This window comes from Phyllobates terribilis, unplaced genomic scaffold, assembly GCF_046119375.1.
Source record: "Phyllobates terribilis strain yellow unplaced genomic scaffold, ASM4611937v1 Scaffold_2__4_contigs__length_985480577, whole genome shotgun sequence".
NCBI classification, from domain to species: domain Eukaryota; kingdom Metazoa; phylum Chordata; class Amphibia; order Anura; family Dendrobatidae; genus Phyllobates; species Phyllobates terribilis.
Window position 1 is genome coordinate 838,160,107 of NW_027362762.1, and position 144,179 is coordinate 838,304,285.

Here is a 144,179-nt window from a genome sequence, read left to right on the forward strand (position 1 = left end):
GTTCCAAAGCATTTTTAAACTTCAGTGGAAATCTGTGAACAATGGAAGAATTCCAAAGCATTGTTAACCATCAGCAGAATTCCGAGAACAATGGAAGAGTTTCAAAGCGTTTTTAAACTTCAGCAGATTTCCGAGAACAATGGAAGAGTTCCAAAGCATTTTTAAACTTCAGTGGAATTCTGAGAACCATGGAAGAGTTCCAAAGCATTTTTAAACTTCAGCGGAATCCCGAGAACAATGGAAGAGTTCCAAAGCATTTTTAAACTTCAACATAATTCCCAGAACAATGGAAGAGTTCCAAAGCATTGTTAAACATCAGCGGAATTCCGAGAACAATGGAAGAGTTCCAAAGCATTTTTAAACTTCAGCAGAATTCCGTGAACAACGGAAGAGATCCAAAGCTTTATTAAACTTCAGCAGAATTCAGAAAACAATGGAAGAGTTCCAAAGCATTGTTAAACTTCAGCGGAATTCCGAGAACAATGGAAGAGTTCCAAAGCACTGTTAAACTTCAGCGGAATTCCGAGAACAATGGAAGAGTTCCAAAGCATTGTTAAACTTCAGCTGAATTCCGTGAATAATAGAAGAGTTCCAAAGCATTGATAAAAATCAGCAGAATTCCGAGAACAATGGAAGAGTTCTAAAGCACTGTTAAACATCAGCGGAATTCCGAGATCAATGGAAGAGTTCCAAAGCATTGTTAAACATCATCAGAATTCCGAGAACAATGGAAGAGTTCCAAAGCATTTTTAAACTTCAGCGGAATTCCGTGAACAATGTAAGAGTTCCAAAGCATTTTTAAACTTCAGTGGAATTCTGGGAACAATGGAAGAATTCCAAAGCATTGTTAAACATCAGCAGAATTCCGAGAACAATGGAAGAGTTCCAAAGCACTGTTAAACTTCAGCGGAATTCCGAGAACAATGGAAGAGTTTCAAAGCATTTTTAAACTTCAGCATAATTCCCAGAACAATGGAAGAGTTCCAAAGCATTGTTATACATCAGCGGAATTCTGAGAACAATGGAAGAGTTCCAAAGCATTTTTAAACTTCAGCATAATTCCCAGAACAATGGAAGAGTTCCAAAGCATTGTTAAACATCAGCGGAATTCCGAGAACAATTGAAGAGTTCCAAAGCATTTTTAAACTTCAGTAGAATTCCGTGAACAACGGAAGAGATCCAAAGCATTATTAAACTTCAGCAGAATTCCGAAAACAATGGAAGAGTTCCAAAGCATTGTTAAACTTTAGCGGAATTCCGAGAACAATGGAAGAGTTCCAAAGCAATGTTAAAATTCAGCGGAATTCTGAGAATAATGGAAGAGTTCCAAAGCATTTTTAAACGTCAGCGGAATTCCGTGAATAATAGAAGAGTTCCAAAGCATTGATAAAAATCAGCAGAATTCCGAGAACAATGGAAGAGTTCTAAAGCATTGTTAAACATCAGCGGAATTCCGAGATCAATGGAAGAGTTCCAAAGCATTGTTAAACATCATCAGAATTCCGAGAACAATGGAAGAGTTCCAAAGCATTTTTAAACTTCAGCATAATTCCCAAAACAATGGAAGAGTTCCAAAGCATTGTTAAACATCAGCGGAAATCCGAGAACAATGGAAGAGTTCCAAAGCATTGTTAAACATCAGCGTAATTCTGAGAACAATGGAAGAGTTCCAAAGCTTTTCTAAAATGTAGCAGAATTCCGAGAACAATAGAAGAGTTCCAAACCACTGTTATACTTCTGCGGAATTCCGAGAACAATGGAAGAGCTCCAAAGCACTTTTAAGCTTCAGCAGAATTCTGAGAATAATGGAAGAGTTCCAAAGCATTTTTAAACTTTAGCAGATTTTCGAGAACAATGGAAGAGTTCCAAAGCAATTTTAAACATCAGCGGAATTCTGAGAACAATGGTAGAGTTCCAAAGCATTTTTAAACTTCAGCAGAATTCCGAGAACAATGGAATAGTTCCAAAGCATTTTTAAACTTCATCAGAATTCCCAGAACAATGGAAGTGTTCCAAAGCATTGTTAAACATAAGCAGAATTCCGAGAACAATGGAAGAGTTCCAAAGCATTTTTAAACTTCAGAAGAATTCTGAGAAAAATGTAAGAGTTCAAAAGCATTTTTAAACTTCAGCAGAATTCCGTGAACAATGGAAGAGATCCAAAGCATTGTTAAACATCAGCGAAATTCCGAGAACAATAGAAGAGTTCCAAAGCATTTTTAAACTTCAGCAGATTTCCGAGAACAATGGAAGAGTTCCAAAGCATTTTTAAACTTCAGCAGAATTCCGAAAACAATGGAAGAGTTCCAAAGCAATGTTAAAATTCAGCGGAATTCTGAGAATAATGGAAGAGTTCCAAAGCATTTTTAAACTTCAGCGGAATTCCTGAATATTAGAAGAGTTCCAAAGCATTGATAAAAATCAGCAGAATTCCGAGAACAATGGAAGAGTTCCAAAGCATTTTTAAACTTCATCTTAATTCTGAGAACAATGGAAGAGTTCCAAAGCATTGTTAAACATCAGCGGAAGTCCGAGAACAGTGGAAGTGTTCCAAAACATTGTTTAACATCAGCGGAATTTCGAGAACAATGGAAGAGTTCCAAAGCATTTTTAAACTGCAGCGGAATTACGAGAACAATATAAGAGTTCCAAAGCTTTGTTAAACATCAGCAGAATTCCGAGAACAATGGAAGAGTTCCAAAGCATTGTTAAACATAAGCGGAATTCTGAGAACAATGGAAGAGTTCCAAAGCATTTTTAAACTTCAGTGGAATTCTGTGAACAATGGAAGAGTTTCAAAGCATTTTTAAACTTCAACAGATTTCCGAGAACAATGGAAGAGTTCCAAAGCATTTTTAAACTTCAGTGGAATTCTGAGAACCATGGAAGAGTTCCAAAGCATTTTTAAACTTCTGCGGAATCCCAAGAACAATGGAAGAGTTCCAAAGCATTTTTAAACTTCTGCGGAATCCCGAGAACAATGGAAGAGTTCCAAAGCATTTTTAAACTTCAGCATAATTCCCAGAACAATGGAAGAGTTCCAAAGCATTGTTAAAGATCAGCGGAATTCCGAGAACAATGGAAGAGTTCCAAAGCATTGTTAAACTTCATCAGAATTCCCAGAACAATGGAAGTGTTCCAAAGCATTGTTAAACATAAGCGGAATTCCGAGAACAATGAAAGAGTTCCAAAGCATTTTTAAAATACAGAAGAATTCTGAGAACAATGTAAGAGTTCAAAATCATTTTTAAATTTAAGCAGAATTCCGAGATCAGTGGAAGAGTTCCAAAGCATTGTTAAATATCAGAGGAATTCCGAGAACAATGGAAGAGTTCCAAAGCACTGTTAAACTTCAGCGGAATTCCGAGAACAATGGAAGATTTTCAAAGCGTTTTTAAACTTCAGCAGATTTCCGAGAACAATGGAAGAGTTCCAAAGCATTGTTAAACTTCAGCTGAATTCCGTGAATAATAGAAGAGTTCCAAAGCATTGATAAAAATCAGCAGAATTCCGAGAACAATGGAAGAGTTCTAAAGCACTGTTAAACATCAGCGGAATTCCGAGATCAATGGAAGAGTTCCAAAGCATTGTTAAACATCATCAGAATTCCGAGAACAATGGAAGAGTTCCAAAGCATTTTTAAACTTCAGCGGAATTCCGTGAACAATGTAAGAGTTCCAAAGCATTTTTAAACTTCAGTGGAATTCTGGGAACAATGGAAGAATTCCAAAGCATTGTTAAACATCAGCAGAATTCCGAGAACAATGGAAGAGTTCCAAAGCACTGTTAAACTTCAGCGGAATTCCGAGAACAATGGAAGAGTTTCAAAGCATTTTTAAACTTCAGCATAATTCCCAGAACAATGGAAGAGTTCCAAAGCATTGTTATACATCAGCGGAATTGTGAGAACAATGGAAGAGTTCCAAAGCATTTTTAAACTTCAGCATAATTCCCAGAACAATGGAAGAGTTCCAAAGCATTGTTAAACATCAGCGGAATTCCGAGAACAATTGAAGAGTTCCAAAGCATTTTTAAACTTCAGTAGAATTCCGTGAACAACGGAAGAGATCCAAAGCATTATTAAACTTCAGCAGAATTCCGAAAACAATGGAAGAGTTCCAAAGCATTGTTAAACTTTAGCGGAATTCCGAGAACAATGGAAGAGTTCCAAAGCAATGTTAAAATTCAGCGGAATTCTGAGAATAATGGAAGAGTTCCAAAGCATTTTTAAACGTCAGCGGAATTCCGTGAATAATAGAAGAGTTCCAAAGCATTGATAAAAATCAGCAGAATTCCGAGAACAATGGAAGAGTTCTAAAGCATTGTTAAACATCAGCGGAATTCCGAGATCAATGGAAGAGTTCCAAAGCATTGTTAAACATCATCAGAATTCCGAGAACAATGGAAGAGTTCCAAAGCATTTTTAAACTTCAGCATAATTCCCAAAACAATGGAAGAGTTCCAAAGCATTGTTAAACATCAGCGGAATTCCGAGAATAATGGAAGAGCTCCAAAGCGTTTTTAAGCTTCAGCATAATTCCGAGAATAATGGAAGTGTTCCAAAGCATTTTTAAAAATCAGCGGAATTCCGAGAACAATGGAAGAGTTCCAAAGCATTTTTCAACTTCAGCAGAATTCTGAGAACAATGGAAGAGTTCCAAAACATTTTCAAACTTCAGCAGAATTCCCAGAACAATGGAAGTGATCCAAAGCATTGTTAAACATCAGCGGAATTCCGAGAACAATGGAAGAGTTCCAAAGCATTGTTAAACATCAGCGTAATTCTGAGAACAATGGAAGAGTTCCAAAGCTTTTCTAAAATGTAGCAGAATTCCGAGAACAATAGAAGAGTTCCAAACCACTGTTATACTTCTGCGGAATTCCGAGAACAATGGAAGAGCTCCAAAGCACTTTTAAGCTTCAGCAGAATTCTGAGAATAATCGAAGAGTTCCAAAGCATTTTTAAACTTTAGCAGATTTTCGAGAACAATGGAAGAGTTCCAAAGCATTTTTAAACATCAGCGGAATTCTGAGAACAATGGTAGAGTTCCAAAGCATTTTTAAACTTCAGCAGAATTCCGAGAACAATGGAATAGTTCCAAAGCATTTTTAAACTTCATCAGAATTCCCAGAACAATGGAAGTGTTCCAAAGCATTGTTAAACATAAGCAGAATTCCGAGAACAATGGAAGAGTTCCAAAGCATTTTTAAACTTCAGAAGAATTCTGAGAACAATGTAAGAGTTCAAAAGCATTTTTAAACTTCAGCAGAATTCCGAGATCAATGGAAGAGCTCCAAAGCATCTTTAAACTTCAGCGGAATTCCGTGAACAATGGAAGAGATCCAAAGCATTGTTAAACATCAGCGAAATTCCGAGAACAATAGAAGAGTTCCAAAGCATTTTTAAACTTCAGCAGATTTCCGAGAACAATGGAAGAGTTCCAAAGCATTTTTAAACTTCAGCAGAATTCCGAAAACAATGGAAGAGTTCCAATGCATTGTTATACTTCAGCGGAATTCCGAGAACAATGGAAGAGTTCCAAAGCAATGTTAAAATTCAGCGGAATTCTGAGAATAATGGAAGAGTTCCAAAGCATTTTTAAACTTCAGCGGAATTCCTGAATATTAGAAGAGTTCCAAAGCATTGATAAAAATCAGCAGAATTCCGAGAACAATGGAAGAGTTCCAAAGCATTTTTAAACTTCATCTTAATTCTGAGAACAATGGAAGAGTTCCAAAGCATTGTTAAACATCAGCGGAAGTCCGAGAACAGTGGAAGTGTTCCAAAACATTGTTTAACATCAGCGGAATTTCGAGAACAATGGAAGAGTTCCAAAGCATTTTTAAACTGCAGCGGAATTACGAGAACAATATAAGAGTTCCAAAGCTTTGTTAAACATCAGCGGAATTCCGAGAACAATGGAAGAGTTCCAAAGCATTGTTAAACATAAGCGGAATTCTGAGAACAATGGAAGAGTTCCAAAGCATTTTTAAACTTCAGTGGAATTCTGTGAACAATGGAAGAGTTTCAAAGCATTTTTAAACTTCAACAGATTTCCGAGAACAATGGAAGAGTTCCAAAGCATTTTTAAACTTCAGTGGAATTCTGAGAACCATGGAAGAGTTCCAAAGCATTTTTAAACTTCTGCGGAATCCCAAGAACAATGGAAGAGTTCCAAAGCATTTTTAAACTTCTGCGGAATCCCAAGAACAATGGAAGAGTTCCAAAGCATTTTTAAAATTCAGCATAATTCCCAGAACAATGGAAGAGTTCCAAAGCATTGTTAAAGATCAGCGGAATTCCGAGAACAATGGAAGAGTTCCAAAGCATTGTTAAACTTCATCAGAATTCCCAGAACAATGGAAGTGTTCCAAAGCATTGTTAAACATAAGCGGAATTCCGAGAACAATGAAAGAGTTCCAAAGAATTTTTAAAATACAGAAGAATTCTGAGAACAATGTAAGAGTTCAAAATCATTTTTAAATTTAAGCAGAATTCCGAGATTAGTGGAAGAGTTCCAAAGCATTGTTAAATATCAGAGGAATTCCGAGAACAATGGAAGAGTTCCAAAGCACTGTTAAACTTCAGCGGAATTCCGAGAACAATGGAAGAGTTTCAAAGCGTTTTTAAACTTCAGCAGATTTCCGAGAACAATGGAAGAGTTCCAAAGCATTGTTAAACTTCAGCTGAATTCCGTGAATAATAGAAGAGTTCCAAAGCATTGATAAAAATCAGCAGAATTCCGAGAACAATGGAAGAGTTCTAAAGCACTGTTAAACATCAGCGGAATTCCGAGATCAATGGAAGAGTTCCAAAGCATTGTTAAACATCATCAGAATTCCGAGAACAATGGAAGAGTTCCAAAGCATTTTTAAACTTCAGCGGAATTCCGTGAACAATGTAAGAGTTCCAAAGCATTTTTAAACTTCAGTGGAATTCTGGGAACAATGGAAGAATTCCAAAGCATTGTTAAACATCAGCAGAATTCCGAGAACAATGGAAGAGTTCCAAAGCACTGTTAAACTTCAGCGGAATTCCGAGAACAATGGAAGAGTTTCAAAGCATTTTTAAACTTCAGCATAATTCCCAGAACAATGGAAGAGTTCCAAAGCATTGTTATACATCAGCGGAATTGTGAGAACAATGGAAGAGTTCCAAAGCATTTTTAAACTTCAGCATAATTCCCAGAACAATGGAAGAGTTCCAAAGCATTGTTAAACATCAGCGGAATTCCGAGAACAATTGAAGAGTTCCAAAGCATTTTTAAACTTCAGTAGAATTCCGTGAACAACGGAAGAGATCCAAAGCATTATTAAACTTCAGCAGAATTCCGAAAACAATGGAAGAGTTCCAAAGCATTGTTAAACTTTAGCGGAATTCCGAGAACAATGGAAGAGTTCCAAAGCAATGTTAAAATTCAGCGGAATTCTGAGAATAATGGAAGAGTTCCAAAGCATTTTTAAACGTCAGCGGAATTCCGTGAATAATAGAAGAGTTCCAAAGCATTGATAAAAATCAGCAGAATTCCGAGAACAATGGAAGAGTTCTAAAGCATTGTTAAACATCAGCGGAATTCCGAGATCAATGGAAGAGTTCCAAAGCATTGTTAAACATCATCAGAATTCCGAGAACAATGGAAGAGTTCCAAAGCATTTTTAAACTTCAGCATAATTCCCAAAACAATGGAAGAGTTCCAAAGCATTGTTAAACATCAGCGGAATTCCGAGAATAATGGAAGAGCTCCAAAGCGTTTTTAAGCTTCAGCATAATTCCGAGAATAATGGAAGTGTTCCAAAGCATTTTTAAAAATCAGCGGAATTCCGAGAACAATGGAAGAGTTCCAAAGCATTTTTCAACTTCAGCAGAATTCTGAGAACAATGGAAGAGTTCCAAAACATTTTCAAACTTCAGCAGAATTCCCAGAACAATGGAAGTGATCCAAAGCATTGTTAAACATCAGCGGAATTCCGAGAACAATGGAAGAGTTCCAAAGCATTGTTAAACATCAGCGTAATTCTGAGAACAATGGAAGAGTTCCAAAGCTTTTCTAAAATGTAGCAGAATTCCGAGAACAATAGAAGAGTTCCAAACCACTGTTATACTTCTGCGGAATTCCGAGAACAATGGAAGAGCTCCAAAGCACTTTTAAGCTTCAGCAGAATTCTGAGAATAATGGAAGAGTTCCAAAGCATTTTTAAACTTTAGCAGATTTTCGAGAACAATGGAAGAGTTCCAAAGCATTTTTAAACATCAGCGGAATTCTGAGAACAATGGTAGAGTTCCAAAGCATTTTTAAACTTCAGCAGAATTCCGAGAACAATGGAATAGTTCCAAAGCATTTTTAAACTTCATCAGAATTCCCAGAACAATGGAAGTGTTCCAAAGCATTGTTAAACATAAGCAGAATTCCGAGAACAATGGAAGAGTTCCAAAGCATTTTTAAACTTCAGAAGAATTCTGAGAACAATGCAAGAGTTCAAAAGCATTTTTAAACTTCAGCAGAATTCCGAGATCAATGGAAGAGCTCCAAAGCATTTTTAAACTTCAGCGGAATTCCGTGAACAATGGAAGAGATCCAAAGCATTGTTAAACATCAGCGAAATTCCGAGAACAATAGAAGAGTTCCAAAGCATTTTTAAACTTCAGCAGATTTCCGAGAACAATGGAAGAGTTCCAAAGCATTTTTAAACTTCAGCAGAATTCCGAAAACAATGGAAGAGTTCCAATGCATTGTTATACTTCAGCGGAATTCCGAGAACAATGGAAGAGTTCCAAAGCAATGTTAAAATTCAGCGGAATTCTGAGAATAATGGAAGAGTTCCAAAGCATTTTTAAACTTCAGCAGAATTCCTGAATATTAGAACAGTTCCAAAGCATTGATAAAAATCAGCAGAATTCCGAGAACAATGGAAGAGTTCCAAAGCATTTTTAAACTTCATCTTAATTCTGAGAACAATGGAAGAGTTCCAAAGCATTGTTAAACATCAGCGGAAGTCCGAGAACAGTGGAAGTGTTCCAAAACATTGTTTAACATCAGCGGAATTTCGAGAACAATGGAAGAGTTCCAAAGCATTTTTAAACTGCAGCGGAATTACGAGAACAATATAAGAGTTCCAAAGCTTTGTTAAACATCAGCGGAATTCCGAGAACAATGGAAGAGTTCCAAAGCATTGTTAAACATAAGCGGAATTCTGAGAACAATGGAAGAGTTCCAAAGCATTTTTAAACTTCAGTGGAATTCTGTGAACAATGGAAGAGTTTCAAAGCATTTTTAAACTTCAACAGATTTCCGAGAACAATGGAAGAGTTCCAAAGCATTTTTAAACTTCAGTGGAATTCTGAGAACCATGGAAGAGTTCCAAAGCATTTTTAAACTTCTGCGGAATCCCAAGAACAATGGAAGAGTTCCAAAGCATTTTTAAACTTCTGCGGAATCCCGAGAACAATGGAAGAGTTCCAAAGCATTTTTAAACTTCAGCATAATTCCCAGAACAATGGAAGAGTTCCAAAGCATTGTTAAACATCAGCGGAATTCCGAGAACAATGGAAGAGTTCCAAAGCATTGTTAAACTTCATCAGAATTCCCAGAACAATGGAAGTGTTCCAAAGCATTGTTAAACATAAGCGGAATTCCGAGAACAATGAAAGAGTTCCAAAGCATTTTTAAAATACAGAAGAATTCTGAGAACAATGTAAGAGTTCAAAATCATTTTTAAATTTAAGCAGAATTCCGAGATCAGTGGAAGAGTTCCAAAGCATTGTTAAATATCAGAGGAATTCTGAGAACAATGGAAGAGTTCCAAAGCATTTTTAAACTTCAGCGGAATTCCGTGAACAACGGAAGAGATCCAAAGCATTGTTAAACATCATCGAAATTCCGAGAACAATAGAAGAGTTCCAAAGCATTTTTAAACTTCAGCAGAATTCCGAGAACAATGGAAGAGTTCCAAAGCATTATTAAACTTCAGCAGAATAGCAAAAACAATGGAAGAGTTCCAAAGCATTGTTAAACTTCAGCTGAATTCCGAGAACAATGGAAGAGTTCCAAAGCAATGTTAAAATTCAGCGGAATTCTGAGAATAATGGAAGAGTTCCAAAGCATTTTTAAACTTCAGCGGAATTCCGTGAATAATAGAAGAGTTCCAAAGCATTGATAAAAATCAGCAGAACTCCGAGAACAATGTAAGAGTTCCTAAGCATTGTTAAACATCAGCGGAATTCCGAGATCAATGGAAGAGTTCCAAAGCATTGTTAAACATCAGCAGAATTCCGAGAACAATGGAAGAGTTCCAAAGCATTTTTAAACTTCAGCGGAATTCCGTGAACAATGTAAGAGTTCCAAAGCATTTTTAAACTTCAGTGGAATTCTGTGAACAATGGAAGAATTCCAAAGCATTGTTAAACATCAGCAGAATTTCGAGAACAATGGAAGAGTTCCAAAGCACTGTTAAACTTCAGCGGAATTCCGAGAACAATGGAAGAGTTTCAAAGCGTTTTTAAACTTCAGCAGAATTCCGAGAACAATGGAAGAGTTCCAAAGCACTGTTAAACTTCAGCAGAATTCCGAGAACAATGGAAGAGTTTCAAAGCATTTTTAAACTTCAGCAGATTTCCGAGAACAATGGAAGAGTTCTAAAGCATTTTTAAACTTCAATGGAATTCTGAGAACCATGGAAGAGTTCCAAAGCATTTTTAAACTTCTGCGGAATCCCGAGAACAATGGAAGAGTTCCAAAGCATTTTTAAACTTCAGCATAATTCCCAGAACAATGGAAGAGTTCCAAAGCATTGATAAACATCAGCGGAATTCCGAGAACATTGGAAGAGCTCCAAAGCATTTTTAAGCTTCACCAGAGTTCCAAGAAAAATGGAAGAGTTCCAAAGCATTTTTAAACATCAGCGGAATTCCGATAACAATGGAAGAGTTTCAAAGCATTTTTCAACTTCAGCAGAATTCTGAGAATAATGGAAGAGTTCCAAAGCATTTTCAAACTTCAGCAGAATTCCCAGAACAATGGAAGTGTTTCAAAGCATTGTTAAACAGCGGAATTCCGAGAACAATGGAACAGTTCCAAAGCATTTTTAAACTTCAGCGGAATTCCGAGAACAATGGAAGACTTCTAAACCATTGTTAAACATCAGCGGAATTCTGAGAACAATGGAAGAGTTCCAAAGCATTGTTAAACATCAGCGGAATTCCGAGAACAATGGAAGAGTTCCAAAGCATTTTTAAACTTTAACAGAATTCCGAGAACAATGAAAGAGTTCCAAAGCATTATAAAACTTCAGCAGAATTCCGAAAACAATGGAAGAGTTCCAAAGCATTGTTAAACCTCAGCGAAATTCCGAGAACAATGGAAGAGTTCCAAAGCAATGTTAAAATTCAGCGGAATTCTGAGAATAATGGAAGAGTTCCAAAGCATTTTTAAACTTCAGCGGAATTCCGTGAATAATTGAAGAGTTCCAAAGCATTGATAAAAATCAGGAGAATTCCGAGAACAATGGAAGAGTTTTAAAGCATTGTTAAACATCAGCGGAATTCCGAGATCAATGGAAGAGTTCCAAAGCATTGTTAAACATCATCAGAATTCCGAGAACAATGGAAGAGTTCCAAAGCATTTTTAAACTTCAGCGGAATTCCATGAACAATGGAAGAGTTCCAAAGCATTTTTAAACTTCAGTGGAATTCTGTGAACAATGGAAGAATTCCAAAGCATTGTTATACATCAGCAGAATTCCGAGAACAATGGAAGAGTTCCAAAGCACTGTTAAACTTCAGCGGAATTCCGAGAACAATGGAAGAGTTTCAAAGCGTTTTTAAACTTCAGCAGATTTCCGAGAACAATGAAAGAGTTCCAAAGCATTTTTAAACTTTAGTGGAATTCTGAGAACCATGGAAGAGTTCCAAAGCATTTTTAAACTTCAGCGGAATCCCGAGAAAAATGGAAGAGTTCCAAAGCATTTTTAAACATCAGCGGAATTCTGAGAATAATGGAAGAGCTCCAAAGCGTTTTTAAGCTTCAGCAGAATTCCGAGAATAATGGAAGTGTTCCAAAGCATTTTTAAAAATCAGCGGAATTCCGAGAACAATGGAAGAGTTCCAAAGCATTTTTCAACTTTAGCAGAATTCTGAGAACAATGGAAGAGTTCCAAAACATTTTCAAACTTCAGCAGAATTCCCAGAACAATGGAAGTGTTCCAAAGCATTTTTAAAAATCAGCGGAATTCCGAGAACAATTGAAGAGCTCCAAAGCATTTTTAAACTTCAGCGGAATTCTGAGAACAATGGAAGACTTCCAAACAATTGTTAAACATCAGCGGAATTCTGAGAACAATGGAAGAGTTCCAAAGCATTGTTAAACATCAGCGGAATTCCGAGAACAATGGAAGAGTTCCAAAGCATTGTTAAACATCAGCGTAATTCTGAGAACAATGGAAGAGTTCCAAAGCTTTTCTAAAATGTAGCAGAATTCCGAGAACAATAGAAGAGTTCCAAAGCACTGTTATACTTCAGCGGAATTCCGAGAACAATGGAAGAGCTCCAAAGCACTTTTAAGCTTCAGCAGAATTCTGAGAACAATGGAAGAGTTCCAAAGCATTTTTAAACTTCCACGAAATTCTGAGAACAATGGAAGAGTTCCAAAGCATTTTTAAAGTTTAGCAGATTTTCGAGAACAATGGAAGAGTTCCAAAGCATTTTTAAACATCAGCGGAATTCTGAGAACAATGGTAGAGTTCCAAAGCATTTTTAGACTTCAGCAGAATTCCGAGAACAATGGAATAGTTCCAAAGCATTTTTAAACTTCATCAGAATTCCCAGAACAATGGAAGTGTTCCAAAGCATTGTTAAACATAAGCAGAATTCCGAGAACAATGGAAGAGTTCCAAAGCATTTTTAAACTTCAGAAGAATTCTGAGAACAATGTAAGAGTTCAAAAGCATTTTTAAACTTCAGCAGAATTCCGAGATCAATGGAAGAGTTCCAAAGAATTTTTAAACTTCAGCGGAATTCCGTGAACAATGGAAGAGATCCAAAGCATTGTTAAACATCAGCGAAATTCCGAGAACAATGGAAGAGTTCCAAAGCAATGTTAAAATTCAGCGGAATTCTGAGAATAGTGGAAGAGTTCCAAAGCATTTTTAAACTTCAGCGGAATTCCTGAATATTACAAGAGTTCCAAAGCATTGATAAAAATCAGCAGAATTCCGAGAACAATGGAAGAGTTCCAAAGCATTTTTAAACTTCATCTTAATTCTGAGAACAATGGAAGAGTTCCAAAGCATTGTTAAACATCAGCGGCAGTCCGAGAACAGTGGAAGTGTTCCAAAACATTGTTTAACATCAGCGGAATTTCGAGAACAATGGAAGAGTTCCAAAGCATTTTTAAACTGCAGCGGAATTACGAGAACAATGGAAGAGTTCCAAAGCATTGTTAAACATAAGCGGAATTCCGAGAACAATGAAAGAGTTCCAAAGCATTGTTAAACTTCACCAGAATTCCCAGAACAATGGAAGTGTTCCAAAGCATTGTTAAACATAAGCGGAATTCCGAGAACAATGAAAGAGTTCCAAAGCATTTTTAAAATACAGAAGAATTCTGAGAACAATGTAAGAGTACAAAAGCATTTTTAAATTTCAGCAAAATTCCGAGATCAGTGGAAGAGTTCCAAAGCATTGTTAAATATCAGAGGAATTCCGAGAACAATGGAAGAGTTCTAAAGCATTTTTAAACTTCAATGGAATTCTGAGAACCATGGAAGAGTTCCAAAGCATTTTTAAACTTCTGCGGAATCCCGAGAACAATGGAAGAGTTCCAAAGCATTTTTAAATTTCAGCATAATTCCCAGAACAATGGAAGAGTTCCAAAGCATTGTAAAACATCAGCGGAATTCCGAGAACATTGGAAGAGCTCCAAAGCATTTTTAAGCTTCAGCAGAATTCCAAGAAAAATGGAAGAGTTCCAAAGCATTTTTAAACATCAGCGGAATTCCGAGAACAATGGAAGAGTTTCAAAGCATTTTTCAACTTCAGCAGAATTCTGAGAATAATGGAAGAGTTCCAAAGCATTTTCAAACTTCAGCAGAATTCCCAGAACAATGGAAGTGTTTCAAATCATTGTTAAACAGCGGAATTACGAGAACAATGGAAGAGTTCCAAAGCATTTTTAAACTTCAGCGGAATTCCGAGAACAATGGAAGACTTCTAAACCATTGTTAAACATGAGCGGAATTCTGAGAACAATGGAAGAGTTCCAAACCATTGTTAAACATCAGCGGAATTCCGAGAACAATGGAAGAGTTCCAAAGCATTATTAAACTTCAGCAGAATTCCGAATACAATGGAAGAGTTCCAAAGCATTGTTAAACTTCAGCGGAATTCCGAGAACAATGGAAGAGTTCCAAAGCAATGTTAAAATTCAGCGGAATTCTGAGAATAATGGAAGAGTTCCAAAGCATTTTTAAACTTCAGCGGAATTCCGTGAATAATTGAAGAGTTCCAAAGCCTTGATAAAAATCAGCAGAATTCCGAAAACAATGGAAGAGTTCTAAAGCATTGTTAAACATCAGCGGAATTCCGAGATCAATGGAAGAGTTCCAAAGCATTGTTAAACATCAGCAGAATTCCGAGAACAATGGAAGAGTTCCAAAGCATTTTTAAACTTCAGCGGAATTCCGTGAACAATGTAAGAGTTCCAAAGCATTTTTAAACTTCAGTAGAATTCTGTGAACAATGGAAGAATTTCAAAGCATTGTTAAACATCAGCAGAATTCCGAGAACAATGGAAGAGTTCCAAAGCACTGTTAAACTTCAGCGGAATTCCGAGAACAATGGAATAGTTTCAAAGCGTTTTTAAACTTCAGCAGATTTCCGAGAACAATGGAAGAGTTCCAAAGCATTTTTAAACTTCAGTGGAATTCTGAGAACCATTGAAGAGTTCCAAAGCATTTTTAAACTTCAGCGGAATCCCGAGAACAATGGAAGAGTTCCAAAGCATTTTTAAACTTCAGCATAATTCCCAGAACAATGGAAGAGTTCCAAAGCATTGTTAAAAATCAGCGGAATTCCAAGAACAATAGAAGAGTTCCAAAGCATTTTTAAACTTCAGCAGAATTCCGTGAACAACGGAAGAGATCCAAAGCTTTATTAAACTTCAGCAGAATTCCGAAAACAATGGTAGAGTTCCAAAGCATTGTTAAACTTCAGCGGAATTCCGAGAACAATGGAAGAGTTACAAAGCAATGTTTAAATTCAGCGGAATTCTGAAAATAATGGAAGAGTTCCAAAGCATTTTTAAACTTCAGCGGAATTCCGTGAATAATAGAAGAGTTCCAAAGCATTGATAAAAATCAGCAGAATTCCGAGAACAATGGAAGAGTTCTAAAGCATTGTTAAACATCAGCAGAATTCCGAGATCAATGGAAGAATTCCAAAGCATTGTTAAACATCATCAGAATTCCGAGAACAATGGAAGAGTTCCAAAGCATTTTTAAACTTCAGCGGAATTCCGTGAACAATGTAAGAGTTCCAAAACATTTTTAAACTTCAGTGGAATTCTGTGAACAATGGAAGAATTCCAAAGCATTGTTAAACATCAGCAGAATTCCGAGAAAAATGGAAGAGTTCCAAAGCACTGTTAAACTTCAGCGGAATTCCGAGAACAATGGAAGAGTTTCAAAGCATTTTTAAACTTCAGCATAATTCCCAGAACAATGGAAGAGTTCCAAAGCATTGTTAAACATCAGTGGAATTCCGAGAACAATGGAAGATTTCCAAAGCATTTTTAAACTTCAGCAGAATTCCGTGAACAACGGAAGAGATCCAAATCATTATTAAACATCAGCAGAATTCCGAAAACAATGGAAGAGTACCAAAGCATTGTTAAACTTCAGCGGAATTCCGAGAACAATGGAAGAGTACCAAAGCAATGTTAAAATTCAGCGGAATTCTGAGAATAATGGAAGAGTTCCAAAGCATTTTTAAACTTCAGTGGAATTCCGTGAATAATAGAAGAGTTCCAAAGCATTGATAAAAATCAGCAGAATTCCGAGAACAATGGAAGAGTTCTAAAGCATTGTTAAACATCAGCGGAATTCCCAGATCAATGGAAGAGTTCCAAAGCATTGTTAAACATCATCAGAATTCCGAGAACAATGGAAGAGTTCCAAAGCATTTTTAAACTTCAGCGGAATTCCATGAACAATGTAAGAGTTCCAAAGCATTTTTAAACATCAGCAGAATTCCGAGAACAATGGAAGAGTTCCAAAGCACTGTTAAACGTCAGCGGAATTCCGAGAACAATGGAAGAGTTTCAAAGCGTTTTTAAACTTCAGCAGATTTCCGAGAACAATGAAAGAGTTCCAAATCATTTTTAAACTTCAGTGGAATTCTGAGAACCATGGAAGAGTTCCAAAGCATTTTTAAACTTCAGCGGAATCCCGAGAACAATGGAAGAGTTCCAAAGCATTTTTAAACTTCAGCATAATTCCCAGAACAATGGAAGAGTTCCAAAGCATTGTTAAACATCAGCGGAATTCCGAGAATAATCGAAGAGCTCCAAAGCATTTTTAAGCTTCAGCAGAATTCCGAGAATAATGGAAGAGTTCCAAAGCATTTTTAAACATCAGCGGAATTCCGAGAACAATGGAAGAGTTCCAAAGCATTTTCAAACTTGAGCAGAATTCCCAGAACAATGGAAGTGTTCCAAAGCATTGTTAGACATCAGCGGAATTCCGAGAACAATGGAAGAGCTCCAAAGCATTTTTAAACTTCAGCGGAATTCTGAGAACAATGGAAGACTTCCAAACAATTGTTAAACATCAGCGGAATTCTGAGAACAATGGAAGAGTTCCAAAGCATTGTTAAACATCAACGGAATTCCGAGAACAATGGAAGAGTTCCAAAGCATTGTTAAACATCAGCGTAATTCTGAGAACAATGGAAGAGTTCCAAAGCTTTTCCAAAATGCAGCAGAATTCCGAGAACAATAGAAGAGTTCCAAAGCACTGTTATACTTCAGCGGAATTCCGAGAACAATGGAAGAGCTCCAAAGCACTTTTAAGCTTCAGCAGAATTCTGAGAACAATGGAAGAGTTCCAAAGCATTTTTAAACTTCCACGAAATTCTGAGAACAATGGAAGAGTTCCAAAGCATTTTTAAACTTTAGCAGATTTTCGAGAACAATGGAAGAGTTCCAAAGCATTTTTAAACATCAGCGGAATACTGAGAACAATGGTAGAGTTCCAAAGCATTTTTAAACTTCAACATAATTCCCAGAACAATGGAAGAGTTCCAAAGCATTGTTAAACATCAGCGGAATTCCGAGAACAATGGAAGAGTTCCAAAGCATTTTTAAACTTCAGCAGAATTCCGTGAACAACGGAAGAGATCCAAAGCTTTATTAAACTTCAGCAGAATTCAGAAAACAATGGAAGAGTTCCAAAGCATTGTTAAACTTCAGCGGAATTCCGAGAACAATGGAAGAGTTCCAAAGCACTGTTAAACTTCAGCGGAATTCCGAGAACAATGGAAGAGTTCCAAAGCATTGTTAAACTTCAGCTGAATTCCGTGAATAATAGAAGAGTTCCAAAGCATTGATAAAAATCAGCAGAATTCCGAGAACAATGGAAGAGTTCTAAAGCACTGTTAAACATCAGCGGAATTCCGAGATCAATGGAAGAGTTCCAAAGCATTGTTAAACATCATCAGAATTCCGAGAACAATGGAAGAGTTCCAAAGCATTTTTAAACTTCAGCGGAATTCCGTGAACAATGTAAGAGTTCCAAAGCATTTTTAAACTTCAGTGGAATTCTGGGAACAATGGAAGAATTCCAAAGCATTGTTAAACATCAGCAGAATTCCGAGAACAATGGAAGAGTTCCAAAGCACTGTTAAACTTCAGCGGAATTCCGAGAACAATGGAAGAGTTTCAAAGCATTTTTAAACTTCAGCATAATTCCCAGAACAATGGAAGAGTTCCAAAGCATTGTTATACATCAGCGGAATTCTGAGAACAATGGAAGAGTTCCAAAGCATTTTTAAACTTCAGCATAATTCCCAGAACAATGGAAGAGTTCCAAAGCATTGTTAAACATCAGCGGAATTCCGAGAACAATTGAAGAGTTCCAAAGCATTTTTAAACTTCAGTAGAATTCCGTGAACAACGGAAGAGATCCAAAGCATTATTAAACTTCAGCAGAATTCCGAAAACAATGGAAGAGTTCCAAAGCATTGTTAAACTTTAGCGGAATTCCGAGAACAATGGAAGAGTTCCAAAGCAATGTTAAAATTCAGCGGAATTCTGAGAATAATGGAAGAGTTCCAAAGCATTTTTAAACGTCAGCGGAATTCCGTGAATAATAGAAGAGTTCCAAAGCATTGATAAAAATCAGCAGAATTCCGAGAACAATGGAAGAGTTCTAAAGCATTGTTAAACATCAGCGGAATTCCGAGATCAATGGAAGAGTTCCAAAGCATTGTTAAACATCATCAGAATTCCGAGAACAATGGAAGAGTTCCAAAGCATTTTTAAACTTCAGCATAATTCCCAAAACAATGGAAGAGTTCCAAAGCATTGTTAAACATCAGCGGAAATCCGAGAACAATGGAAGAGTTCCAAAGCATTGTTAAACATCAGCGTAATTCTGAGAACAATGGAAGAGTTCCAAAGCTTTTCTAAAATGTAGCAGAATTCCGAGAACAATAGAAGAGTTCCAAACCACTGTTATACTTCTGCGGAATTCCGAGAACAATGGAAGAGCTCCAAAGCACTTTTAAGCTTCAGCAGAATTCTGAGAATAATGGAAGAGTTCCAAAGCATTTTTAAACTTTAGCAGATTTTCGAGAACAATGGAAGAGTTCCAAAGCAATTTTAAACATCAGCGGAATTCTGAGAACAATGGTAGAGTTCCAAAGCATTTTTAAACTTCAGCAGAATTCCGAGAACAATGGAATAGTTCCAAAGCATTTTTAAACTTCATCAGAATTCCCAGAACAATGGAAGTGTTCCAAAGCATTGTTAAACATAAGCAGAATTCCGAGAACAATGGAAGAGTTCCAAAGCATTTTTAAACTTCAGAAGAATTCTGAGAAAAATGTAAGAGTTCAAAAGCATTTTTAAACTTCAGCAGAATTCCGTGAACAATGGAAGAGATCCAAAGCATTGTTAAACATCAGCGAAATTCCGAGAACAATAGAAGAGTTCCAAAGCATTTTTAAACTTCAGCAGATTTCCGAGAACAATGGAAGAGTTCCAAAGCATTTTTAAACTTCAGCAGAATTCCGAAAACAATGGAAGAGTTCCAAAGCAATGTTAAAATTCAGCGGAATTCTGAGAATAATGGAAGAGTTCCAAAGCATTTTTAAACTTCAGCGGAATTCCTGAATATTAGAAGAGTTCCAAAGCATTGATAAAAATCAGCAGAATTCCGAGAACAATGGAAGAGTTCCAAAGCATTTTTAAACTTCATCTTAATTCTGAGAACAATGGAAGAGTTCCAAAGCATTGTTAAACATCAGCGGAAGTCCGAGAACAGTGGAAGTGTTCCAAAACATTGTTTAACATCAGCGGAATTTCGAGAACAATGGAAGAGTTCCAAAGCATTTTTAAACTGCAGCGGAATTACGAGAACAATATAAGAGTTCCAAAGCTTTGTTAAACATCAGCAGAATTCCGAGAACAATGGAAGAGTTCCAAAGCATTGTTAAACATAAGCGGAATTCTGAGAACAATGGAAGAGTTCCAAAGCATTTTTAAACTTCAGTGGAATTCTGTGAACAATGGAAGAGTTTCAAAGCATTTTTAAACTTCAACAGATTTCCGAGAACAATGGAAGAGTTCCAAAGCATTTTTAAACTTCAGTGGAATTCTGAGAACCATGGAAGAGTTCCAAAGCATTTTTAAACTTCTGCGGAATCCCAAGAACAATGGAAGAGTTCCAAAGCATTTTTAAACTTCTGCGGAATCCCGAGAACAATGGAAGAGTTCCAAAGCATTTTTAAACTTCAGCATAATTCCCAGAACAATGGAAGAGTTCCAAAGCATTGTTAAAGATCAGCGGAATTCCGAGAACAATGGAAGAGTTCCAAAGCATTGTTAAACTTCATCAGAATTCCCAGAACAATGGAAGTGTTCCAAAGCATTGTTAAACATAAGCGGAATTCCGAGAACAATGAAAGAGTTCCAAAGCATTTTTAAAATACAGAAGAATTCTGAGAACAATGTAAGAGTTCAAAATCATTTTTAAATTTAAGCAGAATTCCGAGATCAGTGGAAGAGTTCCAAAGCATTGTTAAATATCAGAGGAATTCCGAGAACAATGGAAGAGTTCCAAAGCACTGTTAAACTTCAGCGGAATTCCGAGAACAATGGAAGATTTTCAAAGCGTTTTTAAACTTCAGCAGATTTCCGAGAACAATGGAAGAGTTCCAAAGCATTGTTAAACTTCAGCTGAATTCCGTGAATAATAGAAGAGTTCCAAAGCATTGATAAAAATCAGCAGAATTCCGAGAACAATGGAAGAGTTCTAAAGCACTGTTAAACATCAGCGGAATTCCGAGATCAATGGAAGAGTTCCAAAGCATTGTTAAACATCATCAGAATTCCGAGAACAATGGAAGAGTTCCAAAGCATTTTTAAACTTCAGCGGAATTCCGTGAACAATGTAAGAGTTCCAAAGCATTTTTAAACTTCAGTGGAATTCTGGGAACAATGGAAGAATTCCAAAGCATTGTTAAACATCAGCAGAATTCCGAGAACAATGGAAGAGTTCCAAAGCACTGTTAAACTTCAGCGGAATTCCGAGAACAATGGAAGAGTTTCAAAGCATTTTTAAACTTCAGCATAATTCCCAGAACAATGGAAGAGTTCCAAAGCATTGTTATACATCAGCGGAATTGTGAGAACAATGGAAGAGTTCCAAAGCATTTTTAAACTTCAGCATAATTCCCAGAACAATGGAAGAGTTCCAAAGCATTGTTAAACATCAGCGGAATTCCGAGAACAATTGAAGAGTTCCAAAGCATTTTTAAACTTCAGTAGAATTCCGTGAACAACGGAAGAGATCCAAAGCATTATTAAACTTCAGCAGAATTCCGAAAACAATGGAAGAGTTCCAAAGCATTGTTAAACTTTAGCGGAATTCCGAGAACAATGGAAGAGTTCCAAAGCAATGTTAAAATTCAGCGGAATTCTGAGAATAATGGAAGAGTTCCAAAGCATTTTTAAACGTCAGCGGAATTCCGTGAATAATAGAAGAGTTCCAAAGCATTGATAAAAATCAGCAGAATTCCGAGAACAATGGAAGAGTTCTAAAGCATTGTTAAACATCAGCGGAATTCCGAGATCAATGGAAGAGTTCCAAAGCATTGTTAAACATCATCAGAATTCCGAGAACAATGGAAGAGTTCCAAAGCATTTTTAAACTTCAGCATAATTCCCAAAACAATGGAAGAGTTCCAAAGCATTGTTAAACATCAGCGGAATTCCGAGAATAATGGAAGAGCTCCAAAGCGTTTTTAAGCTTCAGCATAATTCCGAGAATAATGGAAGTGTTCCAAAGCATTTTTAAAAATCAGCGGAATTCCGAGAACAATGGAAGAGTTCCAAAGCATTTTTCAACTTCAGCAGAATTCTGAGAACAATGGAAGAGTTCCAAAACATTTTCAAACTTCAGCAGAATTCCCAGAACAATGGAAGTGATCCAAAGCATTGTTAAACATCAGCGGAATTCCGAGAACAATGGAAGAGTTCCAAAGCATTGTTAAACATCAGCGTAATTCTGAGAACAATGGAAGAGTTCCAAAGCTTTTCTAAAATGTAGCAGAATTCCGAGAACAATAGAAGAGTTCCAAACCACTGTTATACTTCTGCGGAATTCCGAGAACAATGGAAGAGCTCCAAAGCACTTTTAAGCTTCAGCAGAATTCTGAGAATAATGGAAGAGTTCCAAAGCATTTTTAAACTTTAGCAGATTTTCGAGAACAATGGAAGAGTTCCAAAGCATTTTTAAACATCAGCGGAATTCTGAGAACAATGGTAGAGTTCCAAAGCATTTTTAAACTTCAGCAGAATTCCGAGAACAATGGAATAGTTCCAAAGCATTTTTAAACTTCATCAGAATTCCCAGAACAATGGAAGTGTTCCAAAGCATTGTTAAACATAAGCAGAATTCCGAGAACAATGGAAGAGTTCCAAAGCATTTTTAAACTTCAGAAGAATTCTGAGAACAATGCAAGAGTTCAAAAGCATTTTTAAACTTCAGCAGAATTCCGAGATCAATGGAAGAGCTCCAAAGCATTTTTAAACTTCAGCGGAATTCCGTGAACAATGGAAGAGATCCAAAGCATTGTTAAACATCAGCGAAATTCCGAGAACAATAGAAGAGTTCCAAAGCATTTTTAAACTTCAGCAGATTTCCGAGAACAATGGAAGAGTTCCAAAGCATTTTTAAACTTCAGCAGAATTCCGAAAACAATGGAAGAGTTCCAATGCATTGTTATACTTCAGCGGAATTCCGAGAACAATGGAAGAGTTCCAAAGCAATGTTAAAATTCAGCGGAATTCTGAGAATAATGGAAGAGTTCCAAAGCATTTTTAAACTTCAGCAGAATTCCTGAATATTAGAACAGTTCCAAAGCATTGATAAAAATCAGCAGAATTCCGAGAACAATGGAAGAGTTCCAAAGCATTTTTAAACTTCATCTTAATTCTGAGAACAATGGAAGAGTTCCAAAGCATTGTTAAACATCAGCGGAAGTCCGAGAACAGTGGAAGTGTTCCAAAACATTGTTTAACATCAGCGGAATTTCGAGAACAATGGAAGAGTTCCAAAGCATTTTTAAACTGCAGCGGAATTACGAGAACAATATAAGAGTTCCAAAGCTTTGTTAAACATCAGCGGAATTCCGAGAACAATGGAAGAGTTCCAAAGCATTGTTAAACATAAGCGGAATTCTGAGAACAATGGAAGAGTTCCAAAGCATTTTTAAACTTCAGTGGAATTCTGTGAACAATGGAAGAGTTTCAAAGCATTTTTAAACTTCAACAGATTTCCGAGAACAATGGAAGAGTTCCAAAGCATTTTTAAACTTCAGTGGAATTCTGAGAACCATGGAAGAGTTCCAAAGCATTTTTAAACTTCTGCGGAATCCCAAGAACAATGGAAGAGTTCCAAAGCATTTTTAAACTTCTGCGGAATCCCGAGAACAATGGAAGAGTTCCAAAGCATTTTTAAACTTCAGCATAATTCCCAGAACAATGGAAGAGTTCCAAAGCATTGTTAAACATCAGCGGAATTCCGAGAACAATGGAAGAGTTCCAAAGCATTGTTAAACTTCATCAGAATTCCCAGAACAATGGAAGTGTTCCAAAGCATTGTTAAACATAAGCGGAATTCCGAGAACAATGAAAGAGTTCCAAAGCATTTTTAAAATACAGAAGAATTCTGAGAACAATGTAAGAGTTCAAAATCATTTTTAAATTTAAGCAGAATTCCGAGATCAGTGGAAGAGTTCCAAAGCATTGTTAAATATCAGAGGAATTCTGAGAACAATGGAAGAGTTCCAAAGCATTTTTAAACTTCAGCGGAATTCCGTGAACAACGGAAGAGATCCAAAGCATTGTTAAACATCATCGAAATTCCGAGAACAATAGAAGAGTTCCAAAGCATTTTTAAACTTCAGCAGAATTCCGAGAACAATGGAAGAGTTCCAAAGCATTATTAAACTTCAGCAGAATAGCAAAAACAATGGAAGAGTTCCAAAGCATTGTTAAACTTCAGCTGAATTCCGAGAACAATGGAAGAGTTCCAAAGCAATGTTAAAATTCAGCGGAATTCTGAGAATAATGGAAGAGTTCCAAAGCATTTTTAAACTTCAGCGGAATTCCGTGAATAATAGAAGAGTTCCAAAGCATTGATAAAAATCAGCAGAACTCCGAGAACAATGTAAGAGTTCCTAAGCATTGTTAAACATCAGCGGAATTCCGAGATCAATGGAAGAGTTCCAAAGCATTGTTAAACATCAGCAGAATTCCGAGAACAATGGAAGAGTTCCAAAGCATTTTTAAACTTCAGCGGAATTCCGTGAACAATGTAAGAGTTCCAAAGCATTTTTAAACTTCAGTGGAATTCTGTGAACAATGGAAGAATTCCAAAGCATTGTTAAACATCAGCAGAATTTCGAGAACAATGGAAGAGTTCCAAAGCACTGTTAAACTTCAGCGGAATTCCGAGAACAATGGAAGAGTTTCAAAGCGTTTTTAAACTTCAGCAGAATTCCGAGAACAATGGAAGAGTTCCAAAGCACTGTTAAACTTCAGCAGAATTCCGAGAACAATGGAAGAGTTTCAAAGCATTTTTAAACTTCAGCAGATTTCCGAGAACAATGGAAGAGTTCTAAAGCATTTTTAAACTTCAATGGAATTCTGAGAACCATGGAAGAGTTCCAAAGCATTTTTAAACTTCTGCGGAATCCCGAGAACAATGGAAGAGTTCCAAAGCATTTTTAAACTTCAGCATAATTCCCAGAACAATGGAAGAGTTCCAAAGCATTGATAAACATCAGCGGAATTCCGAGAACATTGGAAGAGCTCCAAAGCATTTTTAAGCTTCACCAGAGTTCCAAGAAAAATGGAAGAGTTCCAAAGCATTTTTAAACATCAGCGGAATTCCGATAACAATGGAAGAGTTTCAAAGCATTTTTCAACTTCAGCAGAATTCTGAGAATAATGGAAGAGTTCCAAAGCATTTTCAAACTTCAGCAGAATTCCCAGAACAATGGAAGTGTTTCAAAGCATTGTTAAACAGCGGAATTCCGAGAACAATGGAACAGTTCCAAAGCATTTTTAAACTTCAGCGGAATTCCGAGAACAATGGAAGACTTCTAAACCATTGTTAAACATCAGCGGAATTCTGAGAACAATGGAAGAGTTCCAAAGCATTGTTAAACATCAGCGGAATTCCGAGAACAATGGAAGAGTTCCAAAGCATTTTTAAACTTTAACAGAATTCCGAGAACAATGAAAGAGTTCCAAAGCATTATAAAACTTCAGCAGAATTCCGAAAACAATGGAAGAGTTCCAAAGCATTGTTAAACCTCAGCGAAATTCCGAGAACAAAGGAAGAGTTCCAAAGCAATGTTAAAATTCAGCGGAATTCTGAGAATAATGGAAGAGTTCCAAAGCATTTTTAAACTTCAGCGGAATTCCGTGAATAATTGAAGAGTTCCAAAGCATTGATAAAAATCAGGAGAATTCCGAGAACAATGGAAGAGTTTTAAAGCATTGTTAAACATCAGCGGAATTCCGAGATCAATGGAAGAGTTCCAAAGCATTGTTAAACATCATCAGAATTCCGAGAACAATGGAAGAGTTCCAAAGCATTTTTAAACTTCAGCGGAATTCCATGAACAATGTAAGAGTTCCAAAGCATTTTTAAACTTCAGTGGAATTCTGTGAACAATGGAAGAATTCCAAAGCATTGTTATACATCAGCAGAATTCCGAGAACAATGGAAGAGTTCCAAAGCACTGTTAAACTTCAGCGGAATTCCGAGAACAATGGAAGAGTTTCAAAGCGTTTTTAAACTTCAGCAGATTTCCGAGAACAATGAAAGAGTTCCAAAGCATTTTTAAACTTTAGTGGAATTCTGAGAACCATGGAAGAGTTCCAAAGCATTTTTAAACTTCAGCGGAATCCCGAGAAAAATGGAAGAGTTCCAAAGCATTTTTAAACATCAGCGGAATTCTGAGAATAATGGAAGAGCTCCAAAGCGTTTTTAAGCTTCAGCAGAATTCCGAGAATAATGGAAGTGTTCCAAAGCATTTTTAAAAATCAGCGGAATTCCGAGAACAATGGAAGAGTTCCAAAGCATTTTTCAACTTTAGCAGAATTCTGAGAACAATGGAAGAGTTCCAAAACATTTTCAAACTTCAGCAGAATTCCCAGAACAATGGAAGTGTTCCAAAGCATTTTTAAAAATCAGCGGAATTCCGAGAACAATTGAAGAGCTCCAAAGCATTTTTAAACTTCAGCGGAATTCTGAGAACAATGGAAGACTTCCAAACAATTGTTAAACATCAGCGGAATTCTGAGAACAATGGAAGAGTTCCAAAGCATTGTTAAACATCAGCGGAATTCCGAGAACAATGGAAGAGTTCCAAAGCATTGTTAAACATCAGCGTAATTCTGAGAACAATGGAAGAGTTCCAAAGCTTTTCTAAAATGTAGCAGAATTCCGAGAACAATAGAAGAGTTCCAAAGCACTGTTATACTTCAGCGGAATTCCGAGAACAATGGAAGAGCTCCAAAGCACTTTTAAGCTTCAGCAGAATTCTGAGAACAATGGAAGAGTTCCAAAGCATTTTTAAACTTCCACGAAATTCTGAGAACAATGGAAGAGTTCCAAAGCATTTTTAAAGTTTAGCAGATTTTCGAGAACAATGGAAGAGTTCCAAAGCATTTTTAAACATCAGCGGAATTCTGAGAACAATGGTAGAGTTCCAAAGCATTTTTAGACTTCAGCAGAATTCCGAGAACAATGGAATAGTTCCAAAGCATTTTTAAACTTCATCAGAATTCCCAGAACAATGGAAGTGTTCCAAAGCATTGTTAAACATAAGCAGAATTCCGAGAACAATGGAAGAGTTCCAAAGCATTTTTAAACTTCAGAAGAATTCTGAGAACAATGTAAGAGTTCAAAAGCATTTTTAAACTTCAGCAGAATTCCGAGATCAATGGAAGAGTTCCAAAGAATTTTTAAACTTCAGCGGAATTCCGTGAACAATGGAAGAGATCCAAAGCATTGTTAAACATCAGCGAAATTCCGAGAACAATAGAAGAGTTCCAAAGCATTTTTAAACTTCAGCAGATTTCCGAGAACAATGGAAGAGTTCCAAAGCATTTTTAAACTTCAGCAGAATTCCGAAAACAATGGAAGAGTTCCAATGCATTGTTATACTTCAGCGGAATTCCGAGAACAATGGAAGAGTTCCAAAGCAATGTTAAAATTCAGCGGAATTCTGAGAATAGTGGAAGAGTTCCAAAGCATTTTTAAACTTCAGCGGAATTCCTGAATATTAGAAGAGTTCCAAAGCATTGATAAAAATCAGCAGAATTCCGAGAACAATGGAAGAGTTCCAAAGCATTTTTAAACTTCATCTTAATTCTGAGAACAATGGAAGAGTTCCAAAGCATTGTTAAACATCAGCGGCAGTCCGAGAACAGTGGAAGTGTTCCAAAACATTGTTTAACATCAGCGGAATTTCGAGAACAATGGAAGAGTTCCAAAGCATTTTTAAACTGCAGCGGAATTACGAGAACAATGGAAGAGTTCCAAAGCATTGTTAAACATAAGCGGAATTCCGAGAACAATGAAAGAGTTCCAAAGCATTGTTAAACTTCACCAGAATTCCCAGAACAATGGAAGTGTTCCAAAGCATTGTTAAACATAAGCGGAATTCCGAGAACAATGAAAGAGTTCCAAAGCATTTTTAAAATACAGAAGAATTCTGAGAACAATGTAAGAGTACAAAAGCATTTTTAAATTTCAGCAAAATTCCGAGATCAGTGGAAGAGTTCCAAAGCATTGTTAAATATCAGAGGAATTCCGAGAACAATGGAAGAGTTCTAAAGCATTTTTAAACTTCAATGGAATTCTGAGAACCATGGAAGAGTTCCAAAGCATTTTTAAACTTCTGCGGAATCCCGAGAACAATGGAAGAGTTCCAAAGCATTTTTAAATTTCAGCATAATTCCCAGAACAATGGAAGAGTTCCAAAGCATTGTAAAACATCAGCGGAATTCCGAGAACATTGGAAGAGCTCCAAAGCATTTTTAAGCTTCAGCAGAATTCCAAGAAAAATGGAAGAGTTCCAAAGCATTTTTAAACATCAGCGGAATTCCGAGAACAATGGAAGAGTTTCAAAGCATTTTTCAACTTCAGCAGAATTCTGAGAATAATGGAAGAGTTCCAAAGCATTTTCAAACTTCAGCAGAATTCCCAGAACAATGGAAGTGTTTCAAATCATTGTTAAACAGCGGAATTACGAGAACAATGGAAGAGTTCCAAAGCATTTTTAAACTTCAGCGGAATTCCGAGAACAATGGAAGACTTCTAAACCATTGTTAAACATCAGCGGAATTCTGAGAACAATGGAAGAGTTCCAAACCATTGTTAAACATCAGCGGAATTCCGAGAACAATGGAAGAGTTCCAAAGCATTATTAAACTTCAGCAGAATTCCGAATACAATGGAAGAGTTCCAAAGCATTGTTAAACTTCAGCGGAATTCCGAGAACAATGGAAGAGTTCCAAAGCAATGTTAAAATTCAGCGGAATTCTGAGAATAATGGAAGAGTTCCAAAGCATTTTTAAACTTCAGCGGAATTCCGTGAATAATTGAAGAGTTCCAAAGCCTTGATAAAAATCAGCAGAATTCCGAAAACAATGGAAGAGTTCTAAAGCATTGTTAAACATCAGCGGAATTCCGAGATCAATGGAAGAGTTCCAAAGCATTGTTAAACATCAGCAGAATTCCGAGAACAATGGAAGAGTTCCAAAGCATTTTTAAACTTCAGCGGAATTCCGTGAACAATGTAAGAGTTCCAAAGCATTTTTAAACTTCAGTAGAATTCTGTGAACAATGGAAGAATTTCAAAGCATTGTTAAACATCAGCAGAATTCCGAGAACAATGGAAGAGTTCCAAAGCACTGTTAAACTTCAGCGGAATTCCGAGAACAATGGAATAGTTTCAAAGCGTTTTTAAACTTCAGCAGATTTCCGAGAACAATGGAAGAGTTCCAAAGCATTTTTAAACTTCAGTGGAATTCTGAGAACCATTGAAGAGTTCCAAAGCATTTTTAAACTTCAGCGGAATCCCGAGAACAATGGAAGAGTTCCAAAGCATTTTTAAACTTCAGCATAATTCCCAGAACAATGGAAGAGTTCCAAAGCATTGTTAAAAATCAGCGGAATTCCAAGAACAATAGAAGAGTTCCAAAGCATTTTTAAACTTCAGCAGAATTCCGTGAACAACGGAAGAGATCCAAAGCTTTATTAAACTTCAGCAGAATTCCGAAAACAATGGTAGAGTTCCAAAGCATTGTTAAACTTCAGCGGAATTCCGAGAACAATGGAAGAGTTACAAAGCAATGTTTAAATTCAGCGGAATTCTGAAAATAATGGAAGAGTTCCAAAGCATTTTTAAACTTCAGCGGAATTCCGTGAATAATAGAAGAGTTCCAAAGCATTGATAAAAATCAGCAGAATTCCGAGAACAATGGAAGAGTTCTAAAGCATTGTTAAACATCAGCAGAATTCCGAGATCAATGGAAGAATTCCAAAGCATTGTTAAACATCATCAGAATTCCGAGAACAATGGAAGAGTTCCAAAGCATTTTTAAACTTCAGCGGAATTCCGTGAACAATGTAAGAGTTCCAAAACATTTTTAAACTTCAGTGGAATTCTGTGAACAATGGAAGAATTCCAAAGCATTGTTAAACATCAGCAGAATTCCGAGAAAAATGGAAGAGTTCCAAAGCACTGTTAAACTTCAGCGGAATTCCGAGAACAATGGAAGAGTTTCAAAGCATTTTTAAACTTCAGCATAATTCCCAGAACAATGGAAGAGTTCCAAAGCATTGTTAAACATCAGTGGAATTCCGAGAACAATGGAAGATTTCCAAAGCATTTTTAAACTTCAGCAGAATTCCGTGAACAACGGAAGAGATCCAAATCATTATTAAACATCAGCAGAATTCCGAAAACAATGGAAGAGTACCAAAGCATTGTTAAACTTCAGCGGAATTCCGAGAACAATGGAAGAGTACCAAAGCAATGTTAAAATTCAGCGGAATTCTGAGAATAATGGAAGAGTTCCAAAGCATTTTTAAACTTCAGTGGAATTCCGTGAATAATAGAAGAGTTCCAAAGCATTGATAAAAATCAGCAGAATTCCGAGAACAATGGAAGAGTTCTAAAGCATTGCTAAACATCGGCGGAATTCCCAGATCAATGGAAGAGTTCCAAAGCATTGTTAAACATCATCAGAATTCCGAGAACAATGGAAGAGTTCCAAAGCATTTTTAAACTTCAGCGGAATTCCATGAACAATGTAAGAGTTCCAAAGCATTTTTAAACATCAGCAGAATTCCGAGAACAATGGAAGAGTTCCAAAGCACTGTTAAACGTCAGCGGAATTCCGAGAACAATGGAAGAGTTTCAAAGCGTTTTTAAACTTCAGCAGATTTCCGAGAACAATGAAAGAGTTCCAAATCATTTTTAAACTTCAGTGGAATTCTGAGAACCATGGAAGAGTTCCAAAGCATTTTTAAACTTCAGCGGAATCCCGAGAACAATGGAAGAGTTCCAAAGCATTTTTAAACTTCAGCATAATTCCCAGAACAATGGAAGAGTTCCAAAGCATTGTTAAACATCAGCGGAATTCCGAGAATAATGGAAGAGCTCCAAAGCATTTTTAAGCTTCAGCAGAATTCCGAGAATAATGGAAGAGTTCCAAAGCATTTTTAAACATCAGCGGAATTCCGAGAACAATGGAAGAGTTCCAAAGCATTTTCAAACTTGAGCAGAATTCCCAGAAAAATGGAAGTGTTCCAAAGCATTGTTAGACATCAGCGGAATTCCGAGAACAATGGAAGAGCTCCAAAGCATTTTTAAACTTCAGCGGAATTCTGAGAACAATGGAAGACTTCCAAACAATTGTTAAACATCAGCGGAATTCTGAGAACAATGGAAGAGTTCCAAAGCATTGTTAAACATCAACGGAATTCCGAGAACAATGGAAGAGTTCCAAAGCATTGTTAAACATCAGCGTAATTCTGAGAACAATGGAAGAGTTCCAAAGCTTTTCCAAAATGCAGCAGAATTCCGAGAACAATAGAAGAGTTCCAAAGCACTGTTATACTTCAGCGGAATTCCGAGAACAATGGAAGAGCTCCAAAGCACTTTTAAGCTTCAGCAGAATTCTGAGAACAATGGAAGAGTTCCAAAGCATTTTTAAACTTCCACGAAATTCTGAGAACAATGGAAGAGTTCCAAAGCATTTTTAAACTTTAGCAGATTTTCGAGAACAATGGAAGAGTTCCAAAGCATTTTTAAACATCAGCGGAATACTGAGATCAATGGTAGAGTTCCAAAGCATTTTTAAACTTCAGAAGAATTCTGAGAACAATGTAAGAGTTCAAAAGCATTTTTAAACTTCAGCGGAATTCCGTGAACAATGGAAGAGATCCAAAGCATTGTTAAACATCAGCGAAATTCCGAGAACAATAGAAGAGTTCCAAAACATTTTTAAACTTCAGCAGATTTCCGAGAACAATGGAAGAGTTCCAAAGCATTTTTAAACTTCAGCAGAATTCCGAAAACAATGGAAGAGTTCCAAAGCATTGTTAAACTTCAGCGGAATTCCGAGAACAATGGAAAAGTTCCAAAGCAATGTTAGACTTCAGCGGAATTCTGAGAATAATGGAAGAGTTCCAAAGCATTTTTAAACTTCATCTTAATTCTGAGAACAATGGAAGAGTTCCAAAGCATTTTTAATCTGCAGCGGAATTACGAGAACAATAAAAGAGTTCAAAAGCATTGTTAAACATCAGCGGAATTCCGAGAACAATGGAAGAGTTCCAAAGCATTGTTAAACATAAGCAGAATTCTGAGAACAATGGAAGAGTTCCAAAGCATTTTTAAACTTCATCAGAATTCCCAGAACAATTTAAGTGTTCCAAAGCATTGTTAAACATAAGCGGAATTGCGAGAACAATGAAAGAGTTCCAAAGCATTTTTAAAATACAGAAGAATTCTGAGAACAATGTAAGAGTTCAAAAGCATTTTTAAATTTCAGCAGAATTCCGAGATCAGTGGAAGAGTTCCAAAGCATTGTTAAATATCAGAGGAATCCTGAGAACAATGGAAGAGTTCCAAAGCATTTTTAAACTTCAGCGGAATTCCGTGGACAACGGAAGAGATCCAAAGCATTGTTAAACATCATCGAAATTCCGAGAACAATAGAAGAGTTCCAAAGCATTTTTAAACTTCAGCAGAATTCCGAGAACAATGTAAGAGTTCTAAAGCATTGTTAAACATCAGCGGAATTCCGAGATCAATGGAAGAGTTCCAAAGCATTGCTAAACTTCATCAGAATTCCGAGAACAATGGAAGAGTTCCAAAGCATTTTTAAACTTCAGCGGAATTCCAAGAACAATGTAAGAGTTCCAAAGCATTTTTAAACTTCAGTGGAATTCTGTGAACAATGGAAGAATTCCAAAGCATTGTTAAACATCAGCAGAATTCCGAGAACAATGGAAGAGTTCCAAAGAACTGTTAAACTTCAGCGGATTTCCGAGAACAATGGAAGAGTTTCAAAGCGTTTTTAAACTTCAGCGGAATTCCATGAACAATGTAAGAGTTCAAAAGCATTTTTAAACTTCAGCGGAATTCCGAGAACAATGGAAGAGTTTCAAAGCGTTTTTAAACTTCAGCAGATTTCCGAGAACAATGGAAGAGTTCCAAAGCATTTTTAAACTTCAGTGGAATTCTGAGAATCATGGAAGAGTTCCAAAGCATTTTTAAACTTCAGCGGAATCCCGAGAACAACGGAAGAGTTCCAAAGCATTTTTAAACTTCAGCATAATTCCCAGAACAATGGAAGAGTTCCAAAGCATTGTTAAACATCAGCGAAATTCTGAGAACAATGGAAGAGTTCCAAATCAATGTTAAAATTCAGCAGAATTCTGAGAATAATGAAAGAGTTCCAAAGCATTTTTAACTTCAGAAGAATTCTGAGAACAATGGAAGAGTTCAAAAGCATTTTTAAACTTCAGCAGAATTCCGAGATCAATGGAAGAGATCCAAAGCATTGTTAAACATCAGCGAAATTCCGAGTACAATAGAAGAGTTCCAAAGCATTTTTAAACTTCAGCAGAATTCCGAGAACAATGGAAGAGTTCCAAAGCATTGTTAAACATCAGCGGAATTCCGAGATCAATGGAAGAGTTCCAAAGCATTGTTAAACATCAGCAGAATTCCGAGAACAATGGAAGAGTTCCAAAGCATTATTAAACTTCAGCGGAATTCCGTGAACAATGTAAGAGTTCCAAAGCATTTTTAAACTTCAGTGGAATTCTGTGAATAATGGAAGAACTCCAAAGCATTGTTGAACATCAGCAGAATTTCGATAAAAATGGAAGAGTTCCAAAGCACTGTTAAACTTCAGTGGAATTCCGAGTACAATGGAAGAGTTCCAAAGCGTTTTTAAACTTCAGCAGAATTCCGAGAACAATGAAAGAGTTCCAAATCACTGTTAAACTTCAGCAGAATTCCAGGAACAATGGAAGAGTTTCAAAGCATTTTTAAAATTCAGCAGATTTCCGAGAACAATGGAAGAGTTCCAAAGCATTTTTAAACTTCAGTGGAATTCTGAGAACCATGGAAGAGTTTCAAAGCATTTTTAAACTTCAGCGGAATTCTGAGAACAATGGGAGAGTTCCAAAGCATTTTTAAACTTCAGCATAATTCCCAGAACAATGGAAGAGTTCCAAAGCATTGTTAAACATCAGCAGAATTCCAAGAAAAATGGAAGAGTTCCAAAGCATTTTTAAACATCAGCAGAATTCTGAGAACAATGGAAGAATTCCAAACCATTTTTCAACTTCAGCAGAATTCTGAGAATAATGGAAGAGTTCCAAAGCATTTTCAAACTTCAGCAGAATTCCAAGAACAATGGAAGTGTTTCAAAGCAATGTTAAACAGCGGAATTCTGAGAACAATGGAAGAGTCCCAAAGCATTTTTAAACTTCATCGGAATTCTGAGAACAATGGAAGACTTCCAAACCATTGTTAAACATCAGCGGAATTCTGAGGAAAATGGAAGAGTTCCAAAGCATTGTTAAACATCAGCGGAATTCCGAGAACAATGAAAGAGTTCCAAAGCATTTTTAAACTTCAGCGGAATTCCGAGAACAATGGAAGAGTTCCAAAGCATTTTTATACTTCATCAGAATTCCCAGAACAATGGAAGTGTTCCAATGCATTGTTAAACATAAGCGCAATTCCGAGAACAATGAAAGAGTTCCAAAGCATTTTTAAAATTCAGAAGAATTCCGAGATCAGTGGAAGAGTTCCAAAGCATTGTTAAATATCAGAGGAATTCCGAGAACAATGGAATAGTTCCACAGCATTGTTAAACCTCAGCGGAATTCTGAGAACAATGGAAGACTTCCAAAGCATTTTTAAACTTCAGCGGAATTCCGAGATCAATGGAATAGTTCCACAGCATTGTTAAACCTCAGCGGAATTCTGAGAACAATGGAAGACTTCCAAAGCATTTTTAAACTTCAGCAGAATTCCGAGAACAATGGAAGAGTTCCAAAGCATTTTTAAACTTCAGCAGAATTCCGAGAACAATGGAAGAGTTGCTAAGCATTTTTAAACTTCAGCGGAGTTCTGTGAATAATAGCAGAGTTCCAAAGCATTGATAAACATCAGCAGAATTCCGAGAACAATGGAAGTGTTCCAAAGCATTTTTAAACTTCATCTTAATTCTGAGAACAATGGAAGAGTTCCAAAGCATTGTTAAACATCAGCAGAATTCCGAGAACAGCGGAAGAGTTGCAAAGCATTGTTAAACATCAGCAGAATTCCGAGAACAATGGAAGAGTGCCAAAGCACTGTTAAACTTCAGCGGAATTCCGAGAACAATGGAAGAGTTTCAAAGTGTTTTTAAACTTCAGCAGAATCCAAGAACAATGGAAGAGTTCCAAGGCATTTTTAAATTTCAGCAGATTTACGAGAACAATGGAAGAGTTCCAAAGCATTTTAAAACTTCACTGGAATTCTGAGAACCATGGAAGAGTTCCAAAGCATTTTTCTACTTCAGCAAAATTCTGAGAACAATGGAAGAGTTTCAAAGCATTATTAAACATCAGCGGAATTCCGAGAACAAAGGAAGTGTTCCAAAGCATTGTTAAAAATCAGCGGAATTCTGAGAACAATGGAAGAGTTCCAAAGAATTTTTAAACTTCAGTGGAATTCCGTGAACAAAGGAAGAATTTCAAAGCATTGTTAAACATCAGCGGAATTCCGAGAACAATGGAAGAGTTCCAAGCATTCTTAAACTTCAGCAGAATTCCGAGAACAATGGAATAGTTCGAAAGCATTTTAAAACTTTATCAGAATTCCCAGAACAATGGAAGTGTTGCAAAGCATTGTTAAACATCAGAGGAATTCCGAGAAAAATGGAAGAGTTCCAAAGCATTTTTAAACTTCAGTGGAATTCCGAGAACATTGGAAGACTTCCAAGGCATTGTTAAACATCAGCGGAATTCTGAGAACAATGGAAGAGTTTCAAAGAATTTTTAAACTTCAGTGGAATTCCGTGAACAATGGAAGAATTCCAAAGCATTGTTAAACATCAGCGGAATTCCGAGAACAATGGAAGAGTTCCAAGCATTTTTAAACTTCAGCAGAATTCCGAGAACAATGGAATAGTTCGAAAGCATTTTAAAACTTTATCAGAATTCCCAGAACAATTGAAGTGTTGCAAAGCATTGTTAAACATCAGCGGAATTCCAAGAACAATGGAAGAGTTCCAAAGCATTTTTAAACTTCAGCGGAATTCCGAGAACAATGGAAGACTTCCAATGCATTGTTAAACATCAGCGGAATTCTGAGAACAATGGAAGAGTTTCAAAGCATTGTCAAACATCAGCAGAAATCCGTGAACAATGGAAGAGTTCCAAAGCATTTTTAAACTTCAGCGGAACTCCATGACCAATGGAAGAGATCCAAAGAATTGTTAAACTATAGCGGAATTCCGCGAACAATGGAAGAGATCCAAACCACTGTTAAACATCAGCAGAATTCTGAGAACAATAGCAGAGTTCCAAAGCATTTTTAAACTTCAGCGGAAATCCGTGAACATTGGAAGACTTTCAAAGCATTTTTAAACATCACCAGAATTCTGAGAACAATGGAAGAGTTCCAAAGCATTCTTAAACTTCAGCAAAATTCCCAGAACAATGGAAGAGTTCCAAAGGACTGTTAAACATCAGCGGAATTCCAAAAAAAATGGAAGAGTTCCAAAGCATTTTTAAACATCAGCGGAATTCCGAGAACAATGGAAGAGTTCCAACGCATTTTTAAGCTTCAGTGGAATTCCGAGAAAAATGGAAGAGTTCCAAATCATTGTTAAACATCAGTGGAATTCTGAGAACAATGAAAGAGTTCTAAAGCATTTTTAAACTTCAGTGGAATTCCGTGAACAATGGAAGAGTTCCAAAGCATTGTTAAACATCAGCGGAATTCCGAGAACAATGGAAGAGATCCAAAGCTTTTCTAAACTTCAGCAGAATATCGAGAACAATAGAAGAGTTCAAAAGCACTGCTATACTTCAGCGGAATTCCGAGAACAATGGAAGAGCTCCAAAGCATTTTTAAACTTCAGCAGAATTACGAGAACAATGGAAGAATACCAATGCATTTTTAAACTTCAGCGGAATTCTGAGAACAATGGAAGAGTTCCAAAGAATTTTTAAATTACAGCAGAATTCCGAGAACAATGGAATAGTTCCAAAGCATTTTTAAACTTCATCAGAATTCCACGAAAAACGGAAGTGTTCCAAAGCATTGTTAAACATCAGCGGAATTCCGAGAACAATGGAAGAGTTCCAAAGCATTTTTAAACTTTAGCAGAATTCCGAGAACAATGGAAGGGTTCCAAAGCATTGTTAAACATCAGTGGAATTCTGAGAACAATGAAAGAGTTCTAAAGCATTTTTAAACTTCAGTGGAATTCCGTGAACAATGGAAGAGTTCCAAAGCATTGTTAAACATCAGCGGAATTCCGTGAACAATGGAAGAGTTCCAAAGCATTTTTAAACTTCAGCAGGATTCCGAGAACAATGGAAGAGTTCCAACGCATTGATAAACATCAGCAGAATTCTGAGAACACTGGAAGATTTCCAAAGCATTTTTAAACTTCAGTGGAAGTCCGTGAACAATGGAAGAGTTCCAAAGCATTGTTAAACATCAGCGGAATTCCGAGAACAATGGAAGAGATCCAAAGCTTTTCTAAACTTCAGCAGAATATCGAGAACAATAGCAGAGTTCCAAAGCACTGCTATACTTCAGCGGAATTCCGAGAACAATGGAAGAGCTCCAAAGCATTTTTAAACTTCAGCAGAATTCCGAGAACAATGGAAGAATACCAATGCATTTTTAAACTTCAGCGGAATTCTGAGAACAATGGAAGAGTTCCAAAGCATTTTTAAATTACAGCAGAATTCCGAGAACAATGGAATAGTTCCAAAGCATTTTTAAACTTCATCAGAATTCCACGAAAAACGGAAGAGTTCCAAAGCATTGTTAAACATCAGCGGAATTCCGTGAACAATGGAAGAGTTCCAAAGCATTCTTAAACTTCAGCAGGATTCCGAGAACAATGGAAGAGTTCCAAAGCATTGATAAACATCAGCAGAATTCTGAGAACACTGGAAGATTTCCAAAGCATTTTTAAACTTCAGAAGAATTCTGAGCACAATGGAAGAGTTCAAAAGCATTTTTAAACTTCAGCAGAATTCCGAGATCAATGGAAGAGTTCCAAAGCATTGTTAAACATCAGCGGAATTCCGAGAACATTGGAATAGTCCGAAAGCATTTTTAAACTTCATCAGAATTCCCAGAAGAATGGAAGTGTTCCAAAGCATTGTTAAACATCAGCGGAATTCTGAGAAAAATGGAAGAGTTCCAAAGCATTTTTAAACTTCAGAAGTATTCTGAGAACAATGGAAGAGTTTAAAAGCATTGTTAAACATGAGACGAATTCTGAGAACAATGGAAGAGTTCCAAAGCATTTTTAAACTTCAGCATAATTCCGAGAACAATGGAAGAGTTCCAAAGCAATGTTAAAATTCAGCGGAATTCCGCGAATAATGGAAGAGTTCCAAAGCAATTTTAAACTTCAGCGGAATTCCGTGAATAATAGAAGAGTTCCAAAGCATTGATAAACATCAGCGAAATTCCGAGAACAATGGAAGAGTTCCAAAGCATTTTTACACTTCAGAGGAATTCCGAGAACAATGGAAGATTTCCAAAGCATTGTTAAACATCAGCGGAATTCCGTGAAAAATGGAAGAGTTCCAAAGCATTTTTAAACTTTAGCAGAATTTCGAGATCAATGGAATAGTTCCACAGCATTGTTAAACCTCAGCGGAATTCTGAGAACAATGGAAGAGTTCCAAAGCATTTTTAAACTTCAGCAGAATTCCGAGAACAAAGGAAGAGTTCCAAAGCATTTTTAAACTTCAGCGGAATTCCGAGAACAATGTAAGAGTTCCTAACCATTTTTAAACTTCAGCGGAATTCCGTGAATAATAGCAGAGTTCCAAAGCATTGATAAACATCAGCAGAATTCCGAGAACAATGGAAGAGTTCCAAAGCATTTTTAAACTTCATCTTAATTCTGAGAACAATGGAAGAGTTCCAAAGTGTTTTTAAACTTCAGCAGAATCCGAGAACAATGGAAGGGTTCCAAAGCATTTTTAAACTTCAGCAGAATTCCGAGAACAATGGAAGAGTTCCAAAGCATTGTTAAACATCAGCGGAATTCTGAGAACAATGGAAGAGTTCCAAAGCATTGTTAAACATCAGCGGAATTCCGTGAACAATGGAAGAGTTCCAAAGCATTTGTAAACTTCAGCGCAATTCCGAGAACAATGGAAGAGTTCCAAACCATTTTTAAACTTCAGCGGAATTCCGGGAACAATGGAAGAGTTCCAAAGCATTGCTAAACATCAGCGCAATTCCGAGAACAATGGAAGAGTTCCACAGCATTTTTAAACCTCAGTGGAATTCCATGAACAATTGTAGAGTTCCAAAGCATTGTTAAACATCAGTGGAATTCCCAGAACAATGGAAACGTTCCAAAGCTTTTCTAAACTTCAGCAGAATTCCGAGAACAATGGAACAGTTCCAAAGCACTGTTATACATCATCAGAATTCCGAGAACAATGGAAGAGCTAGAAAGCATTTTTAAACAACAGCAGAATTTCGAGAACAATGGAATAGTGCCAAAGCATTTTTAAACTTCAGTGGAATTCCGAGAACAATGGAAGAGATCCAAAGCATTGTTAAACATCAGCGCAATTCCGAGAACAATGGAAAAGTTCCAAAGCATTTTTAAACTTCAGTAGAATTCCATGAACAATGTAAGAGTTCCAAACTACTGTTAAACATCAGCGGAATTCTGAGAACAATGGAATAGTTCCAAAGCATTTTTAAACTTCATCAGAATTCCCAGAACAATGGAAGTGTTCCAAAGCATTGTTAAACATCAGCAGAATTCCAAGAACAATGGAAGGGTTCCAAAGCATTTTTTAACTTCAGCGGAATTACGTGAAAAATGGAAGAGTTCCAAAGCATTTTTAAACTTCAGCGGAATTCCGAGATCAATGGAATAGTTCCACAGCATTGTTAAACCTCAGCGGAATTCTGAGAACAATGGAAGACTTCCAAAGCATTTTTAAACTTCAGCAGAATTCCGAGAACAATGGAAGAGTTCCAAAGCATTTTTAAACTTCAGCAGAATTCCGAGAACAATGGAAGAGTTGCTAAGCATTTTTAAACTTCAGCGGAGTTCCGTGAATAATAGCAGAGTTCCAAAGCATTGATAAACATCAGCAGAATTCCGAGAACAATGGAAGTGTTCCAAAGCATTTTTAAACTTCATCTTAATTCTGAGAACAATGGAAGAGTTCCAAAGCATTGTTAAACATCAGCAGAATTCCGAGAACAGCGGAAGAGTTGCAAAGCATTGTTAAACATCAGCAGAATTCCGAGAACAATGGAAGAGTTCCAAGCATTTTTAAACTTCAGCAGAATTCCGAGAACAATGGAATAGTTCGAAAGCATTTTAAAACTTTATCAGAATTCCCAGAACAATTGAAGTGTTGCAAAGCATTGTTAAACATCAGCGGAATTCCAAGAACAATGGAAGAGTTCCAAAGCATTTTTAAACTTCAGCGGAATTCCGAGAACAATGGAAGACTTCCAATGCATTGTTAAACATCAGCGGAATTCTGAGAACAATGGAAGAGTTTCAAAGCATTGTCAAACATCAGCAGAAATCCGTGAACAATGGAAGAGTTCCAAAGCATTTTTAAACTTCAGCGGAACTCCATGACCAATGGAAGAGATCCAAAGAATTGTTAAACTATAGCGGAATTCCGCGAACAATGGAAGAGATCCAAACCACTGTTAAACATCAGCAGAATTCTGAGAACAATAGCAGAGTTCCAAAGCATTTTTAAACTTCAGCGGAAATCCGTGAACATTGGAAGACTTTCAAAGCATTTTTAAACATCACCAGAATTCTGAGAACAATGGAAGAGTTCCAAAGCATTCTTAAACTTCAGCAAAATTCCCAGAACAATGGAAGAGTTCCAAAGCACTGTTAAACATCAGCGGAATTCCAAAAAAAATGGAAGAGTTCCAAAGCATTTTTAAACATCAGCGGAATTCCGAGAACAATGGAAGAGTTCCAACGCATTTTTAAGCTTCAGTGGAATTCCGAGAAAAATGGAAGAGTTCCAAATCATTGTTAAACATCAGTGGAATTCTGAGAACAATGAAAGAGTTCTAAAGCATTTTTAAACTTCAGTGGAATTCCGTGAACAATGGAAGAGTTCCAAAGCATTGTTAAACATCAGCGGAATTCCGAGAACAATGGAAGAGATCCAAAGCTTTTCTAAACTTCAGCAGAATATCGAGAACAATAGAAGAGTTCAAAAGCACTGCTATACTTCAGCGGAATTCCGAGAACAATGGAAGAGCTCCAAAGCATTTTTAAACTTCAGCAGAATTACGAGAACAATGGAAGAATACCAATGCATTTTTAAACTTCAGCGGAATTCTGAGAACAATGGAAGAGTTCCAAAGAATTTTTAAATTACAGCAGAATTCCGAGAACAATGGAATAGTTCCAAAGCATTTTTAAACTTCATCAGAATTCCACGAAAAACGGAAGTGTTCCAAAGCATTGTTAAACATCAGCGGAATTCCGAGAACAATGGAAGAGTTCCAAAGCATTTTTAAACTTTAGCAGAATTCCGAGAACAATGGAAGGGTTCCAAAGCATTGTTAAACATCAGTGGAATTCTGAGAACAATGGAAGAGTTCCAAAGCATTGTTAAACATCAGCGGAATTCCGTGAACAATGGAAGAGTTCCAAAGCATTTTTAAACTTCAGCAGGATTCCGACAACAATGGAAGAGTTCCAACGCATTGATAAACATCAGCAGAATTCTGAGAACACTGGAAGATTTCCAAAGCATTTTTAAACTTCAGTGGAAGTCCGTGAACAATGGAAGAGTTCCAAAGCATTGTTAAACATCAGCGGAATTCCGAGAACAATGGAAGAGATCCAAAGCTTTTCTAAACTTCAGCAGAATATCGAGAACAATAGCAGAGTTCCAAAGCACTGCTATACTTCAGCGGAATTCCGAGAACAATGGAAGAGCTCCAAAGCATTTTTAAACTTCAGCAGAATTCCGAGAACAATGGAAGAATACCAATGCATTTTTAAACTTCAGCGGAATTCTGAGAACAATGGAAGAGTTCCAAAGCATTTTTAAATTACAGCAGAATTCCGAGAACAATGGAATAGTTCCAAAGCATTTTTAAACTTCATCAGAATTCCACGAAAAACGGAAGAGTTCCAAAGCATTGTTAAACATCAGCGGAATTCCGTGAACAATGGAAGAGTTCCAAAGCATTCTTAAACTTCAGCAGGATTCCGAGAACAATGGAAGAGTTCCAAAGCATTGATAAACATCAGCAGAATTCTGAGAACACTGGAAGATTTCCAAAGCATTTTTAAACTTCAGAAGAATTCTGAGCACAATGGAAGAGTTCAAAAGCATTTTTAAACTTCAGCGGAATTCCGAGATCAATGGAAGAGTTCCAAAGCATTGTTAAACATCAGCGGAATTCCGAGAACATTGGAATAGTCCGAAAGCATTTTTAAACTTCATCAGAATTCCCAGAAGAATGGAAGTGTTCCAAAGCATTGTTAAACATCAGCGGAATTCTGAGAAAAATGGAAGAGTTCCAAAGCATTTTTAAACTTCAGAAGTATTCTGAGAACAATGGAAGAGTTTAAAAGCATTGTTAAAAATGAGACGAATTCTGAGAACAATGGAAGAGTTCCAAAGCATTTTTAAACTTCAGCATAATTCCGAGAACAATGGAAGAGTTCCAAAGCAATGTTAAAATTCAGCGGAATTCCGCGAATAATGGAAGAGTTCCAAAGCAATTTTAAACTTCAGCGGAATTCCGTGAATAATAGAAGAGTTCCAAAGCATTGATAAACATCAGCGAAATTCCGAGAACAATGGAAGAGTTCCAAAGCATTTTTACACTTCAGAGGAATTCCGAGAACAATGGAAGATTTCCAAAGCATTGTTAAACATCAGCGGAATTCCGTGAAAAATGGAAGAGTTCCAAAGCATTTTTAAACTTTAGCAGAATTCCGAGATCAATGGAATAGTTCCACAGCATTGTTAAACCTCAGCGGAATTCTGAGAACAATGGAAGAGTTCCAAAGCATTTTTAAACTTCAGCAGAATTCCGAGAACAAAGGAAGAGTTGAAAAGCATTTTTAAACTTCAGCGGAATTCCGAGAACAATGTAAGAGTTCCTAACCATTTTTAAACTTCAGCGGAATTCCGTGAATAATAGCAGAGTTCCAAAGCATTGATAAACATCAGCAGAATTCCGAGAACAATGGAAGAGTTCCAAAGCATTTTTAAACTTCATCTTAATTCTGAGAACAATGGAAGAGTTCCAAAGTGTTTTTAAACTTCAGCAGAATCCGAGAACAATGGAAGGGTTCCAAAGCATTTTTAAACTTCAGCAGAATTCCGAGAACAATGGAAGAGTTCCAAAGCATTGTTAAACATCAGCGGAATTCTGAGAAAAATGGAAGAGTTCCAAAGCATTGTTAAACATCAGCGGAATTCCGTGAACAATGGAAGAGTTCCAAAGCATTTGTAAACTTCAGCGCAATTCCGAGAACAATGGAAGAGTTCCACAGCATTTTTAAACCTCAGTGGAATTCCATGAACAATTGTAGAGTTCCAAAGCATTGTTAAACATCAGTGGAATTCCCAGAACAATGGAAACGTTCCAAAGCTTTTCTAAACTTCAGCAGAATTCCGAGAACAATGGAACAGTTCCAAAGCACTGTTATACATCAACAGAATTCCGAGAACAATGGAAGAGCTAGAAAGCATTTTTAAACAACAGCAGAATTTCGAGAACAATGGAATAGTGCCAAAGCATTTTTAAACTTCAGTGGAATTCCGAGAACAATGGAAGAGATCCAAAGCATTGTTAAACATCAGCGCAATTCCGAGAACAATGGAAAAGTTCCAAAGCATTTTTAAACTTCAGTAGAATTCCATGAACAATGTAAGAGTTCCAAACTACTGTTAAACATCAGCGGAATTCTGAGAACAATGGAATAGTTCCAAAGCATTTTTAAACTTCATCAGAATTCCCAGAACAATGGAAGTGTTCCAAAGCATTGTTAAACATCAGCAGAATTCCAAGAACAATGGAAGGGTTCCAAAGCATTTTTTAACTTCAGCGGAATTACGTGAAAAATGGAAGAGTTCCAAAGCATTTTTAAACTTCAGCGGAATTCCGAGATCAATGGAATAGTTCCACAGCATTGTTAAACCTCAGCGGAATTCTGAGAACAATGGAAGACTTCCAAAGCATTTTTAAACTTCAGCAGAATTCCGAGAACAATGGAAGAGTTCCAAAGCATTTTTAAACTTCAGCAGAATTCCGAGAACAATGGAAGAGTTGCTAAGCATTTTTAAACTTCAGCGGAGTTCCGTGAATAATAGCAGAGTTCCAAAGCATTGATAAACATCAGCAGAATTCCGAGAACAATGGAAGTGTTCCAAAGCATTTTTAAACTTCATCTTAATTCTGAGAACAATGGAAGAGTTCCAAAGCATTGTTAAACATCAGCAGAATTCCGAGAACAGCGGAAGAGTTGCAAAGCATTGTTAAACATCAGCAGAATTCCGAGAACAATGGAAGAGTGCCAAAGCACTGTTAAAATTCAGCAGAATCCAAGAACAATGGAAGCGTTCCAAGGCATTTTTAAACTTCAGCAGATTTACGAGAACAATGGAAGAGTTCCAAAGCATTTTAAAACTTCACTGGAATTCTGAGAACCATGGAAGAGTTCCAAAGCATTTTTCTACTTCAGCAAAATTCTGAGAACAATGGAAGAGTTTCAAAGCATTATTAAAAAACAGCGGAATTCCGAGACGAACGGAAGAGTTCCAAAGCATTTTTAAACTTCAGCGGAATTCCGAGAACAAAGGAAGTGTTCCAAAGCATTGTTAAAAATCAGCGGAATTCTGAGAACAATGGAAGAGATCCAAAGAATTTTTAAACTTCAGTGGAATTCCGTGAACAATGGAAGAATTCCAAAGCATTGTTAAACATCAGCGGAATTCCGAGAACAATGGAAGAGTTCCAAGCATTTTTAAACTTCAGCAGAATTCCGAGAACAATGGAATAGTTCGAAAGCATTTTAAAACTTTATCAGAATTCCCAGAAAAATGTAAGTGTTGCAAAGCATTGTTAAACATCAGAGGAATTCCGAGAAAAATGGAAGAGTTCCAAAGCATTTTTAAACTTCAGCGGAATTCCGAGAACAATGGAAGACTTCCAAGGCATTGTTAAACATCAGCAGAATACTCAGAACAATGGAAGAGTTTCAAAGAATTTTTAAACTTCAGTGGAATTCCGTGAACAATGGAAGAATTCCAAAGCATTGTTAAACATCAGCGGAATTCCGAGAACAATGGAAGAGTTCCAAGCATTTTTAAACTTCAGCAGAATTCCGAGAACAATGGAATAGTTCGAAAGCATTTTAAAACTTTATCAGAATTCACAGAACAATGGAAGTGTTGCAAAGCATTGTTAAACATAAGCGGAATTCCAAGAACAATGGAAGAGTTCCAAAGCATTTTTAAACTTCAGCGGAATTCCGAGAACAATGGAAGACTTCCAATGCATTGTTAAACATCAGCGGAATTCTGAGAACAATGGAAGAGTTTCAAAGCATTTTTAAACTTCAGAAGAATTCTGAGCACAATGGAAGAGTTCAAAAGCATTTTTAAACTTCAGCGGAATTCCGAGATCAATGGAAGAGTTCCAAAGCATTGTTAAACATCAGCGGAATTCCGAGAACATTGGAATAGTCCGAAAGCATTTTTAAACTTCATCAGAATTCCCAGAAGAATGGAAGTGTTCCAAAGCATTGTTAAACATCAGCGGAATTCTGAGAAAAATGGAAGAGTTCCAAAGCATTTTTAAACTTCAGAAGTATTCTGAGAACAATGGAAGAGTTTAAAAGCATTGTTAAACATGAGACGAATTCTGAGAACAATGGAAGAGTTCCAAAGCATTTTTAAACTTCAGCATAATTCCGAGAACAATGGAAGAGTTCCAAAGCAATGTTAAAATTCAGCGGAATTCAGCGAATAATGGAAGAGTTCCAAAGCAATTTTAAACTTCAGCGGAATTCCGTAAATAATAGAACAGTTCCAAAGCATTGATAAACATCAGCGAAATTCCGAGAACAATGGAAGAGTTCCAAAGCATTTTTAAACTTCAGAGGAATTCCGAGAACAATGGAAGATTTCCAAAGCATTGTTAAACATCAGCGGAATTCCGTGAAAAATGGAAGAGTTCCAAATCATTTTTAAACTTTAGCGGAATTCCGAGATCAATGGAATAGTTCCACAGCATTGTTAAACCTCAGCGGAATTCTGAGAACAATGGAAGAGTTCCAAAGCATTTTTAAACTTCAGCAGAATTCCGAGAACAAAGGAAGAGTTCCAAAGTATTTTTAAACTTCAGCGGAATTCCGAGAACAATGTAAGAGTTCCTAACCATTTTTAAACTTCAGCGGAATTCCGTGAATAATAGCAGAGTTCCAAAGCATTGATAAACATCAGCAGAATTCCGAGAACAATGGAAGAGTTCCAAAGCATTTTTAAACTTCATCTTAATTCTGAGAACAATGGAAGAGTTCCAAAGTGTTTTTAAACTTCAGCAGAATCCGAGAACAATGGAAGGGTTCCAAAGCATTTTTAAACTTCAGCAGAATTCCGAGAACAATGGAAGAGTTCCAAAGCATTGTTAAACATCAGCGGAATTCTGAGAACAATGGAAGAGTTCCAAAGCATTGTTAAACATCAGCGGAATTCCGTGAACAATGGAAGAGTTCCAAAGCATTTGTAAACTTCAGCGCAATTCCGAGAACAATGGAAGAGTTCCAAACCATTTTTAAACTTCAGCGGAATTCCGGGAACAATGGAAGAGTTCCAAAGCATTGCTAAACATCAGCGCAATTCCGAGAACAATGGAAGAGTTCCACAGCATTTTTAAACCTCAGTGTAATTCCATGAACAATTGTAGAGTTCCAAAGCATTGTTAAACATCAGTGGAATTCCCAGAACAATGGAAACGTTCCAAAGCTTTTCTAAACTTCAGCAGAATTCCGAGAACAATGGAACAGTTCCAAAGCACTGTTATACATCATCAGAATTCCGAGAACAATGGAAGAGCTAGAAAGCATTTTTAAACAACAGCAGAATTTCGAGAACAATGGAATAGTGCCAAAGCATTTTTAAACTTCAGTGGAATTCCGAGAACAATGGAAGAGATCCAAAGCATTGTTAAATATCAGCGCAATTCCGAGAACAATGGAAAAGTTCCAAAGCATTTTTAAACTTCAGTAGAATTCCATGAACAATGTAAGAGTTCCAAACTACTGTTAAACATCAGCGGAATTCTGAGAACAATGGAATAGTTCCAAAGCATTTTTAAACTTCATCAGAATTCCCAGAACAATGGAAGTGTTCCAAAGCATTGTTAAACATCAGCAGAATTCCAAGAACAATGGAAGGGTTCCAAAGCATTTTTTAACTTCAGCGGAATTACGTGAAAAATGGAAGAGTTCCAAAGCATTTTTAAACTTCAGCGGAATTCCGAGATCAATGGAATAGTTCCACAGCATTGTTAAACCTCAGCGGAATTCTGAGAACAATGGAAGACTTCCAAAGCATTTTTAAACTTCAGCAGAATTCCGAGAACAATGGAAGAGTTCCAAAGCATTTTTAAACTTCAGCAGAATTCCGAGAACAATGGAAGAGTTGCTAAGCATTTTTAAACTTCAGCGGAGTTCCGTGAATAAGAGCAGAGTTCCAAAGCATTGATAAACATCAGCAGAATTCCGAGAACAATGGAAGTGTTCCAAAGCATTTTTAAACTTCATCTTAATTCTGAGAACAATGGAAGAGTTCCAAAGCATTGTTAAACATCAGCAGAATTCCGAGAACAGCGGACGAGTTGCAAAGCATTGTTAAACATCAGCAGAATTCCGAGAACAATGGAAGAGTGCCAAAGCACTGTTAAAATTCAGCGGAATTCCGAGAACAATGGAAGAGTTTCAAAGTGTTTTTAAACTTCAGCAGAATCCAAGAACAATGGAAGCGTTCCAAGGCATTTTTAAACTTCAGCAGATTTACGAGAACAATGGAAGAGTTCCAAAGCATTTTAAAACTTCACTGGAATTCTGAGAACCATGGAAGAGTTCCAAAGCATTTTTCTACTTCAGCAAAATTCTGAGAACAATGGAAGAGTTTCAAAGCATTATTAAACAACAGCGGAATTCCGAGACGAACGGAAGAGTTCCAAAGCATTTTTAAACTTCAGCGGAATTCCGAGAACAAAGGAAGTGTTCCAAAGCATTGTTAAAAATCAGCGGAATTCTGAGAACAATGGAAGAGATCCAAAGAATTTTTAAACTTCAGTGGAATTCCGTGAACAATGGAAGAATTCCAAAGCATTGTTAAACATCAGCGGAATTCCGAGAACAATGGAAGAGTTTCAAGCATTTTTAAACTTCAGCAGAATTCCGAGAACAATGGAATAGTTCGAAAGCATTTTAAAACTTTATCAGAATTCCCAGAACAATGGAAGTGTTGCAAAGCATTTTTAAACATAAGCGGAATTCCAAGAACAATGGAAGAGTTCCAAAGCATTTTTAAACTTCAGCGGAATTCCGAGAACAATGGAAGACTTCCAATGCATTTTTAAACTTCAGCGGAACTCCATGACCAATGGAAGAAATCCAAAGAATTGTTAAACTATAGCGGAATTCCGCGAACAATGGAAGAGATCCAAACCACTGTTAAACATCAGCAGAATTCTGAGAACAATGGCAGAGTTCCAAAGCATTTTTAAACTTCAGCGGAATTCCGTGAACATTGGAAGACTTTCAAAGCATTTTTAAACATCACCAGAATTCTGAGAACAATGGAAGAGTTCCAAAGCATTCTTAAACTTCAGCAGAATTCCCAGAACAATGGAAGAGTTCCAAAGCACTGTTAAACATCAGCGGAATTCCAAAAAAAATGGAAGAGTTCCAAAGCATTTTTAAACTTCAACGGAATTCCGAGAACAATGGAAGACTTCCAAAGCATTTTTAAGCTTCAGTGGAATTCCGAGAAAAATGGAAGAGTTCCAAATCATTGTTAAATATCAGTGGAATTCTGAGAACAATGGAAGAGTTCTAAAGCATTTTTAAACTTCAGTGGAATTCCGTGAACAATGGAAGAGTTCCAAAGCATTGTTAAACATCAGCGGAATTCCGAGAACAATGGAAGAGATCCAAAGCTTTTCTAAACTTCAGCAGAATATCGAGAACAATAGAAGAGTTCCAAAGCACTGCTATACTTTAGCGGAATTCCGAGAACAATGGAAGAGCTCCAAAGAATTTTTAAACTTCAGCAGAATTCCGAGAACAATGGAAGAATACCCATGCATTTTTAAACTTCAGCGGAATTCTGAGAACAATGGAAGAGTTCCAAAGCATTTTTAAATTACAGCAGAATTCCGAGAACAATGGAATAGTTCCAAAGCATTTTTAAACTTCATCAGAATTCCACGAAAAACGGAAGTGTTCCAAAGCATTGTTAAACATCAGCGGAATTCCGAGAACAATGGAAGAGTTCCAAAGCATTTTTAAACTTTAGCAGAATTCCGAGAACAATGGAAGAGTTCCAAAGCATTGTTAAACATCAGTGGAATTCTGAGAACAATGGAAGAGTTCCAAAGCATTGTTAAACATCAGCGGAATTCCGTGAACAATGGAAGAGTTCCAAAGCATTTTTAAACTTCAGCAGGATTCCGAGAACAATGGAAGAGTTCCAAAGCATTGATAAACATCAGCAGAATTCTGAGAACACTGGAAGATTTCCAAAGCATTTTTAAACTTCAGTGGAATTCCGTGAACAATGGAAGAGTTCCAAAGCATTGTTAAACATCAGCGGAATTCCGAGAACAATGGAAGAGATCCAAAGCTTTTCTAAACTTCAGCAGAATATCGAGAACAATAGAAGAGTTCCAAAGCACTGCTATACTTCAGCGGAATTCCGAGAACAATGGAAGAGCTCCAAAGCATTTTTAAACTTCAGCAGAATTCCGAGAACAATGGAAGAATACCAATGCATTTTTAAACTTCAGCGGAATTCTGAGAACAATGGAAGAGTTCCAAAGCATTTTTAAACTTTAGCAGAATTCCGAGAACAATGGAAGAGCTCCAAAGCTTTGTTAAACATCAGTGGAATTCTGAGAACAATGGAAGAGTTCCAAAGCATTGTTAAACATCAGCGGAATTCCGTGAACAATGGAAGAGTTCCAAAGCATTTTTAAACTTCAGCAGGATTCCGAGAACAATGGAAGAATTCCAAAGCATTTTTAAACTTTAGCAGAATTCCGAGAACAATGGAAGAGTTCCAAAGCATTGATAAACATCAGTGGAATTCTGAGAACAATGGAAGAGTTCCAAAGCATTGTTAAACCTCAGCGGAATTCTGAGAACAATGGAAGACTTCCAAAGCATTTTTAAACTTCAGCAGAATTCCGAGAACAATGGAAGAGTTCCAAAGCATTTTTAAACTTCAGCAGAATTCCGAGAACAATGGAAGAGTTGCTAAGCATTTTTAAACTTCAGCGGAGTTCCGTGAATAATAGCAGAGTTCCAAAGCATTGATAAACATCAGCAGAATTCCGAGAACAATGGAAGTGTTCCAAAGCATTTTTAAACTTCATCTTAATTCTGAGAACAATGGAAGAGTTCCAAAGCATTGTTAAACATCAGCAGAATTCCGAGAACAGCGGAAGAGTTGCAAAGCATTGTTAAACATCAGCAGAATTCCGAATACAATGGAAGAGTGCCAAAGCACTGTTAAAATTCAGCGGAATTCCGTGAACAATGGAAGAGTTTCAAAGTGTTTTTAAACTTCAGCAGAATCCAAGAACAATGGAAGAGTTCCAAGGCATTTTTAAACTTCAGCAGATTTACGAGAACAATGGAAGAGTTCCAAAGCATTTTAAAACTTCACTGGAATTCTGAGAACCATGGAAGAGTTCCAAAGCATTTTTCTACTTCAGCAAAATTCTGAGAACAATGGAAGAGTTTCAAAGCATTATTAAACATCAGCGGAATTCCGAGACGAACGGAAGAGTTCCAAAGCATTTTTAAACTTCAGCGGAATGCCGAGAACAAAGGAAGTGTTCCAAAGCATTGTTAAAAATCAGCGGAATTCTGAGAACAATGGAAGAGTTCCAAAGAATTTTAAAACTTTATCAGAATTCCCAGAACAATGGAAGTGTTGCAAAGCATTGTTAAACATCAGAGGAATTCCGAGAAAAATGGAAGAGTTCCAAAGCATTTTTAAACTTCAGCGGAATTCCGAGAACAATTGAAGACTTCCAAGGCATTGTTAAACATCAGCGGAATTCTGAGAACAATGGAAGAGTTTCAAAGAATTTTTAAACTTCAGTGGAATTCCGTGAACAATGGAAGAATTCCAAAGCATTGTTAAACATCAGCGGAATTCCGAGAACAATGGAAGAGTTCCAAGCATTTTTAAACTTCAGCAGAATTCCGAGAACAATGGAATAGTTCAAAAGCATTTTAAAACTTTATCAGAATTCCCAGAACAATGGAAGTGTTGCAAAGCATTGTTAAACATCAGCGGAATTCCAAGAACAATGGAAGAGTTCCAAAGCATTTTTAAATTTCAGCGGAATTCCGAGAACAATGGAAGACTTCCAATGCATTGCAAAACATCAGCGGAATTCTGAGAACAATGGAAGAGTTTCAAAGCATTGTCAAACATCAGCGGAAATCCGTGAACAATGGAAGAGTTCCAAAGCATTTTTAAACTTCAGCGGAACTCCATGACCAATGGAAGAGATCCAAAGAATTGTTAAACTATAGCGGAATTCCGCGAACAATGGAAGAGATCCAAACCACTGTTAAACATCAGCAGAATTCTGAGAACAATGGCAGAGTTCCAAAGCATTTTTAAACTTCAGCGGAATTCCGTGAACATTGGAAGACTTTCAAAGCATTTTTAAACATCACCAGAATTCTGAGAACAATGGAAGAGTTCCAAAGCATTCTTAAACTTCAGCAGAATTCCCAGAACAATGGAAGAGTTCCAAAGCACTGTTAAACATCAGCGGAATTCCAAAAAAAATGGAAGAGTTCCAAAGCATTTTTAAACTTCAACGGAATTCCGAGAACAATGGAAGACTTCCAAAGCATTGTTAAACATCAGCGGAATTCCGAGAACAATGGAAGAGTTCCAACGCATTTTTAAGCTTCAGTGGAATTCCGAGAAAAATGGAAGAGTTCCAAATCATTGTTAAACATCAGTGGAATTCTGAGAACAATGGAAGAGTTCTAAAGCATTTTTAAACTTCAGTGGAATTCCGTGAACAATGGAAGAGTTCCAAAGCATTGTTAAACATCAGCGGAATTCCGAGAACAATGGAAGAGATCCAAAGCTTTTCTAAACTTCAGCAGAATATCGAGAACAATAGAAGAGTTCCAAAGCACTGCTATACTTCAGCGGAATTCCGAGAACAATGGAAGAGCTCCAAAGAATTTTTAAACTTCAGCAGAATTCCGAGAACAATGGAAGAATACCCATGCATTTTTAAACTTCAGCGGAATTCTGAGAACAATGGAAGAGTTCCAAAGCATTTTTAAACTACAGCAGAATTCCGAGAACAATGGAATAGTTCCAAAGCATTTTTAAACTTCATCAGAATTCCACGAAAAACGGAAGTGTTCCAAAGCATTGTTAAACATCAGCGGAATTCCGAGAACAATGGAAGAGTTCCAAAGCATTTTTAAACTTTAGCAGAATTCCGAGAACAATGGAAGAGTTCCAAAGCATTGTTAAACATCAGTGGGATTCTGAGAACAATGGAAGAGTTCCAAAGCATTGTTAAACATCAGCGGAATTCCATGAACAATGGAAGAGTTCCAAAGCATTTTTAAACTTCAGCAGGATTCCGAGAACAATGGAAGAGTTCCAAAGCATTGATAAACATCAGCAGAATTCTGAGAACACTGGAAGATTTCCAAAGCATTTTTAAACTTCAGTGGAATTCCGTGAACAATGGAAGAGTTCCAAAGCATTGTTAAACATCAGCGGAATTCCGAGAACAATGGAAGAGATCCAAAGCTTTTCTAAACTTCAGCAGAATATCGAGAACAATAGAAGAGTTCCAAAGCACTGCTATACTTCAGCGGAATTCCGAGAACAATGGAAGAGCTCCAAAGCATTTTTAAACTTCAGCAGAATTCCGAGAACAATGGAAGAATACCAATGCATTTTTAAACTTCAGCGGAATTCTGAGAACAATGGAAGAGTTCCAAAGCATTTTTAAATTTCAGCGGAATTCCGAGAACAATGGAAGACTTCCAATGCATTGCAAAACATCAGCGGAATTCTGAGAACAATGGAAGAGTTTCAAAGCATTGTCAAACATCAGCGGAAATCCGTGAACAATGGAAGAGTTCCAAAGCATTTTTAAACTTCAGCGGAACTCCATGACCAATGGAAGAGATCCAAAGAATTGTTAAACTATAGCGGAATTCCGCGAACAATGGAAGAGATCCAAACCACTGTTAAACATCAGCAGAATTCTGAGAACAATGGCAGAGTTCCAAAGCATTTTTAAACTTCAGCGGAATTCCGTGAACATTGGAAGACTTTCAAAGCATTTTTAAACATCACCACAATTCTGAGAACAATGTAAGAGTTCCAAAGCATTCTTAAACTTCAGCAGAATTCCCAGAACAATGGAAGAGTTCCAAAGCACTGTTAAACATCAGCGGAATTCCGAGAACAATGGAAGAGTTCCAACGCATTTTTAAGCTTCAGTGGAATTCCGAGAAAAATGGAAGAGTTCCAAATCATTGTTTAACATCAGTGGAATTCTGAGAACAATGGAAGAGTTCTAAAGCATTTTTAAACTTCAGTGGAATTCCGTGAACAATGGAAGAGTTCCAAAGCATTGTTAAACATCAGCGGAATTCCGAGAACAATGGAAGAGATCCAAAGCTTTTCTAAACTTCAGCAGAATATCGAGAATAATAGAAGAGTTCCAAAGCACTGCTATACTTCAGCGGAATTCCGAGAACAATGGAAGAGCTCCAAAGAATTTTTAAACTTCAGCAGAATTCCGAGAACAATGGAAGAATACCCATGCATTTTTAAACTTCAGCGGAATTCTGAGAACAATGGAAGAGTTCCAAAGCATTTTTAAACTACAGCAGAATTCCGAGAACAATGGAATAGTTCCAAAGCATTTTTAAACTTCATCAGAATTCCACGAAAAACGGAAGTGTTCCAAAGCATTGTTAAACATCAGCGGAATTCCGAGAACAATGGAAGAGTTCCAAAGCATTTTTAAACTTTAGCAGAATTCCGAGAACAATGGAAGAGTTCCAAAGCATTTTTAAACTTCATCTTAATTCTGAGAACAATGGAAGAGTTCCAAAGTGTTTTTAAACTTCAGCAGAATCCGAGAACAATGGAAGGGTTCCAAAGCATTTTTAAACTTCAGCAGAATTCCGAGAACAATGGAAGAGTTCCAAAGCATTGTTAAACATCAGCGGAATTCTGAGAACAATGGAAGAGTTCCAAAGCATTGTTAAACATCAGCGGAATTCCGTGAACAATGGAAGAGTTCCAAAGCATTTGTAAACTTCAGCGCAATTCCGAGAACAATGGAAGAGTTCCAAACCATTTTTAAACTACAGCGGAATTCCGGGAACAATGGAAGAGTTCCAAAGCATTGCTAAACATCAGCGCAATTCCGAGAACAATGGAAGAGTTCCACAGCATTTTTAAACCTCAGTGGAATTCCATGAACAATTGTAGAGTTCCAAAGCATTGTTAAACATCAGTGGAATTCCCAGAACAATGGAAACGTTCCAAAGCTTTTCTAAACTTCAGCAGAATTCCGAGAACAATGGAACAGTTCCAAAGCACTGTTATACATCATCAGAATTCCGAGAACAATGGAAGAGCTAGAAAGCATTTTTAAACAACAGCAGAATTTCGAGAACAATGGAATAGTGCCAAAGCATTTTTAAACTTCAGTGGAATTCCGAGAACAATGGAAGAGATCCAAAGCATTGTTAAATATCAGCGCAATTCCGAGAACAATGGAAAAGTTCCAAAGCATTTTTAAACTTCAGTAGAATTCCATGAACAATGTAAGAGTTCCAAACTACTGTTAAACATCAGCGGAATTCTGAGAACAATGGAATAGTTCCAAAGCATTTTTAAACTTCATCAGAATTCCCAGAACAATGGAAGTGTTCCAAAGCATTGTTAAACATCAGCAGAATTCCAAGAACAATGGAAGGGTTCCAAAGCATTTTTTAACTTCAGCGGAATTACGTGAAAAATGGAAGAGTTCCAAAGCATTTTTAAACTTCAGCGGAATTCCGAGATCAATGGAATAGTTCCACAGCATTGTTAAACCTCAGCGGAATTCTGAGAACAATGGAAGACTTCCAAAGCATTTTTAAACTTCAGCAGAATTCCGAGAACAATGGAAGAGTTCCAAAGCATTTTTAAACTTCAGCAGAATTCCGAGAACAATGGAAGAGTTGCTAAGCATTTTTAAACTTCAGCGGAGTTCCGTGAATAAGAGCAGAGTTCCAAAGCATTGATAAACATCAGCAGAATTCCGAGAACAATGGAAGTGTTCCAAAGCATTTTTAAACTTCATCTTAATTCTGAGAACAATGGAAGAGTTCCAAAGCATTGTTAAACATCAGCAGAATTCCGAGAACAGCGGACGAGTTGCAAAGCATTGTTAAACATCAGCAGAATTCCGAGAACAATGGAAGAGTGCCAAAGCACTGTTAAAATTCAGCGGAATTCCGAGAACAATGGAAGAGTTTCAAAGTGTTTTTAAACTTCAGCAGAATCCAAGAAAAATGGAAGCGTTCCAAGGCATTTTTAAACTTCAGCAGATTTACGAGAACAATGGAAGAGTTCCAAAGCATTTTAAAACTTCACTGGAATTCTGAGAACCATGGAAGAGTTCCAAAGCATTTTTCTACTTCAGCAAAATTCTGAGAACAATGGAAGAGTTTCAAAGCATTATTAAACAACAGCGGAATTCCGAGACGAACGGAAGAGTTCCAAAGCATTTTTAAACTTCAGCGGAATTCCGAGAACAAAGGAAGTGTTCCAAAGCATTGTTAAAAATCAGCGGAATTCTGAGAACAATGGAAGAGATCCAAAGAATTTTTAAACTTCAGTGGAATTCCGTGAACAATGGAAGAATTCCAAAGCATTGTTAAACATCAGCGGAATTCCGAGAACAATGGAAGAGTTTCAAGCATTTTTAAACTTCAGCAGAATTCCGAGAACAATGGAATAGTTCGAAAGCATTTTAAAACTTTATCAGAATTCCCAGAACAATGGAAGTGTTGCAAAGCATTTTTAAACATAAGCGGAATTCCAAGAACAATGGAAGAGTTCCAAAGCATTTTTAAACTTCAGCGGAATTCCGAGAACAATGGAAGACTTCCAATGCATTTTTAAACTTCAGCGGAACTCCATGACCAATGGAAGAAATCCAAAGAATTGTTAAACTATAGCGGAATTCCGCGAACAATGGAAGAGATCCAAACCACTGTTAAACATCAGCAGAATTCTGAGAACAATGGCAGAGTTCCAAAGCATTTTTAAACTTCAGCGGAATTCCGTGAACATTGGAAGACTTTCAAAGCATTTTTAAACATCACCAGAATTCTGAGAACAATGGAAGAGTTCCAAAGCATTCTTAAACTTCAGCAGAATTCCCAGAACAATGGAAGAGTTCCAAAGCACTGTTAAACATCAGCGGAATTCCAAAAAAAATGGAAGAGTTCCAAAGCATTTTTAAACTTCAACGGAATTCCGAGAACAATGGAAGACTTCCAAAGCATTTTTAAGCTTCAGTGGAATTCCGAGAAAAATGGAAGAGTTCCAAATCATTGTTAAATATCAGTGGAATTCTGAGAACAATGGAAGAGTTCTAAAGCATTTTTAAACTTCAGTGGAATTCCGTGAACAATGGAAGAGTTCCAAAGCATTGTTAAACATCAGCGGAATTCCGAGAACAATGGAAGAGATCCAAAGCTTTTCTAAACTTCAGCAGAATATCGAGAACAATAGAAGAGTTCCAAAGCACTGCTATACTTTAGCGGAATTCCGAGAACAATGGAAGAGCTCCAAAGAATTTTTAAACTTCATCAGAATTCCGAGAACAATGGAAGAATACCCATGCATTTTTAAACTTCAGCGGAATTCTGAGAACAATGGAAGAGTTCCAAAGCATTTTTAAATTACAGCAGAATTCCGAGAACAATGGAATAGTTCCAAAGCATTTTTAAACTTCATCAGAATTCCACGAAAAACGGAAGTGTTCCAAAGCATTGTTAAACATCAGCGGAATTCCGAGAACAATGGAAGAGTTCCAAAGCATTTTTAAACTTTAGCAGAATTCCGAGAACAATGGAAGAGTTCCAAAGCATTGTTAAACATCAGTGGAATTCTGAGAACAATGGAAGAGTTCCAAAGCATTGTTAAACATCAGCGGAATTCCGTGAACAATGGAAGAGTTCCAAAGCATTTTTAAACTTCAGCAGGATTCCGAGAACAATGGAAGAGTTCCAAAGCATTGATAAACATCAGCAGAATTCTGAGAACACTGGAAGATTTCCAAAGCATTTTTAAACTTCAGTGGAATTCCGTGAACAATGGAAGAGTTCCAAAGCATTGTTAAACATCAGCGGAATTCCGAGAACAATGGAAGAGATCCAAAGCTTTTCTAAACTTCAGCAGAATATCGAGAACAATAGAAGAGTTCCAAAGCACTGCTATACTTCAGCGGAATTCCGAGAACAATGGAAGAGCTCCAAAGCATTTTTAAACTTCAGCAGAATTCCGAGAACAATGGAAGAATACCAATGCATTTTTAAACTTCAGCGGAATTCTGAGAACAATGGAAGAGTTCCAAAGCATTTTTAAACTTTAGCAGAATTCCGAGAACAATGGAAGAGCTCCAAAGCTTTGTTAAACATCAGTGGAATTCTGAGAACAATGGAAGAGTTCCAAAGCATTGTTAAACATCAGCGGAATTCCGTGAACAATGGAAGAGTTCCAAAGCATTTTTAAACTTCAGCAGGATTCCGAGAACAATGGAAGAATTCCAAAGCATTTTTAAACTTTAGCAGAATTCCGAGAACAATGGAAGAGTTCCAAAGCATTGATAAACATCAGTGGAATTCTGAGAACAATGGAAGAGTTCCAAAGCATTGTTAAACCTCAGCGGAATACTGAGAACAATGGAAGACTTCCAAAGCATTTTTAAACTTCAGCAGAATTCCGAGAACAATGGAAGAGTTCCAAAGCATTTTTAAACTTCAGCAGAATTCCGAGAACAATGGAAGAGTTGCTAAGCATTTTTAAACTTCAGCGGAGTTCCGTGAATAATAGCAGAGTTCCAAAGCATTGATAAACATCAGCAGAATTCCGAGAACAATGGAAGTGTTCCAAAGCATTTTTAAACTTCATCTTAATTCTGAGAACAATGGAAGAGTTCCAAAGCATTGTTAAACATCAGCAGAATTCCGAGAACAGCGGAAGAGTTGCAAAGCATTGTTAAACATCAGCAGAATTCCGAATACAATGGAAGAGTGCCAAAGCACTGTTAAAATTCAGCGGAATTCCGTGAACAATGGAAGAGTTTCAAAGTGTTTTTAAACTTCAGCAGAATCCAAGAACAATGGAAGAGTTCCAAGGCATTTTTAAACTTCAGCAGATTTACGAGAACAATGGAAGAGTTCCAAAGCATTTTAAAACTTCACTGGAATTCTGAGAACCATGGAAGAGTTCCAAAGCATTTTTCTACTTCAGCAAAATTCTGAGAACAATGGAAGAGTTTCAAAGCATTATTAAACATCAGCGGAATTCCGAGACGAACGGAAGAGTTCCAAAGCATTTTTAAACTTCAGCGGAATGCCGAGAACAAAGGAAGTGTTCCAAAGCATTGTTAAAAATCAGCGGAATTCTGAGAACAATGGAAGAGTTCCAAAGCATTTTTAAACTTCAGCAGAATTCCGAGAACAATGGAAGAATACCAATGCATTTTTAAACTTCAGCGGAATTCTGAGAACAATGGAAGAGTTCCAAAGCATTTTTAAATTTCAGCGGAATTCCGAGAACAATGGAAGACTTCCAATGCATTGCAAAACATCAGCGGAATTCTGAGAACAATGGAAGAGTTTCAAAGCATTGTCAAACATCAGCGGAAATCCGTGAACAATGGAAGAGTTCCAAAGCATTTTTAAACTTCAGCGGAACTCCATGACCAATGGAAGAGATCCAAAGAATTGTTAAACTATAGCGGAATTCCGCGAACAATGGAAGAGATCCAAACCACTGTTAAACATCAGCAGAATTCTGAGAACAATGGCAGAGTTCCAAAGCATTTTTAAACTTCAGCGGAATTCCGTGAACATTGGAAGACTTTCAAAGCATTTTTAAACATCACCACAATTCTGAGAACAATGTAAGAGTTCCAAAGCATTCTTAAACTTCAGCAGAATTCCCAGAACAATGGAAGAGTTCCAAAGCACTGTTAAACATCAGCGGAATTCCGAGAACAATGGAAGAGTTCCAACGCATTTTTAAGCTTCAGTGGAATTCCGAGAAAAATGGAAGAGTTCCAAATCATTGTTTAACATCAGTGGAATTCTGAGAACAATGGAAGAGTTCTAAAGCATTTTTAAACTTCAGTGGAATTCCGTGAACAATGGAAGAGTTCCAAAGCATTGTTAAACATCAGCGGAATTCCGAGAACAATGGAAGAGATCCAAAGCTTTTCTAAACTTCAGCAGAATATCGAGAATAATAGAAGAGTTCCAAAGCACTGCTATACTTCAGCGGAATTCCGAGAACAATGGAAGAGCTCCAAAGAATTTTTAAACTTCAGCAGAATTCCGAGAACAATGGAAGAATACCCATGCATTTTTAAACTTCAGCGGAATTCTGAGAACAATGGAAGAGTTCCAAAGCATTTTTAAACTACAGCAGAATTCCGAGAACAATGGAATAGTTCCAAAGCATTTTTAAACTTCATCAGAATTCCACGAAAAACGGAAGTGTTCCAAAGCATTGTTAAACATCAGCGGAATTCCGAGAACAATGGAAGAGTTCCAAAGCATTTTTAAACTTTAGCAGAATTCCGAGAACAATGGAAGAGTTCCAAAGCATTTTTAAACTTCATCTTAATTCTGAGAACAATGGAAGAGTTCCAAAGTGTTTTTAAACTTCAGCAGAATCCGAGAACAATGGAAGGGTTCCAAAGCATTTTTAAACTTCAGCAGAATTCCGAGAACAATGGAAGAGTTCCAAAGCATTGTTAAACATCAGCGGAATTCTGAGAACAATGGAAGAGTTCCAAAGCATTGTTAAACATCAGCGGAATTCCGTGAACAATGGAAGAGTTCCAAAGCATTTGTAAACTTCAGCGCAATTCCGAGAACAATGGAAGAGTTCCAAACCATTTTTAAACTTCAGCGGAATTCCGGGAACAATGGAAGAGTTCCAAAGCATTGCTAAACATCAGCGCAATTCCGAGAACAATGGAAGAGTTCCACAGCATTTTTAAACCTCAGTGGAATTCCATGAACAATTGTAGAGTTCCAAAGCATTGTTAAACATCAGTGGAATTCCCAGAACAATGGAAACGTTCCAAAGCTTTTCTAAACTTCAGCAGAATTCCGAGAACAATGGAACAGTTCCAAAGCACTGTTATACATCATCAGAATTCCGAGAACAATGGAAGAGCTAGAAAGCATTTTTAAACAACAGCAGAATTTCGAGAACAATGGAATAGTGCCAAAGCATTTTTAAACTTCAGTGGAATTCCGAGAACAATGGAAGAGATCCAAAGCATTGTTAAATATCAGCGCAATTCCGAGAACAATGGAAAAGTTCCAAAGCATTTTTAAACTTCAGTAGAATTCCATGAACAATGTAAGAGTTCCAAACTACTGTTAAACATCAGCGGAATTCTGAGAACAATGGAATAGTTCCAAAGCATTTTTAAACTTCATCAGAATTCCCAGAACAATGGAAGTGTTCCAAAGCATTGTTAAACATCAGCAGAATTCCAAGAACAATGGAAGGGTTCCAAAGCATTTTTTAACTTCAGCGGAATTACGTGAAAAATGGAAGAGTTCCAAAGCATTTTTAAACTTCAGCGGAATTCCGAGATCAATGGAATAGTTCCACAGCATTGTTAAACCTCAGCGGAATTCTGAGAACAATGGAAGACTTCCAAAGCATTTTTAAACTTCAGCAGAATTCCGAGAACAATGGAAGAGTTCCAAAGCATTTTTAAACTTCAGCAGAATTCCGAGAACAATGGAAGAGTTGCTAAGCATTTTTAAACTTCAGCGGAGTTCCGTGAATAAGAGCAGAGTTCCAAAGCATTGATAAACATCAGCAGAATTCCGAGAACAATGGAAGTGTTCCAAAGCATTTTTAAACTTCATCTTAATTCTGAGAACAATGGAAGAGTTCCAAAGCATTGTTAAACATCAGCAGAATTCCGAGAACAGCGGACGAGTTGCAAAGCATTGTTAAACATCAGCAGAATTCCGAGAACAATGGAAGAGTGCCAAAGCACTGTTAAAATTCAGCGGAATTCCGAGAACAATGGAAGAGTTTCAAAGTGTTTTTAAACTTCAGCAGAATCCAAGAACAATGGAAGCGTTCCAAGGCATTTTTAAACTTCAGCAGATTTACGAGAACAATGGAAGAGTTCCAAAGCATTTTAAAACTTCACTGGAATTCTGATAACCATGGAAGAGTTCCAAAGCATTTTTCTACTTCAGCAAAATTCTGAGAACAATGGAAGAGTTTCAAAGCATTATTAAACAACAGCGGAATTCCGAGACGAACGGAAGAGTTCCAAAGCATTTTTAAACTTCAGCGGAATTCCGAGAACAAAGGAAGTGTTCCAAAGCATTGTTAAAAATCAGCGGAATTCTGAGAACAATGGAAGAGATCCAAAGAATTTTTAAACTTCAGTGGAATTCCGTGAACAATGGAAGAATTCCAAAGCATTGTTAAACATCAGCGGAATTCCGAGAACAATGGAAGAGTTTCAAGCATTTTTAAACTTCAGCAGAATTCCGAGAACAATGGAATAGTTCGAAAGCATTTTAAAACTTTATCAGAATTCCCAGAACAATGGAAGTGTTGCAAAGCATTTTTAAACATAAGCGGAATTCCAAGAACAATGGAAGAGTTCCAAAGCATTTTTAAACTTCAGCGGAATTCCGAGAACAATGGAAGACTTCCAATGCATTTTTAAACTTCAGCGGAACTCCATGACCAATGGAAGAAATCCAAAGAATTGTTAAACTATAGCGGAATTCCGCGAACAATGGAAGAGATCCAAACCACTGTTAAACATCAGCAGAATTCTGAGAACAATGGCAGAGTTCCAAAGCATTTTTAAACTTCAGCGGAATTCCGTGAACATTGGAAGACTTTCAAAGCATTTTTAAACATCACCAGAATTCTGAGAACAATGGAAGAGTTCCAAAGCATTCTTAAACTTCAGCAGAATTCCCAGAACAATGGAAGAGTTCCAAAGCACTGTTAAACATCAGCGGAATTCCAAAAAAAATGGAAGAGTTCCAAAGCATTTTTAAACTTCAACGGAATTCCGAGAACAATGGAAGACTTCCAAAGCATTTTTAAGCTTCAGTGGAATTCCGAGAAAAATGGAAGAGTTCCAAATCATTGTTAAATATCAGTGGAATTCTGAGAACAATGGAAGAGTTCTAAAGCATTTTTAAACTTCAGTGGAATTCCGTGAACAATGGAAGAGTTCCAAAGCATTGTTAAACATCAGCGGAATTCCGAGAACAATGGAAGAGATCCAAAGCTTTTCTAAACTTCAGCAGAATATCGAGAACAATAGAAGAGTTCCAAAGCACTGCTATACTTTAGCGGAATTCCGAGAACAATGGAAGAGCTCCAAAGAATTTTTAAACTTCAGCAGAATTCCGAGAACAATGGAAGAATACCCATGCATTTTTAAACTTCAGCGGAATTCTGAGAACAATGGAAGAGTTCCAAAGCATTTTTAAATTACAGCAGAATTCCGAGAACAATGGAATAGTTCCAAAGCATTTTTAAACTTCATCAGAATTCCACGAAAAACGGAAGTGTTCCAAAGCATTGTTAAACATCAGCGGAATTCCGAGAACAATGGAAGAGTTCCAAAGCATTTTTAAACTTTAGCAGAATTCCGAGAACAATGGAAGAGTTCCAAAGCATTGTTAAACATCAGTGGAATTCTGAGAACAATGGAAGAGTTCCAAAGCATTGTTAAACATCAGCGGAATTCCGTGAACAATGGAAGAGTTCCAAAGCATTTTTAAACTTCAGCAGGATTCCGAGAACAATGGAAGAGTTCCAAAGCATTGATAAACATCAGCAGAATTCTGAGAACACTGGAAGATTTCCAAAGCATTTTTAAACTTCAGTGGAATTCCGTGAACAATGGAAGAGTTCCAAAGCATTGTTAAACATCAGCGGAATTCCGAGAACAATGGAAGAGATCCAAAGCTTTTCTAAACTTCAGCAGAATATCGAGAACAATAGAAGAGTTCCAAAGCACTGCTATACTTCAGCGGAATTCCGAGAACAATGGAAGAGCTCCAAAGCATTTTTAAACTTCAGCAGAATTCCGAGAACAATGGAAGAATACCAATGCATTTTTAAACTTCAGCGGAATTCTGAGAACAATGGAAGAGTTCCAAAGCATTTTTAAACTTTAGCAGAATTCCGAGAACAATGGAAGAGCTCCAAAGCTTTGTTAAACATCAGTGGAATTCTGAGAACAATGGAAGAGTTCCAAAGCATTGTTAAACATCAGCGGAATTCCGTGAACAATGGAAGAGTTCCAAAGCATTTTTAAACTTCAGCAGGATTCCGAGAACAATGGAAGAATTCCAAAGCATTTTTAAACTTTAGCAGAATTCCGAGAACAATGGAAGAGTTCCAAAGCATTGATAAACATCAGTGGAATTCTGAGAACAATGGAAGAGTTCCAAAGCATTGTTAAACCTCAGCGGAATTCTGAGAACAATGGAAGACTTCCAAAGCATTTTTAAACTTCAGCAGAATTCCGAGAACAATGGAAGAGTTCCAAAGCATTTTTAAACTTCAGCAGAATTCCGAGAACAATGGAAGAGTTGCTAAGCATTTTTAAACTTCAGCGGAGTTCCGTGAATAATAGCAGAGTTCCAAAGCATTGATAAACATCAGCAGAATTCCGAGAACAATGGAAGTGTTCCAAAGCATTTTTAAACTTCATCTTAATTCTGAGAACAATGGAAGAGTTCCAAAGCATTGTTAAACATCAGCAGAATTCCGAGAACAGCGGAAGAGTTGCAAAGCATTGTTAAACATCAGCAGAATTCCGAATACAATGGAAGAGTGCCAAAGCACTGTTAAAATTCAGCGGAATTCCGTGAACAATGGAAGAGTTTCAAAGTGTTTTTAAACTTCAGCAGAATCCAAGAACAATGGAAGAGTTCCAAGGCATTTTTAAACTTCAGCAGATTTACGAGAACAATGGAAGAGTTCCAAAGCATTTTAAAACTTCACTGGAATTCTGAGAACCATGGAAGAGTTCCAAAGCATTTTTCTACTTCAGCAAAATTCTGAGAACAATGGAAGAGTTTCAAAGCATTATTAAACATCAGCGGAATTCCGAGACGAACGGAAGAGTTCCAAAGCATTTTTAAACTTCAGCGGAATGCCGAGAACAAAGGAAGTGTTCCAAAGCATTGTTAAAAATCAGCGGAATTCTGAGAACAATGGAAGAGTTCCAAAGAATTTTAAAACTTTATCAGAATTCCCAGAACAATGGAAGTGTTGCAAAGCATTGTTAAACATCAGAGGAATTCCGAGAAAAATGGAAGAGTTCCAAAGCATTTTTAAACTTCAGCGGAATTCCGAGAACAATTGAAGACTTCCAAGGCATTGTTAAACATCAGCGGAATTCTGAGAACAATGGAAGAGTTTCAAAGAATTTTTAAACTTCAGTGGAATTCCGTGAACAATGGAAGAATTCCAAAGCATTGTTAAACATCAGCGGAATTCCGAGAACAATGGAAGAGTTCCAAGCATTTTTAAACTTCAGCAGAATTCCGAGAACAATGGAATAGTTCAAAAGCATTTTAAAACTTTATCAGAATTCCCAGAACAATGGAAGTGTTGCAAAGCATTGTTAAACATCAGCGGAATTCCAAGAACAATGGAAGAGTTCCAAAGCATTTTTAAATTTCAGCGGAATTCCGAGAACAATGGAAGACTTCCAATGCATTGCAAAACATCAGCGGAATTCTGAGAACAATGGAAGAGTTTCAAAGCATTGTCAAACATCAGCGGAAATCCGTGAACAATGGAAGAGTTCCAAAGCATTTTTAAACTTCAGCGGAACTCCATGACCAATGGAAGAGATCCAAAAAATTGTTAAACTATAGCGGAATTCCGCGAACAATGGAAGAGATCCAAACCACTGTTAAACATCAGCAGAATTCTGAGAACAATGGCAGAGTTCCAAAGCATTTTTAAACTTCAGCGGAATTCCGTGAACATTGGAAGACTTTCAAAGCATTTTTAAACATCACCAGAATTCTGAGAACAATGGAAGAGTTCCAAAGCATTCTTAAACTTCAGCAGAATTCCCAGAACAATGGAAGAGTTCCAAAGCACTGTTAAACATCAGCGGAATTCCAAAAAAAATGGAAGAGTTCCAAAGCATTTTTAAACTTCAACGGAATTCCGAGAACAATGGAAGACTTCCAAAGCATTGTTAAACATCAGCGGAATTCCGAGAACAATGGAAGAGTTCCAACGCATTTTTAAGCTTCAGTGGAATTCCGAGAAAAATGGAAGAGTTCCAAATCATTGTTAAACATCAGTGGAATTCTGAGAACAATGGAAGAGTTCTAAAGCATTTTTAAACTTCAGTGGAATTCCGTGAACAATGGAAGAGTTCCAAAGCATTGTTAAACATCAGCGGAATTCCGAGAACAATGGAAGAGATCCAAAGCTTTTCTAAACTTCAGCAGAATATCGAGAACAATAGAAGAGTTCCAAAGCACTGCTATACTTCAGCGGAATTCCGAGAACAATGGAAGAGCTCCAAAGAATTTTTAAACTTCAGCAGAATTCCGAGAACAATGGAAGAATACCCATGCATTTTTAAACTTCAGCGGAATTCTGAGAACAATGGAAGAGTTCCAAAGCATTTTTAAACTACAGCAGAATTCCGAGAACAATGGAATAGTTCCAAAGCATTTTTAAACTTCATCAGAATTCCACGAAAAACGGAAGTGTTCCAAAGCATTGTTAAACATCAGCGGAATTCCGAGAACAATGGAAGAGTTCCAAAGCATTTTTAAACTTTAGCAGAATTCCGAGAACAATGGAAGAGTTCCAAAGCATTGTTAAACATCAGTGGGATTCTGAGAACAATGGAAGAGTTCCAAAGCATTGTTAAACATCAGCGGAATTCCATGAACAATGGAAGAGTTCCAAAGCATTTTTAAACTTCAGCAGGATTCCGAGAACAATGGAAGAGTTCCAAAGCATTGATAAACATCAGCAGAATTCTGAGAACACTGGAAGATTTCCAAAGCATTTTTAAACTTCAGTGGAATTCCGTGAACAATGGAAGAGTTCCAAAGCATTGTTAAACATCAGCGGAATTCCGAGAACAATGGAAGAGATCCAAAGCTTTTCTAAACTTCAGCAGAATATCGAGAACAATAGAAGAGTTCCAAAGCACTGCTATACTTCAGCGGAATTCCGAGAACAATGGAAGAGCTCCAAAGCATTTTTAAACTTCAGCAGAATTCCGAGAACAATGGAAGAATACCAATGCATTTTTAAACTTCAGCGGAATTCTGAGAACAATGGAAGAGTTCCAAAGCATTTTTAAATTTCAGCGGAATTCCGAGAACAATGGAAGACTTCCAATGCATTGCAAAACATCAGCGGAATTCTGAGAACAATGGAAGAGTTTCAAAGCATTGTCAAACATCAGCGGAAATCCGTGAACAATGGAAGAGTTCCAAAGCATTTTTAAACTTCAGCGGAACTCCATGACCAATGGAAGAGATCCAAAGAATTGTTAAACTATAGCGGAATTCCGCGAACAATGGAAGAGATCCAAACCACTGTTAAACATCAGCAGAATTCTGAGAACAATGGCAGAGTTCCAAAGCATTTTTAAACTTCAGCGGAATTCCGTGAACATTGGAAGACTTTCAAAGCATTTTTAAACATCACCACAATTCTGAGAACAATGTAAGAGTTCCAAAGCATTCTTAAACTTCAGCAGAATTCCCAGAACAATGGAAGAGTTCCAAAGCACTGTTAAACATCAGCGGAATTCCGAGAACAATGGAAGAGTTCCAACGCATTTTTAAGCTTCAGTGGAATTCCGAGAAAAATGGAAGAGTTCCAAATCATTGTTTAACATCAGTGGAATTCTGAGAACAATGGAAGAGTTCTAAAGCATTTTTAAACTTCAGTGGAATTCCGTGAACAATGGAAGAGTTCCAAAGCATTGTTAAACATCAGCGGAATTCCGAGAACAATGGAAGAGATCCAAAGCTTTTCTAAACTTCAGCAGAATATCGAGAATAATAGAAGAGTTCCAAAGCACTGCTATACTTCAGCGGAATTCCGAGAACAATGGAAGAGCTCCAAAGAATTTTTAAACTTCAGCAGAATTCCGAGAACAATGGAAGAATACCCATGCATTTTTAAACTTCAGCGGAATTCTGAGAACAATGGAAGAGTTCCAAAGCATTTTTAAACTACAGCAGAATTCCGAGAACAATGGAATAGTTCCAAAGCATTTTTAAACTTCATCAGAATTCCACGAAAAACGGAAGTGTTCCAAAGCATTGTTAAACATCAGCGGAATTCCGAGAACAATGGAAGAGTTCCAAAGCATTTTTAAACTTTAGCAGAATTCCGAGAACAATGGAAGAGTTCCAAAGCATTGTTAAACATCAGTGGGATTCTGAGAATAATGGAAGAGTTCCAAAGCATTGTTAAACATCAGCGGAATTCCATGAACAATGGAAGAGTTCCAAAGCATTTTTAAACTTCAGCAGGATTCCGAGAACAATGGAAGAGTTCCAAAGCATTGATAAACATCAGCAGAATTCTGAGAACACTGGAAGATTTCCAAAGCATTTTTAAACTTCAGTGGAATTCCGTGAACAATGGAAGAGTTCCAAAGCATTGTTAAACATCAGCGGAATTCCGAGAACAATGGAAGAGATCCAAAGCTTTTCTAAACTTCAGCAGAATATCGAGAACAATAGAAGAGTTCCAAAGCACTGCTATACTTCAGCGGAATTCCGAGAACAATGGAAGAGCTCCAAAGCATTTTTAAACTTCAGCAGAATTCCGAGAACAATGGAAGAATACCAATGCATTTTTAAACTTCAGCGGAATTCTGAGAACAATGGAAGAGTTCCAAAGCATTTTTAAATTACAGCAGAATTCCAAGAACAATAGAATAGTTCCAAAGCATTTTTAAACTTCATCAGAATTCCACGAAAAACGGAAGTGTTCCAAAGCATTGTTAAACATCAGCGGAATTCTGAGAACAATGGAAGAGTTCCAAAGCATTTTTAAACTTTAGCAGAATTCCGAGAATAATGGAAGAGCTCCAAAGCATTGTTAAACATCAGTGGAATTCTGAGAACAATGGAAGAGTTCCAAAGCATTGTTAAACATCAGCGGAATTCCGTGAACAATGGAAGAGTTCCAAAGCATTTTTAAACTTCAGCAGGATTCCGAGAACAATGGAAGAGTTCCAAAGCATTGATAAACATCAGCAGAATTCTGAGAACACTGGAAGATTTCCAAAGCATTTTTAAACTTCAGAAGAATTCTGAGCACAATGGAAGAGTTCAAAAGCATTTTTAAACTTCAGCGGAATTCCGAGATCAACGGAAGAGTTCCAAAGCATTGTTAAACATCAGCGGAATTCCGAGAACATTGGAATAGTCCGAAAGCATTTTTAAACTTCATCAGAATTCCCAGAAGAATGGAAGTGTTCCAAAGCATTGCTAAACATCAGCGGAATTCTGAGAAAAATGGAAGAGTTCCAAAGCATTTTTAAACTTCAGAAGAATTCTGAGAACAATGGAAGAGTTTAAAAGAATTGTTAAACATGAGACGAATTCTGAGAACAATGGAAGAGATCCAAAGCATTGTTAAACATCAGCGAAATTCCGAGTACAATGGAAGAGTTCCAAAGCATTTTTAAACTTCACCAGAATTCCGAGAACAATGGAAGAGTTCCAAAGCTTTGTTAAACTTCAGCGGAATTCCGAGAATAATGGAAGAGTTCCAAAGCAATTTTAAACTTCAGCGGAATTCCGTGAATAATAGAAGAGTTCCAAAGCATTGATAAACATCAGCGAAATTCCGAGAACAATGGAAGAGTTCCCAAGCATTTTTAAACTTCAGAGGAATTCCGAGAACAATGGAAGATTTCCAAAGCATTGTTAAACATCAGCGGAATTCCGTGAAAAATGGAAGAGTTCCAAAGCATTGTTAAACATCAGCGGAATTCCGAGAACAATGGAAGAGATCCAAAGCTTTTCTAAACTTCAGCAGAATATCGAGAACAATAGAAGAGTTCCAAAGCACTGCTATACTTCAGCGGAATTCCGAGAACAATGGAAGAGCTCCAAAGAATTTTTAAACTTCAGCAGAATTCCGAGAACAATGGAAGAATACCCATGCATTTTTAAACTTCAGCGGAATTCTGAGAACAATGGAAGAGTTCCAAAGCATTTTTAAACTACAGCAGAATTCCGAGAACAATGGAATAGTTCCAAAGCATTTTTAAACTTCATCAGAATTCCACGAAAAACGGAAGTGTTCCAAAGCATTGTTAAACATCAGCGGAATTCCGAGAACAATGGAAGAGTTCCAAAGCATTTTTAAACTTTAGCAGAATTCCGAGAACAATGGAAGAGTTCCAAAGCATTGTTAAACATCAGTGGGATTCTGAGAACAATGGAAGAGTTCCAAAGCATTGTTAAACATCAGCGGAATTCCATGAACAATGGAAGAGTTCCAAAGCATTTTTAAACTTCAGCAGGATTCCGAGAACAATGGAAGAGTTCCAAAGCATTGATAAACATCAGCAGAATTCTGAGAACACTGGAAGATTTCCAAAGCATTTTTAAACTTCAGTGGAATTCCGTGAACAATGGAAGAGTTCCAAAGCATTGTTAAACATCAGCGGAATTCCGAGAACAATGGAAGAGATCCAAAGCTTTTCTAAACTTCAGCAGAATATCGAGAACAATAGAAGAGTTCCAAAGCACTGCTATACTTCAGCGGAATTCCGAGAACAATGGAAGAGCTCCAAAGCATTTTTAAACTTCAGCAGAATTCCGAGAACAATGGAAGAATACCAATGCATTTTTAAACTTCAGCGGAATTCTGAGAACAATGGAAGAGTTCCAAAGCATTTTTAAATTTCAGCGGAATTCCGAGAACAATGGAAGACTTCCAATGCATTGCAAAACATCAGCGGAATTCTGAGAACAATGGAAGAGTTTCAAAGCATTGTCAAACATCAGCGGAAATCCGTGAACAATGGAAGAGTTCCAAAGCATTTTTAAACTTCAGCGGAACTCCATGACCAATGGAAGAGATCCAAAGAATTGTTAAACTATAGCGGAATTCCGCGAACAATGGAAGAGATCCAAACCACTGTTAAACATCAGCAGAATTCTGAGAACAATGGCAGAGTTCCAAAGCATTTTTAAACTTCAGCGGAATTCCGTGAACATTGGAAGACTTTCAAAGCATTTTTAAACATCACCACAATTCTGAGAACAATGTAAGAGTTCCAAAGCATTCTTAAACTTCAGCAGAATTCCCAGAACAATGGAAGAGTTCCAAAGCACTGTTAAACATCAGCGGAATTCCGAGAACAATGGAAGAGTTCCAACGCATTTTTAAGCTTCAGTGGAATTCCGAGAAAAATGGAAGAGTTCCAAATCATTGTTTAACATCAGTGGAATTCTGAGAACAATGGAAGAGTTCTAAAGCATTTTTAAACTTCAGTGGAATTCCGTGAACAATGGAAGAGTTCCAAAGCATTGTTAAACATCAGCGGAATTCCGAGAACAATGGAAGAGATCCAAAGCTTTTCTAAACTTCAGCAGAATATCGAGAATAATAGAAGAGTTCCAAAGCACTGCTATACTTCAGCGGAATTCCGAGAACAATGGAAGAGCTCCAAAGAATTTTTAAACTTCAGCAGAATTCCGAGAACAATGGAAGAATACCCATGCATTTTTAAACTTCAGCGGAATTCTGAGAACAATGGAAGAGTTCCAAAGCATTTTTAAACTACAGCAGAATTCCGAGAACAATGGAATAGTTCCAAAGCATTTTTAAACTTCATCAGAATTCCACGAAAAACGGAAGTGTTCCAAAGCATTGTTAAACATCAGCGGAATTCCGAGAACAATGGAAGAGTTCCAAAGCATTTTTAAACTTTAGCAGAATTCCGAGAACAATGGAAGAGTTCCAAAGCATTGTTAAACATCAGTGGGATTCTGAGAATAATGGAAGAGTTCCAAAGCATTGTTAAACATCAGCGGAATTCCATGAACAATGGAAGAGTTCCAAAGCATTTTTAAACTTCAGCAGGATTCCGAGAACAATGGAAGAGTTCCAAAGCATTGATAAACATCAGCAGAATTCTGAGAACACTGGAAGATTTCCAAAGCATTTTTAAACTTCAGTGGAATTCCGTGAACAATGGAAGAGTTCCAAAGCATTGTTAAACATCAGCGGAATTCCGAGAACAATGGAAGAGATCCAAAGCTTTTCTAAACTTCAGCAGAATATCGAGAACAATAGAAGAGTTCCAAAGCACTGCTATACTTCAGCGGAATTCCGAGAACAATGGAAGAGCTCCAAAGCATTTTTAAACTTCAGCAGAATTCCGAGAACAATGGAAGAATACCAATGCATTTTTAAACTTCAGCGGAATTCTGAGAACAATGGAAGAGTTCCAAAGCATTTTTAAATTACAGCAGAATTCCAAGAACAATAGAATAGTTCCAAAGCATTTTTAAACTTCATCAGAATTCCACGAAAAACGGAAGTGTTCCAAAGCATTGTTAAACATCAGCGGAATTCTGAGAACAATGGAAGAGTTCCAAAGCATTTTTAAACTTTAGCAGAATTCCGAGAACAATGGAAGAGCTCCAAAGCATTGTTAAACATCAGTGGAATTCTGAGAACAATGGAAGAGTTCCAAAGCATTGTTAAACATCAGCGGAATTCCGTGAACAATGGAAGAGTTCCAAAGCATTTTTAAACTTCAGCAGGATTCCGAGAACAATGGAAGAGTTCCAAAGCATTGATAAACATCAGCAGAATTCTGAGAACACTGGAAGATTTCCAAAGCATTTTTAAACTTCAGAAGAATTCTGAGCACAATGGAAGAGTTCAAAAGCATTTTTAAACTTCAGCGGAATTCCGAGATCAACGGAAGAGTTCCAAAGCATTGTTAAACATCAGCGGAATTCCGAGAACATTGGAATAGTCCGAAAGCATTTTTAAACTTCATCAGAATTCCCAGAAGAATGGAAGTGTTCCAAAGCATTGCTAAACATCAGCGGAATTCTGAGAAAAATGGAAGAGTTCCAAAGCATTTTTAAACTTCAGAAGAATTCTGAGAACAATGGAAGAGTTTAAAAGAATTGTTAAACATGAGACGAATTCTGAGAACAATGGAAGAGATCCAAAGCATTGTTAAACATCAGCGAAATTCCGAGTACAATGGAAGAGTTCCAAAGCATTTTTAAACTTCACGAAAATTCCGAGAACAATGGAATAGTTCCACAGCATTGTTAAACCTCAGCGGAATTCTGAGAACAATGGAAGAGTTCCAAAGCATTTTTAAACTTCAGCAGAATTCCGAGAACAAAGGAAGAGTTCCTAAGCATTTTTAAACTACAGCGGAATTCCGTGAATAATAGCAGAGTTCCAAAGCATTGATAAACATCAGCAGAATTCCGAGAACAATGGAAGAGTTCCAAAGCATTTTTAAACTTCATCTTAATTCTGAGAAAAATGGAAGAGTTCCAAAGTGTTTTTAAACTTCAGCAGAATCCGAGAACAATGGAAGGGTTCCAAAGCATTTTTAAACTTCAGCAGAATTCCGAGAACAATGGAAGAGTTCCAAAGCATTGTTAAACATCAGCGGAATTCTGAGAACAATGGATGAGTTCCAAAGCATTGTTAAACATCAGCGGAATTCCGTGACCAATGGAAGAGTTCCAAAGCATTTTTAAACTTCAGCGGGATTCCGAGAACAATGGAAGAGTTTCAAAGCATTGATAAACATCAGCAGAATTCTGAGAACACTGGAAGATTTCCAAAGCATTTTTAAACTTCAGAAGAATTCTGAGCACAATGGAAGAGTTCAAAAGCATTTTTAAACTTCAGCGGAATTCCGAGATCAACGGAAAAGTTCCAAAGCATTGCTAAACATCAGCAGAATTCCGAGAACAATGGAAGGGTTCCAAAGCATTTTTAAACTTCATCAGAATTCCCAGAAGAATAGAAGTGTTCCAAAGCATTGTTAAACATCAGAGGAATTCCGAGAACAATGGAAGAGTTCCAAAGCATTTTTAAATTTCAGAAGAATTCTGAGAACAATGGAAGAGTTTAAAAGCATTGTTAAACATGAGAGGTATTCTGAGAACAATGGAAGAGATCCAAAGCATTGTTAAACATCAGCGAAATTCTGAATACAATGGAAGAGTTCCAAAGCATTTTTAAACTTCAGCAGAATTCCGAGAACAATGGAAGAGTTCCAAAGCACTTTTAAACATCAGCAGAATTCCGAGAACAATGGAAGAGTTCCAAAGCATTTTTAAACTTCAGCGGAATTCCGAGAACAATGGAAGAGATCCAAAGCATTGTTAAACATCAGCGCAATTCCGAGAACAATGGAAAAGTTCCAAAGCATTTTTAAACTTCAGCGGAATTCCGTGAACAATGTAAGAGTTCCAAACTATTGTTAAACATCAGTGGAATTCTGAGAACAATGGAAGTGTTCCAAAGCATTGTTAAACAAAAGCAGAATTCCGAGAACAATGGTGGGGTTCCAAAGCATTTTTTAACTTCAGCGGAATTCCGTGAAAAATGAAGAGTTCCAAAGCATTTTTAAACTTCAGAAGAATTCTGAGAACAATGGAAGAGTTTAAAAGCATTGTTAAACATGAGAGAAATTCTGAGAACAATGGAAGAGATCCAAAGCATTGTTAAACATCATCGAAATTCCGAGTACAGTGGAAGAGTTCCAAAGCATTGTTAAACTTCAGCATAATTCCGAGAACAATGGAAGAGTTCCAAAGCAATGTTAAAATTCAGCGGAATTCCGAGAATAATGGAAGAGTACCAAAGCATTTTTAAACTTCAGCGGAATTCCATGAATAATAGAAGAGTTCCAAAGCATTGATAAACATCAGCAGAATTCCGAGAACAATGGAAGAGTTCCAAAGCATTTTTAAACTTCAGCGGAATTCCGAGAACAATGGAAGAGTTCCAAAGCAATGTTAAAATTCAACGGAATTCCGAGAATAATGGAAGAGTACCAAAGCATTTTTAAACTTCAGCGGAATTCCGTGAATAATAGAAGAGTTCCAAAGCATTGATAAACATCAGCGGAATTCCGAGAACAATGGAAGAGTTCCAAAGCATTTTTAAACTTCAGCTTAATTCCGAGAACAATGGAAGACTTCCAAAGCATTGTTAAACATTAGCGGAATTCCGTGAAAAATGGAAGAGTTCCAAAGCATTTTTAAACTTTAGCGGAATTCCGAGATCAATGGAATAGTTCCACAGCATTGTTAAACCTCAGCGGAATTCTGAGAATAATGGAAGAGTTCCAAAGCATTTTTAAAATTCAGCAGAATTCCGAGAACAAAGGAAGAGATCCAAAGCATTTTTAAACTTCAGCGGAATTCCGAGAACAATGTAAGAGTTCCTAAGCATTTTTAAACTTCAGCGGAATTCCGTGAATAATAGCAGAGTTCCAAAGCATTGATAAACATCAGCAGAATTCCGAGAACAATGGAAGAGTTCCAAAGCATTTTTAAACTTCATCTTAATTCTGAGAAGAATGGAAGAGTTTCAAAGTGTTTTTAAACTTCAGCAGAATCCGAGAACAATGGAAGGGTTCCAAAGCATTTTTAAACTTCAGCGGAATTCCGAGAACAATGGAAGAGTTCCAAAGCATTTTTAAACTTCAGCAGAATTCCGAGAACAATGGAAGAGTTCCAAAGCATTGTTAAACATCAGCGGAATTCTGAGAACAATGGAAGAGTTCCAAAGCATTGTTAAACATCAGCGGAATTCCGTGAACAATGGAAGAGTTCCAAAGCATTTTTAAACTTCAGCAGGATTCTGAGAACAATGGAAGAGTTTCAAAGCATTGAAAAACATCAGCAGAATTCTGAGAACACTGGAAGATTTCCAAAGCATTTTTAAACTTCAGAAGAATTCTGAGCACAATGGAAGAGTTCAAAAGCATTTTTAAACTTCAGCGGAATTCCGAGATCATCGGAAAAGTTCCAAAGCATTGTTAAACATAAGCAGAATTCCGAGAACAATGGAAGAGTTCCAAAGCATTTTTCAATTTCAGCAGAATTCCGAGAACAATGGAATAATTCGAAAGCATTTTTAAACTTCATCAGAATTCCCAGAAGAATGGAAGTGTTCCAAAGCATTGTTAAACATCAGCAGAATTCCGTTAAAAATGGAAGAGTTCCAAAGCATTTTTAAACTTTAGCGGAATTCCGAGATCAGTGGAATAGTTCCACAGCATTGTTAAACCTCAGCGGAATTCTGAGAACAATGGAAGAGTTCCAAAGCATTTTTAAACTTCAGCAGAATTCCGAGAACAATGGAAGAGTTCCAAAGCATTGTTAAACATCAGCGGAATTCTGAGAACAATGGAAGAGTTCCAAAGCATTGTTAAACATCAGCGGAATTCCGTGAACAATGGAAGAGTTCCAAAGCATTTTTAAACTTCAGCAGGATTCCGAGAACAATGAAAGAGTTTCAAAGCATTGATAAACATCAGCAGAATTCTGAGAACACTGGAAGATTTCCAAAGCATTTTTAAACTTCAGAAGAATTCTGAGCACAATGGAAGAGTTCAAAAGCATTTTTAAACTTCAGCGGAATTCCGAGATCAACAGAAAAGTTCCAAAGCATTGTTAAACATCAGCAGAATTCCGAGAACAATGGAAGAGTTCCAAAGCATTTTTCAATTTCAGCAGAATTCCGAGAACAATGGAATAATTCAAAAGCATTTTTAAACTTCATCAGAATTCCCAGAAGAATAGAAGTGTTCCAAAGCATTGTTAAACATCAGCGGAATTCCGAGAACAATGGAAGAGTTCCAAAGCATTTTTAAACTTCAGAAGAATTCTGAGAACAATGGAAGAGTTTAAAAGCATTGTTAAACATGAGAGGTATTCTGAGAACAATGGAAGAGTTCCAAAGCACTTTTAAACATCAGCAGAATTCCGAGAACAATGGAAGAGTTCCAAAGCATTTTAAACTTCAGCGGAATTCCGAGAACAATGGAAGAGATCCAAAGCATTGTTAAACATCAGCGCAATTCCGAGAACAATGGAAAAGTTCCAAAGCATTTTTAAACTTCAGCGGAATTCCGTGAACAATGTAAGAGTTCCAAACTATTGTTAAACATCAGTGGAATTCTGAGAACAATGGAAGTGTTCCAAAGCATTGTTAAACAAAAGCAGAATTCCGAGAACAATGGTAGGGTTCCAAAGCATTTTTTAACTTCAGCGGAATTCCGTGAAAAATGGAAGAGTTCCAAAGCATTTTTAAACTTCAGAAGAATTCTGAGAACAATGGAAGAGTTTAAAAGCATTGTTAAACATGAGAGAAATTCTGAGAACAATGGAAGAGATCCAAAGCATTGTTAAACATTATCGAAATTCCGAGTACAGTGGAAGAGTTCCAAAACATTTTTAAACTTCAGCAGAATTCCGAGAACAATGGAAGAGTTCCAAAGCATTGTTAAACTTCAGCATAATTCCGAGAACAATGGAAGAGTTCCAAAGCAATGTTAAAATTCAGCGGAATTCCGAGAATAATGGAAGAGTACCAAAGCATTTTTAAACTTCAGCGGAATTCCATGAATAATAGAAGAGTTCCAAAGCATTGATAAACATCAGCAGAATTCCGAGAACAATGGAAGAGTTCCAAAGCATTTTTAAACTTCAGCGGAATTCCGAGAACAATGGAAGAGTTCCAAAGCAATGTTAAAATTCAGCGGAATTCCGAGAATAATGGAAGAGTACCAAAGCATTTTTAAACTTCAGCGGAATTTCGTGAATAATAGAAGAGTTCCAAAGCATTGATAAACATCAGCGGAATTCCGAGAACAATGGAAGAGTTTCAAAGCATTTTTAAACTTCAGCGGAATTCCGAGAACAATGGAAGACTTCCAAAGCATTGTTAAACATTAGCGGAATTCCGTGAAAAATGGAAGAGTTCCAAAGCATTTTTAAACTTTAGCGGAATTCCGAGATCAATGGAATAGTTCCACAGCATTGTTAAACCTCAGCGGAATTCTGAGAATAATGGAAGAGTTCCAAAGCATTTTTAAACTTCAGCAGAATTCCGAGAACAAAGAAAGAGATCCAAAGCATTTTTAAACTTCAGCGGAATTCCGAGATCAATGGAATAGTTCCACAGCATTGTTAAACCTCAGCGGAATTCTGAGAACAATGGAAGAGTTCCAAAGCATTTTTAAACTTCAGCAGAATTCCGAGAACAAAGGAAGAGTTCCTAAGCATTTTTAAACTTCAGCGGAATTCCGTGAATAATAGCAGAGTTCCAAAGCATTGATAAACATCAGCAGAATTCCGAGAACAATGGAAGAGTTCCAAAGCATTTTTAAACTTCATCTTAATTCTGAGAACAATGGAAGAGTTCCAAAGTGTTTTTAAACTTCAGCAGAATCCGAGAACAATGGAAGGGTTCCAAAGCATTTTTAAACTTCAGCGGAATTCCGAGAACAATGGAAGAGATCCAAAGCATTGTTAAACATCAGCGCAATTCCGAGAACAATGGAAAAGTTCCAAAGCATTTTTAAACTTCAGCGGAATTCCGTGAACAATGTAAGAGTTCCAAACTATTGTTAAACATCAGTGGAATTCTGAGAACAATGGAAGTGTTCCAAAGCATTGTTAAACAAAAGCAGAATTCCGAGAACAATGGTGGAGTTCCAAAGCATTTTTTAACTTCAGCGGAATTCCGTGAAAAATGGAAGAGTTCCAAAGCATTTTTAAACTTCAGAAGAATTCTGAGAACAATGGAAGAGTTTAAAAGCATTGTTAAACATGAGAGAAATTCTGAGAACAATGGAAGAGATCCAAAGCATTGTTAAACATCATCGAAATTCCGAGTACAGTGGAAGAGTTCCAAAGCATTTTTAAACTTCAGCAGAATTCCGAGAACAATGGAAGAGTTCCAAAGCATTGTTAAACTTCAGCATAATTCCGAGAACAATGGAAGAGTTCCAAAGCAATGTTAAAATTCAGCAGAATTCCGAGAATAATGGAAGAGTACCAAAGCATTTTTAAACTTCAGCGGAATTCCATGAATAATAGAAGAGTTGGAAAGCATTGATAAACATCAGCAGAATTCCGAGAACAATGGAAGAGTTCCAAAGCATTTTTAAACTTCAGCGGAATTCCGAGAACAATGGAAGAGTTCCAAAGCAATGTTAAAATTCAACGGAATTCCGAGAATAATGGAAGAGTACCAAAGCATTTTTAAACTTCAGCGGAATTCCGTGAATAATAGAAGAGTTCCAAAGCATTGATAAACATCAGCGGAATTCCGAGAACAATGGAAGAGTTCCAAAGCATTTTTAAACTTCAGCGGAATTCCGAGAACAATGGAAGACTTCCAAAGCATTGTTAAACATTAGCGGAATTCCGTGAAAAATGGAAGAGTTCCAAAGCATTTTTAAACTTTAGCGGAATTCCGAGATCAATGGAATAGTTCCACAGCATTGTTAAACCTCAGCGGAATTCTGAGAATAATGGAAGAGTTCCAAAGCATTTTTAAACTTCAGCAGAATTCCGAGAACAAAGGAAGAGATCCAAAGCATTTTTAAACTTCAGCGGAATTCCGAGAACAATGTAAGAGTTCCTAAGCATTTTTAAACTTCAGCGGAATTCCGTGAATAATAGCAGCGTTCCAAAGCATTGATAAACATCAGCAGAATTCCGAGAACAATGGAAGAGTTCCAAAGCATTTTTAAACTTCATCTTAATTCTGAGAACAATGGAAGAGTTTCAAAGTGTTTTTAAACTTCAGCAGAATCCGAGAACAATGGAAGGGTTCCAAAGCATTTTTAAACTTCAGCGGAATTCCGAGAACAATGGAAGAGTTCCAAAGCATTTTTAAACTTCAGCAGAATTCCGAGAACAATGGAAGAGTTCCAAAGCATTGTTAAACATCAGCGGAATTCTGAGAACAATGGAAGAGTTCCAAAGCATTGTTAAACATCAGCGGAATTCCGTGAACAATGGAAGAGTTCCAAAGCATTTTTAAACTTCAGCAGGATTCTGAGAACAATGGAAGAGTTTCAAAGCATTGAAAAACATCAGCAGAATTCTGAGAACACTGGAAGATTTCCAAAGCATTTTTAAACTTCAGAAGAATTCTGAGCACAATGGAAGAGTTCAAAAGCATTTTTAAACTTCAGCGGAATTCCGAGATCATCGGAAAAGTTCCAAAGCATTGTTAAACATAAGCAGAATTCCGAGAACAATGGAAGAGTTCCAAAGCATTTTTCAATTTCAGCAGAATTCCGAGAACAATGGAATAATTCGAAAGCATTTTTAAACTTCATCAGAATTCCCAGAAGAATGGAAGTGTTCCAAAGCATTGTTAAACATCAGCAGAATTCCGTTAAAAATGGAAGAGTTCCAAAGCATTTTTAAACTTTAGCGGAATTCCGAGATCAGTGGAATAGTTCCACAGCATTGTTAAACCTCAGCGGAATTCTGAGAACAATGGAAGAGTTCCAAAGCATTTTTAAACTTCAGCAGAATTCCGAGAACAATGGAAGAGTTCCAAAGCATTGTTAAACATCAGCGGAATTCTGAGAACAATGGAAGAGTTCCAAAGCATTGTTAAACATCAGCGGAATTCCGTGAACAATGGAAGAGTTCCAAAGCATTTTTAAACTTCAGCAGGATTCCGAGAACAATGGAAGAGTTTCAAAGCATTGATAAACATCAGCAGAATTCTGAGAACACTGGAAGATTTCCAAAGCATTTTTAAACTTCAGAAGAATTCTGAGCACAATGGAAGAGTTCAAAAGCATTTTTAAACTTCAGCGGAATTCCGAGATCAACAGAAAAGTTCCAAAGCATTGTTAAACATCAGCAGAATTCCGAGAACAATGGAAGAGTTCCAAAGCATTTTTCAATTTCAGCAGAATTCCGAGAACAATGGAATAATTCAAAAGCATTTTTAAACTTCATCAGAATTCCCAGAAGAATAGAAGTGTTCCAAAGCATTGTTAAACATCAGCGGAATTCCGAGAACAATGGAAGAGTTCCAAAGCATTTTTAAACTTCAGAAGAATTCTGAGAACAATGGAAGAGTTTAAAAGCATTGTTAAACATGAGAGGTATTCTGAGAACAATGGAAGAGTTCCAAAGCACTTTTAAACATCAGCAGAATTCCGAGAACAATGGAAGAGTTCCAAAGCATTTTAAACTTCAGCGGAATTCCGAGAACAATGGAAGAGATCCAAAGCATTGTTAAACATCAGCGCAATTCCGAGAACAATGGAAAAGTTCCAAAGCATTTTTAAACTTCAGCGGAATTCCGTGAACAATGTAAGAGTTCCAAACTATTGTTAAACATCAGTGGAATTCTGAGAACAATGGAAGTGTTCCAAAGCATTGTTAACAAAAGCAGAATTCCGAGAACAATGGTAGGGTTCCAAAGCATTTTTTAACTTCAGCGGAATTCCGTGAAAAATGGAAGAGTTCCAAAGCATTTTTAAACTTCAGAAGAATTCTGAGAACAATGGAAGAGTTTAAAAGCATTGTTAAACATCATCGAAATTCCGAGTACAGTGGAAGAGTTCCAAAGCATTTTTAAACTTCAGCAGAATTCCGAGAACAATGGAAGAGTTCCAAAGCATTGTTAAACTTCAGCATAATTCCGAGAACAATGGAAGAGTTCCAAAGCAATGTTAAAATTCAGCGGAATTCCGAGAATAATGGAAGAGTACCAAAGCATTTTTAAACTTCAGCGGAATTCCATGAATAATAGAAGAGTTCCAAAGCATTGATAAACATCAGCAGAATTCCGAGAACAATGGAAGAGTTCCAAAGCATTTTTAAACTTCAGCGGAATTCCGAGAACAATGGAAGAGTTCCAAAGCAATGTTAAAATTCAGCGGAATTCCGAGAATAATGGAAGAGTACCAAAGCATTTTTAAACTTCAGCGGAATTTCGTGAATAATAGAAGAGTTCCAAAGCATTGATAAACATCAGCGGAATTCCGAGAACAATGGAAGAGTTTCAAAGCATTTTTAAACTTCAGCGGAATTCCGAGAACAATGGAAGACTTCCAAAGCATTGTTAAACATCAGCGGAATTCCGTGAACAATGGAAGAGTTCCAAAGCATTTTTAAACTTCAGCAGGATTCTGAGAACAATGGAAGAGTTTCAAAGCATTGAAAAACATCAGCAGAATTCTGAGAACACTGGAAGATTTCCAAAGCATTTTTAAACTTCAGAAGAATTCTGAGCACAATGGAAGAGTTCAAAAGCATTTTTAAACTTCAGCGGAATTCCGAGATCAACGGAAAAGTTCCAAAGCATTGTTAAACATAAGCAGCATTCCGAGAACAATGGAAGAGTTCTAAAGCATTTTTCAATTTCAGCAGAATTCCAAGAACAATGGAATAATTCGAAAGCATTTTTAAACTTCATCAGAATTCCCAGAAGAATGGAAGTGTTCCAAAGCATTGTTAAACATCAGCAGAATTCCGTTAAAAATGGAAGAGTTCCAAAGCATTTTTAAACTTTAGCGGAATTCCGAGATCAGTGGAATAGTTCCACAGCATTGTTAAACATCAGTGGAATTCCGAGAACAGCGGAAGAGTTCCAAAGCATTGTTAAACATCAGCAGAATTCCTAGAAAAATGGAAGAGTTCCAAAGCACTGTTAAACTTCAGCGGAATTCCGAGAACAATGGAGGAGTTTCAAAGTGTTTTTAAACTTCAGCAGAATCTGAGAACAATGGAAGAGTTCCAAAGCATTTTTAAACTTCAGCAAATTTACGAGAACAATCGAAGAGTTCCAAAGCATTTTCAAACTTCAGTGGAATTCTGAGAACCATGGAAGAGTTCAAAAGCATTTTTAAACTTCAGCAGAATTCCCAGAACAATGGAAGAGTTCCAAAGCATTGTTAAACATCAGCAGAATTCCGAGACCAATGGAAGAGTTCCAAAGCATTTTTAAACTTCAGCGGAATTCCGAGAACAAAGGAAGAGTTCCAAAGCATTGTTAAAAATCAGCGGAATTCTGAGAACAATGGAAGAGTTCCAAAGACATTTTAAACTTCAGTGGAATTCCTTGAACACAGGAAGAATTCCAAAGCATTGCTAAACATCAGCGGAATTACGAGAACATTGGAAGAGTTCCAAGCAATTTTAAACTTCAGCGGAATTCCGAGAACAATGGAAGAATTCCAAAGCATTGCTAAACATCAGCGCAATTCCGAGAATAATGTAAGAGTTCCAAAGCATTTTTAAACTTCAGCAGAATTCCATGAACAATGTAAGAGTTCCAAACCACTGTTAAACATCAGCGGAATTCCGAGAACAATGGAAGAGTTCTAAAGCGTTTTTAAACTTCAGTGGAATTCTGTGAACAATGGAACAATTCCAAAGCATTGTTAAACATCAGCAGAATTCCGAGAACAATAGAAGAGTTCCAAAGCACTGTTAAACTTCAGCGGAATTCCGAGAACAATGGAAGAGTTTCAAAGCATTTTTAAACCTCAGCAGAATTCCGAGAACAATGGAAGAGTTCCAAAGCATTTTTAAACTTCAGTGGAACTCCGAGATCAATGGAAGAGTTCCAAAGCTTTGCTAAACATCAGAGGAATTCTGAGAACAATGGAAGAGTTCCAAAGCATTTTTAAACTTCAGTGGAATTCCGTGAACAATGGAAGAGTTCCAAAACATTGTTAAACATCAGTGGAATTCCCAGAACAATGGAAAATTTCCAAAGCTTTTCTAAACTTCAGCAGAATTCCGAGAACAATAGAACAGTTCCAAAGCACTGTTATACATCAGCAGAATTCCGAGAACAATGGAAGAGCTACAAAGCATTTTTAAACAACAGCAGAATTCTGAGAACAATGGAAGAGTTCCAAATCATTTTTAAACTTTAGCAGATTTCCGAGAAAAATGGAAGAGTTCCAAAGCACTTTTAAACATCAGCGGAATTCCGAGAGCCATGGAAGAATTCCAAAGCATTTTTAAACATCAGCGGAATTCCGAGAACAATGAAAGAGTTCCAAAGCATTTTTAAACTTCAGCAGAATTCCAAGAACAATGTAATAGTTCCAAAGCATTTTTGAACTTCATCAGAATTCCCAGAACAATGGAAATGTTCCAAAACATTGTTAAACATCAGCGGAATTCCGTGAATAATAGAAGAGTTCCAAAGCATTGATAAACATCAGCAGAATTCCGACAACAATGGAAGAGTTCCAAAGCATTTTTAAAATTCAGCAGAATTCCGAGAACAATGGAAGAGTTCCAAAGCACAGTTAAACATCAGCGGAATTCTGAGAACAATGGAAGAGTTCCGAAGCATTTTTAAACATCAGCGAAATTCCGAGAACAATGGAAGACTTCCAAAGCATTGTTAAACATCAGCGGAATTCTGAGAACAATGGAAAAGTTCCAAAGCATTGTTAAACTTCAGCGGAATTTCTAGAACAATGGAAGAGTTCCAAAGCATTTTTAAACTTCAGCAGAATTCCGAGAACAATGGAAGAGTTTCAAAGCATTTTTAAACTTCATCAGAATTCCAAGAAAAAGGAAAGTGTTCTAAAGCATTTTTAAACTTCAACAGAATTCCGAGAACAATGGAATAGTTCCAAAGCATTTTTAAACTTAATCAGAATTCCCAGAACAATGGAAATGTTCCAAAGCATTGTTAAACATCAGCGGAATTCCGAGAACGATGGAAGTGTTCTATAGCATGGTTAAACTTCAGCGGGATTCCGAGAACAATGGGAGAGTTCCAAAGCAATGTTAAAATTCAGCGGAATTCCGAGAATAATGGAAGAGTTCCAAAGCATTTTTAAACTTCAGCGGAATTCCGAGAACAATGGAAGAGTTCCAAAGCATTGCTAAACATCAGCGCAATTCCGAGAACAATGGAAGAGCTCCAAAGCATTTTTAAACTTCAGCGGAATTCCGTGAATAATAGGAAAGGTCCAAAGCATTGATAAACATCAGCGGAATTCCGAGAACAATGGAAGAGTTTCAAAGCATTTTTAAACTTCAGCGGAATTCCGAGAACAATGGAAGACTTCCAAAGCATTGTTAAACATTAGCGGAATTCCGTGAAAAATGGAAGAGTTCCAAAGCATTTTTAAACTTTAGCGGAATTCCGAGATCAATGGAATAGTTCCACAGCATTGTTAAACCTCAGCGGAATTCTGAGAATAATGGAAGAGTTCCAAAGCATTTTTAAACTTCAGCAGAATTCCGAGAACAAAGGAAGAGATCCAAAGCATTTTTAAACTTCAGCGGAATTCCGAGAACAATGTAAGAGTTCCTAAGCATTTTTAAACTTCAGCGGAATTCCGTGAATAATAGCAGCGTTCCAAAGCATTGAAAAACATCAGCAGAATTCCGAGAACAATGGAAGAGTTCCAAAGCATTTTTAAACAATGGAAGAGTTTCAAAGTGTTTTTAAACTTCAGCAGAATCCGAAAACAATGGAAGGGTTCCAAAGCATTTTTAAACTTCAGCGGAATTCCGAGAACAATGGAAGAGTTTCAAAGTGTTTTTAAACGTCAGCAGAATCCGAGAACAATGGAAGGGTTCCAAAGCATTTTTAAACTTCAGCAGAATTCCGAGAACAATGGAAGAGTTCCAAAGCATTGTTAAACATCAGCGGAATTCTGAGAACAATGGAAGAGTTCCAAAGCATTGTTAAACATCAGCGGAATTCCGTGAACAATGGAAGAGTTCCAAAGCATTTTTAAACTTCAGCAGGATTCTGAGAACAATGGAAGAGTTTCAAAGCATTGAAAAACATCAGCAGAATTCTGAGAACACTGGAAGATTTCCAAAGCATTTTTAAACTTCAGAAGAATTCTGAGCACTATGGAAGAGTTCAAAAGCATTTTTAAACTTCAGCGGAATTCCGAGATCAACGGAAAAGTTCCAAAGCATTGTTAAACATAAGCAGAATTCCGAGAACAATGGAAGAGTTCCAAAGCATTTTTCAATTTCAGCAGAATTCCAAGAACAATGGAATAATTCGAAATCATTTTTAAACTTCATCAGAATTCCCAGAAGAATGGAAGTGTTCCAAAGCATTGTTAAACATCAGCAGAATTCCGTTAAAAATGGAAGAGTTCCAAAGCATTTTTAAACTTTAGCGGAATTCCGAGATCAGTGGAATAGTTCCACAGCATTTTTAAACTTCAGCGGAATTCCGTGAATAATAGCAGAGTTCCAAAGCATTGATAAACATCAGCAGAATTCCGAGAACAATGGAAGAGTTCCAAAGCATTTTTAAACAATGGAAGAGTTTCAAAGTGTTTTTAAACTTCAGCAGAATCCGAAAACAATGGAAGGGTTCCAAAGCATTTTTAAACTTCAGCGGAATTCCGAGAACAATGGAAGAGTTTCAAAGTGTTTTTAAACGTCAGCAGAATCCGAGAACAATGGAAGGGTTCCAAAGCATTTTTAAACTTCAGCAGAATTCCGAGAACAATGGAAGAGTTCCAAAGCATTGTTAAACATCAGCGGAATTCTGAGAACAATGGAAGAGTTCCAAAGCATTGTTAAACATCAGCGGAATTCCGTGAACAATGGAAGAGTTCCAAAGCATTTTTAAACTTCAGCAGGATTCTGAGAACAATGGAAGAGTTTCAAAGCATTGAAAAACATCAGCAGAATTCTGAGAACACTGGAAGATTTCCAAAGCATTTTTAAACTTCAGAAGAATTCTGAGCACTATGGAAGAGTTCAAAAGCATTTTTAAACTTCAGCGGAATTCCGAGATCAACGGAAAAGTTCCAAAGCATTGTTAAACATAAGCAGAATTCCGAGAACAATGGAAGAGTTCCAAAGCATTTTTCAATTTCAGCAGAATTCCAAGAACAATGGAATAATTCGAAATCATTTTTAAACTTCATCAGAATTCCCAGAAGAATGGAAGTGTTCCAAAGCATTGTTAAACATCAGCAGAATTCCGTTAAAAATGGAAGAGTTCCAAAGCATTTTTAAACTTTAGCGGAATTCCGAGATCAGTGGAATAGTTCCACAGCATTTTTAAACTTCAGCGGAATTCCGTGAATAATAGCAGAGTTCCAAAGCATTGATAAACATCAGCAGAATTCCGAGAACAATGGAAGAGTTCCAAAGCATTGTTAAACATCAGTGGAATTCCGAGAACAGCGGAAGAGTTCCAAAGCATTGTTAAACATCAGCAGAATTCCTAGAAAAATGGAAGAGTTCCAAAGCACTGTTAAACTTCAGCGGAATTCCGAGAACAATGGAGGAGTTTCAAAGTGTTTTTAAACTTCAGCAGAATCTGAGAACAATGGAAGAGTTCCAAAGCATTTTTAAACTTCAGCAAATTTACGAGAACAATCGAAGAGTTCCAAAGCATTTTAAAACTTCAGTGGAATTCTGAGAACCATGGAAGAGTTCAAAAGCATTTTTAAACTTCAGCAGAATTCCCAGAACAATGGAAGAGTTCCAAAGCATTGTTAAACATCAGCAGAATTCCGAGACCAATGGAAGAGTTCCAAAGCATTTTTAAACTTCAGCGGAATTCCAAGAACAAAGGAAGAGTTCCAAAGCATTGTTAAAAATCAGCGGAATTCTGAGAACAATGGAAGAGTTCGAAAGACATTTTAAACTTCAGTGGAATTCCTTGAACACTGGAAGAATTCCAAAGCATTGTTAAACATCAGCGGAATTACGAGAAGATTGGAAGAGTTCCAAGCAATTTTAAACTTCAGCGGAATTCCGAGAACAATGGAAGAATTCCAAAGCATTGCTAAACATCAGCGCAATTCCGAGAATAATGGAAGAGTTCCAAAGCATTTTTAAACTTCAGCAGAATTCCATGAACAATGTAAGAGTTCCAAACCACTGTTAAACATCAGCGGAATTCCGAGAACAATGGAAGAGTTCTAAAGCGTTTTTAAACTTCAGTGGAATTCTGTGAACAATGGAACAATTCCAAAGCATTGTTAAACATCAGCAGAATTCCGAGAACAATAGAAGAGTTCCAAAGCACTGTTAAACTTCAGCGGAATTCCGAGAACAATGGAAGAGTTTCAAAGCATTTTTAAACTTCAGCAGAATTCCGAGAACAATGGAAGAGTTCCAAAGCATTTTTAAACTTCAGTGGAACTCCGAGATCAATGGAAGAGTTCCAAAGCTTTGCTAAACATCAGCGAAATTCTGAGAACAATGGAAGAGTTCCAAAGCATTGTTAAACATCAGTGGAATTCCCAGAACAATGGAAAATTTCCAAAGCTTTTCTAAACTTCAGCAGAATTCCGAGAACAATAGAACAGTTCCAAAGCACTGTTATACATCAGCAGAATTCCGAGAACAATGGAAGAGCTACAAAGCATTTTTAAACAACAGCAGAATTCCGAGAACAATGGAAGAGTACCAAAGCATTTTTAAACTTCAGCGGAATTCTGAGAACAATGGAAGAGTTCCAAATCATTTTTAAACTTTAGCAGATTTCCGAGAAAAATGGAAGAGTTCCAAAGCACTTTTAAACATCAGCGGAATTCCGAGAACCATGGAAGAATTCCAAAGCATTTTTAAACATCAGCGGAATTCCGAGAACAATGGAAGAGTTCCAAAGCATTTTTAAACTTCAGCAGAATTCCAAGAACAATGTAATAGTTCCAAAGCATTTTTGAACTTCATCAGAATTCCCAAAACAATGGAAATGTTCCAAAACATTGTTAAACATCAGCGGAATTCCGTGAATAATAGTAGAGTTCCAAAGCATTGATAAACATCAGCAGAATTCCGACAACAATGGAAGAGTTCCAAAGCATTTTTAAAATTCAGCAGAATTCCCAGAACAATGGAAGAGTTCCAAAGCACAGTTAAACATCAGCGGAATTCTGAGAACAATGGAAGAGTTCCGAAGCATTTTTAAACATCAGCGAAATTCCGAGAACAATGGAAGACTTCCAAAGCATTGTTAAACATCAGCGGAATTCTGAGAACAATGGAAAAGTTCCAAAGCATTGTTAAACTTCAGCGGAATTTCTAGAACAATGGAAGAGTTCCAAAGCATTTTTAAACTTCAGCAGAATTCCGAGAACAATGGAAGAGTTTCAAAGCATTTTTAAACTTCATCAGAATTCCAAGAAAAAGGAAAGTGTTCTAAAGCATTTTTAAACTTCAACAGAATTCCGAGAACAATGGAATAGTTCCAAAGCATTTTTAAACTTAATCAGAATTCCCAGAACAATGGAAGTGTTCCAAAGCATTGTTAAACATCAGCGGAATTCCGAGAACGATGGAAGTGTTCTAAAGCATGGTTAAACTTCAGCGGGATTCCGAGAACAATGGGAGAGTTCCAAAGCAATGTTAAAATTCAGCGGAATTCCGAGAATAATGGAAGAGTTCCAAAGCATTTTTAAACTTCAGCGGAATTCCGAGAACAATGGAAGAGTTCCAAAGCATTGCTAAACATCAGCGCAATTCCGAGAACAATGGAAGAGCTCCAAAGCATTTTTAAACTTCAGCGGAATTCCGTGAATAATAGGAAAGGTCCAAAGCATTGATAAACATCAGCAGAATTCCGAGAACAATGGAAGAGTTCCAAAGCATTTTTAAACTTCATCTTAATTCTAAGAACAATGGAAGAGTTCCAAAGCATTGTGAAACATCAGCGGAATTCCGAGAACAATGGAAGAGTTCGAAAACATTGTTAAACATCAGCGGAATTCCGAAAACAATGAAAGAGTTCCAAAGCATTTGTAAACTTCAGCGGAATTCCGAGAACAATGGAAGTGTTCCAAAGCATTTTTAAACTTCAGCGGAATTCCGAGAACAATGGAAGAGTTCCAAACCACTGTTAAACATTAGCGGAATTCCGAGAACAATGGAAGAGTTCTAAAGCGTTTTTAAACTTCTGTGGAATTCTGTGAACAATCGAACAATTCGAAAGCATTGTTAAACATCGGCAGAATTCCGAGAACAATGGAAGAGTTCCAAAGCACTGTTGAACTACAGCGAAATTCCGAGAACAATGGAAGAGTTTCAAAGCATTTTTAAACTTCAGTGGAACTCCGAGAACAATGGAAGTGTTCCAAAGCATTGCTAAACATCAGCGGAATTCTGAGAACAATGGAAGACTTCTAAAACATTGTTAAACATCAGCGGAATTCTGAGAACAACAGAAGAGTTCCAAAGCATTGTTAAACTTCAGCGGAATTCCTAGAACAATGGAAGAGTTCCAAAGCATTTTAAACTTCAGCAGAATTCGGAGAACAATGGAAGAGTTCCACAGCATTTTTAAACTTAATCAGAATTCCCAGAACAATGGAAGTGTTCCAAAGCATTGTTAAACATCAGCGGAATCCCGAGAACAATGGAAGTGTTCTAAAGCATTGTTAAACTTCAGCGGAATTCCGAGAACAATGGAAGAGTTCCAAAGCAATGTTAAAATTCAGCGGAATTCCGAGAATAATGGAAGAGTTCCAAAGCATTTGTAAACTTCAGCGGAATACCGAAAACAATGAAAGAGTTCCAAAGCATTTGTAAACTTCAGCGGAATTCCGAGAACAATGGAAGAGTTCCAAAGCACTGTTAAACTTCAGCGGAATTCCGAGAACAATGGAAGAGTTTTAAAGCGTTTTTAAACTTCAGCAGAATTACGAGAACAATGGAAGAGTTCCAAAGCATTTTTAAACTTCAGTGGAACTCCGAGAACAATGGAAGAGTTCCAAAGCATTGCTAAACATCAGCGGAATTCTGAGAACAATGGAAGAGTTCCAAAGCATTTTTAAACTTCAGTGGAATTCCGTGAACAATGGAAGAGTTCCAAAGCATTGTTAAACATCAGTGGAATTCCCAGAACAATGGAAAAGTTCCAAAGCTTTTCTAAACTTCAGCAGAATTCCGAGAACAATAGAACAGTTCCAAAGCACTGTTATACATCAGCAGAATTCCGAGAACAATGGAAGAGCTACAAAGCATTTTTAAACATCAGCAGAATTCCGAGAACAATGGAAGAGTACCAAAGCATTTTTAAACTTCAGCGGAATTCTGAGAACAATGGAAGAATTCCAAATCATTTTTAAACTTTAGCAGATTTCCGAGAAAAATGGAAGAGTTCCAAAGCACTTTTAAACATCAGCGGAATTCCGAGAACCATGGAAGAATTCCAAAGCATTGTTAAACATCAGAGCAATTCCGAGAACAATGGAAGAGTTCCAAAGCATTTTTAAACTTCAGCGGAATTCCGTGAACAATGTAAGAATTCCAAAGCATTGCTAAACATCAGCAGAATTCCGAGAACAATGGAAGAGCTCCAAAGCATTTTAAAACAACAGCAGAATTCTGAGAACAATGGAAGAGTATCAAAGCATTTTTAAAGTTCAGCGAATTCTGAGAACAATGGAAGAGTTCCAAATTATTTTAAAACTTTAGCAGATTTCCGAGAACAATGGAAGAGTTCCAAAGCACTTTTAAAATCAGCGGAATTCCGAGAAAAATGAAAGAGTTCCAAAGCATTGTTAAACATCAGCAGAATTCCGAGAACAATGGAAGGGTTCCAAAGCATTTTTTTAACTTCAGCGGAATTCTGAGAACAATGGAAGAGTTCCAAAGCATTGTTAAACATTAGCGGAATTCCGTGAAAAATTGAAGAGTTTCAAAGCATTTTTAAACTTCAGAGGAATTCCGTGAATAATAGCAGAGTTCCAAAGCATTTTTAAAACTTCATCTTAATTCTGAGAACAATGGAAGAGTTCCAAAGCATTGATAAACATCAGCGGAATTCCGAGAACAGCGGAAGAGTTCCAAAGCATTGTTAAACATCAGCAGAATTCCGAGAACAATGGAAGAGTGCCAAAACACTGGTAAACTTCAGCAGAATCCGAGAACAATGGAAGAGTTCCAAAGCATTTTTAAACTTCAGCAGATTTACGAGAACAATGGAAGGGTTCCAAAGCATTTTAAAACTTCAGTGGAATTCTGAGAACCATGGAAGAGTTCCAAAGCATTTTTCAACTTCAGCAGAATTCTGAGAACAATGGAAGAGTTCCAAAGAATTTTTAAAATTCAGCAGAATTCCCAGAACAATGGAAGAGTTCCAAAGCATTGTTAAACATCAGCGGAATTCCGAGAACAATGGAAGAGTTCCAAAGCATTTTTAAACTTCAGCGGAATTCCGAGAACAATGGAAGACTTCCAAAGTATTTTTAAACTTCAGTGGAATTCTGTGAACAATGGAAGAATTCCAAAGCATTGTTAAACATCAGCGGAATTCCGAGAACAATGGAAGAGTTCCAAGCATTTTTCAACTTCAGCAGAATTCCGAGAACAATGGAATAGTTCGAAAGCATTTTTAAACTTTATCAGAATTCCCAGAATAAAGAAGTGCTGCAAAGCATTGTTAAACATCAGCGGAAATGCGAGAACAATGGAAGAGTTTCAAAGCATTTTTAAACTTCAGCAGAATTCTGAGAACAATGGAAGAGTTCCAAAGCATTGTTAAACATCAGCGGAAATTCGTGAACAATGGAAGAGTTCCAAAGCATTTTTAAACTTCAGAGGAACTCCGTGACCAATGGAAGAGATCCAAAGCATTGTTAAACTATAGCGGAATTCCGCGAACAATGGAAGAGATCCAAACCATTGTTAAACATCAGCAGAATTCCAAGAACAATGGCAGAGTTCCAAGGCATTTCTAAACTTCAGCGGAATTCCGTGAACATTGGAAGACTTTCAAAGCATTTTAAAACATCAGCAGAATTCTGAGAACAATGGAAGAGTTCCAAAGCATTCTTAAACTTCAGCAGAATTCCCAGAACAATGGAAGAGTTCCAAAGCATTCTTAAACATCAGCAGAATTCCGAGAACAATGGAAGACTTCCAAAGCATTTTTAAGCTTCAGCGGAATTCCGAGAACAATGGAAGGCTTCCAAAGCATTGTTAAACATCAGCGGAATTCCGAGAACAATGGAAGAGTTCCAAAGCATTTTTAAACTTCAGTGGAATTCCGAGAACATTGGAAGAGTTCCAAAGCATTTTTGAACTTCAGCGGAATTCCGAGAACAATGGTAGACTTCCAAAGCATTGTTAAACATCAGCGGAATTCTTAGAACAATGGAAGAGTTTCAAAGTATTGTCAAACTTCAGCGGAATTCCGCGAACAATGGAAGAGATCCAAAGCATTGTTAAACATCAGCAGAATTCCGACAACAATGGCAGAGTTCCAAAGCATTTTTAAACTTCAGCGGAATTCCGTGAACATTGGAAGACTTTCAAAGCATTTTTAAACATCAGCAGAATTCTGAGAAAAATGGAAGAGTTCGAAAGCATTTTTAAACTTCATCAGAATTCCCAAAAGAATGGAAGAGTTCAAAAGCCTTGTTAAACATCAGCGGAATTCCGAGAACAATGGAAGAGATCCAAAGCATTGTTAAACATCAGCGAAATTCCGAGTACAATGGAATAGTTCCAAAGCATTGTTAAACTTCAGCGTAATTCCGAGAACAATGGAAGAGTTCCAATACAATGTTAAAATTCAGCAAAATTCCGAGAATAATGGAAGAGTTCCAAAGCATTTTTAAACTTCAGCAGAATTCCATGGACAATGGAAGAGTTCAAAAGCATTGTTAAACATCAGCGGAATTCCGAGAACAATGGAAGAGTTCCAAAGCATTCTTAAACTTCAGCAGAATTCCCAGAACAATGGAAGAGTTCAAAAGCATTGTTAAACATCAGCGGAATTCCGAGAACAATGGAACACTTCCAAAGCATTGTTAAACATCAGCGGAATTCCGAGAACAATGGAAGAGTTCCAAAGCATTTTTAAACTTCAGCAGAATTCCGAGAACAATGGAATAGTTCAATAGCATTTTTAAACTTCATTAGAATTCCCAGAAGAATGGAAGTGTTCCAAAGCATTGTTAAACTTCAGCAGAATTCCGAGAACAATGGAAGATTTCCAAAGCATTGTTAAACATCAGCGGAATTCCGTGAATAACAGAAGAGTTCCAAAGCATTGATAAACATCAGCAGAATTCCGAGAACAATGGAAGAGTTCCAAAGCATTTTTGAAATTCAGCAGAATCCCGAGAACAATGGAAGATTTCCAAAGCATTGTTAAACATCAGCGGAATTCCGAGAACAATGGAAGAGTTCCAAAGCATTTTTAAATTTCAGCAGAATTCCGAGAACAATGGAAGTGTTCCAAAGCATTGTTAAACATCAGCGTAATTCCGAGAACAATGGAAGAGTTACAAAGCATTTTTAAACTTCAGCAGAATTCCGAGAACAATGGAAGAGTTCCAAAGCATTTTTAAATTTCAGCAGAATTCCGAGAATAATGGAAGAGTTCCAAAGCATTTTTAAACATCAGCATAATTCCGAGAACAATGGAAGAGTTCCAAAGCATTTTTAAACTTCAGCAGAATTCCGAGAACAATGGAAGAGTTCAAAGCATTTTAAAATTTCAGCAGAATTCCGAGAACAATGGAAGAGTTCCAAAGCATTGTTAAAATTCAGCAAAATTCCGAGAATAATGGAAGAGTTCCAAAGCATTTTTAAACTTCAGCAGAATTCCGTGGACAATGTTAGAGTTCAAAAGCATTGTTAAACATCAGCGGAATTCCGAGAACAATGGAAGAGTTCCAAAGCATTCTTAAACTTCAGCAGAATTCCCAGAACAATGGAAGAGCTCAAAAGCATTGTTAAACATCAGCGGAATTCCGAGAACAATGGAACACTTCCAAAGCATTGTTAAACATCAGCGGAATTCCGAGAACAATGGAAGAGTTCCAAAGCATTTTTAAACTTCAGCAGAATTCCGAGAACAATGGAATAGTTCAATAGCATTTTTAAACTTCATTAGAATTCCCAGAAGAATGGAAGTGTTCCAAAGCATTGTTAAACATCAGCGGAATTCCGAGAACAATGGAAGAGATCCAAAGCATTGTTAAACATCAGCGAAATTCCGAGTACAATGGAAGAGTTCCAAAGCATTTTTAAACTTCAGCAGATTTCCGAGAACAATGGAAGAGCTCCAAAGCATTTTTAAACTTCAGCAGAATTCAGGGAACAATGGAAGAGTTCCAAAGCATTGTTAAACTTCAGCATAATTCCGAGAACAATGGAAGATTTCCAAAGCAATGTTAAAATTCAGCGGAATTCCGAGAATAATGTAAGAGTTCCAAAGCATTTTTAAACTTCAGCAGAATTCCGTGGACAATGGAAGAGTTCCAAAGCATTGTTAAACATCAGCGGAATTCCGAGAACAATGGAAGAGTTCCAAAGCATTTTTAAACTTCAGCGGAATTCTGAGAACAATGGAAGACTTCCAAAGCATTTTTAAACTTCATCAGAATTCCCAGAACAATGGAAATGTTCCAAAGCATAGTTAAACATCAGAGGAATTCCCAGAACAATGGAAGAGTTCTGAAGCATTTTTAAAAATCAGCGAAATTCCAAGAACAATGGAAGACTTCCAAAGCATTGTTAAACATCAGCGGAATTCTGAGAACAATGGAAGAGTTCCAAAGCATTGTTAAACTTCAGCGGAATTCCTAGAACAATGGAAGAGTTTCAAAGCATTTTTAAACTTCAGCAGAATTCCGAGAACAATGGAAGATTTCCAAAGCATTGTTAAACATCAGCGGAATTCCGTGAATAACAGAAGAGTTCCAAAGCATTGATAAACATCAGCAGAATTCCGAGAACAATGGAAGAGTTCCAAAGCATTTTTGAAATTCAGCAGAATCCCGAGAACAATGGAAGATTTCCAAAGCATTGTTAAACATCAGCGGAATTCCGAGAACAATGGAAGAGTTCCAAAGCATTTTTAAAATTCAGCGGAATTCAGAGAAATATGGAAGAGTTACAAATCATTTTTAAGCTTCAGGAGAATTCCGAGAACAAAGGAAGAGTTCCAAAGCATTTTTAAATTTCAGCAGAATTCCGAGAACAATGGAAGTGTTCCAAAGCATTGTTAAACATCAGCGTAATTCCGAGAACAATGGAAGAGTTACAAAGCATTTTTAAACTTCAGCAGAATTCCGAGAACAATGGAAGAGTTCCAAAGCATTTTTAAATTTCAGCAGAATTCTGAGAATAATGGAAGAGTTCCAAAGCATTTTTAAACATCAGCATAATTCCGAGAACAATGGAAGAGTTCCAAAGCATTTTTAAACTTCAGCAGAATTCCGAGAACAATGGAAGAGTTCAAAGCATTTTAAAATTTCAGCAGAATTCCGAGAACAATGGAAGAGTTCCAAAGCATTGTTAAACATCAGCGTAATTCCGAGAACAATGGAAGAGTTAGAAAGCATTTTTAAATTTCAGCAGAATTCCGAGAACAATGGAAGAGTTCCAAAGCATTGTTAAACATCAGCATAATTCCGAGAACAATGGAAGAGTTCCAAAGCATTGTTAAACATCAGCATAATTCCGAGAACAATGGAAGAGTTCCAAAGCATTTTTAAACTTTAGCAGATGTCCGAGAACAATGGAAGAGCTACAAAGCATTTTTAAACAACAGCAGAATTCCGAGAACAATGGAAGAGTACCAAAGCATTTTTAAACTTCAGCGGAATTCTGAGAACAATGGAAGAGTTCCAAATCATTTTTAAACTTTAGCAGGTTTCCGAGAACAATGTAAGAGTTCCAAAGCACTTTTAAACATCAGCGGAATTCCGAGAACCATGGAAGAGTTCCAAAGCATTTTTAAACTTCAGCGGAATTCCGAGAACAATGGAAGAGTTCCAAAGCATTGTTAAACATCAGAGCAATTCTGAGAACAATGGAAGAGTTCCAAAGCATTTTTAAACTTCAGCGGAATTCTGTGAACAATGGAAGAATTCCAAAGCATTGCTAAACATCAGCAGAATTCCGAGAACAATGGAAGAGTTCCAAAGCATTTTTAAACTTCAGTGGAACTCCGAGAAAAATGGAAGAGTTCCAAAGCATTGCTAAACATCAGCGGAATTCTGAGAACAATGGAAGAGTTCCAAAGCTTTTCTAAACTTCAGCAAAATTCCGAGAACAATAGATCAGTTCCAAAGCACTGTTATACTTCAGCGGAATTCCGAGAACAATGGAAGAGCTCCAAAGCATTTTTAAACAACAGCAGAATTCTGAGAACAATGGAAGAGTATCAAAGCATTTTTAAAGTTCAGCGGAATAATGAGAACAATGGAAGAGTTCCAAATCATTTTTAAACTTTAGCAGATTTCCGAGAACAATGGAAGTCTTCCAAAGCATTGTTAAACATCAGCGGAATTCAGAGAACAATGGAAGAGTTCCAAAGCATTTTTAAACATCAGCGGAATTCCATGAAAAATGGAAGAGTTTCAAAGCATTTATAAACTTCAGCGGAATTCCGTGAATAATAGCAGAGTTACAAAGCATTTTTAAAACTTCATCTTAATTCTGAGAACAATGGAAGAGTTCCAAAGCATTGTTAAACATCAGCGGAATTCCGAGAACAGCGGAAGAGTTCCAAAGCATTGTTAAACATCAGCAGAATTCCGAGAACAATGGATGAGTTTCAAAGTGTTTTTAAACTTCAGCAGAATCCGAGAACAATGGAAGAGTTCCAAAGCATTTTTAAACTTCAGCAGATTTACGAGAACAATGGAAGAGTTCCAAAGCATTTTAAAACTTCAGTGGAATTCTGAGAACCATGGAAGAGTTCCAAAGCATTTTTAAACTTCAGCAGAATTCCCAGAACAATGGAAGAGTTCCAAAGCATTGTTAAACATCAGCGGAATTCCGAGAACAATGGAAGAGTTCCAAAGCATTTTTAAACTTCAGCGGAATTCCGAGAACAATGGAAGACTTCCAAAGCATTGTTAAACATCAGCGGAATTCTGAGAACAATGGAAATGTTCCAAAGCATTGTTAAACATCAGCAGAATTTCGAGAACAATGGAAGAGTTCCAAAGCATTTTTAAACTTCAGCGGAATTCTGAGACCAATGGAAGAGTTCCAAAACATTGCTAAAAATCAGCGGAATTCTGAGAACAATGGAAGAGTTCCAAAACATTGTTAAAAATCAGCGGAATTCTGAGAACAATGGAAGAGTTCCAAAGTATTATTAAACTTCAGTGGAATTCTGTGAACAATGGAAGAATTCCAAAGCATTGTTAAACATCAGCGGTATTCCGAGAACAATGGAAGAGTTCCAAGCATTTTTAAACTTCAGCAGAATTCCGAGAACAATGGAATAGTTCGAAAGCATTTTTAAACTTTATCAGAATTCCCAGAAAAATGGAAGTGTTGCAAAGCTTTGTTAAACATCAGCGGAATTGCGAGAACAATGGAAGAGTTCCAAAGCATTGTTAAACAACAGCGGAATTCTGAAAACAATGGAAGAGTTTCAAAGCATTGTTAAACATCAGCGGATATTCGTGAACAATGGAAGAGTTCCAAAGCATTTTTAAACTTCAGCGGAACTCCGTGACCAATGGAAGAGATCCAAAGCATTGTTAAACTATAGCGGAATTCCGCGAACAATGGAAGAGATCCAAACCATTGTTAAACATCAGCAGAATTCCAAGAACAATGGCAGAGTTCCAAAGCATTTTTAAACTTCAGCAGAATTCAGAGAACAATGGAAGAGTTCCAAAGCATTGTTAAACTTCAGCGTAATTCCGAGAACAATGGAAGAGTTCCAAAGCAATGTTAAAATTCAGCGGAATTCCGAGAATAATGGAAGAGTTCCAAAGCATTTTTTTAACTTCAGCGGAATTCCGTGAATAATAGTAGAGTTCCAAAGCATTGATAAACATCAGAAGAATTCCGAGAACAATGGAAGAGTTCCAAAGCATTTTTAAACTGCAGCAGAATTCCGTGGACAATAGAAGTGTTCCAAAGCATTGTTAAACATCAGCGGAATTCCGAGAACAATGGAAGATTTCCAAAGCATTTTTAAACTTCAGCGGAATTCAGAGAACAATGGAAGACTTCCAAAGCATTGTTAAAGATCAGCGGAATTCCGAGAACAATGGAAGAGTTCCAAAGCATTTTAAAACTTCAGCAGAATTCCGAAAACAATGGAATAGTTCCAAAGCATTTTTAAACTTCATCAGGATTTCCAGAACAATGAAAGTGTTCCAAAACATTGTTAAACATCAGCGGAATTCCGAGAACAATGGAAGGGTTCCAAAGCATTTTTAAACTTCAGCAGAATTCCGAGAACAATGGAAGAGTTCCAAAGCATTGATAAACTTCAGCGGAATTCCGTGAATAACAGAAGAGTTCCAAAGCATTGATAAACATCAGCAGAATTCCGAGAACAATGTAAGAGTTCCAAAGCATTTTTAAAATTCAGCAGAATTCCCAGAACAATGGAAGAGTTCCAAAGCATTGTTAAACATCAGCGGAATTCGGAGAACAATGGAAGAGTTCCAAAGCATTTTTAAACATCAGCGAAATTCCGAGAACAATGGAAGACTTCCAAAGCATTTTTAAACTTAATCAGAATTCCGTGAACAATGGAAGTGTTCCAAATCATTGTTAAACTTCAGTGGAAATCCCAGAACAATGGAAGAGTTCCAAAGCATTTTTAAAATTCAGCAGAATTCCGAGAACAATGGAAGATTTCCAAAGCATTGTTAAACATCAGCGGAATTCCAAGAACAATGGAAGAGTTCCAAAGCATTTTTAAAATTCAGCGGAATTCCGAGAAATATGGAAGAGTTACAAATCATTTTTAAGCTTCAGGAGAATTCCAAGAACAATGGCAGAGTTCAAAAGCATTTTTAAAATTCAGCAGAATTCCGAGAATAATGGAAGAGTTCCAAAGCATTGTTAAACATCATCATAATTCCGAGAACAATGGAAGAGTTCCAAGCATTTTTAAACTTCAGCAGAATTCCGAGAACAATGGAATAGTTCGAAAGCATTTTTAAACTTTATCAGAATTCCCAGAAAAATGGAATTGTTGCAAAGCATTGTTAAACATCAGCGGAATTGCGAGAACAATGGAAGAGTTCCAAAGCATTTTTAAACTTCAGCGGAATTCAGAGAACAATGGAAGACTTCCAAAGCATTGTTAAACATCAGCGGAATTCTGAGAACAATGGAAGAGTTCCAAAGCATTGATAAACATCTGCGGAAATTCGTGAACAATGGAAGAGTTCCAAAGCATTTTTAAACTTCAGCGGAACTCCGTGACCAATGGAAGATTTCCAAAGCATTTTTCAACTTCAGCGGAATTCCGAGAAAAATGGAAGACTTCCAAAGCATTGTTAAACATCTGCGGAATTCCAAGAACAATGGAATAGTTCCAAAGCATTGTTAAACATCAGCGGAATTCCAAGAACAATGGAATAGTTCCAAAGCATTGTTAAACATCAGCAAAATTCCGAGAACAATAGAAGAGTTTCAAAGCATTTTTAAACTTCAGTAGACTTCCGAGAACAATGGAAGAGTTCCAAAACATTTTTAATCTTCAGTAGAATTCCGAGAACAATGGAAGAGTTCCAAAGCATTGTTAATCTTCAGCGGAATTCCGAGAACAATGGAAGAGTTCCAAAGTATTGTTAAACATCAGCGAAATCCGAGAACTGTGGAAGAGTTCCAAAGCATTGTTAAACATCAGCGGAATTCCGAGAACAATGGAAGAGTTCCAAAGCATTTGTAAACTTCAGCGGAATTCCGTGAACAATGTAAGAGTTCCAAAGCATTGTTAAACATCAGCAGAATTCCGAGAACAATGGAAGAGTTCCAAAGCATTTTTAAACTTCAGCGGAATTCCGAGAACAATGGAAGACTTCCAAAGCATTGTTAAACATCGGCGGAATTCTGAGAACAATGGAAGAGTTCCAAAGCATTGTTAAACATCAGCGGAATTCCGTGAACAATGGAAGAGCTACAAAGCGTTTTTAAACTTCAGCAGAATTCCGAGAACAATGGAAGAATTCCAAAGCATTTTTAAACTTCAGTAGAATTCCGAGAACAATGGAAGAGTTCCTAAGCATTGTTAAACATCAGCGGAATTCCGAGAACATTGGAAGAGTTCCAAAGCATTTTAAACTTCAGAAAAATTCTGAGAACAATCGAAGAGTTCAACAGCATTTTTAAACTTCAGCGGAATTCCGAGATCAATGGAAGAGTTCCAAAGCATTGATAAACACCAGCAGAATTCCGAGAACAATGGAAGAGTTCCAAAGCATTTTTAAACTTCATCAGGATTCCGAGATCAATGGAAGACTTCCAAAGCATTGTTAAACATCAGCGGAATTCCGAGAACAATGGAAAGGTTTCAAAGCATATTTAAACTTCAGCAGAATTCTGAGCACAATGGAATAGTTCCAAACCATTTTTAAACTTCATCAGGATTCCCAGAACAATGGAAGTGTTCCAAAACATTGTTAAACATCAGCGGAATTCCGAGGACAAAAGAAGGGTTCCAAAGCATTTTTAAACTTCAGCAGAATTCCGAGAACAATGGAAGAGTTCCAAAGCATTGTTAAACATCAGCAGAATTCCGAGAACAATGGAAGAGTTCCAAAGCATTTTTAAACATCAGCGGATTTCCGAGAACATTGGAAGAGTTCCAAAGCATTGTTTAACATCAGCAGAATTCTGAGAACAATGGAAGAGTTCCAAAGCATTTTTAAACTTCAACAGAATTCCGAGAACAATGGAATAGTTCCAATGCATTTTTAAACTTCAGCAGAATTCCAAGAACAATGGAAGAGTTCCAAAGCATTTTTAAAATTCAGCGGAATTCCGAGAAATATTGAAGAGTTACAAATCATTTTTAAACTTCAGCAGAATTCCCAGAACATTGAAAGAGTTCCAAAGCATTTTTAAATTTCAGCAGAATTCCGAGAACAACGGAAGAGTTCCAAAGCATTGTTAAACATCAGCGTAATTCCGAGAACAATGGAAGAGTTACAAAGCATTTTTAAACTTCAGCAGAATTCCAAGAACAATGGAAGAGTTCCAAAGCATTTTTAAATTTCAGCAGAATTCCGAGAACAATGGAAGAGTTCCAAAGCATTGTTAAACATCAGCATAATTCCGAGAACAATGGAAGAGTTCCAAAGCATTGTTAAACATCAGCAGAATTCTGAGAACAATGAAAGTGTTCCAAAGCATTTTTAAACTTCAGCAGAATTCCGAGAACAAAGGCAGTGTTCAAAAGCATTTTTAAACTTCAGCGGAATTCCGAGAACAATGGAAGACTTCCAAAGCATTGTTAAACATCAGTGGAATTCCGAGAACAATGGAAGAGTTCCAAAGCATTTTTAAAATTCACGGAATTCCGAGAACAATGGAAGAGTTACAAAGCATTTTTAAACTTCAGCAGAATTCCGAGAACAATGGAAGTGTTCCAAAGCATTTTTAAATTTCTGCAGAATTCCGAAAACAATAGAAGAGTTCCAAAGCATTGTTAAACATCAGCGTAATTCCGAGAACAATGGAAGAGTTCCAAAGCATTTTTAAACTTCAACGGAATTCCGAGAACAATGGAAGAGTTCCAAAGCATTTTTAAACTTCAGCAGAATTCCTAGAAGAATGGAAGTATTCCAAAGCAATGTTAAACATCAGCGGAATTCCGAGAACAATGGAAGAGTTCCAAAGCATTTTTAAGCTTCAGAAGAATTCTGAGAACAATGGAAGAGTTCAAAAGCATTTTTAAACTTCAGAAGATTTCCGAGATAAATGGAAGAGTTCCAAAGCATTGTTAAACATCAGTGGAATTCCGAGAACAATGGAAGACTTCCAAAGCATTGTTAAAGATCAGCGGAATTCCAAGAACAATGGAAGAGTTCCAAAGCATTTTAAAACTTCAGCAGAATTCCGAGAACAATGGAATAGTTCTAAAGCATTTTTAAACTTCATCAGGATTTCCAGAACAATGGAAGAGTTCCAAAGCATTGTTAAACATCAGCGGAATTCCGAGAACAATGGAAGGGTTCCAAAGCATTTTTAAACTTAAGCGCAATTCCGAGAACAATGGAAGAGTTCCAAAGCATTGATAAACATCAGCGGAATTCCGTGAATAACAGAAGAGTTGCAAAGCATTGATAAACATCACCAGAATTCCGAGAATAATGGAAGAGTTCCAAAGCATTTTTAAACTTCAGCAGAATTCAGAGAACAATGGAAGAGTTCCAAAGCATTGTTAAACATCAGCGGAATTCCGAGAACAATGGAAGAGTTCCAAAGCATTTTTAAACTTCAGCAGAATTCCGAGAACAATGGCAGAGTTCAAAAGCATTTTTAAACTTCAGCAGAATTCCGAGAACATTGGAAGACTTCCAAAGCATTGTTAAACATCAGCGGAATTCCGAGAACAATGGAAGAGTTCCAAAGCATTTTTAAAATTCAGCGGAATTCCGAGAACAATGGAAGAGTTACAAAGCATTTTTAAACTTCAGCAGAATTCCGAGAACAATGGAAGAGTTCCAAAGCATTTTTAAATTTCAGCAGAATTCCAAGAACAATGGAAGAGTTGCAAAACATTGTTAAACATCAGCAGAATTCCGTGAACAATGGAATAGTTACAAAGCATTTTTAAACTTCATCAAAATTCCCAGAAGAATGGAAGTATTCCAAAGCATTGTTAAACATCAGCGGAATTCCGAGAACAATGGAAGACTTCCAAAGCATTTTTAAGCTTCAGAAGAATTCTGAGAACAATGGAAGAGTTCAAAAGCATTTTTAAACTTCAGAATATTTTCGAGATCAATGGAAGAGTTCCAAAGCATTGTTAAACATCAGCAAAATTCCGAGAACAATAGAAGAGTTTCAAAGCATTTTTAAACTTCAGTAGAATTCCGAGAACAATGGAAGAGTTCCAAAACATTTTTAATCTTCAGTAGAATTCCGAGAACAATGGAAGTGTTCCAAAGCATTGTTAATCTTCAGCGGAATTCCGTGAACAATGGAAGACTTCCAAAGCATTGTTAAACATCAGCGGAATTCTGAGAACAATGGAAGAGTTCCAAAGCATTGTTAAACATCAGCGGAATTCCGTGAACAATGGAAGAGCTACAAAGCGTTTTTAAACTTCAGCAGAATTCCGAGAACAATGGAAGAGTTCCAAAACATTGATAAAAATCAGCGGAATTCCGAGAACAAAAGAAGGGTCCCAAAGCATTTTTAAACTTCATCGGAATTCCGAGAACAATGGAAGAGTTCCAAAGCATTGTTAAACATCAGCAGAATTCCGAGAACATTGGAAGAGTTCCAAAGCATTTTTAAACATCAGCGAAATTCCGAGAACAATGAAAGACTTCCAAAGCATTGTTAAACATCAGCAGAATTCTGAGAACAATGGAAGAGTTCCAAAGCATTTTTAAACTTCAACAGAATTCCGAGAACAATGGAATAGTTCCAATGCATTTTTAAATTTCAGCAGAATTCCAAGAACAATGGAAGAGTTCCAAAGCATTTTTAAAATTCAGCGGAACTCCGAGAAATATGCAAGAGTTGCAAATCATTTTTAAACTTCAGCAGAATTCCGAGAACAACGGAAGAGTTCCAAAGCATTGTTAAACATCAGCGTAATTCCGAGAACAATGGAAGAGTTACAAAGCATTTTTAAACTTCAGCAGAATTTCGAGAACAATGGAATAGTTCCAAAGCATTTTTAAATTTCAGCAGAATTCCAAGAACAATGGAAGAGTTCCAAAGCATTGTTAAACATCAGCATAATTCTGAGAACAATGGAAGACTTCAAAAGCATTGTTAAACATCAGCAGAATTCCGAGAACAATGAAAGTGTTCCAAAGCATTTTTAAACTTCAGCAGAATTCCGTGAACAATGGCAGAGTTCAAAAGAATTTTTAAACTTCAGCGGAATTCCGAGAACAATGGAAGACTTACAAAGCATTGTTAAACATCAGCGGAATTCCGAGAACAATGGAAGAGTTCCAAAGCTTTTTTAAAGTTCAGCGGAATTCCGAGAACAATGGAAGAGTTCCAAAGCATTTGTAAACTTCAGCGGAATTCCGTGAACAATGTAAGAGTTCCAAAGCATTGTTAAACATCAGCAGAATTCCGAGGACAATGGAAGAGTTCCAAAGCATTTTTAAACTTCAGCGGAATTCCCAGAACAATGGAAGACTTCCAAAGCATTGTTAAACATCAGCGGAATTCTGAGAACAATGGAAGAGTTCCAAAGCATTGTTAAACATCAGCGGAATTCCGTGAACAATGGAAGAGCTACAAAGCGTTTTTAAACTTCAGCAGAATTCCGAGAACAATGGAAGAGTTCCAAAACATTGTTAAAAATCAGCGGAATTCCGAGAACAAAAGGAGGGTTCCAAAGCATTTTTAAACTTCATCGGAATTCTGAGAACAATGGAAGAGTTCCAAAGCATTGTTAAACATCAGCAGAATTCCGAGAACAATGGAAGAGTTCCAAAGCATTTTTAAAATTCAGCAGAATTCCCAGAACAATGGAAGAGTTCCAAAGCATTGTTAAACATCAGCGGAATTCCGAGAACATTGGAAGAGTTCCAAAGCATTTTTAAACATCAGCGAAATTCCGAGAACAATGGAAGACTACCAAAGCATTGTTAAACATCAGCAGAATTCTGAGAACAATGGAAGAGTTCAAAAGCATTTTTAAACTTCAACAGAATTCCGAGAACAATGGAATAGTTCCAATGCATTTTTAAATTTCAGCAGAATTACAAGAACAATGGAAGAGTTCCAAAGCATTTTTAAAATTCAGCGGAATTCAGAGAAATATGGAAGAGTTACAAATCATTTTTAAACTTCAGCAGAATTCCCAGAACAATGGAATAGTTCCAAAGCATTTTTAAATTTCAGCAGAATTCCGAGAACAATGGAAGACTTCAAAAGCATTGTTAAACATCAGCAGAATTCCGAGAACAATGAAAGTGTTCCAAAGCATTTTTAAACTTCAGCAGAATTCCGAGAACAATGGCAGAGTTCAAAAGCATTTTTAAACTTCAGCGGAATTCCGAGAACAATGGAAGACTTACAAAGCATTGTTAAACTTCAGCGGAATTCCGAGAACAATGGAAGAGTTCCAAAGCTTTTTTAAAGTTCAGCGGAATTCCGAGAACAATGGCAGAGTTCAAAAGCATTTTTAAACTTCAGCGGAATTCCGAGAACAATGGAAGACTTACAAAGCATTGTTAAACATCAGGGGAATTCCGAGAACAATGGAAGAGTTCCAAAGCTTTTTTAAAGTTCAGCGGAATTCCGAGAACAATGGAAGAGTTCCAAAGAATTTGTAAACTACAGCGGAATTCCGTGAACAATGTAAGAGTTCCAAAGCATTGTTAAACATCAGCAGAATTCCGAGGACAATGGAAGAGTTCCAAAGCATTTTTAAACTTCAGCGGAATTCCGAGAACAATGGAAGACTTCCAAAGCATTGTTAAACATCAGCGGAATTCTGAGAACAATGGAAGAGTTCCAAAGCATTGTTAAACATCAGCGGAATTCCGTGAACAATGGAAGAGCTACAAAGCGTTTTGAAACTTCAGCAGAATTCCGAGAACAATGGAAGAGTTCCAAAACATTGTTAAACATCAGCAGAATTCCGAGAACAATGGAAGAGTTCCAAAGCATTTTTAAAATTCAGCAGAATTCCCAGAACAATGGAAGAGTTCCAAAGCATTGTTAAACATCAGCGGAATTCCGAGAACATTGGAAGAGTTCCAAAGCATTTTTAAACATCAGCAAAATTCCGAGAACAATGGAAGACTTCCAAAGCATTGTTAAACATCAGCAGAATTCTGAGAACAATGGGAGAGTTCCAAAGCATTTTTAAAATTCAGCGGAATTCCGAGAAATATGGAAGAGTTACAAATCATTTTTAAACTTCAGCAGAATTCCCAGAACAATGGAAGAGTTCCAAAGCATTTTTAAATTTCAGCAGATTTCCGAGAACAACGGAAGAGTTCCAAAGCATTGTTAAACATAAGCGTAATTCCGAGAAAAATGGAACAGTTACAAAGCATTTTTAAACTTCAGCAGAATTCCGAGAACAATGGAATAGTTCCAAAGCATTTTTAAATTTCAGCAAAATTCCGAGAACAATGGAAGAGTTCCAAAGCATTGTTAAACATCAGCAGAATTCCGAGAACAATGAAAGTGTTCCAAAGCATTTTTAAACTTCAGCAGAATTCCGAGAACAATGGCAGAGTTCAAAAGCATTTTAAAACTTCAGCGGAATTCCGAGAACAATGGAAGACTTACAAAGCATTGTTAAACATCAGCGGAATTCCGAGAACAATGGAAGAGTTCCAAAGCTTTTTTAAAGTTCAGCGGAATTCCGCGAACAATGGAAGAGTTACAAAGCATTTTTAAACTTCAGCAGAATTCCGAGAACAATGGAAGAGTTCCAAAGCATTTTTAAATTTCTGCAGAATTCCGAAAACAATGGAAGAGTTCCATAGCATTGTTAAACATCAGCGTAATTCCGAGAACAATGGAAGAGTTCCAAAGCATTTTTAAACTTCAATGGAATTCCGAGAACAATGGAAGAGTTCCAAAGCATTTTTAAACTTCAGCAGAATTCCGAGAACAATGTAATAGTTCCAAAGCATTTTTAAACTTCATCAGAATTCCTAGAAGAATGGAAGTATTCCAAAGCAATGTTAAACATCAGCGGAATTCCGAGAACAATGGAAGAGTTCCAAAGAATTTTTAAGCTTCAGAAGAATTCTGAGAACAATGGAAGAGTTCAAAAGCATTTTTAAACTTCAGAAGATTTCCAAGATCAATGGAAGAGTTCCAAAGCATTGTTAAACATCAGCGGAAATTCGAGAACAATGGAATAGATCCAAAGCATTGTTAAACATCAGCAAAATTCCGAGAACAATAGAAGAGTTCCAAAGCATTTTTAAACTTCAACAGAATTCCGAGAACAATGGAATAGTTCCAATGCATTTTTAAATTTCAGCAGAATTTCAAGAACAATGGAAGAGTTCCAAAGCATTTTTAAAATTCAGCGGAATTCCCAGAAATATGGAAGAGTTACAAATCATTTTTAAACTTCAGCAGAATTCCCAGAACAATGGAAGAGTTCCAAAGCATTTTTAAATTTCAGCAGAATTCCGAGAACAACGGAAGAGTTCCAAAGCATTGTTAAACATCAGCGTAATTCCGAGTACAATGGAAGAGTTACAAAGCATTTTTAAACTTCAATGGAATTCCGAGAACAATGGAAGAGTTCCAAAGCATTTTTAAACTTCAGCAGAATTCCAAGAACAATGTAATAGTTCCAAAGCATTTTTAAATTTCAGCAGAATTCCGAGAACAATGGAAGAGTTCCAAAGCATTGTTAAACATCAGCATAATTCCGAGAACAATGGAAGACTTCAAAAGCATTGTTAAACATCAGCAGAATTCCGAGAACAATGAAAGTGTTCCAAAGCATTATTAAACTTCAGCAGAATTCCGAGAACAATGGCAGAGTTCAAAAGCATTTTTAAACTTCAGCGGAATTCCGAGAACAATGGAAGACTTACAAAGCATTGTTAAACATCAGCGGAATTCCGAGAACAATGGAAGAGTTCCAAAGCTTTTTTTAAAGTTCAGTGGAATTCCGAGAACAATGGAAGAGTTACAAAGCATTTTTAAATTTCAGCAGAATTTCGCGAACAATGGAAGAGTTCCAAAGCATTTTTAAATTTCTGCAGAATTCCGAAAACAATGGAAGAGTTCCAAAGCATTGTTAAACATCAGCGGAATTCCTAGAAGAATGGAAGTATTCCAAAGCAATGTTAAACATCAGCGGAATTCCGAGAACAATGGAAGAGTTCCAAAGCATTTTTAAGCTTCAGAAGAATTCTGAGAACAATGGAAGAGTTCAAAAGCATTTTTAAACTTCAGAAGATTTCCGAGATCAATGGAAGAGTTGCAAAGCATTGTTAAACATCAGCGGAATTCTGAGAACAATGGAAGAGTTCCAAAGCATTTTTAAACTTCAGCGGAATTCCGAGAACAATGGAAGACTTCCAAAGCATTGTTAAACATCAGCGGAATTCTGAGAACAACGGACGAGTTCAAAAGCATTGTTAAACATCAGCGGAATTCCGTGAACAATGGAAGAGCTACAAAGCATTTTTAAACTTCAGCAGAATTTCGAGAACAATGGAAGAGTTCCAAAGCATTGTTAAACATCAGCGGAATTCTGAGAACAATGGAAGAGTTCCAAAGCATTTTAAACTTCAGAAGAATTCTCAGAACAATGGAAGAGTTCAACAGCATTTTTAAACTTCAGCGGTATTTCGAGATCAATGGAAGAGTTCCAAAGCATTGTTAAACATCAGCGGAATTCTGAGAACAATGGAAGAGTTCCAAAGCATTTTTAAACTTCAGCAGAATTCCGAGAACAATGGAATAGTTCCAAAGCATTTTTAAACTTCATCAGAATTCTCAGAAGAATGGAAGTATTCCAAAGCATTGTTAAACTTCAGAAGAATTCTGAGAACAATGGAAGAGTTCAAAAGCATTTTTAAACATCAGAAGAATTCCGAGATCAATGGAGGAGATCCAAAGCATTGTTAAACATCGGTGAAATTCCGAGAACAATAGAAGAGTTCCAAAGCATTTTTAAACTTCAGCAGAATTCCGAGAACAATGGAAGAATTCCAAAGCATTTTTAAACTTCAGCAGAATTCCGAGAACAACGGAAGAGTTCCAAAGCATTGTTAAACTTCAGCGGAATTCCGAGAACAATGGAAGAGTTCCAAAGCAATGTTAAAATTCAGCGGAATTCCGAGAATAATGGAAGAGTTACAAAGCATTTTTAAACTTCAGCATAATTCCCAGAACAATGGAAGAGTTCTAAAGCATTGTTAAACATCAGCGGAATTCTGAGAACAATGGAAGAGTTCCAAAGCATTTCTGAACTTCAGTAGAATTCTGAGAACAATGGAAGAGATCCAAAGCATTGTTAAACATCAGCGAAATTCCGAGAACAATTGAAGAGTTCCAAAGCATTTTAAAACTTCAGCGGAATTCCGAGAGCAATGGAAGCATTCCAAAGCATTGTTAAAAATCAGCGGAATTCTGAGAACAATGGAAGAGTTTCAAAGCATTTTTAAACTACAGTGGAATTTCGTGACCAATGGAAGAGTTCCAAAGAATTTTTAAACTTCAGCAGAATTCCCAGAACAATGGAAGAGTTCCAAAGCATTTTAAAATTTCAGCAGAATTCCGAGAACAATGGAAGAGTTTCAAAGCATTGTTAAACTTCAGCAGAATTCCGAGGACAATGGAAGAGTTCCAAAGCATTTTTAAACTTCAGCAGAATTCCCAGAACAATGGAAGAGTTCCAAAGCATTTTAAAATTTCAGCAGAATTCCGAGAACAATGGAAGAGTTCCAAAGCATTGTTAAACATCAGCGTAATTCCGAGAACAATGGAAGAGTTACAAAGCATTTTTAAACTTCAGCAGAATTCCGAGAACAATGGAATAGTTCCAAAGCATTTTTAAATTTCAGCAGAATTACGAGAACAATGGAAGAGTTCCAAAGCATTGTTAAACATCAGCATAATTCCGAGAACAATGGAAGACTTCAAAAGCATTGTTAAGCATCAGCAGAATTCCGAGAACAATGAAAGTGTTCCAAAGCATTTTTAAACTTCAGCAGAATTCCGAGAACAATGGCAGAGTTCAAAAGCATTTTTAAACTTCAGCGGAATTCCGAGAACAATGGAAGACTTACAAAGCATTGTTAAACATCAGCGGAATTCCGAGAACAATGGATAGATCCAAAGCTTTGTTAAACATCAGCAAAATTCCGAGAACAATAGAAGAGTTCCAAAGCATTTTTAAACTTCAGCAGAATTCCGAGAAGAATGGATAAGTTCCAAAACATTTTTAATCTTCAGCAGAATTCCGAGAACAATGGAAGAGTTCCAAAGCATTGTTAAGCTTCAGCGTAATTCCGAGAACAATGGAAGAGTTCCAAAGCATTGTTAAACATCAGCGGAATTCCGAGAACTGTGGAAGAGTTCCAAAGCATTGTTAAACATCAGCGGAATTCCGTGAACAATGTAAGATTTCCAAAGCATTGTTAAACATCAGTGGAATTCCGAGAACAATGGAAGAGTTCCAAAGAATTTTTTAACTTCAGCGGAATTCCTAGAACAATGGAAGACTTACAAAGCATTGTTAAACATCAGCGGAATTCCGAGAACAATGGAAGAGTTCCAAAGCTTTTTTAAAGTTCAGCGGAATTCAGAGAACAATGGAAGAGTTACAAAGCATTTTTAAACTTCAGTAGAATTCCGAGAACAATGGAAGAGTTCCAAAGCATTTTTAAATTTCTGCAGAAATTCCGAAAACAATGGAAGAGTTCCAAAGCATTGTTAAACATCAGCGTAATTCCGAGAACAATGGAACAGTTCCAAAGCATTTTTAAACTTCAATGGAATTCCGAGAACAATGGAAGAGTTCCAAAGCATTTTTAAACTTCAGCAGAATTCCGAGAACAATGTAATAGTTCCAAAGCATTTTTAAACTTCATCAGAATTCCTAGAAGAATGGAAGTATTCCAAAGCAATGTTAAACATCAGCGGAATTCCGAGAACAATGGAAGAGTTCCAAAGCATTTTTAAGCTTCAGAAGAATTCTGAGAACAATGGAAGAGTTCAAAAGCATTTTTAAACTTCAGAAGATTTCCGAGATCAATGGAAGAGTTCCAAAGCATTGTTAAACATCAGCGGAATTCCGAGAACAATGGAATAGATCCAAAGCTTTGTTAAACATCAGCAAAATTCCGAGAACAATAGAAGAGTTCCAAAGCATTTTTAAACTTCAGCAGAATTCCGAGAAGAATGGATGAGTTCCAAAACATTTTTAATCTTCAGCAGAATTCCGAGAACAATGGAAGAGTTCCAAAGCATTGTTAAACATCAGCGGAATTCCGAGAACTGTGGAAGAGTTCCAAAGCATTGTTAAACATCAGCAGAATTCCGTGAACAATGTAAGATTTCCAAAGCATTGTTAAACATCAGTGGAATTCCGAGAACAATGGAAGAGTTCCAAAGAATTTTTAAACTTCAGCGGAATTCCGAGAACAATGGAAGACTTCCAAAGCATTGTTAAACATCAGCGGAATTCTGAGATCAATGGACGAGTTCAAAAGCATTGTTAAACATCAGCGGAATTCCGTGAACAATGGAAGAGCTACAAAGCATTTTTAAACTTCAGCAGAATTTCGAGAACAATGGAAGAGTTCCAAAGAATTTTTAAACTTCAGTAGAATTCCGAGAATAAATGAAGAGTTCCTAAGCATTGTTAAACATCAGCGGAATTCCGAGAACAATGGAAGAGTTCCAAAGCATTTTAAACTTCAGAAGAATTCTCAGAACAATGGAAGAGTTCAACAGCATTTTTAAACTTCAGCGGAATTTCGAGATCAATGGAAAAGTTCCAAAGCATTGTTAAACATCAGCGGAATTCCGAGAACAATGGAATAGTTCCAAAGCATTTTTAAACTTCATCAGAATTCTCAGAAGAATGGAAGTATTCCAAAGCATTGTTAAACTTCAGAAGAATTCTGAGAACAATGGAAGAGTTCAAAAGCATTTTTAAACTTCAGAAGAATTCCGAGATCAATGGAAGAGTTCCAAAGCAGTGATAAACATCAGCGGAATTCCGAGAACAATGGAGGAGATCCAAAGCATTGTTAAACATCAGCGAAATTCCGAGAACAATAGAAGAGTTCCAAAGCATTTTTAAACTTCAGCAGAATTCCGAGAACAAAGGAGAATTCCAAAGCATTTTTAAACTTCAGCAGAATTCCGAGAACAATGGAAGAGTTCCAAAGCATTGTTAAACTTCAGCGGAATTCCGAGAACAATGGAAGAGTTCCAAAGCAATGTTAAAATTCAGCGGAATTCCGAGAATAATGGAAGAGTTCCAAAGCATTTTTAAACTTCAGCATAATTCCCAGAACAATGGAAGAGTTCTAAAGCATTGTTAAACATCAGCGGAATTCTGAGAACAATGGAAGAGTTTCAAAGCATTTTTAAGCTACAGTGGAATTTCGTGACCAATGGAAGAGTTCCAAAGCATTGTTAAACATCAGCTGAATTCCGAGAACAATGGAAGGGTTCCAAAGCTTGTCTAAACTTCAGCAGAATTCCGAGAACAATGGAAGAGTTTCAAAGCATTGTTAAACTTCAGCAGAATTCCGAGGACAATGGAAGAGTTCCAAAGCAATGTTAAAATTCAGCGTAATTTCGAGAACAATGGAAGAGTTCCAAAGCAATGTTAAAAAAAGCGGAATTCCGAGAATAATAGAAGAGTTCCAAAGCATTGATAAACATCAGCAGAATTCCGTGAACAAGGGAAGAGTTCCAAAGCATTTTTAAACTTCATCTTAATTCTGAGAACAATGGAAGAGTTTAAAAGCATTGTTAAAGATCAGCGGAATTCCGAGAACAATGGAAGAGTTCCAAAGCATTTGTAAACTACAGAAGAATTCTGAGAACAATGGAAGAGTTCAAAAGCATTTTTAAACTTCAGCGAAATTCCGAGATCAATGGAAGAGTTCCAAAGCATTGTTAAACATCAGCGGAATTCCAAGAACAATGAAAAGTTCCAAAGCATTTTTAAATTTCAGCAGAATTCCTAGAACAATGGAATAGTTACAAAGCATTTTTAAACTTCAGCATAATTCCCAGAACAATGGAAGAGTTCAAAAGCATTTTTAAACTTCAGAAGAATTCCGAGATCAATGGAAGAGTTCCAAAGCATTTTTAAACTTCAGTAGAATTCTGAGAACAATGGAAGAGATCCAAAGCATTGTTAAACATCAGCGAAATTCCGAGAACAATTGAAGAGTTCCAAAGCATTTTTAAACTTCAGCGGAATTCCGAGAGCAATGGAAGCGTTCAAAAGCATTGTTAAAAATCAGCAGAATTCTGAGAACAATGGAAGAGTTCCAAAGCATTTTTAAGCTACAGTGGAATTCCTTGACCAATGGAAGAGTTCCAAAGCATTTTTACACTTCAGCAGAGTTCCAAGATCAATGGAAGAGTTCCAAAGCATTTTTAAACGTCAGTGGAATTCTGAGAACCATGTAAGAGTTCCAAAGCATTTTTAAACTTCAGCGGAATTCCGAGAACAATGGAAGAGTTCCAAAGCATTTTTAAACTTCAGCATAATTCCCAGAACAATGGAAGAGTTCTAAAGCATTGTTAAACATCAGCTGAATTCCGAGAACAATGGACGAGCTCCAAAGTTTTTTTAATCGTCAGCAGAATTCTGAGAGCAATGGAAGAGTTGCAAAGCATTTTTAAACATCAGCGGAATTCTGAGAACAATGGAAGAGTTCCAAAGCATTTTTCAACTTCAGTAGAATTCTGAGAACAATGGAAGAGCTCCAAAGCATTGTTAAACATCAGCGAAATTCCGAGAACAATGGAAGAGTTCCAAAGCATTTTTAAACTTCAGCGGAATTCCGAGAGCAATGGAAGAGCTCCAAAGCATTTTTAAACATCAGCGGAATTCTGAGAACAATGTAAGAGTTCCAAAGCATTTTTCAACTTCAGTAGAATGCTGAGAACAATGGAAGAGTACCAAAGCATTGTTAAACATCAGCGAAATTCCGAAAACAATGGAAGAGTTCCAAAGCATTTTTAAACTTCAGCGGAATTCTGAGAACAATGGAAGAGTTCCAAAGCAATGTTAAACATCAGCGGAATTCCGAGAAAAATGGAAGAGTACCATAGTATTTTTAAACTTCAGCGGAATTCTGAGAACAATGGAAGGCTTCCGTATCATTGTTAAACATCAGCGGAATTCTGAGAACAATGGAAGAGTTCCAAAGCATTGTTAAACATCAGCGGAATTCCGAGAAAAATGGAAGAGTTCCAAAGCATTTTTAAACTTCAGCGGAATTCCGAGAGCAGTGGAAGAGTTCCAAAGCATTGTTAAATATCAGCGGAATTCTGAGAACAATGGAAGTGTTCCAAAGCATTTTTAAACTACAGTGGAATTCCATGACCAATGGAAGTGTACCAAAGCATTGTTAAACATCAGCTGAAACCCGAGAACAATGGAAGAGTTCCAAAGCTTTTCTAAACTTCAGCAGAATTCCGAGAACAATAGTAGAGTTCCAAAGCACTGTTATACTTCAGCGGAATTCCGAGTACAATGGTAGAGCTCCAAAGCATTATTAAACTTCAACAGAATTCCGAGAACAATGGAAGAGTTCCAAAGCATTGTTAAAGATAAGCGGAATTCCGAGAACAATGGAAGAGTTCCAAAGCATTTTTAAACTTCAGAAGAATTCTGAGAACAATGGAAGAGTTCAAAAGCATTTTTAAACTTCAGAAGAATTCCGAGAACAATGGAAGAGTTCCAAAGCATTGATAAACATCAGCGGAATTCCGAGAACAATGGAAGAGTTCCAAAGCATTGTTAAAGATCAGAGAATTCCGAGAACAATGGAAGAGTTCCAAAGCATTTTTAAACTTCAGCAGAATTCCGAGAACAATGGAAGAGTTCCAAAGCAATTTTAAACTTCAGCAGAATTTCGAGAACAATGGAAGAGTTCCAAAGCATTGTTAAACTTCAGCAGAATTCCGAGAACAATGGAAGAGTTCCAAAGCATTTTTAAACTTCAGCGGAATTCCGAGAGCAATGGAAGAATTCCAAAGCATTTTTAAACATCAGCGGAATTCTGAGAACAATGGAAGAGTTCCAAAGCATTTTTAAACTTCAGTGGAATTCAATGACCAATGGAAGACTTCAAAAGCATTGTTAAACATCAGCGGAATTCCGAGAACAATGGAAGAGTTCCAAAGCTTTTCTAAACTTCAGCAGAATTCCGAGAACAATAGTCGAGTTAAAAAGCACTGTTATACTTCAGCGGAATTCCGATTACAATGGAAGAGCTCCAAAGCATTTTTAAACTTCAGCAGAATTCCGAGAACAATGGAAGAGTTCCAAGCATTTTTAAACTTCAGTAGAATTCTGAGAACAATGGAAGAGTTCAAAAGCATTTTTAAACTTCAGAAGAATTCCGAGAACAATGGAAGAGTTCCAAAGCATTGTTGAACTTCAGCGGAATTCCGAGAACAATGGAAGAGTTCCAAAGCAAAGTTAAAATTCAGCGGAATTCCGAGAATAATGGAAGAGTACCAAAGCATTTTTAAACTTCATCTTAACTCTGAGAACAAAGAAGAGTTCCAAAGCATTGTTAAACATCCGCGGAATTCCAAGAACAGTGGAAGAGTTCCAAAGCATTGTGTAACATCAGCGGAATTCCGAGAACAATGGAAGAGTTCCAAAGCATTTGTAAACTTCAGCGGAATTCTGAGAACAATGGAAGAGTTCCAAAGAATTGTTAAACATCAGCGGAATTCCGAGAAAAATGGAAGAATTCCAAAGCATTTTTAAACTTCAGAGGAATTCCGTGAACAATGGAAGAGTTCCAAAGCATTGTTAAACATCAGCGGAATTCCGAGAACAATGGAAGAGTTCCAAAGCATTTTTAAACATCAGCGGAATTCTGAGAACAATGGAAGAGTTCCAAAGCATTTTTCAACTTCAGTAGAATTCTGAGAACAATGGAAGAGTTCCAAAGCATTGTTAAACATCAGCGAAATTCCGAGAACAATGGAAGAGTTCCAAAGCATTTTTAAACTTCAGCGGAATTCCGAGAGCAATGGAAGAGTTCCAAAGCATTGTTAAATATCAGCGGAATTCTGAGAACAATGGAAGCGTTCCAAAGCATTTTTAAACTACAGTGGAATTCCGTGACCAATAGAAGTGTACCAAAGCATTGTTAAACATCAGCTGAATTCCGAGAACAATGGAAGAGATCCGAAGCTTTTCTAAACTTCAGCAGAATTCCGAGAACAATAGTAGAGTTCCAAAGCATTTTTAAACTTCAGCAGAATTCCGAGAACAATGGAAGAGTTCCAAAGCATTTTTAAACTTCAGAAGAATTCTGAGATCAATGGAAGAGTTCCAAAGCATTTTTAAACTTCAGAAGAATTCTGAGATCAATGGAAGAGTTCCAGTGCATTGTTAAACATCAGCGGAATTCCGAGAACAATGGAAGAGATCCAAAGCATTGCTAAACATCAGCGAAATTCCGAGAACAATAGAAGAGTTCCAAAGCGTTGTTAAACTTCAGCAGAATTCCGAGAACAATGGAAGAGTTCCAAAGCAATTTTAAACTTCAGCAGAATTCCGAGAACAATGGAAGAGTTCCAAAGCATTGTTAAACTTCAGCGGAATTCCGAGAACAATGGAAGAGCTCCAAAGCATTTTTAAACTTCAGTGGAATTCCGAGAGCAATGGAAGAGTTCCAAAGCATTTTTAAACATCAGCGGAATTCTGAGAACAATGTAAGAGTTCCAAAGCATTTTTAAACTTCAGCGGAATACCGAGAACAATGGAAGAGATCCAAAGCATTGTTAATCATCAGCGAAATTCTGAGAACAATGGAAGAGTTCCAAAGCATTTTTAAACTTCAGTGGAATTCTGAGAAAAATGGAAGGCTTCCATAACATTGTTAAACATCAGCGGAATTCTGAGAACAATGGAAGAGTTCCAAAGCAATGTTAAAATTCAGCGGAATTCCGAGAAAAATCGAAGAGTTCCAAAGCATTTTTAAACTTCATCTTAACTCTGAGAACAATGGAAGAGTTCCAAAGCATTGTTAAACATCCGAAGAATTTCAAGAACAGTGGAAGAGTTCCAAAGCATTGTGTAACATCAGCGGAATTCCGAGAACAATGGAAGAGTTCCAAAACATTTGTAAATTTCAGCGGAATTCTGAGAACAATGGAAGAGTTCCAAAGCATTGTTAAACATCAGCGGAATTCCGAGAACAATGGAAAAATTCCAAAGCATTTTTAAACTTCAGAGGAATTCCATGAACAATGTAAGAGTACCAAAGCATTGTTAAACATCAGCGGAATTCCGAGAACAATGGAAGCGCTCTAAAGCATTGTTAAACTTCAGTGGAATTCTGTGAACAATGGAAGAATTTAAAAGCACTGTTAAACATCAGCAGAATTCCGAGAACAATGGAAGAGTTCCAAAGCACTGTTAAACTTCAGCGGAATTCCGAGAAAAATGGAAGAGATCCAAAGCATTGTTAATCATCAGCGAAATTCTGAGAACAATGGAAGAGTTCCAAAGCATTTTTAAACTTCAGCGGAATTCTGAGAACAATGAAAGGCTTCCATAGCATTGTTAAACATCAGCGGAATTTTGAGAACAATGGAAGAGTTCCAAAGTATTGTTAAATATCAGCGGTATTCCGAGGACAATGGAAGAGTTCCAAAGCATTTTTAAACTTCAGCGGAATTCCGAGAGCAATGGAAGAGTTCCAAAGCATTGTTAATTATCAGCGGAATTCTGAGAACAATGGAAGTGTTCCAAAGCATATTTAAACTACAGTGGAATTCCGTGACCAATGGAAGTGTACCAAAGCATTGTTAAACATCAGCTGAATTCCGAGAACAATGGAACAGTTCCAAAGCTTTTCTAAACTTCAGCAGAATTCCAAGAACAATAGTAGAGTTCCAAAGCACTGTTATACTTCAGCGGAATTCCAAGTACAATGGTAGAGCTCCAAAGCATTTTTAAACTTCAGCAGAATTCCGAGAACAATGTAAGAGTTCAAAAGCATTTTTAAACTTCAGCAGAATTCTGAGAACAATGGAAGTGTTCCAAAGCATTTTTAAACTTCAACGGAATTCCGAGAACAATGGAAGAGTTCCAAAGCATTTTTAAACTTCAGCGGAATTCCGAGAGGAATGGAAGAGTTCCAAAGCTTTTCTAAACTTCAGCAGAATTCCGAGAACCATAGTAGAGTTCCAAAGCCCTGTTATACTTCAGTGGAATTCAAAGTACAATGGAAGAGCTCCAAAGCATTTTTAAACTTCAGCAGAATTCCGAGAACAATGGAAGAGTTCCAAAGCATTTTTAAACTTCAGAAGAATTCTGAGAACAATGGAAGAGTTCAAAAGCATTTTTAAACTTCAGAAAAATTCGGAGAACAATGGAAGAGTTCCAAAGCAATGTTAAAATTCAGCGGAATTCCGAGAACAATGGAAGAGTTCCAAAGCATTTTTAAACTTCAGCAGAATTCCGAGAACAATGGAAGAGTTCCAAAGCATTTTTAAACTTCAGCAGAATTCTGAGAACAATGGAAGAGTTCCAAAGCATTGTTAAATTTCAGCGGAATTCCGAGAACAATGGAAGAGTTCCAAAGCAATGTTAAAATTCAGCGGAATTCCGAGAATAATAGAAGAGTTCCAAAGCATTTTTAAACTTAATCTTAACTCTGAGAACAATGGAAGAGTTCCAAAGCATTGTTAAACATCCGCGGAATTCCGAGAACAGTGGAAGAGTTCCAAAGCATTGTGTGACATCAGCGGAATTCCGAGAACAATGGAAGAGTTCCAAAGCATTTGTAAACATCAGCGGAATTCCGAGAACAATGGAAGAATTCCAAAGCATTTTTAAACTTCAGAGGAATTCCGTGTACAATGTAAGAGTTCCAATGCATTGTTAAACATCAGCGGAATTCTGAGAACAATGGAAGAGATCCAAAGCATTGCTAAACATCAGCGAAATTCCGAGAACAATAGAAGAGTTCCAAAGCGTTGTTAAACTTCAGCAGAATTCCGAGAACAATGGAAGAGTTCCAAAGCAATATTAAACTTCAGCAGAATTCCGAGAACAATGGAAGAGTTCCAAAGCATTGTTAAACTTCAGCGGAATTCCGAGAACAATGGAAGAGCTCCAAAGCATTTTTAAACTTCAGTGGAATTCCGAGAGCAATGGAAGAGTTCCAAAGCATTTTTAAACATCAGAGGAATTCTGAGAACAATGGAAGAGTTCCAAAGCATTTTTAAACTTCAGCGGAATACCGAGAACAATGGAAAAGATCCAAAGCATTGTTAATCATCAGCGAAATTCTGAGAACAATGGAAGAGTTCCAAAGCATTTTTAAACTTCAGTGGAATTCTGAGAAAAATGGAAGGCTTCCATAGCATTGTTAAACATCAGTGGAATTCTGAGAACAATGGAAGAGTTCCAAAGCAATGGTAAAATTCAGCGGAATTCCGAGAAAAATGGAAGAGTTCCAAAACATTTTTAAACTTCATCTTAACTCTGAGAACAATGGAAGAGTTCCAAAGCATTGTTAAACATCCGAAGAATTTCAAGAACAGTGGAAGAGTTCCAAAGCATTGTGTAACATCAGCGGAATTCCGAGAACAATGGAAGAGTTCCAAAACATTTGTAAACTTCAGCGGAATTCTGAGAACAATGGAAGAGTTCCAAAGCATTGTTAAACATCAGCGGAATTCCGAGAACAATGGAAAAATTCCAAAGCATTTTTAAACTTCAGAGGAATTCCATGAACAATGTAAGAGTTCCAAAGCATTGTTAAACATCAGCGGAATTCCGAGAACAATGGAAGAGCACTAAAGCATTGTTAAACTTCAGTGGAATTCTGTGAACAATGGAAGAATTTCAAAGCACTGTTAAACATCAGCAGAATTCCGAGAACAATGGAAGAGTTCCAAAGCACTGTTAAACTTCAGCGGAATTCCGAGAACAATGGAAGAGATCCAAAGCATTGTTAATCATCAGCGAAATTCTGAGAACAATGGAAGAGTTCCAAAGCATTTTTAAACTTCAGCGAAATTCTGAGAACAATGAAAGGCTTCCATAGCATTGTTAAACATCAGCGGAATTTTGAGAACAATGGAAGAGTTCCAAAGCATTGTTAAATATCAGCGGTATTCCGAGGACAATGGAAGAGTTCCAAAGCATTTTTAATCTTCAGCGGAATTCCGAGAGCAATGGAAGAGTTCCAAAGCATTGTTAATTATCAGCGGAATTCTGAGAACAATGGAAGTGTTCCAAAGCATTTTTAAACTACAGTGGAATTCCGTGACCAATGGAAGTGTACCAAAGCATTGTTAAACATCAGCTGAATTCCGAGAACAATGGAACAGTTCCAAAGCTTTTCTAAACTTCAGCAGAATTCCAAGAACAATAGTAGAGTTCCAAAGCACTGTTATACTTCAGCGGAATTCCAAGTACAATGGTAGAGCTCCAAAGCATTTTTAAACTTCAGCAGAATTCCGAGAACAATGGAAGAGTTCAAAAGCATTTTTAAACTTCAGCAGAATTCTGAGAACAATGGAAGAGTTCAAAAGCATTTTTAAACTTCAACGGAATTCCGAGAACAATGGAAGAGTTCCAAAGCATTTTTAAACTTCAGCGGAATTCCGAGAGCAATGGAAGAGTTCCAAAGCTTTTCTAAACTTCAGCAGAATTCCGAGAACCATAGTAGAGTTCCAAAGCCCTGTTATACTTCAGTGGAATTCAAAGTACAATGTAAGAGCTCCAAAGCATTTTTAAACTTCAGAAGAATTCTGAGAACAATGGAAGAGTTCAAAAGCATTTTTAAACTTCAGAAAAATTCGGAGAACAATGGAAGGGTTCCAAAGCAATGTTAAAATTCAGCGGAATTCCGAGAACAATGGAAGAGTTCCAAAGCATTTTTAAACTTCAGCAGAATTCTGAGAACAATGGAAGAGTTCCAAAGCATTGTTAAACTTCAGCGGAATTCCGAGAACAATGGAAGAGTTCCAAAGCAATGTTAAAATTCAGCGGAATTCCGAGAATAATAGAAGAGTTCCAAAGCATTTTTAAACTTCATCTTAACTCTGAGAACAATGGAAGAGTTCCAAAGCATTGTTAAACATGCGCGGAATTCCGAGAACAGTGGAAGAGTTCCAAAGCATTGTGTGACATCAGCGGAATTCCGAGAACAATGGAACAGTTCCAAAGCATTTGTAAACATCAGCGGAATTCCGAGAACAATGGAAGAATTCCAAAGCATTTTTAAACTTCAGAGGAATTCCGTGTACAATGTAAGAGTTCCAAAGCATTGTTAAACATCAGCGGAATTCCGAGAACAATGGAAGAGCTCTAAAGCATTTTTAAACTTCAGCGGAATTCCAAGAGCAATGGAAGAGTTCCAAAGCATTGTTAAATATCAGCGGAATTCTGATGACAATGGAAGTGTTCCAAAGCATTTTTAAACTACAGTGGAATTCCATGACCAATGGAAGTGTACCAAAGCATTGTTAAACATCAGCTGAAAACCGAGAACAATGGAAGAGTTCCAAAGCAATGTTATACTTCAGCGGAATTCCGAGTACAATGGTAGAACTCCAAAGCATTTTTAAACTTCAACAGAATTCCGAGAACAATGGAAGAGTTCCAAAGCATTGTTAAACATCAGCGGAATTCCGAGAACAATGGAAGAGTTCCAAAGCATTGTAAAAGATCAGAGAATTCCGAGAACAATGGAAGAGTTCCAAAGCATTTTAAACTTCAGAAGAATTCCGATATCAATGGAAGAATTCCAAAGCATTTTTAAACTTCAGCAGAATTCCGAGAACAATGGAAGTGTTCCATAGCATTGTTAAACTTCAGTGGAATTCCATGACCAATGGAAGAGTTCAAAAGCATTGTTAAACATCAGCGGAATTCCGAGAACAATGGAAGAGTTCCAAAGCTTTTCTAAACTTCAGCAGAATTCCGAGAACAATAGTCGAGTTCCAAAGCACTGTCATACTTCAGCGGAATTCCGATTACAATGGAAAAGCTCCAAAGCATTTTTAAACTTCAGCAGAATTCCGAGAACAATGGAAGAGTTCCAAAGCATTTTTAAACTTCAGAAGAATTCTGAGAACAATGGAAGAGTTCAAAAGCATTTTTAAACTTCAGAAGAATTCCGAGAACAATGGAAGAGTTCCAAAGCATTGTTAAACTTCAGCGGAATTCCGAGAACAATGGAAGAGTTCCAAAGCTATGTTAAAATTCAGCGGAATTCCGAGAATAATGGAAGAGTACCAAAGCATTTTTAAACTTAATCTTAACTCTGAGAACAATGGAAGAGTTCCAAAGCATTGTTAAACATCCGCGGAATTCCAAGAACAGTGGAAGAGTTCCAAAGCATTGTGTAACATCAGCGGAATTCCGAGAACAATGGAAGAGTTCCAAAGCATTTTTAAACTTCAGAGGAATTCCGTGAACAATGTAAGAGTTCCAAAGCATTGTTAAACATCAGCGGAATTCCGAGAACAATGGAAGAGTTCCAAAGCATTTTTAAACATCAGCGGAATTCTGAGAACAATGTAAGAGTTCCAAAGCATTTTTCAACTTCAGTAGAATTCTGAGAACAATGGAAGAGTTCCAAAGCATTGTTAAACATCAGCGAAATTCCGAGAACAATGGAAGAGTTCCAAAGCATTTTTAAACTTCAGCGGAATTCCGAGAGCAATGGAAGTGTACCAAAGCATTGTTAAACATCAGCTGAATTCTGAGAACAATGGAAGCATTCCAAAGCATTTTTAAACTACAGTGGAATTCCGTGACCAATGGAAGTGTACCAAAGCATTGTTAAACATCAGCTGAATTCCGAGAACAATGGAAGAGATCCGAAGCTTTTCTAAACATCAGCACAATTCCGAGAACAATAGTAGAGTTCCAAATCACTGTTATACTTCAGTTGATTTCCGAGTACAATGGTAGAGCTCCAAAGCATTTTTAAACTTCAGCAGAATTCCGAGAACAATGGAAGAGTTCCAAAGCATTTTTAAACTTCAGAAGAATTCTGAGAACAATGGAAGAGTTCAAAAGCATTTCTAAACTTCAGAAGAATTCCGAGATCAATGGAAGAGTTCCAATGCATTGTTAAACATCAGCGGAATTCCGAGAACAATAGAAGAGTTCCAAAGCGTTTTTAAACTTCAGCAGAATTCCGAGAACAATGGAAGAGTTCCAAAGCAATTTTAAACTTCAGCAGAATTCCGAGAACAATGGAAGAGTTCCAAAGCATTGTTAAACTTCAGCGTAATTCCGAGAACAATGGAAGAGTTCCAAAGCATTTTTAAACTTCAGCGGAATTCCGAGAGCAATGGAAGAGTTCCAAAGCATTTTTAAACATCAGCGGAATTCTGAGAAAAATGGAAGAGTTCCAAAGCATTTTTAAACTTCAGCGGAATACCGAGAACAATGGAAGAGATCCAAAGCATTGTTAATCATCAGCGAAATTCTGAGAACAATGGAAGAGTTCCAAAGCATTTTTAAACTTCAGCGGAATTCTGAGAACAATGGAAGGCTTCCATAGCATTGTTAAACATCAGCGGAATTCTGAGAACAATGGAAGAGTTCCAAAGCAATGTTAAAATTCAGCGGAATTCCGAGAAAAATTGAAGAGTTCCAAAGCATTTTTAAACTTCATCTTAACTCTGAGAACAATGGAAGAGTTCCAAAGCATTGTTAAACATCCGCAGAATTTCAAGAACAGTGGAAGAGTTCCAAAGCATTGTGTAACATCAGCGGAAATCCGAGAACAATGGAAGAGTTCCAAAGCATTTTTAAACTTCAGAGGAATTCCATGAACAATGTAAGAGTTCCAAAGCATTGTTAAACATCAGCGGAATTCCGAGAACAATGGAAGAGCTCTAAAGCATTGTTAAACTTCAGTGGAATTCTGTGAACAATGGAATAATGTCAAAGCACTGTTAAACATCAGCAGAATTCTGAGAACAATGGAAGAGTTCCAAAGCACTGTTAAACTTCAGCGGAATTCCGAGAACAATGGAAGAGATCCAAAGCATTGTTAATCATTTGCAAAATTCTGAGAACAATGGAAGAGTTCCAAAGCATTTTTAAACTTCAGCGGAATTCTGAGAACAATGAAAGGCTTCCATAGCATTGTTAAACATCAGCGGAATTCTGAGAACAATGGAAGAGTTCCAAAGCATTTTTAAACATCAGCGGTATTCCGAGGACAATGGAAGAGTTCCAAAGCATTTTTAAACTTCAGCAGAACTCCGAGAACAATGGAAGAGTTCAAAAGCATTTTTAAACTTCAGCAGAATTCTGAGAACAATGGAAGAGTTCAAAAGCATTTTTAAACTTCAGAAGAATTCCGAGATCAATGGAAGAGTTCCAATGCATTGTTAAACATCAGCGGAATTCCGAGAACAATGGAAGAGATCCAAAGTGTTGCTAAACATCAGCGAAATTCCGAGAACAATGGAAGAGTTCCAAAGCATTTTTAAACTTCAGCAGAATACCGAGAACAATGGAAGAGATCCAAAGCATTGTTAATCATCAGCGAAATTCTGAGAACAATGGAAGAGTTCCAAAGCATTTTTAAACTTCAGCGGAATTCTGAGAACAATGGAAGGCTTCCATAGCATTGTTAAACATCAGCGGAATTCTGAGAACAATGGAAGAGTTCCAAAGCAATGTTAAAATTCAGCGGAATTCCGAGAAAAATTGAAGAGTTCCAAACCATTTTTAAACTTCATCTTAACTCTGAGAACAATGGAAGAGTTCCAAAGCATTGTTAAACATCCGCAGAATTTCAAGAACAGTGGAAGAGTTCCAAAGCATTGTGTAACATCAGCGGAAATCCGAGAACAATGGAAGAGTTCCAAAGCATTTTTAAACTTCAGAGGAATTCCATGAACAATGTAAGAGTTCCAAAGCATTGTTAAACATCAGCGGAATTCCGAGAAGAATGGAAGAGCTCTAAAGCATTGTTAAACTTCAGTTGAATTCTGTGAACAATGGAATAATGTCAAAGCACTGTTAAACATCAGCAGAATTCTGAGAACAATGGAAGAGTTCCAAAACACTGTTAAACTTCAGCGGAATTCCGAGAACAATGGAAGAGATCCAAAGCATTGTTAATCATTTGCGAAATTCTGAGAACAATGGAAGAGTTCCAAAGCATTTTTAAACTTCAGCGGAATTCTGAGAACAATGAAAGGCTTCCATAGCATTGTTAAACATCAGCGGAATTCTGAGAACAATGGAAGAGTTCCAAAGCATTTTTAAACATCAGCGGTATTCCGAGGACAATGGAAGAGTTCCAAAGCATTTTTAAACTTCAGCAGAACTCCGAGAACAATGGAAGAGTTCAAAAGCATTTTTAAACTTCAGCAGAATTCTGAGAACAATGGAAGAGTTCAAAAGCATTTTTAAACTTCAGAAGAATTCCGAGATCAATGGAAGAGTTCCAATGCATTGTTAAACATCAGCGGAATTCCGGGAACAATGGAAGAGATCCAAAGTGTTGCTAAACATCAGCGAAATTCCGAGAACAATGGAAGAGTTCCAAAGCATTTTTAAACTTCAGCAGAATTCCGAGAACTATGGAAGAGTTCCAAAGCAATTTTAAACTTCAGCAGAATTCCGAGAACAATGGAAGAGTTCAAAAGCATTGTTAAACTTCAACGGAATTCCGAGAACAATGGAAGAGTTCCAAAGCATTTTTAAACTTCAGCAGAATTCCGAGAGCAATGGAAGAGTTCCAAAGCATTTTTAAACATCAGCGGAATTCTGAGAACAATGGAAGAGTTCCAAAGCATTTTTAAACTTCAGCGGAATTCCGTGACCAATGGAAGAGTTCAAAAGCATTGTTAAACATCAGTGGAATTCCGAGAACAATGGAAGAGTTCCAAAGCTTTTCTAAACTTCAGCAGAATTCCGAGAACCATAGTAGAGTTCCAAATCCCTGTTATACTTCAGTGGAATTCAAAGTACAATGGGAGAGCTCCAAAGCATTTTTAAACTTCAGCAGAATTCCGAGAACAATGGAAGAGTTCCAAAGCATTTTTAAACTTCAGAAGAATTCTAAGAACAATGGAAGAGTTCAAAAGCATTTTTAAACTTCAGAAAAATTCCGAGAACAATTGAAGAGTTCCAAAGCATTGTTAAACTTCAGCGGAATACCGAGAACAATGGAAGAGTTCCAAAGCAATGTAAAAATTCAGCGGAATTCCAAGAATAATAGAAGAGTTCCAAAGCATTTTTAAACTTCATCTTAACTATGAGAACAATGGAAGAGTTCCAAAGCATTGTTAAACATCCGCGGAATTCCGAGAACAGTGGAAGAGTTCCAAAGCATTGTGTAACATCAGCGGAATTCCGAGAACAATGGAAGAGTTCGAAAGCATTTGTAAACATCAGCGGAATTCCGAGAACAATGTAAGAGTTCCAAAGCATTGTTAAACATCAGCCGAATTCCGAGAACAATGGAAGAGCTCTAAAGCGTTGTTAAACTTCAGTAGAATTCTGTGAACAATGGAAGAATTTCAAAGCATTTTTAAACATCAGCAGAATTCCGAGAACAATGGAAGCGTTCCAAAGCACTGTTAAACTTCAGCGGAATTCCGAGAACAATGGAAGAGATCCAAAGCATTGTTAATCATAAGCGAAATTCTGAGAACAATAGAAGCGTTCCAATGCATTTTTAAGCTTCATCTTAATTCTGAGAACAATGGAAGAGTTCCAAAGCATTGTTAAACATAAGCGGAATTCCGAGAACAATGGGAGAGTTCCAAAGCATTTTTAAACTTCAGCAGAATTCCCAGAACAAAGGAAGAGTTCCAAAGCATTGTTAAACATCAGCGTAATTCCGAGAACAATGGAAGAGTTCCAAAGCATTTTTAAACTTCAGAAGAATTATCAGAACAATGGAAGAGTTCCAAAGAATTGTTAAACATCAGCGGAATTTGGAGAACAATGCAAGCGTTCCAAACCATTTTTGAACTTCAGGAGAATTCCGAGAAAAATGGAAGAGTTACAAAGCATTTTTAAACTTCAGCGGTATTCCGTGAACAATGGAAGAGATCCAAAGCATTGTTAATCATCAGCGAAATTCTGAGAACAATAGAAGAGTTCCAAAGCATTTTTAAACTTCAGCAGAATTCCGAGAACAATGGAAGAGTTCCAAAGCATTGTTAAACTTCAGAAGAATTCCGAGAACAATGGAAGAGTTCCAAAGCATTGTTAAACTTCAGCGGAATTCCGAGAACAATGGAAGAGTTCCAAAGCAGTGTTAAAACTCAGCGGAATTCCGAGAATAATGGAAGAGTACCAAAGCATTTTTAAACTTCATCTTAACTCTGAGAACAATGGAAGAGTTCCAAAGCATTGTTAAACATCCGCGTAATTCCAAGAACAGTGGAAGAGTTCCAAAGCATTGTGTAACATCAGCGGAATTCCGAGAACAATGGAAGAGTTCCAAAGCATTTGTAAACTACAGCGGAATTCTGAGAACAATGGAAGAGTTCCAAAGCATTGTTAAACATCAGCGGAATTCCGAGAACAATGGAAAAATTCCAATGCATTTTTCAACTTCAGCGGAATTCCGAGAGCAATGGAAGAGTTCCAAAGCATTGTTAAATATCAGCGGAATTCTGAGAACAATGGAAGCGTTCCAAAGCATTTTTAAACTACAGTGGAATTCCGTGACCAATGGAAGTGTACCAAAGCATTGTTAAACATCAGCTGAATTACGAGAACAATGGAAGAGATACGAAGCTTTTCTAAACTTCAGCAGAATTCCGAAAACAATAGTAGAGTTCCAAAGCACTGTTATACTTCAGCGGAATTCCGAGTACAATGGTAGAGCTCCAAAGCATTTTTAAACTTCAGCAGAATTTCGAGAACAATGGAAGAGTTCCAAAGCATTTTTAAACTTCAGAAGAATTCTGAGAACAATGGAAGAGTTCAAAAGCATTTTTAAACTTCAGAAGAATTCCGAGATCAATGGAAGAGTTCCAATGCATTGTTAAACATCAGCGGAATTTCGAGAACAATGGAAGAGATCCAAAGCATTGCTAAACATCAGCGAAATTGGGAGAACAATAGAAGAGTTCCAAAGCGTTTTTAAACTTCAGCAGAATTCCGAGAACAATGGAAGAGTTCCAAAGCAATTTTAAACTTCAGCAGAATTCCGAGAACAATGGAAGAGTTCCAAAGCATTGTTAAACTTCAGCGGAATTCCGAGAACAATGGAAGAGTTCCAAAGCATTTTTAAACTTCAGCGGAATTGCGAGAGCAATGGAAGAGTTCCAAAGCATTTTTAAACATCAGCGGAATTCTGAGAACAATGGAAGAGTTCCAAAGCATTTTTAAACTTCAGCGGAATACCGAGAACAATGGAAGAGATATAAAGCATTGTTAATCATCAGCGAAATTCTGAGAACAATGGAAGAATTCCAAAGCATTTTTAAACTTCAGCGGAATACTGAGAACAATGGAAGGCTTCCATAGCATTGTTAAACATCCGCGGAATTCTGAGAACAATGGAAGAGTTCCAAAGCATTGTTAAACATCAGCGGTATTCCGAGGACAATGGAAGAGTTCCAAAGCATTGTTAAAATTCAGCGGAATTCCGAGAATAATCGAAGAGTTCCAAAGCATTTTTAAACTTCATCTTAACTCTGAGAACAATGGAAGAGTTCCAAAGCATTGTTAAACATCCGCAGAATTCCAAGAACAGTGGAAGAGTTCCAAAGCATTGTGTAACATCAGCGGAATTCCGAGAACAATGGAAGAGTTCTAAAGCATTTGTAAACTTCAGCGGAATTCTGAGAACAATGGAAGAGTTCCAAAGCATTGTTAAACATCAGCGGAATTCCGAGAACAATGGAAAAATTCCAAAGCATTTTTAAACTTCAGAGGAATTCCATGAACAATGTAAGAGCTCCAAAGCATTGTTAAACATCAGCGGAATTCCGAGAACAATGGAAGAGCTCTAAAGCATTGTTAAACTTCAGTGGAATTCTGTGAACAATGGAAGAATTTCAAAGCACTGTTAAACATCAGCAGAATTCCGAGAACAATGGAAGAGTTCCAAAGCACTGTTAAACTTCAGCGGAATTCCGAGAACAATGGAAGAGATCCAAAGCATTGTTAATCATCCGCGAAATTCTGAGAACAAAGGAAGAGTTTCAAAGCATTTTTAAACTTCAGCGGAATTCTGAGAACAATGAAAGGCTTCCATAGCATTGTTAAACATCAGCGGAATTCTGAGAACAATGGAAGAGCTCCAAAGCATTGTTAAACATCAGCGGAATTACGAGAACAATGGAAAAATTCCAAAGCATTTTTAAACTTCAGCGGAATTCCGAGAGCAATGGAAGAGTTCCAAAGCATTGTTAAACATCAGCGGAATTACGAGAACAATGGAAAAATTCCAAAGCATTTTTAAACTTCAGAGGAATTCTGTGAACAATGTAAGAGTTCCAAAGCATTTTTCAACTTCAGTAGAATTCTGAGAACAATGGAAGAGTTCCAAAGCATTGTTAAACATCAGCGAAATTCCGAGAACAATGGAAGAGTTCCAAAGCATTTTTAAACTTCAGCGGAATTCCGAGAGCAATGGAAGAGTTCCAAAGCATTGTTAAATATCAGCGGAATTCTGAGAACAATGGAAGCGTTCCAAAGAATTTTTAAACTACAGTGGAATTCCGTGACCAATGGAAGTGTACCAAAGCATTGTTAAACATCAGCTGAATTCCGAGAACAATGGAAGAGTTCCAAAGCTTTTCTAAACTTCAGCAGAATTCCGAGAACAATAGTAGAGTTCCAAAGCACTGTTATACTTCAGCGGAATTCCGAGTACAATGGTAGAGCTCCAAAGCATTTTTAAACTTCAGCAGAATTCCGAGAACAATGGAAGAGTTCCAAAGCATTTTTAAACTTCAGCAGAATTCCGAGAACAATGGAAGAGTTCCAAAGCATTGTTAACCTTCAGCAGAATTCCGAGAAGAATGGAAGTATTCCAAAGCATTGTTAAACATCAGTGGAATTCCGAGAACAATGGAAGAGTTCCAAAGCATTTTTAAACTTCAGCAGAATTCCGAGAACAATGGAAGAGTTCCAAAGCATTGTTAACCTTCAGCAGAATTCCGAGAATAATGGAAGAGTTCCAAAGCATTTTTAAACTTCAGCGGTATTCCGTGAATAGTAGAAGAGTTCCAAAGCATTGATATACATCAGCAGAATTCCGAGAACAATGGAAGAGTTCCAAAGCATTTTTAAACTTCATCTTAATTCTGAGAACAATGGAAGAATTCCAAAGCATTGTTAAACATCAGCGGAATTCCGAGAACAGTGGAAGAGTTCCAAAGCATTGTTAAACATCAGCGGAATTCCGAGAGCAATGGAAGAGTTGCAAATCATTTTTAAACTTCAGCGGAATTACGAGAGCAATGGAAGAGTTCCAAAGCATAGTTAAACATCAGCGGAATTCTAAGAACCATGGAAGAGTTCCAAAGCATTCTTATACTTCAGTGGAATTCCGAGAACCATGGAAGAGTTCCAAAGCATTTTTAAACTTCAGCGGAATTCCGAGAACAATAGAAGAGTTCCAAAGCATTTTTAAACTTCAGCATAATTTCCAGAACAATGGAAGGGTTCTAAAGCATTGTTAAACATCAGTGGAATTCCGAGAACAATGGAAGAGCTCCAAAGCATTTTTAATCTTCAGCAGAATTCCGAGAACAATGGAAGAGTTCCAAAGCATTTTTAAACATCAGCGGAATTCTGAGAACAATGTAAGAGTTCCAAAGCATTTTTCAACTTCAGTAGAATTCTGAGAACAATGGAAGAGTACCAAAGCATTGTTAAACATCAGCGAAATTCCGAGAACAATGGAAGAATTCCAAAGCATTTTTAAACTTCAGCGGAATTCTGAGAACAATGGAAGTGTTCCAAAGCATTTTTAAACTACAGTGGAATTCCATGAACAACGGAAGTGTACCAAAGCATTGTTAAACATCAGCTGAAACCTGAGAACAATGGAAGAGTTCCAAAGCTTTTCTAAACTTCAGCAGAATTCCGAGAACAATAGTAGAGTTCCAAAGCACTGTTATACTTCAGCGGAATTCCGAGTACAATGGTAGAGCTCCAAAGCATTTTTAAACTTTAACAGAATTCCGAGAACAATGGAAGAGTTCAAAAGCATTGATAAACATCAGCGGAATTCCGAGAACAATGGAAGAGTTCCAAAGCATTGTTAAAGATCAGAGAATTCCGAGAACAATTGAAGAGTTCCAAAGCATTTTTAAACTTCAGCAGAATTCCGAGAACAATGGAAGTGTTCCAAAGTAATTTTAAACTTCAGCAGAATTTCGAGAACAATGGAAGAGTTCCAAAGCATTGTTAAACTTCAGCGGAATTCCGAGAACAATGGAAGAGTTCCAAAGCATTTTTAAACTTCAGCGGAATTCCGAGAGCAATCGAAGAATTCCAAAGCATTTTTAAACATCAGCGGAATTCTGAGAACAATGGAAGAGTTCCAAAGCATTTTTAAACTTCAGTGGAATTCCATGACCAATGGAAGAGTTCAAAAGCATTGTTAAATATCAGCGGAATTCCGAGAACAATGGAAGAGTTCCAAAGCTTTTCTAAACTTCAGCAGAATTCCGAGAACAATAGTCGAGTTCCAAAGCACTGTTATACTTCAGCGGAATTCCGATTACAATGGAAGAGCTCCAAAGCATTTTTAAACTTCAGCAGAATTCCGAGAACAATGGAAGAGTTCCAAAGCATTTTTAAACTTCAGAAGAATTCTGAGAACAATGGAAGAGTTCAAAAGCATTTTTAAACTTCAGAAGAATTCCGAGAACAATGGAAGAGTTCCAAAGCATTGTTGAACTTCAGCGGAATTCCGAGAACAATGGAAGAGTTCCAAAGCAAAGTTAAAATTCAGTGGAATTCCGAGAATAATGGAAGAGTACAAAAGCATTTTTAAACTTCATCTTAACTCTGAGAACAATGAAGAGTTCCAAAGCATTGTTAAACATCCGCGCAATTCCAAGAACAGTGGAAGAGTTCAAAAGCATTGTGTAACATCAGCGGAATTCCGAGAACAATGGAAGAGTTCCAAAGCATTTTAAACTTCAGCGGAATTCTGAGAACAATGGAAGAGTTCCAAAGCATTGTTAAACATCAGCGGAATTCCGAGAACAATGGAAGAATTCCAAAGCATTTTTAAACTTCAGCAGAATTCCGTGAACAATGGAAGAGTTCCAAAGCATTGTTAAACATCAGCAGAATTCCGAGAACAATGGAAGAGTTCCAAAGCATTTTTAAACATCAGCGGAATTCTGAGAACAATGTAAGAGTTCCAAAGCATTTTTCAACTTCAGTAGAATTCTGAGAACAATGGAAGAGTTCCAAAGCATTGTTAAACATCAGCGAAATTCCGAGAACAATGGAAGAGTTCCAAAGCATTTTTAAACTTCAGCGGAATTCCGAGAGCAATGGAAGAGTTCCAAAGCATTGTTAAATATCAGCGGAATTCTGAGAACAATGGAAGCGTTCCAAAGCATTTTTAAACTTCAGCTGAATTCCGAGAACAATGGAAGAGATCCGAAGCTTTTCTAAACTTCAGCAGAATTCCGAGAACAATAGTAGAGTTTCAAAGCACTGTTATACTTCAGCGGAATTCCGAGTACAATGGTAGAGCTCCAAAGCATTTTTAAGCTTCAGCAGAATTCCGAGAACAAAGGAAGAGTTCCAAAGCATTTTTAAACTTCAGAAGAATTCTGAGATCAATGGAAGAGTTCCAGTGCATTGTTAAACATCAGCGGAATTCCGAGAACAATGGAAGAGATCCAAAGCATTGCTAAACATCAGCGAAATTCCGAGAACAATAGAAGAGTTCCAAAGCGTTTTTAAACTTCAGCAGAATTCCGAGAACAATGGAAGAGTTCCAAAGCAATTTTAAACTTCAGCAGAATTCCGAGAACAATGGAAGAGTTCCAAAGCATTGTTAAACTTCAGCGGAATTCCGAGAACAATGGAAGAGTTCCAAAGCATTTTTAAACTTCAGTGGAATTCCGAGAGCAATGGAAGAGTTCCAAAGCATTTTTAAACATCAGCGGAATTCGGAGAACAATGCAAGAGTTCCAAAGCATTTTTAAACTTCAGCGGAATACCGAGAACAATGGAAGAGATCCAAAGCATTGTTAATCATCAGCGAAATTTTGAGAACAATGGAAGAGCTCCAAAGCATTGTTAAACTTCAGTGGAATTCTGAGAACAATGGAAGAGTTCCAAAGCATTTTTAAACTTCAGCGGAATTCCGAGAGCAATCGAAGAATTCCAAAGCATTTTTAAACATCAGCGGAATTCTGAGAACAATGGAAGAGTTCCAAAGCATTTTTAAACTTCAGTGGAATTCCATGACCAATGGAAGAGTTCAAAAGCATTGTTAAACTTCAGCGGAATTCCGATTACAATGGAAGAGCTCCAAAGCATTTTTAAACTTCAGCAGAATTCCGAGAACAATGGAAGAGTTCCAAAGCATTTTTAAACTTCAGTAGAATTCTGAGAACAATGGAAGAGTTCAAAAGCATTTTTAAACTTCAGAAGAATTCCGAGAACAATGGAAGAGTTCCAAAGCATTGTTGAACTTCAACGGAATTCCGAGAACAATGGAAGAGTTCCAAAGCAAAGTTAAAATTCAGTGGAATTCCGAGAATAATGGAAGAGTACCAAAGCATTTTTAAACTTCATCTTAACTCTGAGAACAATGAAGAGTTCCAAAGCATTGTTAAACATCCGCGCAATTCCAAGAACAGTGGAAGAGTTCAAAAGCATTGTGTAACATCAGCGGAATTCCGAGAACAATGGAAGAGTTCCAAAGCATTTGTAAACTTCAGCGGAATTCTGAGAACAATGGAAGAGTTCCAAAGCATTGTTAAACATCAGCGGAATTCCGAGAACAATGGAAGAATTCCAAAGCATTTTTAAACTTCAGCAGAATTCCGTGAACAATGGAAGAGTTCCAAAGCATTGTTAAACATCAGCGGAATTCCGAGAACAATGGAAGAGTTCCAAAGCATTTTTAAACATCAGCGGAATTCTGAGAACAATGTAAGAGTTCCAAAGCATTTTTCAACTTCAGTAGAATTCTGAGAACAATGGAAGAGTTCCAAAGCATTGTTAAACATCAGCGAAATTCCGAGAACAATGGAAGAGTTCCAAAGCATTTTTAAACTTCAGCGGAATTCCGAGAGCAATGGAAGAGTTCCAAAGCATTGTTAAATATCAGCGGAATTCTGAGAACAATGGAAGCATTCCAAAGCATTTTTAAACTTCAGCTGAATTCCGAGAACAATGGAAGAGATCCGAAGCTTTTCTAAACTTCAGCAGAATTCCGAGAACAATAGTAGAGTTCCAAAGCACTGTTATACTTCAGCGGAATTCCGAGTACAATGGTAGAGCTCCAAAGCATTTTTAAACTTCAGAAGAATTCTGAGAACAATGGAAAAGTTCAAAAGCATTTCTAAACTTCAGAAGAATTCCGAGATCAATGGAAGAGTTCCAATGCATTGTTAAACATCAGCGGAATTCCGAGAACAATGGAAGAGATCCAAACCATTGCTAAACATCAGCGAAATTCTGAGAACAATAGAAGAGTTCCAAAGCGTTTTTAAACTTCAGCAGAATTCCGAGAACAATGGAAGAGTTCCAAAGCAATTTTAAACTTCAGCAGAATTCCGAGAACAATGGAAGAGTTCCAAAGCATTGTTAAACTTCAGCGGAATTCCGAGAACAATGGAAGAGTTCCAAAGCATTTTTAAACTTCAGTGGAATTCCGAGAGCAATGGAAGAGTTCCAAAGCATTTTTAAACATCAGCGGAATTCTGAGAACAATGCAAGAGTTCCAAAGCATTTTTAAACTTCAGCGGAATACCGAGAACAATGGAAGAGATCCAAAGCATTCTTAATCATCAGCGAAATTTTGAGAACAATGGAAGAGTTCCAAAGCATTTTTAAACTTCAGCGGAATTCTGAGAACAATGGAAGGCTTCCATAGCATTGTTAAACATCAGCGGAATTCTGAGAACAATGGAAGAGTTCCAAAGCAATGTTAAAATTCAGCGGAATTCCGAGAAAAATGGAAGAGTTCCAAAGCATTTTTTAACTTCATCTTAACTCTGAGAACAATGGAAGAGTTCCAAAGCATTGTTAAACATCCGAAGAATTTCAAGAACAGTGGAAGAGTTCCAAAGCATTGTGTAACATCAGCGGAATTCCGAGAACAATGGAAGAGTTCCAAAACATTTGTAAACTTCAGCGGAATTCTGAGAACAATGGAAGAGTTCCAAAGCATTGTTAAACATCAGCGGAATTCCGAGAACAATGGAAAAATTCCAAAGCATTTTTAAACTTCAGAGGAATTCCATGAACAAAGTAAGAGTTCCAAAGCATTGTTAAACATCAGCGGAATTCCGAGAACAATGGAAGAGCTCTAAAGCATTGTTAAACTTCAGTGGAATTCTGTGAACAATGGAAGAATTTCAAAGAACTGTTAAACGTCAGCAGAATTCCGAGAACAATGGAAGAGTTCCAAAGCACTGTTAAACTTCAGCGGAATTCCGAGAACAATGGAAGAGATCCAAAGCATTGTTAATCATTAGCAAAATTCTGAGAACAATGGAAGAGTTCCAAAGCATTTTTAAACTTCAGCAGAATTCTGAGAACAATGAAAGGCTTCCATAGCATTGTTAAACATCAGCGGCATTTTGAGAACAATGGAAGAGTTCCAAAGCATTGTTAAATATCAGCGGTATTCCGAGACAATGGAAGAGTTCCAAAGCATTTTTAAACTTCATCGGAATTCCGAGAGCAATGGAAGAGTTCCAAAGCACTGTTAAATATCAGCGGAATTCTGAGAACAATGGAAGTGTTCCAAAGCATTTTTAAACTACAGTGGAATTCCGTGACCAATGGAAGTGTACCAAAGCATTGTTAAACATCAGCTGAATTCTGAGAACAATGGAACAGTTCCAAAGCTTTTCTAAACTTCAGCAGAATTCCGATAACAATAGTAGAGTTCCAAAGCACTGTTATACTTCAGCGGAATTCCGAGTACAATGGTAGAGCTCCAAAGCATTTTTAAACTTCAGCAGAATTCCGAGAACAATGGAAGAGTTCAAAAGCATTTTTAAACTTCAGCAGAATTCTGAGAACAATGGAAGAGTTAATAAGCATTTTTAAACTTCAGAAGAATTCCGAGAACAATGGAAGAGTTCCAATGCATTGTTAAACATCAGTGGAATTCCGAGAACAATGGAAGAGATCCAAAGCATTGCTAAACATCAGCGAAATTCCGAGAACAATAGAAGAGTTCCAAAGCGTTTTTAAACTTCAGCAGAATTCCGAGAACAATGGAAGAGTTCCAAAGTAATTTTAAACTTCAGCAGAATTCCGAGAACAATGGAAGAGTTCCAAAGCATTGTTAAACTTCAGCGGAATTCCGAGAACAATGGAAGAGTTCCAAAGCATTTTTAAACTTCAGCGGAATTCCGAGAGCAATGGAAGAGTTCCAAAGCATTTTTAAACATCAGCGGAATTCTGAGAACAATGGAAGAGTTCCAAAGCATTTTTAAACTTCAGCGGAATACCGAGAACAATGGAAGAGATCCAAAGCATTGTTAATCATCAGCGAAATTCTGAGAACAATGGAAGAGTTCCAAAGCATTTTTAAACTTCAGCGGAATTCTGAGAACAATGGAAGGCTTCCATAGCATTGTTAAACATCAGCGGAATTCTGAGAACAATGGAAGAGTTCCAAAGCAATGTTAAAATTCAGCGGAATTCCGAGAAAAATGGAAGAGTTCCAAAGCATTTTTAAACTTCATCTTAACTCTGAGAACAATGGAAGAGTTCCAAAGCATTGTTAAACATCCGCAGAATTTCAAGAACATTGGAAGAGTTCCAAAGCATTGTGTAACATCAGCGGAATTCCGAGAACAATGGAAGAGTTCCAAAGCATTTGTAAACTTCAGCGGAATTCTGAGAACAATGGAAGAGTTCCAAAGCATTGTTAAACTTCAACGGAATTCCGAGAACAATGGAAGAGTTCCAAAGTATTTTTAAACTTCATCTTAACTCTGAGAACAATGAAAGAGTTCCAAAGCATTGTTAAACATCAGCGGAATTCCGAGAACAATGGAAGAGTTCCAAAGCATTGTTAAAGATCAGAGAAATCCGAGAACAATGGAAGAGTTCCAAAGCATTTTTAAACTTCATCTTAACTCTGAGAACAATGGAAGAGTTCCAAAGCATTGTTAAACATCCGCGGAATTCCAAGAACAGTGGAAGAGTTCCAAAGCATTGTGTAACATCAGCGGAATTCCCAGAACAATGGAAGAGTTCCAAAGCATTTGTAAACTTCAGCGGAATTCTGAGAACAATGGAAGAGTTCCAAAGCATTGTTAAACATCAGCGGAATTCCGAGAACATTGGAAGAATTCCAAAGCATTTTTAAACTTCAGAGGAATTCCGTGAACAATGTAAGAGTTCCAAAGCATTGTTAAACATCAGTGTAATTCCGAGAACAATGGAAGAGATCCAAAGCATTGTTAATCATCAGCGAAATTCTGAGAACAATGGAAGAGTTCCAAAGCATTTTTAAACTTCAGCGGAATTCTGAGAACAATGGAAGGCTTCCATAGCATTGTTAAACATCAGCGGAATTCTGAGAACAATGGAAGAGTTCCAAAGCAATGTTAAAATTCAGCGGAATTCCGAGAAAAATGGAAGAGTTCCAAAGCATTTTTAAACTTCATCTTAACTCTGAGAACAATGGAAGAGTTCCAAAGCATTGTTAAACATCCGCAGAATTTCAAGAACAGTGGAAGAGTTCCAAAGCATTGTGTAACATCAGCGGAATTCCGAGAACAATGGAAGAGTTCCAAAGCATTTGTAAACTTCAGCGGAATTCTGAGAACAATGGAAGAGTTCCAATGCATTGTTAAACATCAGCGGAATTCCGAGAACAATGGAAAAATTCCAAAGCATTTTTAAACTTCAGAGGAATTCCATGAACAATGGAAGCGTTCCAAAGCACTGTTAAACTTCAGCGGAATTCCGAGAACAATGGAAGAGATCCAAAGCATTGTTAATCATCAGCGAAATTCTGAGAACAATGGAAGAGTTCCAAAGCATTTTTAAACTTCAGCGGAATTCTGAGAACAATGAAAGGCTTCCATAGCATTGTTAAACATCAGCGGAATTCTGAGAACAATGGAAGAGTTCCAAAGCATTTTTAAACATCAGCGGTATTCCGAGGACAATGGAAGAGTTCCAAAGCATTTTTAAACTTCAGCAGAACTCCGAGAACAATGGAAGAGTTCAAAAGCATTTTTAAACTTCAGCAGAATTCTGAGAACAATGGAAGAGTTCAAAAGCATTTTTAAACTTCAGAAGAATTCCGAGATCAATGGAAGAGTTCCAATGCATTGTTAAACATCAGCGGAAATCCGAGAACAATGGAAGAGATTCAAAGTGTTGCTAAACATCAGCGAAAATCCGAGAACAATGGAAGAGTTCCAAAGCATTTTTAAACTTCAGCAGAATTCCGACAACAATGGAAGAGTTCCAAAGCAATTTTAAACTTCAGCAGAATTCCGAGAACAATGGAAGAGTTCAAAAGCATTGTTAAACTTCAACGGAATTCCGAGAACAATGGAAGAGTTCCAAAGCATTTTTAAACTTCAGCGGAATTCCGAGAGCAATGGAAGAGTTCCAAAGCATTTTTAAATATCAGCGGAATTCTGAGAACAATGGAAGAGTTCCAAAGCATTTTTAAACTTCAGCGGAATTCCGTGACCAATGGAAGAGTTCAAAAGCATTGTTAAACATCAGTGGAATTCCGAGAACAATGGAAGAGTTCCAAAGCTTTTCTAAACTTCAGCAGAATTCCGAGAACCATAGTAGAGTTCCAAAGCCCTGTTATACTTCAGTGGAATTCAAAGTACAATGGGAGAGCTCCAAAGCATTTTTAAACTTCAGCAGAATTCCGAGAACAATGGAAGAGTTCCAAAGCATTTTTAAACTTCAGAAGAATTCTGAGAACAATGGAAGAGTTCAAAAGCATTGTTAAACTTCAGCAGAATACCGAGAACAATGGAAGAGTTCCAAAGTAATGTAAAAATTCAGCGGAATTCCGAGAATAATAGAAGAGTTCCAAAGCATTTTTAAACTTCATCTTAACTCTGAGGTCAATGGAAGAGTTCCAAAGCATTGTTAAACATCCGCGGAATTCCGAGAACAGTGGAAGAGTTCCAAAGCATTGTGTAACAACAGCGGAATTCCGAGAACAATGGAAGAGTTCCAAAGCATTTGTAAACATCAGCGGAATTCCGAGAACAATGTAAGAGTTCCAAAGCATTGTTAAACATCAGCGGAATTCCGAGAACAATGGAAGAGCTCTAAAGCTTTGTTAAACTTCAGTAGAATTCTGTGAACAATGGAAGAGTTCCAAAGCATTTGTAAACATCAGCAGAATTCCGAGAAGAATGGAAGCGTTCCAAAGCACTGTTAAACTTCAGCGGAATTCCGAGAACAATGGAAGAGATCCAAAGCATTGTTAATCATAAGAAAAATTCTGAGAACAATAGAAGAGTTCCAATGCATTTTTAAACTTCATCTTAATTCTGAGAACAATGGAAGAGTTCCAAAGCATTGTTAAACATAAGCGGAATTCCGAGAACAATGGGAGAGTTCCAAAGCATTTTTAAACTTCAGCAGAATTCCCAGAACAAAGGAAGAGTTCCAAAGCATTGTTAAACATCAGCGTAATTCCGAGAACAATGGAAGAGTTCCAAAGCATTTTTAAACTTCAGAAGAATTATCAGAACAATGGAAGAGTTCCAAAGAATTGTTAAACATCAGTGGAATTTTGAGAACAATGCAAGCGTTCCAAACCATTTTTGAACTTCAGGAGAATTCCGAGAACAATGGAAGAGTTACAAAGCATTTTTAAACTTCAGCGGTATTCCGTGAACAATGGAAGAGATCCAAAGCATTGTTAATCATCAGCGAAATTCTGAGAACAATAGAAAAGTTCCAATGCATTTTTAAACTTCATCTTAATTCTGAGAACAATGGAAGAGTTCCAAAGCATTGTTAAACATAAGCGGAATTCCGAGAACAATGGAAGAGTTCCAAATCATTTTTAAACTTCAGCAGAATTCCCAGAACAAAGGAAGAGTTCCAAAGCATTGTTAAACATCAGCGTAATTCCGAGAACAATGGAAGAGTTCCAAAGCATTTTTAAACTTCAGAAGAATTATCAGAACAATGGAAGAGTTCCAAAGAAGTGTTAAACATCAGCAGAATTTTGAGAACAATGGAAGCGTTCCAAACCATTTTTAAACTTCAGGAGAATTCCGAGAACAATGGAAGAGTTACAAAGCATTTTTAAACTTCAGCAGTATTCCGTGAACAATGGAAGAGTTTCAAAGCAATGTTAAACATCAGCGGAAATCCGAGAACAATGGAAGAGTTCCAAAGCATTATTAAACTTCAGCGGAATTCCGAGAGCAATGGAAGAGTTCCAAAGCATTGTTAAATATCAGCGGAATTCTGAGAACAATGGAAGTGTTCTAAAGCATTTTTAAACTACAGTGGAATTCCATGACCAATGGAAGTGTACCAAAGCATTGTTAAACATCAGCTGAAACCCGAGAACAATGGAAGAGTTCCAAAGCTTTTCTAAACTTCAGCAGAATTCCGAGAACAATAGTAGAGTTCCAAAGCACTGTTATACTTCAGCGGAATTCCGAGTACAATGGTAGAGCTCCAAAGCATTTTTAAACTTCAACACAATTCCGAGAATAATGGAAGAGTTCCAAAGCATTGTTAAAGATCAGCGGAATTCCGAGAACAATGGAAGAGTTCCAAAGCACTGTTATACTTCAGCGGAATTCCGAGTACAATGGAAGAGCTCCAAAGCATTTTTAAACTTCAGCAGAATTCCGAGAACAATGGAAGAGTTCCAAAGCATTTTTAAACTTCAGAAGAATTCTGAGAACAATGGAAGAGTTCAAAAGCATTTTTAAACTTCAGCAGAATTCCGAGAACAATGGAAGAGTTCCAAAGCATTGTTAAACTTCAGCGGAATTCCGAGAACAATGGAAGAGTTCCAAAGCAGTGTTAAAATTCAACGGAATTCCGAGAATAATGGAAGAGTACCAAAGCATTTTTAAACTTCATCTTAACTCTGAGAACAATGGAAGAGTTCCAAAGCATTGTTAAACATCCGCGGAATTCCAAGAACAGTGGAAGAGTTCCAAAGCATTGTGTAACATCAGCGGAATTCCGAGAACAATGGAAGAGTTCCAAAGCATTTGTAAACTTCAGCGGAATTCTGAGAACAATGGAAGAGTTCCAAAGCATTTTTAAACTTCAGTGGAATTCCATGACCAATGGAAGAGTTCAAAAGCATTGTTAAACATCAGCGGAATTCCGAGAACAATGGAAGAGTTCCAAAGCTTTTCTAAACTTCAGCAGAATTCCGAGAACAATAGTAGAGTTCCAAAGAACTGTTATACTTCAGCGGAATTCCGAGTACAATGGAAGAGCTCCAAAGCATTTTTAAACTTCAGAAGAATTCTGAGAACAATGGAAGAGTTCAAAAGCATTTTTAAACTTCAGAAGAATTCCGAGATCAATGGAAGAGTTCCAAAGCATTGATAAACATCAGCGGAATTCCGAGAACAATGGAAGAGTTCCAAAGCTTTTCTAAACTTCAGCAGAATTCCGAGAACCATAGTAGAGTTCCAAAACACTGTTATACTTCAGTGGAATTCAAAGTACAATGGAAGAGCTCCAAAGCAATGTTAAAATTCAGCGGAATTCCGAGAATAATAGAAGAGTTCCAAAGCATTTTTAAACATCATCTTAACTCTGAGAACAATGGAAGAGTTCCAAAGCATTGTTAAACATCCGCGGAATTCCGAGAACAGAGGAAGAGTTCCAAAGCATTGTGTAACATCAGCGGACTTCCGAGAACAATGGAAGAGTTCCAAAGCATTTGTAAACATCAGCGGAATTCCGAGAACAATGGAAGAATTCCAAAGCATTTTTAAACTTCAGAGGAATTCCGTGAACAATGTAAGAGTTCCAAAGCATTGTTAAACATCAGCGGAATTCCGAGAACAATGGAAGAGCTCTAAAGCGTTGTTAAACTTCAGTGGAATTCTGTGAACAATGGAAGAATTTCAAAGCATTGTTAAACATCAGCAGAATTCCGAGAACAATGGAAGAGTTCCAAAGCACTGTTAAACTTCAGCGGAATTCCGAGAACAATGGAAGAGATCCAAAGCATTGTTAATCATAAGCGAAATTCTGAGAACAATAGAAGAGTTCCAATGCATTTTTAAACTTCATCTTAATTCTGAGAACAATGGAAGAGTTCCAAATCATTGTTAAACATAAGCGGAATTCCGAGAACAATGGAAGAGTTCCAAAGCATTGTTAAACATAAGCGGAATTCCGAGAACAATGGGAGAGTTCCAAAGCATTTTTAAACTTCAGCAGAATTCCCAGAACAAAGGAAGAGTTCCAAAGCATTGTTAAACATCAGCGTAATTCCGAGAACAATGGAAGAGTTCCAAAGCATTTTTAAACTTCAGAAGAATTATCAGAACAATGGAAGAGTTCCAAAGAATTGTTAAACATCAGCGGAATTTTGAGAACAATGCAAGCGTTCCAAACTATTTTTGAACTTCAGGAGAATTCTGAGAACAATGGAAGAGTTACAAAGCATTTTTAAACTTCAGCGGTATTCCGTGAACAATGGAAGAGATCCAAAGCATTGTTAATCATCAGCGAAATTCTGAGAACAATAGAAGAGTTCCAATGCATTTTTAAACTTCATCTTAATTCTGAGAACAATGGAAGAGTTCCAAAGCATTGTTAAACATCAGCGTAATTCCGAGAACAATGGAAGAGTTCCAAAGCATTTTTAAACTTCAGAAGAATTATCAGAACAATGGAAGAGTTACAAAGCATTTTTAAACTTCAGCGGTATTCCGTGAACAATGGAAGAGTTTCAAAGCAATGTTAAACATCAGCGGAAATCCGAGAACAATGGAAGAGTTCCAAAGCATTATTAAACTTCAGAGGAATTCCGAGAGCAATGGAAGAGTTCCAAAGCATTGTTAAATCTCTGCGGAATTCTGAGAACAATGGAAGTGTTCCAAAGCATTTTTAAACTACAGTGGAATTCCATGACCAATGGAAGTGTACCAAAGCATTGTTAAACATCAGCTGAAACCCGAGAACAATGGAAGAGTTCCAAAGCTTTTCTAAACTTCAGCAGAATTCCGAGAACAATAGTAGAGTTCCAAAGCACTGTTATATTTCAGCGGAATCCCGAGTACAATGGTAGAGCTCCAAAGCATTTTTAAACTTCAACAGAATTCCGAGAACAATGGAAGAGTTCCAAAGCATTGTTAAAGATCAGCGGAATTCTGAGAACAATGGAAGAGTTCCAAAGCATTTTTAAACTTCAGAAGAATTCTGAGAACAATGGAAGAGTTCAAAAGCATTTTTAAACTTCAGAAGAATTCCGAGATCAATGGAAGAGTTCCAAAGCATTGATAAACATCAGCGGAATTCCGAGAACAATGGAAGAGTTCCAAAACATTGTTAAAGATCAGCGGAATTCCGAGAACAATGGAAGAGTTCCAAAGCATTTTTAAACTTCAGAAGAATTCCGAGATCAATGGAAGAGTTCCAAAGCATTTTTAAACTTCAGCATAATTCCGAGAACAATGGAAGAGTTCCAAAGCAATTTTAAACTTCAGCAGAATTTCGAGAACAATGGAAGAGTTCCAAAGCATTGTTAAACTTCAGCGGAATTCCGAGAACAATGGAAGAGTTCCAAAGCATTTTTAAACTTCAGCGGAATTCCGAGAGCAATGGAAGAGTTCCAAAGCATTTTTAAACATCAGCGGAATTCCGAGAACAATGGAAGAGTTCCAAAGCTTTTCTAAACTTCAGCAGAATTCCGAGAACAATAGTAGAGTTCCAAAGCACTGTTTAACTTCAGCGGAATTCCGAGTACAATGGAAGAGCTCCAAAGCATTTTTAAACTTTAGCAGAATTCCGAGAACAATGGAAGAGTTCCAAAGCATTTTTAAACTTCAGAAGAATTCTGAGAACAATGGAAGAGTTCAAAAGCATTTTTAAACTTCAGAAGAATTCCGAGAACCATGGAAGAGTTCCAAAGCATTGTTAAACTTCAGAGGAATTCCGAGAACAATGGAAGAGTTCCAAAGCAGTGTTAAAATTCAGTGGAATTCCGAGAATAATGGAAGAGTACCAAAGCATTTTTAAACTTCATCTTAAATCTGAGAACAATGGAAGAG